This window comes from Microcaecilia unicolor, chromosome 4 (genome assembly GCF_901765095.1).
Source record: "Microcaecilia unicolor chromosome 4, aMicUni1.1, whole genome shotgun sequence".
Lineage (NCBI taxonomy): Eukaryota > Metazoa > Chordata > Amphibia > Gymnophiona > Siphonopidae > Microcaecilia > Microcaecilia unicolor.
The window spans coordinates 17,112,463-17,256,641 of NC_044034.1; the positions used below are offsets into that span (position 1 = coordinate 17,112,463).

The following is a 144,179-nucleotide window of genomic DNA, read 5'->3' on the forward strand; positions in this document are numbered from 1 at the left end:
AGGGATAAGGACAAAGAGTAGCAAGATTCCGGAATCCCTAAGAGTAGCAACAATCCAGAATCCCAAAGAGGAGCAAGATTCCGGAATTCAAAGAGTAGCAAGATTCTGTGCAGAATCCTAGAGAGTAGCAAGATTCCGCAATTCCAAACACTACTACTTATCATTTCTATAGCACTACTAGACGTACGCAACGCTGTACACTTGACCATGAAAAGAAAGGCCCTGCTCGACAGAGCTTACAATCTAATTAGGACAGACAAACAGGACAAATAAGAGATAAGGGAATAAACAAGGTGGGAATGATAAAATACGGGTACTTACACAAGTGAGTAAGGGTTAGGAGTTAAAAGCAGCATCAAAAAGGTGGGCCTTTTGCCTAGATTTGAAGACAGCAAGAGATGGAGCTTGACACACCGGCTCAGGGAGTCTATTCCTAGTCTAGTCAATGTTCTTCATGACGAAGCATGTGGGGAGGCCTGACATTCAGACCACGGGAGTTAGCCTGGCTAATTTCTGTGACCGGTGCTGAGCTTGGATATTCAATGCCGGGCCGTTTCCGGTGACTGGCATCGAGTATCTGGTTTATTTTTGCCCGTTTTGAACTTAACCTGCCAAGCTGATATTCAGAGCTGGTTAAGTTCAAACTGGCCAAAGATATTCCATCTATTGACGCAGCCATATTTGGCCGTCAAACATAGACAGCCAGATAATGAATAGCGGCATTGACCGGCTGTATCACACGACATAGATGGCTATGAGGGGCATAATCGAACGTGAATGCCCATCTCCATGGGCGTCTATGTCCGAGAACGGGTACGTGAAGGGGTGGGACAGACTGTATTTTCGGAAAAAAAATGGGCGTCCATCTTTTCTTTCGATAATACGGTTTGTGCCCGGCAAATGCATTGGATATATGCGGATTTGAGCTGGGCATTTTCGTTTTTCAGCGATAATGGAAAACGAAGGCGCCCAGCTCAAAAAACGAACAAATCCAAGGCATTGGGTCGTGGGAGGGGCCAGGATTCGTAGTGCACTGGTCCCCCTCACATGCCAGGACACCAACTGGGCACCTTATGGGGCACTTGTAACAAGTTTTAAAAAAAAAGTCAAATACCTCCCAAGTCCATAGCTCCCTTCCTTTGGGTGCTGAGCCCCTCAAATCCCCCCCCCCCCCAAAACCCACTGCCCACAACTCTACACCATTACCATAGCCTTTATGGCTGAAGGGGGGCACCTAGATGTGGGTACAGTGGGTTTTGGGGGCGGTTTGGAGGGCTCCCATTTACCACCACAAGTGTAACAGGTGAGGGGGGGGATGGGCCTGAGTCCACCTGGAGGAAGCCCACTGCACCCACTAACAACTGCTCCAGGGACCTGCATACTGCTGTGATGGAGCTGGGTACGACATTTGAGGCTGGCATACAGGCTGGAAAAAAAAGTTGTTAAAGTTGGGTTTTTTTTTGGTGGGAGGGGGTTAGTGACCACTGGGGGAGTCAGGGGAGGTCATCCCCGGTTCCCACCGGTGGTCATCTGGGCAGTTGGGGCACTTTTTTGGGGGCTTGTTCGTGAGAAAAAAGGGTCCAGAAAAAGTGACCCAACTTCTCACTAAAAACGCTTTTCTTTTTTCCATTATCGGCCAAGGGCGCCCATCTCTGCTCAGCCGATAAACACGACCCAGTCCCGCCTTCGCCACGCCCCCGTCAACTTTGTTCGTTCCCGTGACAGATTGCAGTTGAAGGCGCCCAAAACCGGCTTTCGATTATACCGATTTGGGCGCCCACCGGAGAAAGGCGCCCATCTCTCGATTTGGTTCGAAATCTGGGCGCCCATCACTTTCGAAAATAAGGCTGTATCTCATGCAGAATATTAGCGTTTAGTCAGCTAAGTATCATTTAACTAGCAAGGTGCCGTTCCTGGCCAGTTAAATGTTTTTGAATATCGCGGGGGGGGGGGGGGGGGAGTCTCGCCTGTACTTCATTTCTGTTTTCTCAGCAATGCTTTACTCCTATAAACCAGTGGCATAGCTAAGAGGGACCTTGGGGGTCTTGGCCCCCCCCCCCCCACCCCATCAAACTGGATCCAGAGCCCCTGGTTTGGCTGGCACAGATCACCAACTCTCGCCAGCTGAAGTCTTTCTCCAGCGCTGTTCTCTGCACATTGCCCTGCTTCCCCTTACGTCACGTGCATGCTCATTTTTAGTGAACCTGAGCGTGCGCAATTCGTGCACGCTCAGTTTCACTAAAACCGAGCATGCACGCGACGTGAGGGGAAGCAAGGCAGGCAATGCGCAAAGGCTTCAGCTGGCGGGAGTTGGGGACCCCCGCCAGCTAAGGTATGTGGTGTTGCGACGAGGCAGCAGGCCATACTGTGCCCCCCCACTTTGGGCTCCGGACCCCCCAAACGTTAAGGTCTGACTGTGCCCCTGCTATAAACTCCTATGTCCTACCACTGGGGGTGGCAGGGGTCGACCACATTTCTTCTTAGCACAATTTCTACTGCTAGGTGCAGAAAGGATTAGTAATTCTCCCAACAAGATAATCGAGGCTGTTATGGGTTAGTTATCACTTACAGTTGGCTGCCACCCTTGATGAAAAGTCAGGGAGACTCCTATTAGCTGTACCTGGAACCACACAATAGTGCTGTAGAGGTGATAAATACTTTAATCTTTCAGCCTTGCTGGAATTCCAGATTTCCCTTTGTCTGTCTGGTGACTAGAAGGGATGCAGAGGCACAGCTCATACACATTAATATTTAAAAGCATGATTTTTTTTTTTTGGGGGGGGGGGGGGGGAGGTTGGAGCCTAAATGCCAATGGGGTGACTAAGGTGCCCAGTACCCTTACACCAGCCCTGCTTCTTATATACTTTTATGCCTTAATGACAGCTGAATAAACCCAATAGAAGGAAGGGATCCCCAGAAGCTTAGCCGGTGGTGGGAGGCGGGGCTGGTGGTAGGGAGGCGGGGATAGTGCTGGGCAGACTTATACGGTCTGTGCCAGAGCCGGTGGTGGGAGGCAGGGCTGGTGGTAGGGAGGCGGGGATAGTGCTGGGCAGACTTATACAGTCTGTGCCAGAGCTGGTGGTGGGAGGCGGGGCTGGTGGTTGGGAGGCGGGGATAGTGCTGGGCAGACTTATACGGTCTGTGCCAGAGCCGGTGGTGGGAGGCAGGGCTGGTGGTAGGGAGGCGGGGATAGTGCTGGGCAGACTTATACAGTCTGTGCCAGAGCTGGTGGTGGGAGGCGGGGCTGGTGGTTGGGAGGCGGGGATAGTGCTGGGCAGACTTATACGGTCTGTGCCAGAGCCGGTGGTGGGAGGCAGGGCTGGTGGTTGGGAGGCGGGGATAGTGCTGGGCAGACTTATACGGTCTGTGCCAGAACCGGTGGTGGGAGGCGGGGCTGGTGGTTGGGAGGCGGGGATAGTGCTGGGCAGACTTATACGGTCTGTGCCAGAGCCGGTGGTGGGAGGCAGGGCTGGTGGTAGGGAGGCGGGGATAGTGCTGGGCAGACTTATACAGTCTGTGCCAGAGCTGGTGGTGGGAGGCGGGGCTGGTGGTTGGGAGGCGGGGATAGTGCTGGGCAGACTTATACGGTCTGTGCCAGAACCGGTGGTGGGAGGCGGGGCTGGTGGTTGGGAGGCGGGGATAGTGCTGGGCAGACTTATACGGTCTGTGCCAGAGCCGGTGGTGGGAGGCAGGGCTGGTGGTTGGGAGGCGGGGATAGTGCTGGGCAGACTTATACGGTCTGTGCCAGAGCCGGTGGTGGGAAGCGGGGGCTGGTGGTTGGGAGGCGGAGATAGTGCTGGGCAGACTTATACGGTCTGTGCCCTGAAAAAGACAGGTACAAATCAAGGTAAGGTATACACAAAAAATGGCACATGTGAGTTTATCTTGTTGGGCAGACTGGGTGGACCGTGCAGGTCTTTTTCTGCCGTCATCTACTATGTAAGTTAGATAGACATGGGATGGTCTGACCTTCAGTTCCTCATGAATCTGATTCAGTATTCCGAGGGGAGAAATGGGCAATGCATCAGTGATGAGTCACATTCCTTTGTACCAGGTCAAGGAGCATTGAGCCTGATCTAACCCACTCACAGCTCACTGACGTGGAACGAATCTGCTCAGCTTCCACTTTGCCCATCCACTATAGGCATTTTTTTAAGTGTGCACACAGATTCCGGTGTGCCATACTTTCCAGGTTAGATCAGTGCCTCTTAATATTTTTTTATGCTTTTGGGCATCTAAACACAATAATTCCTTTGGGGAAGTGTTTCCAAACGGGTTAGCTTTGTGCGTACTGTGACAGTAATGAACCTCACTCCTAAGCCAGGGCACGTGTAGCGTGATCTCAGCTCTGAAATTTACTAACACTTGCTGTAGGTACAGTGGATTCCGTTTCATTGGGACTATAGTTTGTCCTGAAAAAATGAAGTTGACATGTAACTGTTAAAAAAAAAAAAAAGTCTCAGTGCAAGTGACAGATAAAATTCAAAACAATTATTTATTGTCCAAACACAGAAGTGGAAGAACCCCCCCCCCCCCCAGTGCAGTACAGTACTGTTTAATTTCAAATTTTACATTTGTTTGTTAACACCAGGGCTTTTTTAAAGGGGGTACTTGGAGGTACTGAGTACCGGCACCTTTTCCATTCTCTGCTAAAATTGACCCATGGTCCCCAAGTTTTAATGAACAATTTCAGGTTCTACACACCAATTCTGCCTTGTCATAGATTCTGGGTCTGGTTGCAGGGGGGCTGGCTATTGTGGGGTGGGTCCTTCAGTGATCACCCCACCCCTGAAGGGTAGCCTGGCATTTGAGTATCAGCACCTTTTTTTGTTAGAAAAAACGCACTGGGTAACACAAAAGTTGAAATAAAGGAAAGTAAAACATTTAAATTTGAGTATTGGGCTTTTACAGCAGGATGCTTCAGCTGGTCCAGCAGGAAACCCTTTTAAGCTGGGGTTAAGCTCACACTAATGCTTTAGGAGGAGTGGCCTAGTGGTTAGGGTGGTGGACTTTGGTCCTGAGGAACTGAGTTCGATGATTCCCGGCACAGGCAGCTCCTTGTGACTCTGGGCAAGTCACTTAACCCTCCATTGCCCCATGTAAGCCGCATTGAGCGGGAAAGCGCAGGGTACAAATGTAACAAAAATAAAATAGATACTATTGGAGATTCTACATGGAATGTTGCTATTCCACTAGCAACATTCCATGTAGAAGGCTGCGCAGGCTTCTGTGTCTGTGAGTCACAGAAGCAAAAGCCTGCGTGGCCACATTGGTGATCTGCAAGGGCCGACTTCTACATGGAATGTTGCTAGTGGAATAGCAACATTCCATGTAGCATCTCAAACAGTGGAGGAGTGGCCTAGTGGTTAGGGTGGTGGACTTTGATCCTGAGGAACTGAGTTCGATTCCCGGCACAGGCAGCTCCTTGTGACTCTGGGCAAGTCACTTAACCCTCCATTGCCCCATGTAAGCCGCATTGAGCCTGCCATGAGTGGGAAAAAGTGCAGGGTACAAATGTAACAAAAATAAAATTCCTATAAGGAGCCTTAAGCAAAGCAGGTGATCACTTAGGGCAGCAACATCTGGGGCAGGCAAATAGCAGCTGTAGTAAAAGCAACATAGGACCTGACAGAAACTCCAAGAAACACCAGTGTGGCACAGAGGGTGGGCAATTTTAAATGGCCCATTTACCTGTGTGTGTGTGTTTTAACAGGATTGTTCTGGAAGAGGCGATATTAGGATGATAATTTCTGAAACTGTATGGGGGGGGGGACAGAATACAGCACCAATTCTGACAAAGTTAAAATTGGGTGCTGGAGATGTGGGGGTGGGTGTCTAAGGCTGAAGTTTCTCCACAGCAGCTCTGACCCTCACTTTTATTTTCAGGCTTATCATTATTCTGTCCGTCCATGAAAAGATTAGCATAGAGTAACATAAATCTTTTCCACTCCTTCACATTACCTCTGGGTAGTTGACCTTCACCTTATACAGAGTATTAAAATGATTAGGAACTTTAATCTCAAGGTATTTTATGCAATTAGATGCCCATCTACAAGAGAAATTAGAATTAATAGAGAGAAGCAGTTTCTCATTTAAAGGCACATTAAGGACGTGGCATAATTCATTTTCTACCTCGAGGCTTTACTAAAAAAAGGTTTAATTCTTTAAATACCTTGGGCAACACGTCCCGTTGTTTTTCCTACAGAACAAAACCCAGGATGGCTGAACGCGCTCCTCATCATTTATAGGGAGCCAGTGCACGGGTGTGCGAGAATGTTTCCTCCCCCCCCCCCCCCTCCCCAACCCCTGGAATCCCTCATCTGTACTTGCCCAAGTTGCCCTTAATTACTTCCTGCGCAGATCAAGCGCAGAGAGACGTAATTAGATTGTAAGCTCTGTGGAGCAGGGACCGTCTCTTCATATTCAAGTGTACAGCGCTGCGTACGTCTAGTAGCGCTATAGAAATGATAAGTAGTGGTTGTTAAGTGTCACAGCTCCCCTGGTCGGGGGAAATCTCTCCACGTGCACTCTACCTGCTTCCCAGCCTCGGGACAGACGGGGAATCTCCCTCCGTACCATTGTGACGTCATGAGGATTCCCCCTCCTTTTTACCCTTTGACGCTCTGACCTGGGCGGTGCTAGGCTCCCGTCTCCGCCCCTGGGCACCGCCCATTAGCCGTTCAGACCCTTCACTTGGACTTTCGGGACTCACCTCCCCTGAACGGCGCGGACCCGCCCACATCCACCTCTAGGCCCAACCCCCCTGCGCACCTCCCTCCCATCCCTCGGCTTCTGCAGCCCCGCCCCTCAAGCTCAGCCCCACCCACTCCGTGCCCCTGTCTCTCTGTGCCACAGCACTTTCCTAGCCCCAGAGAGCTTGGAAGTGCTGCACTGGCCATGGCTGGGGTCCCTGGTGCCGCGGAGGGGCTAAGCCGGGGAGGGGGAGCCGGGGCCGCCAGATCAGGCTGGAAGCGGCACATCATCAGGGCGCTGAAGCAGCGGGACAGGAGGCAGAAGGCGAGCTTCCAGGACGTGATCCAGGCCTGTGAGTGGTGCCCACCCTGACTGTATCCCTGTCTCCTTTCGCTTTCAGATCCCGATTGCTTAATAACCTTCTCAGCTGATACCGTTGTGGGAGGAGGGGGAGCCAGGCTTGAACTTGGACGACTAGAGAGAGCAGGACTACCAGGCCCAGCGCGTCTAACTCTGCCCATTGTCTTTGACCCAATCACTTCTTTGTTTCTGAAGATGGATCCTCGGGGTTTATCCACTTTTGCCTCCACTGCCTAACTTGGGAGGATGTTTCATGCATCCACCGTGGCTCTAGGAGAGGGGTTTTTTTTCTAATTCTGAGTCTAGCCCCCTTTGAGCATCACACCCTGGTCCCTGACTCGACCGGGCTAACTTTAAATAGTCCTCCTTGCTGTGTGCTTTTCGTGATGACACTTAAAAAAAAACCAAAACTTGATGTACGTTGCAGGAGTTTTTCAGAGGGCATCTGCATTGTTTCGCTTTTGCTAAATGCTGTTTGCAAAGTGGCTGGGGAAAGGCAAAATAGTGCGCATAGATTTTAAATTCTGATGCACATATGCTGCTGCCCCCCCCCCCCCCAACCTAAACATGAAGACAAGCTAAAAGTATGTTATAGTTCAGCCAGAGGAGAGCAGTTTTCAGCTGTTTACCTAAATGAGTTTGAAAATGAGCCTCCTCCCCACCCCTCCAGACCCCTCAATTACCTGTGCAGAGAAATTCTCACCTTTTTCTACTGCTACTGTCTCTCCCGTCTGCTTCATTAATTTACCCATGGCTGAAGTCAGGTACTTATCTCCTCCATTAACACTTTGATGAAGAGGGACAACCGCCTGCCCTTCTCTGGTCCTGCAAAACAATTCCCATCTTCAAAGGTCAATTAAGCAGAACCATCAGGAGTGGCAAAATCTCCCTGAGCATTCAAGTCTGCTGCCTTTGTCCTGCTTTGGTTTTCTTTTAAATGGCACTTTGCGTTTTTAAAGGATAGTTGTACAAAGATGATCGCGAATTGTGCATGTAAATGAGGTCACAGATTGCCATGTACTCATGTCTATGCCAGGCGCAATTCTGTAAAATTGGGGAACTAGTTACATGGGGGTGATTTCTATAGATGGCGCTGAAAAAGCGCTATTCTGGAAGCTGAACTTAAAGTTAGGCGCGGTTTATAGGCTACTGCTCACACCTGGGAATCGTGGCTAACTTTAGGTGCGGCCGTTTACATCAACTGTAACTGTCTCACCAGTTTGCACCTCAGCTGGTACAAATGTACTGTATGAATATAGTAACATAGTAGGTGACGGCAGAAAAAGACCTGTATGGTCCATCCAGTTTGCCTAACAAGATAAACTCATATGCGCTACTTTATGTGTATACCTGACCTTGATTTGTATCTGCCATTTTCAGGGCACAGACCGTAGAAGTCTGCCCAGTACTAGCCCCGCCTCCCAACCATCGGCTCTGCCACCCAATCTCCGCTAAGCTTCTGAGGACCCATTCCTTCTGAACAGGATTCCTTTATGTTTATCCCACACATTTTTTAATTCCGTTACCGTTTTCATCTCCACCAATGCTAGGAATGCCCCCCCGTTCCGCCCATGATCCTCCCATTTCTGCATAAGACATAAGCATCGCCACACTGGGACAGACCAAAGGTCCATCTAGCCCAGCACCCTGTCTCCGACAGTGGCCAATCCAGCTCACAATCACCTGACAAGATCCACGGAGCAAAGCATTTTGTACTGCTTGTCCCAGGAATAGTGAATTTTTCCCTACGTCCATTTAATAACATTCTATGGCCTTTTCCTTCAGGAAGCCGTCCAAACCTTTCTTAAACTCTGCTAAGCTAACCGCCTTAACCACATTCTCCGGAAACGAATTCCAGAGTCGAATTATGCGCTGAGTAAAGAAAAATCTTCTCTTGTTTTAAACTTACTACACTCCAACTTCATTGCATGCCCCCTTGTCCTAGTATTATTGGAAAGCGTAAACAGTCGCTCCATATCTATCTTTTCCACTCCACTCATTATTTTATAGACCTCTATCATATCTCCCCTCAGCCGCCTTTTCTCCAAGCTGAAGAGCCCCAGCCGCTTTAGCCTTTCCTCGTAGGAAAGTCGTCCCATCCCCTTAATCATCTATGTCACCCTTCTCTGCACCTTTTCTAATTCCACTGCACCTTTTTCTTTCTACTCATGCGTAAAATCCAATTAAATCTGAGTGCCAGTAATTGCTGATTAAAAAGCCAATTATTGGTGCTAATTTGCTCGTTATTCTGTTAAATTGCACGAGCCCATACAGTTTTTGACGGCTTTTATAGAATTAGGGAGATGATGTGTAACAGCAAATAGGTTGTACCAGTGGGAGGAGCATGGGCATGTCACGGTCAGTCCGCTTAACAATGCATGCACCTTATAGAATAGTATCAGATGCGCATCGCAAGGCGCATTTAGGCACGCCAGCTTATGCCTGCCATAACCTAGTGTTCCTGCGTTTTGGCACTGCAAATCGGCTTTACGCTACTATTCTGTAATAGGTTAGACGTACCTTAACGCCGTTATAGAATTGTCGCTAAGCGTGATGGCTCTTTATAGAATTACCCTCTCCCCCTTACCTCCTAATTCTAGAAAGTTGCTCAAATTTCCAAGTACTGAGGTCAGATGCATGTAGCATAAATTAAGACTAATTAGATGCTAATTGGCCTTAACAACCATTTGAACAACTGCTACATCCACTTTCAGCAAAAAATGTGCTATCGTTTTGTATGGATGAAGGATATTGTTTCTACCAGTGTAATTAATTGTGGAGATGAAAAGTGTGTTTGTCATTTACCCGCAGCCAAGTTAAAATATTATTTGTTTCCAAAATCAGCTAAGTCTAGGTGGATGTTGATTCCAAAACCAGTTACGTCTTGAATGCTCTATGGCCATAACCTACCAGGTAGCGTGGCATTCAGCAGCCAGTAATGTGCTATGCCAGTTTTGTTACATGTAGTCATAGGCGGTTGGTGGCCCAACTGTTTGGGGAGGCTAAAGGGGGCGGGGTTAGGGGTGAGGCCAGGGGTGGAGCTTAAATCCATAATTGTCTGATAACACACAGAAAAAAAAAAAATAAATAAAAATAAAAGTCACAATTAATACCTTTTATTAAATTTAGATACTAGATATGTATCATATGTCAAAGAATAAAGTGGTTGCTCAAAGCATATTCTAAGCACAATCGCTCAACTGCAAAACACTATGCACAACTTTGTGCAAAAACACACTTGTAGTGACATATTTGGATAAACAGGCAACAGAAAAAATGTTTTACTGTTGTAATCTTAGTTCAATATTGTTAATATGTTGCACCTAACACATTATGGGGGGTCATTTTCGAAACAAAAACATCCAAAAAGCGGCACAAAGCAGCAAGATGGACATTTTTTGGTCCAAAAAACAACCAAATCGCTATTTTAAAAATCCGTTTTAAAGATGTTTTTCTATGCAGTTCAAAGACAGTGCGTCCAAATCACAAGGGGGAATGTCGGGGGTGGGGGGGGGGGCAAGTTGGACGCTTTTCTGCCATATTAGAACAAAGCAAAAATGTCCAAGGCTAAAAGTTAAGACGTTTTAATCTAGACCTCTTTCAATCACGATTAAGTCACAAAAAGGGAAAAGTCCTCAAAGAAAAATACACTGAGCACAAAAACATCTAGCAAATGGCCATTTTCAAAAGAAAAAGACAGATGCTTTTCTGGTTCGAAAATCACTATGTTCGCCACTTGATTTTGGATGTTTTCAACAAACCGTCCAAAATCAGATTTAGACATCGTATCAAAAATGCCCCTTCCCATGCTTCTGTTTCAAGATTTTTATGTGATAAGGTTGGCACAGAATGAAATGCATAGATTTCACTAAAATTCAGCTTTTTTTTTCACATGTATAACACATAAGTTATGCAAGATTTTGAACAACACTTGTAATGATCAGATTTTAGCTTTTTGAATGTATATTTACTCCACCCCTTGTGGGAAATGAAAAATATTTGTGTGTATATGAAAAATTGATTTTTCTCTGATTCAACTAAAATGGACTTAAACTCCTCTTATTGACCTATAAGTGCATTCACTCTGCAGCTCCTCAGTACCTCTCCACTCTCATCTCTCCCTACATTCCTCCCCAGGAACTCCGTTCACTGAGTAAATCTCTCTTATCTGCACCCTTCTCCTCCACTGCTAACTCCAGACTCCGTTCCTTTTATCTTGCTGCACCACATGCCTGGAATAGACTTCCTGAGCTGGTACCTCAAGCTCTATCTCTGGCCGACTTCAAATCTAAGCTAAAAGCCCACCTTTTTGATGCTGCTTTTAACTCCTAACCCTTATTCACTTGTTCAGAACCCTTATTTTATCATCCTTACTTTAATATTCCCTTATCTCTTGTTTGTCCTGTTTGTTCTAATTAGATTGTAAGCTCTGTGGAGCAGGGACTGTCTCTTCATGTTCAAGTGTACAGCGCTGCGTACATCTGGTAGCGCTATAGAAATGATTAGTAGTGTTTGGGATTGCAGAATCTTGCTACTCTTTGGGATTCTGGAATATTGCTACTCTTTGTCCTTATCCCTTATTTGTCCTGTTTGCCTGTCCTAATTAGATTGTAAGCACTGTCGAGCAGGGACTGTCTCTTCATGTTCAAGTGTACAGCGCTGCGCACGTCTAGTAGCGCTATAGAAATAAGTAGTAGTGTTTGGGATTGCGGAATCTTGCTACTCTCTGGGATTCTGCACAGAATATTGCTACTCTTTGGGACTCTGGAATCTTGTTACTCTTTGTCCTTATCTCTTATTTGTCCTGTTTGTCTGTCTTAGTTAGATTGTAAGCTCTGTTGAGCAGGGATTGTCTCTTCATGTTGAAGTGTACAGCGCTGCGTACGTCTAGTAACGCTATAGAAATGATAGTAGATAGTAGTAGACTTAGCAAGTTTTAGAAATAAGCCCTTGAATTGTTGGTGCTAATTGGCACTAATTGACTTTAGTCAGCATTCTATAAGCTGCGTGCTCTAATTCCTGAGCGCACAACTCCATGGGGGCTTGAGCCTGGGAGGGGACGGGTGAGTCGGCGTGTCAAACAGTTAGGTGCATGGGTTTTACAATAGCAGCGTTTACTGCATAAACAATGCCATACTTTGTATTGTTATTTGAATAATTTTACTGCAGTAATTGCCTATTGCTCATGTTTGATTTATTCCTACTGTACACCGCCTTGAATGAATTCCTTCAGAAAGGTGGTAAATAAATAAATAAATGTGGACTTGCGCTAGGATTCTGTAATCCCACTATATATATGAGTTTCCCAATAAATAGCATAGAATTTTAGCAGGGCCGCCGAGAGACTGGGCTGGGCCCGGGGCCCCGCCTTCTGCCCTTGCCGGCCCGCCCCCCCCCCCCCCCGAGGTCGCCGACGTCACTCTCCCTTCCACCCCCCCAGGGTCGACACCGCTCCCTCCCCAAGATTGCTGAAGCCACTGCTCCCCCCTCCACCCCCCCCCCCGAGGTCACCACTGCCGCTCCCCCCTACCCCCCCCAAGGTCGCCTTCGCTCCCCCCCTCCGTCCGCCACCGGGCCGGACCCCCTGCATTGAAATCTCAGTCTCACCTCCGTGAAAGCAGCGCTGCAGGCAGCAGAACGCCTCCCTTCAGCCCTCCTTCCCTCCTTGTGTCTCGCCCCAGCGGTAGTTACGTCAGACGAGGGCGGGACACAGTGAGGGAAGGAGGGCCAAAGGGAGGCGTTCTGCTGCCTGCAGCACTTCTTTCACGGAGGTGAGACTGCGATTTCAATGCAGGGGGCACACGGTTGACGACGGAGGGCAGGTGGGACTGTGGCAGCAGGCCCCCCCCCCCCCCCTCTCGGCAGCTATGAATTTTAGAAATATCAAAGGGCAAGTAAATTCAAGCTGCGTTGCAACATTAAGCGGCCCTTTTACTAAGCCACGCAGGTGCCTATGCGCGCCCAGCACGCGCCAGTTCGGAACTACTGCCTGGCTACTGCGTGGCCCAGGCGGTAATTTAATTTTTTACGCATGTCCAGTACTTCTGTCATTACGTGTCCACAGACTTTGGGTAGACTTCTACGGTCTGTGCTCTGAAAATAACAGATACAAATTAAGGTCAGGTATACATATAAAGTAGCACATTTGAGTTTATCTTGTTGTTGGGAAGACTGGATGGACTGTACAGGTCTTTCTCTGCCGTCATCTACTAGGTTACTATTTAAAGTTGCATGTGACCTTGAATACGTTGCTTACCTTTGGACAACGAACAACACGAGACTCCTGAGGCAGGCGTTTTGACGCCGAAACACAGCAGCTGTGTCGAGTCTTTCGTATTGTTTCAATAAAGTTCACCTTTTCAAAATGACATCTCCCTTGGTCATTTGGAAGAGCCTACCTACCCTACTCCTTGGGCTCTCTCTTGCTGGTGTGCGAAGGGACTGTGTGTTCCTCCACTTTGTGTGAATATTGGCTCTGATCACCCTGGCACAGTCAGGGCAGTCTAAGGGCAGAGTCAAGGATGACCTAGAAATTGTGTGCACTGGCGATATTTGGTACTACGGCTGAAGGGAGCTATGATAGAGGTCTGTAAACTAATTAGTGGAGTGGAACGGGTAGGCGTGAATCGCTTGCTTACTCTTTCCAAAAATACTAGGACTAGGGGGCATGCAATGAAGCTACAAAGTAGTAAATTTAAAACGAGAACATTTTTCTTCACTCAGCGTGTAATTAAACACTGGAATTTGTTGTCAGAGAATGTAGTAAAAGCAGTTAGCTTAGCAGGGTTTAAAAAAGGTTTGGATGGCTTCCTAAAGGAAAAGTCCATAGACCAGTATTAAAATGGGCGGGGAAAATCCATTGCTTATTTCTAGGATAAGCAGCATAAAATGCATTGTACTATTTTGGGATCTTGCCAGGTACTTGTGACTTGTGGAAACAGGGTATTGGGCTTGATGGGCCTTCGGTCTGTCCCAGTATTTATTTATTTGTATCCCACATTTTCCCACCTATTTGCAGGCTCAATGTGGCTTATATAATACCGTAGAGGCGTTCGCCATCTCCGGCAGAGAAACGTACAAAGAGTTGTAGTGGTTGAAGAAGGTTCACGTGTTATAGACATGCTGGGATTCGTAGAGAGGAAGAGTTATGCGATGTCTGTTTCAGGCTTTGCTTTTGTTGTGTTGCAAGGTTTAGGCATCTAAGTTGGGTCAACGGGGTATGCCCTTTAGAACAGGTGAGTTTTTAGTGATTTCCGGAAGTTTAGGTGGTCGTTCGTTGCTTTCATGACTTTTGGTAGTGCGTTCCACAGTTGTGTGCTGATGTAGGAGAAGCTGGATGCATATGTTAATTTGTACTTGAGTACTTTGTATGTATAAGTATGGCAACACTTATGTACTTATGTCTGTACGTAATACAGTCCTGTCTTTGCCCAGTTAGGTGGGAGGGGAGTCCAGAGCCCGAGGTGAGGGGGCACATTTTAGCCCCCCCCCCCCCCGGCGCTGCTGCCCCCCTCTATTGCTGCCCCCCTCATTGCCGACCCGCTGCCACTTTTCACGACCTCCCGCCCTCTTGACCCCCCCTCCCACCGCAAACCCTCTCCCGCCAGCAAAAGCGAAGGTAGGCGGTGGGGGGGGAGGGTTTGCGGGGGGAGGGTCGAGAGGGTCGTCGGGAGGGGGTCCAGGACGAAATCTACGGGGGCTCAGGCCCCCTCAGGCCCCACTTAGCTACGCCACCGCCTTTCAAGGTACCAGCAAAGCGGTTTACAATGTTATTATATACAGATACTTTCTCTGTCCCTAGTGGGCTCACAATCTAAGTTAAACACTGAATATCGACTCTTGCATAATTTCTGTGTTTGTCAAACACCTGAATGCGGCCTGACATTTATTATCCGGGTCTAATTCAGTCCGTGGCTGTTAGAGGCTTTAAAACCAGTGGCTGCCGTGGGATGAATATCACCTGATTAGTGGTTGTTACACCCTGCAAAATCAACATTTGGTGTGAACAGCAAACAGAAATGGCCAGTTTGAGGACAAGGAGAGAGCGCAAGCTGAAAAATGCGCACTTGCGGAGCGGCATTTTAGAAAGGAAACCCAACTCCGAATATGGGCGTCCAAGTCAGTAGATCATAAACGGATACCCATCTTGCATGCGTTTCAAAACAGGATACAGTCTGTTCTAAAGTACATGTGAGAGTGACGTCGGTGAGCTGGAAATGCCCAGCATGTAACGTCCATTTTCCAAACGGAAACATCCAAATTGTGAATGGGGAAAACAAATTGTCGTGGACATCTGCGTGGCGTCATAGGAAGGTCCATCTTAAAAAATAACCACACCTACCTCCATGCAGAATACAGGGGTGGTCTAGTGATTAGAGCAGTGGGTTGAGCATCAGGGCACTCCAATCCAAATCCTACTTCAGCTTTTTGTGATTTTGTTTTACTTATGAATCCTCCAGGAACAGAAAAATACCTACTGCACCTGACTGTACACCACTTCAATAGCCTTCAGGCCAGTGGCGTAGTTACGTGGGGCTACAGGGGGCCTAGGCCCCCTCAAATTTCCTCTGGGCCCCTGGGTTTGCTGGCGGGGGTCCCCAACCACCACCAGCTGAAGCCTTGTCCAGCGCTGGTCTCCTGCGATGCTGCGTTGCCTGCCCCTGCTCTTTCTTCTCCCTCACGTCCTCCACGCTCCTTTTAGTGAAATTGAGCATTCTCAGTTTCACTAAAAGCAGCATACAGGATGTGAGGGGGAAGAGAGAGCAGGGCAGTGCCGGAGAAGACTTCAGCTGACGGGGGTTGGGGACCCCCGCCAGCCAAGATATTTCCTGCAGCAGTGGGTGGGGAGCGGCCGGGGGGGGGGGGGCCGCAGACCAAAATTGCCCCCCCACCCCGGGCTCTGGCCCCCTCCCACTGTGAGGTCTGGCTACGCCCCTGCTTCAGGCTTGCAGGTGTCTTATTATTCAGGCAAAGTAAGTTATTTTCTGTCTCTGGAGGGCTAATAATTTAAAAATAAAAGCTTGAGTGGGATTTGAACCTGTACCCCTTGGTATCTACGAAAACAGCAGGGTAATCAATCTGCAAACTCCAAGATGGACACCAAACGAAGCAGGTACGTATGTGGAAAACAATATTTAATTGATATGGATCAATAAAAAATTAACAAGCCCGACACAGGCCGTGTTTCGCCCCACTGGGCTGCATCAGGGGCTAATCGATATCTATAAAAACATACAGTGGTGGAAATAAGTATTTGATCCCTTGCTGATTTTGTAAGTTTGCCCACTGACAAAGACATGAGCAGCCCATAATTGAAGGGTAGGTTATTGGTAACAGTGAGAGATAGCACATCACAAATTAAAACCGGAAAATCACATTGTGGAAAGTATATGAATTTATTTGCATTCTGCAGAGGGAAATAAGTATTTGATCCCCCACCAACCAGTAAGAGATCTGGCCCCTACAGACCAGGTAGATGCTCCAAATCAACTCGTTACCTGCATGACAGACAGCTGTCGGCAATGGTCACCTGTATGAAAGACACCTGTCCACAGACTCAGTGAATCAGTCAGACTCTAACCTCTACAAAATGGCCAAGAGCAAGGAGCTGTCTAAGGATGTCAGGGACAAGATCATACACCTGCACAAGGCTGGAATGGGCTACAAAACCATCAGTAAGACGCTGGGCGAGAAGGAGACAACTGTTGGTGCCATAGTAAGAAAATGGAAGAAGTACAAAATGACTGTCAATCGACAAAGATCTGGGGCTCCACGCAAAATCTCACCTCGTGGGGTATCCTTGATCATGAGGAAGGTTAGAAATCAGCCTACAACTACAAGGGGGGAACTTGTCAATGATCTCAAGGCAGCTGGGACCACTGTCACCACGAAAACCATTGGTAACACATTACGACATAACGGATTGCAATCCTGCAGTGCCCGCAAGGTCCCCCTGCTCCGGAAGGCACATGTGACGGCCCGTCTGAAGTTTGCCAGTGAACACCTGGATGATGCCGAGAGTGATTGGGAGAAGGTGCTGTGGTCAGATGAGACAAAAATTGAGCTCTTTGGCATGAACTCAACTCGCCGTGTTTGGAGGAAGAGAAATGCTGCCTATGACCCAAAGAACACCGTCCCCACTGTCAAGCATGGAGGTGGAAATGTTATGTTTTGGGGGTGTTTCTCTGCTAAGGGCACAGGACTACTTCACCGCATCAATGGGAGAATGGATGGAGCCATGTACCGTACAATTCTGAGTGACAACCTCCTTCCCTCCGCCAGGGCCTTAAAAATGGGTCGTGGCTGGGTCTTCCAGCACGACAATGACCCAAAACATACAGCCAAGGCAACAAAGGAGTGGCTCAGGAAGAAGCACATTAGGGTCATGGAGTGGCCTAGCCAGTCACCAGACCTTAATCCCATTGAAAACTTATGGAGGGAGCTGAAGCTGCGAGTTGCCAAGCGACAGCCCAGAACTCTTAATGATTTAGAGATGATCTGCAAAGAGGAGTGGACCAAACTTCCTCCTGACATGTGTGCAAACCTCATCATCAACTACAGAAGACGTCTGACCGCTGTGCTTGCCAACAAGGGTTTTGCCACCAAGTATTAGGTCTTGTTTGCCAGAGGGATTAAATACTAATTTCCCTCTGCAGAATGCAAATAAATTCATATACTTTCCACAATGTGATTTTCCGGATTTAATTTGTGATGTGCTATCTCTCACTGTTACCAATAACCTACCCTTCAATTATGGGCTGCTCATGTCTTTGTCAGTGGGCAAACTTACAAAATCAGCAAGGGATCAAATACTTATTTCCACCACTGTATAGTCTCCACTTGAGTATCTATTTGTTGAACTCGCAATTAAAATGCACACTTTGACAGATACTTGTATGGTGGCATATGTCGGTTCACGATTTTAGGTTTGTTTTTGTGAAGTGCCATCTGTCAAAGTGTGCGTTTTAATTGCGAGTTCAACAAATAGATACTCAAGTGGAGACTATATGTTTTTATAGATATCGATTAGCCCCTGATGCAGCCCAGTGGGGCGAAACACGGCCTGTGTCGGGCTTGTTAATTTTTTATTGATCCATATCAATTAAATATTGTTTTCCACATACGTATCTGCTTCGTTTGGTGTCCCCCTTGGTGTCTACTGCACTGACCATTAGGCTCAGATCTGTATGGAGGGTTATTAAGAATATTCACAGTTCCTGAAGCTGGTCATAGAGCCTGGTATCCCCTTCCGGTTTCACTTTTCAGGGGAGAGGGAGGGGGGGCTGCAACCACTGGGGGTTTAAGGAGGTGTCTTACCTTAATCCCTTAGGTGGGCAGCTGCTCAGTCAGAGCACCTTTCTGTAACCTGGATGTGCCAAGTACCAGCTCTAAATAACAATGTCCATCTTTTTTAGGGTTACCATACGTCCGGCTTTACTCGGCTATGGCAACTGGGCAGGTCTTTTCCAGCCTGCCTGTTTATCCGGATTTGCGGAAGGGCAGGCGGGCCCTTAGGGTGTCCTATCCTCCCCTCCCCTCCTTTACTTTAGCGTGGTGCCCTGGTGGTCTAGTGACCTCTTGGGGGGCAGGAAAGAGCCCCCTCTTTCCTGCCTGGCATGTCTGCAGACAGTCTTGCTCCCGGTGCCGATTCAAAATGGCTGCCGAGAGTTCAAGCGGCGGCCTCGCGAGACTTCTGCCCTTTCTGCATCGCCTCACCCTATGCTTGGAATAAACTTCCTGAGCCCTTATGCCAAGCCCCCTCCCTACCCATCTTCAAATCTTTGCTCAAAGCCCACCTCTTCAATGTTGCTTTCGGCACCTAACCTTTATACCTTTCAGGAAATCTAGACTGCCCCTATTTGACTGACTGTACATTTGTCCTTTAGATTGTAAACTCCTTGAGCATGGACTGTCCTTCTATGTTAAATTGTACAGTGCTGCGTAACCCTAGTAGCGCTTTAGAAATGTTAAGTAGTAGTAGGATCGGACCTCCCAGTCTTTCCTACTCCTCCAGAGGTGCATTTCTTCGAGCTGCTGCCTCGGGTGCTCCCGGGGGTTTAACCCTTTCTACCCATCCAGAGGTCTCACAGTTACCGCTCTTATGAACAGCAAATACTCCTTGGTCAGTCTTAGGTTATTGGGCCCGATTAAGATACCCCCTCTTCTCGCGGGTCTTGGTGGGGGCGAAGGCAACCAAACACTTCCATAACCTTCGTAACCCACCCCTCACTATGACATCTTTTTTCACGTATTCTCTCCTAATCCTCCCCCTGGGCTGGGCTCTCCTCCACCCTCCCACTCAGGGAATCTGGAGAGTTCTAGAAATCTCCCAGGGGGGGGGGGGGGGGAATTCTCAAACCCAGTTTACCAGGGGGATTACATTAATTTAGGAGTTTTCTGACATTTTTAGTATACATTTAGGAACTCAGCCCTAGTAAATTTTCAAGGAGACCAATTTAGGAGCGTAACTCAAAGGTACATGGCAGTAAGGGGTGGTTGAGACAGCCGGATTGCCTGCATGGTAGGGAAGGGAGAGGTGGCAGCAGTCTTCAGATGGTGGGGCTTGGGATCCCATGTGTTTTCCCTTTTAGACAAGCCAAACTAGGATGTTGCTGCTCAAGGACGGGATCCTTCCTTCCGTGGGAAATGCAGAGGACAAGAGTTACTGTATCTTCCACTGCTTGGGAAACTCTTTCCTGCTTGACCTTCTCCATAGTACAACAGTAAATCCTACCTGAATGAAAAGCATTTGCCTTGCTTTCTCCCCACTGATCTGCAGGAGGGAATTTACAGACTCCTGCCCACCCACCTGCAGCTGCTCCCTATGTTCCATCACTGGCAGGGTTCACTGTGTGGTATTCACAGAAACGGAGGTTTTGCCTCATTCCCTATTTTTAAAGGAATTTATTAGTTGGGAAACAAAGGGATCACCCCAGGCTGTCAGTGCTCTCTGAAGTATTCCTCCTTCATACCAGTGACTTGTTCAGAGTCACAGGGAGAGTTGGTGGCAGAGCTGGGATTAGAACTGAGGCACAGAGATAAAGTAACAGAGCTGGGATTAGAAGTGAGACACATGGAGATAAAGGAACAGAGCTGGGATTAGAACTGAGACACATGGAGATAAAGGAACAGAGCTGGGATTAGAACTGAGACACAGGGAGATAAAGGAGCAGAGCCAGGATTAGAACTGAGACACAGGGAGATAAAGGAGCAGAGCCGGGATTAGAATTGACACACAGGGGGATAAAGGAACAGAGCTGGGATTAGAACTGAGACACAGGGAGATAAAGGAGCAGAGCCGGGATTAGAACTGAGACACATGGAGATAAAGGAGCAGGGCCGGGATTAGAACTGAGACACAGGGAGATAAAAGAACAGAGCCAGGATTAGATCTGAGACACAGGGAGATAAAGGAACAGAGCTGGGATTAGAACTGAGATACAGGGAGATAAAGGAGCAGAGCCGGGATTAGAATTGAGACACAGGGAGATAAAGGAACAGAGCCAGGATTAGATCTGAGACACAGGGAGATAAAGGAACAGAGCCAGGATTAGATCTGAGACACAGGGAGATAAAGGAACAGAGCTGGGATTAGAACTGAGATACAGGGAGATAAAGGAGCAGAGCCGGGATTAGAATTGAGACACAGGGAGATAAAAGAACAGAGCCAGGATTAGATCTGAGACACAGGGAGATAAAGGAACAGAGCTGGGATTAGAACTGAGATACAGGGAGATAAAGGAGCAGGGCCAGGATTAGAACTGAGACACAGGGAGATAAAGGAACAGAGCCGGGTTTAGAACTGAGACACAGGGAGATAAAGGAACAGAGCCAGGATTAGAACTGAGACACAGATAAAGGAACAGAGCTGGGATTAGAACTGAGACACATGGAGATAAAGGAACAGAGCTGAGATTAGAACTGAGACACAGGGAGATAAAGGAACAGAGCCGGGTTTAGAACTGAGACACAGGGAGATAAAGGAGCAGAGCCGGGATTAGAACTGAGACACAGGGAGATAAAGGAGCAGAGCCGAGATTAGAACTGAGACACAGGGAAATAAAGGAGCAGAGCCGGGATTAGAACTGAGACACATGGAGATAAAGGAGCAGGGCCGGGATTAGAACTGAGACACAGGGAGATAAAGGAGCAGAGCCGGGATTAGAACTGAGACACATGGAGATAAAGGAGCAGAGCCGGGATTAGAACTGAGACACATGGAGATAAAGGAGCAGAGCCGGGATTAGAACTGAGACACATAGAGATAAAGGAGCAGAGCTGGGATTAGAATTGACACACAGGGGGATAAAGGAACAGAGCTGGGATTAGAACTGAGACACAGGGAGATAAAGGAACAGAGCCGGGATTAGAACTGAGACACATGGAGATAAAGGAGCAGAGCTGGGATTAGAATTGACACACAGGGGGATAAAGGAACAGAGCTGGGATTAGAACTGAGACACAGGGAGATAAAGGAACAGAGCCGGGATTAGAACTGAGACACATGGAGATAAAGGAACAGAGCTGGGATTAGAACTGAGACACAGGGAGATAAAGGAGCAGAGCCGGGATTAGAACTGAGACACAGGGAGATAAAGGAGCAGAGCCGAGATTAGAACTGAGACACAGGGAAATAAAGGAGCAGAGCCGGGATTAGAACTGAGACACATGGAGATAAAGGAGCAGGGCCGGGATTAGAACTGAGACACAGGGAGATAAAGGAGCAGAGCCGGGATTAGAACTGAGACACATGGAGATAAAGGAGCAGAGCCGGGATTAGAACTGAGACACATGGAGATAAAGGAGCAGAGCCGGGATTAGAACTGAGACACATAGAGATAAAGGAGCAGAGCTGGGATTAGAACTGAGACACATAGAGATAAAGGAGCAGAGCTGGGATTAGAATTGACACAGGGGGATAAAGGAACAGAGCTGGGATTAGAACTGAGACACAGGGAGATAAAGGAACAGAGCCGGGATTAGAACTGAGACACATGGAGATAAAGGAGCAGAGCTGGGATTAGAATTGACACACAGGGGGATAAAGGAACAGAGCTGGGATTAGAACTGAGACACAGGGAGATAAAGGAACAGAGCTGGGATTAGAACTGAGACACATGGAGATAAAGGAACAGAGCTGGGATTAGAACTGAGACACTTAGAGATAAAGGAGCAGAGCTGGGATTAGAATTGACACACGGGGATAAAGGAACAGAGCTGGGATTAGAACTGAGACACAGGAAGATAAAGGAGCAGAGCCGAGATTAGAACTGAGACACATGGAGATAAAGGAGCAGGGCCGGGATTAGAACTGAGACACATGGAGATAAAGGAGCAGAGCCGAGATTAGAACTGAGACACAGGGAGATAAAGGAGCAGGGCCGGGATTAGAACTGAGACACAGGGAGATAAATGAACAGAGCTGGGATTAGAACTGAGACACATGGAGATAAAGGAACAGAGCTGGGATTAGAACTGAGACACATAGAGATAAAGGAGCAGAGCTGGGATTAGAATTGACACACAGGGGGATAAAGGAACAGAGCTGGGATTAGAACTGAGACACAGGGAGATAAAGGAGCAGAGCCGAGATTAGAACTGAGACACAGGGAAATAAAGGAGCAGAGCCGGGATTAGAACTGAGACACATGGAGATAAAGGAGCAGGGCCGGGATTAGAACTGAGACACAGGGAGATAAAGGAGCAGAGCCGGGATTAGAACTGAGACACATGGAGATAAAGGAGCAGGGCCGGGATTAGAACTGAGACAGGGAGATAAAGGAGCAGGGCCGGGATTAGAACTGAGACACAGGGAGATAAAGGAGCAGGGCCGGGATTAGAACTGAGACACAGGGAGATAAAGGAACAGAGCTGGGATTAGAACTGAGACAGAGATAAAGGAGCAGAGCTGGGATTAGAATTGACACGGGGATAAAGGAACAGAGCTGGGATTAGAACTGAGACACAGGGAGATAAAGGAACAGAGCTGGGATTAGAACTGAGACACAGGGAGATAAAGGAGCAGAGCTGGGATTAGAACTGAGACACAGGAAGATAAAGAGAGCCGAGATTAGAACTGAGACACAGGGAAATAAAGGAGCAGAGCCGGGATTAGAACTGAGACACATGGAGATAAAGGAACAGAGCTGGGATTAGAACTGAGACACATGGAGATAAAGGAACAGAGCTGGGATTAGAACTGAGACACATAGAGATAAAGGAGCAGAGCTGGGATTAGAATTGACACACAGGGGGATAAAGAAACAGAGCTGGGATTAGAACTGAGACACAGGGAGATAAAGGAGCAGAGCTGGGATTAGAACTGAGACACAGGAAGATAAAGGAACAGAGCCGAGATTAGAACTGAGACACAGGGAAATAAAGGAACAGAGCCGAGATTAGAACTGAGACACAGGGAAATAAAGGAGCAGAGCCGGGATTAGAACTGAGACACATGGAGATAAAGGAGCAGGGCTGGGATTAGAACTGAGACACATGGAGATAAAGGAGCAGGGCTGGGATTAGAACTGAGACACAGGGAGGTAAAGGAACAGAGCCGGGATTAGAACTGAGACACAGATAAAGGAACAGAGCTGGGATTAGAATTGACACACAGGGAGATAAAGGAACAGAGCTGGGATTAGAACTGAGACACAGGGAAATAAAGGAGCAGAGCCGGGATTAGAACTGAGACACAGGGAAATAAAGGAGCAGAGCCGAGATTAGAACTGAGACACAGGGAAATAAAGGAGCAGAGCCGGGATTAGAACTGAGACACATGGAGATAAAGGAGCAGGGCTGGGATTAGAACTGAGACACAGGGAGGTAAAGGAACAGAGCCGGGATTAGAACTGAGACACAGATAAAGGAACAGAGCTGGGATTAGAATTGACACACAGGGAGATAAAGGAACAGAGCTGGGATTAGAACTGAGACACAGGGAGATAAAGGAACAGAGCCAGGATTAGAACTGAGACACAGATAAAGGAACAGAGCCGGGATTAGAACTGAGACACATGGAGATAAAGGAACAGAGCTGGGTTTAGAAGTGAGACACAGGGAGATAAAGGAATAGAGCCAGGATTAGAACTGAGACGCAGATAAAGGAACAGAGCCGGGATTAGAACTGAGACACATGGAGATAAAGGAACAGAGCTGGGTTTAGAACTGAGACACAGGGAGATAAAAGAACAGAGCTGGGATTAGATCTGAGACACAGGGAGATAAAGGAACAGAGCCGGGATTTGAACTGAGACACAGGGAGATAAAGGAACAGAGCTGGGATTAGAACTGAGACACAGGGAGATAAAAGAACAGAGCTGGGATTAGATCTGAGACACAGGGAGATAAATGAATAGAGCCGGGATTAGAACTGAGACACAGGGAGATAAAGGAACAGAGCTGGGATTAGAAGTGAGACACAGGGGGATAAAGGAACAGAGCTGGGTTTAGAACTGAGACACAGGGAGATAAAGGAACAGAGCCAGGATTTGAACTGAGACACAGATGAAGGAACAGAGCCGGGATTAGAACTGAGACACATGGAGATAAAGGAACAGAGCCGGGATTAGAACTGAGACACATGGAGATAAAGGAACAGAGCTGGGATTAGAACTGAGACACAGGGAGATAAAGGAACTGAGACACAGATAAAGGAACAGAGCCAGGATTAGAACTGAGACACATGGAGATAAAGGAACAGAGCTGGGTTTAGAACTGAGACACAGGGAGATAAAGGAACAGAGCTGGGATTAGAACTGAGACACAGGGAGATAAAGTGATGTCCAGAGAACTAAGGCACAGCCAGGCAGGATTTACTACAAAATTTGCTGACAGGATTCTGTGATGTTCCACTGCAATGTGGTAACATGGATGTGAGGTTCTCTTGTGGACTTTAAGAAGGTTTCATGAATACAGTATATCAAGGAAGGCAGCGGACTGGCTTGTGCATCCATTCTGATCCTAGAAAAGTCTACATATCTGAACCTTTCACTCTATTGCTACCAGGCAGAAAGCAACTTTCACAGCCTAACATTAGCTGTCTGTGTGACAGAAGCCAAATTCCACATCTCTCTGCCTACCCAAGCTCTCATTGCTTCCACAGCCAGGGAAATGTGGGTGTGGGTGTTGGGGGGGGGGGGGGGGGGGGGAGGGGGTTACAGAGAGACAAGGTTCAGCTGCTGTACAATTCAGTCTTGCTTTCTTTCCAGAAGGAATATCCTGATGGTTGGCACAGTTGCCTCAAAACCAGGGGAATTGGGTTCAATTCCTGCTGCATCTCCTTGTGACCCTGGGCAAGTCACGTAACCCTCCATTGCCCCGGGTACAATACTTGGATTGTGAGCCCAGTGGGGACAGAGAAACGTACCTGCATATAATTGCTTTGGTTGCACCACAGAAAGGTGGTATATCAAATCCCCTTCCCTTTTCCCCTTATTCCAGTACATAACATAGTAACATAGTAGATGACGGCAGAAAAAGACCTGCACGGTCCATCCAGTCTGCCCAACAAGATAACTCATATGTGCTACTTTTTGTGTATACCCTACTTTGATTTGCACCTGTGTTCTTCAGGGCACAGACCGTATAAGTCTGCCCAGCACTATCCCCGCCTCCCAACCACCGGCTCTGGCACAGACTGTATAAGTCTGCCCAGCACTATCCCCGCCTCCCAACCACCAGCCCTGCCTCCCAACCACTGGCTCTGGCACAGACTGTATAAGTCTGCCCAGCACTATCCCTGCCTCCCAACCACCAGCCCTGCCTCCCAACCACCGGCTCTGGCACAGACCGTATAAGTCTGCCCAGCACTATCCCCGCCCCCCAACCACCAGCCCCGCCTCCCGATCTTGACTAAGTGGCAGATAGCGACCAGAAGGGCCATTGAGTGCCCAGGGTCCCCTCCTGGAAGATCACCCACAATCCCTGCTGTAGTGTCCAGAGGAATTGAGGGGATGATTCACATTTTAGTGGTTGTTTTAATGTCACCAGGTCCTAATATTGTTTGAAGGACTGAAAAACTGTTCTGTATTAAACGTGTTGTGAAACACGTTATCTCTGCCTTCCTGCCTGTCTCATCTGCCCTCCTTTTTCTTTCTCAGTTTCCATGTTCATCTTTATTTCCCCTTCTTCCCCGTCTCCTCCCCCATTTCTCAGGACCCTAGGGGAAGTACCATGACACTACTGCTATAGGTTGTGGCTGTCAATCTGAACCCAGAGCCAGCACGGGCAGAAGTGAGTGTGGTCAACTCCTGTTCATTCTGCCCTAGACCAGCAGGGCATCCTTAAGTTAGGGCCTACAGGGGGGGTTGGGGTAGTCTTCCGGAGGGGAGGTGGATGCTTATGGAGGAGGCCTCCTCAAGAGAGGGATGCTCTTGGAGGAGGGGGTAGATGCTCCTCGGGCCATGGTGGTCAGCGTTAATAATCTTAATTGCTGTTTACATTTGCATGTTAATCAGAAATATTAACAGTGATTAATCAACAGCACTAGAAAAATATATTTATCTACATTTCTATGTATATAGAAAAGGGACGGAGGCCTGCCTCTGTAAACGCCCATGGATTGGACCGTGTAAAGCATCTAAGTGTTGCCTATCTTCGTCCGACTCTCTGTTTTCATGGAATTAACTGGCTCCAATATGGCGGTCTGCCCTTAGGAAGCCAGAGATGGACATGCAAGAGTGCCTCTGGGTACAGGCCTCATCTCTTCACTAGCTTCCGATCAGGTACCGCATACAGTTCAAGCTTCTCCTACTAACCTACAAATGCACTCGATCCACAGCCCCTCCTTACCTCTCTACCCTCATCTCCCCTTACATTCCTACCCGTAACCTCCGCTGTCAAGACAAATCCCTCCTTTCAGTACCCTTCTCCACCACCACCAACTCCAGGCTCCGCCCTTTCTGCCTCGCCTCACCCCATGCTTGGAACAAACTCCCTGAGCCCATACGCCAGGCAGGCCAGTGCCAAGGGTCTGTGCCGCCCCCCCCCCCCCCCCCCCCGCAGACAAACAGTTGGCGCCCCCCCTGCAGATGAACAGTTGGCGCGCGCGCCCCCCCCCCCCCGTGATGATGATTGCGGCGCGCCCTGGGGGCCTTTAAATCTTTTACTTGCAGTCGCAGCAGTGTCTGTGAAAGCGGAGCGCTGCCGACGTCTCCCTTCCCTTCGCGCTGTTGGTTCCCTCAGTGTCCCGCCGTCTTCTAGGCGCGGGGCGAGGGTAAGCACCGCGGTGGCGCCCTCCAGAGGTGGGCGCCCTCCTGCGGTGCTTACCCCGCTTACCGCATCGGCACGGCCCTGACGCCAGGCCCCCTCCCTGCCCATCTTCAAATCATTACTCAAAGCCCACCTCTTCAATGTCGCCTTCGGCACCTAACCACCACACCTCTACTCAAGAAATCTAGACTGCATCAACTTGACATTTCGTCCTTTAGATTGTAAGCTCCTCTGAGCAGGGACCGTCCTTCTTTGTTGATCTGTACAGCGCTGCGTAACCCTAGTAGCGCTCTAGAAATGTTAAGTAGTAGTAGTAGTAGTACAGGCCTCATCTCGCAGCATGGCAGGCACCGGTCCGTTTTCTTTCAAAAGTCTGCTGTGTTGTGGAACTGCTTTGTATTTCTAAGAAAGTCCAGTACGGTAGGGAACGACCAAAGACGAGAACTGGCCCTCATGGCTAGTGTGACTCCCATAGACTTGCTCAGAGTTCATTGTGTATGTTATTTGATGTATCTTATGGCATCATAGCCAGAGCCATGGCCCGTGTCGTGGATATAGAATAAAAGCATTTATTGAGAGCCAGGTCTACCTTGTTCATTGGTCGTCGTCACTGTACTTCCTCCGTCTACAACCCTGAGGGGGAACTGAATCTTCCAGTTTTTGCTAAGAAAGTACTATGAGATGGATTTCCTTAAGAACCAGTCCTGTTGGGAGTGGGGAATTTTGCAAATTTACCTATAATCAGAAATGCCCAAACCTGTCCTGGTAACCTGATAAGCAGCCACGGTTTCAGGATGTCTTTGGTGAATATGCATGACAAATTTTATATTTTCTGAATTATCAATGTATTTAAATTTATGGCATGTGTATTCATGAGTGGAGGAGTAGCCTAGTGGTTAGTGCAGCTCCTTGTGACTCTGGGCAAGTCACTTAACCCTCCATTGCCCCTGCTACAAAATAAGTACCTGAATATATGTAAACCACTTTGAAAGTAGTTGCAAAACCCTCAGAAAGGCGGTATGTCAAGTCCCAGTTCCCTTTCCCTATTTGAGATTCTACATGGAATGTTGCTACTATTGAGGTTCTGTTGCTGCTATTTGAGATTCTACATGGAATGTTAATGTTGCTATTCCACTAGCAACATTCCATGTAGAAGCCTGCCCTTGCAGATCAGCAACGCGGCCGCGCAGGCTTCTGTTTCTGTGAGTCTGTCAGATTCTACATGGAATGTTAATGTTGCTATTCCACTAGCAACATTCCATGTAGAAGCCTGCCCTTGCAGATCAGCAACGCGGCCGCGCAGGTTTCTGTTTCTGTGAGTCTGACGTCCTGCACGCATGTGCAGGACGTCAGACTCACAGAAACAGAAGCCTGCAGGGCCGGCCGCATTGCTGATCTGCAAAGGCAGGCTTCTACGTGGAATATTGCTAGTGGAGGAGTAGCCTAGTGGTTAGTGCAGCGGACTTTGATCTTGGCGAACTGGGTTCGATTCCCACTGCAGCTCCTTGTGGTTCTGGGCAAGTCCCTTAACCCTCCATTGCCCCAGGTACAAAATAAGTACCTGTATACATGTAAACTGCTTTGAATGTAGTTGCAAAAACCAAAGAAAGGCAGTATATCAAGTCCCATTTCCTTTTCCCCCTTTCCCTTATGACATCACAATATCAGAAGTGAGCCAAGCCATTGTGACATCACTGATGAGGTTGGCTCTTATTGGTGGAATAATGAGTGGAGGAGTAGCCTAGTGGTTAGTGCAGCGGACTTTGATCCTGGGGAACTGAGTTCAATTCCCACTGCAGCTCCTTGTGACTCTGGGCAAGTCACTTAACCCTCCATTGCCCCTGGTACAAAATAAGTACCTGAATATATGTAAACCGCTTTGAATGTAGTTGCAAAAATATCAAGTCCCATTTTCATTTCCATTGTGGCTATCCTGAAAATCCAACTTGCTGTGGGGTCACCAGGACCTGTTTGGAAATCCCTTTCATAGCTGAGGTTTCCTCCCTGTCACTTGACTACATGCTCAAAATACTCTTTTTTTTGTTTTTAATCTTTGTAGATAACAGAGTCTTGGAAAATACCAGCTTCTTGCAGCACCTGACAGGAAAGATCCAGACAGAACTGACAGATCCACAGATAAGTCACACCTCAAGGTAATAAATACATATGAAACTTGTCCTCCGCTCCCTACGTTCCTTCCACTAGCCCAGTTGCTCCCAAACCTGGTCCTGGAGGCACCCCAAGCAATCAGGTTTTCAGGATATCCACACTGAATATTCATGAGGTAGATTTGTATGCAGTGGGGGCAGTGCAAGCAAATCTCTCTCATGAATATTTATTGTGGATATCCTGAAAACCTGACTGGCTGGGGTGCCTCTAGGACCAGACTTGGGAACCACTGCGCTAGCCAGATATGCAATCTGCCAAATAAAATCACCCAGCTTTCATTTCAGAGAGCAGCCTGTTGGCCATGCCTTACCTGTTGGACTTAGTTCCCAGAGCATTGTGGGATTTGTAGTCTGCTGAGAAATCGGCATTAAAGTTACCAGGATGCACCAGGAGGGGGGTTTTGGAACGCCAGGACTGTTGCCTGATATGCAATCTGCCAAATAAAATCACCCAGCTTTCATTTCAGAGAGCAGCCTGTTGGCCATGCCTTACCTGTTGGACTTAGTTCCCAGAGCATTGTGGGATTTGTAGTCTGCTGAGAAATCGGCATTAAAGTTACCAGGATGCACCAGGAGGGGGGTTTTGGAACGCCAGGACTGTTGCCTGATATGCAATCTGCCAAATAAAATCACCCAGCTTTCATTTCAGAGAGCAGCCTGTTGGCCATGCCTTACCTGTTGGACTTAGTTCCCAGAGCATTGTGGGATTTGTAGTCTGCTGAGAAATCGGCATTAAAGTTACCAGGATGCACCAGGAGGGGGGTTTTGGAACGCCAGGACTGTTGCCTGATATGCAATCTGCCAAATAAAATCACCCAGCTTTCATTTCAGAGAGCAGCCTGTTGGCCATGCCTTACCTGTTGGACTTAGTTCCCAGTGCATTGTGGGATTTGTAGTCTGCTGAGAAATCGGCATTAAAGTTACCAGGATGCACCAGGAGGGGGGTTTTGGAACGCCAGGACTGTTGCCTGATATGCAATCTGCCAAATAAAATCACCCAGCTTTCATTTCAGAGAGCAGCCTGTTGGCCATGCCTTACCTGTTGGACTTAGTTCCCAGTGCATTGTGGGATTTGTAGTCTGCTGAGAAATCGGCATTAAAGTTACCAGGATGCACCAGGAGGGGGGTTTTGGAACGCCAGGACTGTTGCCTGATATGCAATCTGCCAAATAAAATCACCCAGCTTTCATTTCAGAGAGCAGCCTGTTGGCCATGCCTTACCTGTTGGACTTAGTTCCCAGTGCATTGTGGGATTTGTAGTCTGCTGAGAAATCGGCATTAAAGTTACCAGGATGCACCAGGAGGGGGGTTTTGGAACGCCAGGACTGTTGCCTGATATGCAATCTGCCAAATAAAATCACCCAGCTTTCATTTCAGAGAGCAGCCTGTTGGCCATGCCTTACCTGTTGGACTTAGTTCCCAGTGCATTGTGGGATTTGTAGTCTGCTGAGAAATCGGCATTAAAGTTACTAGGATGCACCAGGAGGGTGGGTTTGGAAAGGCAGGGCTGGCCTATGGCCCCCACTCCAGAAAGCGAGCGGCTTGGTAACTCCCTGATACTGGTATACAGATTGCTTCTAATGCAAGCTTCATTCATGTCTGGAGTTTGATTTTCCTGCTATCAATTTCATAAAATATGCAGCCAGCAGCTGACTCTGGTTGCTCAGGAAAAAGCTGTGTCATTCAGGTTCTGCCTCATTGATTTTATGGACTTGTAATTGTAATCTCTGTTAGGAAAGTAGTGTAACGCTTCAATGGCTGTTGCTGATTACGTCCCATTATAATAAAAGCCCTGTAAATCAACACCGTTCACATATTTCTGTTGCTGCTTTACAATGTGGCAGTGTATTCGTAACTCAGCCGAGGCAGCAAGAGGAAAGCATGATTTTCACTGTGGTGAACAAATGGATAGAGAAGGGAAATTCAAAAGTGGAATTCAATGGAATAACAGTATGTGATCGTCTCCAGTTCATCAGGACGACCTGCTGGCACAGAAGAAGGGGTCTTACTACCGTCGGGTTTGTTCAAAAGCTTTGTTCCGGTTACTACGGGCCAGATTCAGTAAACACCCAGAGTTAGGCGCCGATATGATCCGTTGCTCAGCTTGTACTTTGTAAATGGCGATCTGCGCAGTGCATCCTACGGAATGCTAGCTTGGCACGTTTCTCACGTCTAACTTTACGTAGTAACATAGTAGATGACAGTAGATAAAGATCTGTATGGTCCGTCCAGTCAGCCCGAGAAGATAAACTCATTCCATAAGATGAGGTGATACAACATGCATATACCTGATCTTGATTTGTCCTTGCCGTTTTCAGGGCATAGACTGTAGAAGTCTGCCTGGCACTGTCCTTCTAAAACTTCAGAAATTGTCATCGAAGCCCCTGAAAAGCTCCACACCAGCCCATCCAAATCTGTTCAGCCATGATCAGGGCATAGACCTTAGAAGTCTGCCCAGCACTGGCTTTGCTTCACAATTACAAGTGTTACTACTACTACTACTACTACTATTTAGCATTTCTGTAGCGCTACAAGGCGTGCGCAGCGCTGCACAAACATAGAAGAAAGACAGTCCCTGCTGAAAGAGCTTACAATCTAATAGAAAAAAAATAAAGTAAGCAAATCAAATCAATTAATGTGTACAGGAAGGAGGAGAGGAGGGTAGGTGGAGGCGAATGGTTACGAGTCAAAAGCAATGTTAAAGAGGTGGGCTTTCAGTCTAGATTTAAAGGTGGCCAAGGATGGGGCAAGACGTAGGGGCTCAGGAAGTTTATTCCAGGCGTAGGGTGCAGCGAGACAGAAGGCGCGAAGTCTGGAGTTGGCAGTAGTGGAAAAGGGAACAGATAAGAAGGATTTATCCATGGAGCGGAGTGCACGGGAAGGGGTGTAGGGAAGGACGAGTGTGGAGAGATACTGGGGAGCAGCAGAGTGAGTACATTTATAGGTTAGTAGAAGAAGTTTGAACAGGATGCGAAAACGGATAGGGAGCCAGTGAAGGGTCTTGAGGAGAGGGGTAGTATGAGTAAAGCGACCCTGGCGGAAGACGAGACGGGCAGCAGAGTTTTGAACCGACTGGAGAGGGGAGAGGTGACTAAGTGGGAGGCCAGCAAGAAGCAGATTGCAGTAGTCTAAACGAGAGGTGACAAGGGTGTGGATGAGGGTTTTGGTAGAGTGCTCGGAAAGAAAGGGGCGGATTTTACGGATGTTGTAAAGAAAGAAACGACAGGTCTTGGCGATGTGCTGGATATGAGCAGAAAAGGAGAGAGAAGAGTCAAAGATGACCCCAAGGTTTCGAGCTGTGTTGCTTCCTAATCTTCGCTAAGCTTCTTCAGACCCATTCCTCCTAAACAGGATTCCTGTGTGTTTATCCCACGCATTTTTGAAATCCGTTGCGGTTTTCATCTCCACCACCTGCCGCGGGAGGCCATTCCAAGTATATACCACCCTCTCGGTGACAAGATGCTTCCTGATATTATTCCTGAGTCGGCCTTCCTTCAACCTCAGTTCATGTCCTCAAGTTCTACCACCATCCCATCTCTGGAAAAAGTTTGTCGAAAGGATTTATACCTTTCAAATATTTGAACATCTGTATGATTTCACCCCTGTCTTTCCTTTCCGGTAGGGTACACATGTTCAGGTCATCAAGGTCCAACGGGAAAACACAAAACGAGGATGGGAATCCTCACGTACAGCAAAAGCAATGGAAACAAAAAGCGAGGACGAGTTACTACTACTACTATTACTTATCCCTTCAATAGCGGTACAAGGCATATGCAGCGCTGTACACCATACATGAAAAGACAGTCCCTACTGAAAGTGCTCACAATCTAAATATGGAATGTTGCTAGTGGAATAGCAACATTCCATGTAGAATCTCAAATAGTAGCAACATCCCATGTAGAATCTCAAATAGTAGCAACATTCCAGAATCTCAAATAGTAACAACATTCCATGTTCCACTGCACTAACCACTAGGCTACTCCTCCACTAGCAACATTCCATCTAGAAACGTGCAGGACGTCAGACTCACAGAAACAGAAGCCTGCGCGTTCGCGTTGCTGATCTGCAAGGGCAGGCTTCTACATTACTACTACTACTACTTATCACTTCTATAGCGCTACAAGGCATACGCAGCGCTGTACACCATACATGAAAAGACACAGTCCCTGCTCAAAGAGCTCACAGTCTAAATAGGACAGACACACAGACAGAACAACTAAGAGGAAAGGGAATTAAAGAGGTGGGGATAAAAGGGTACAGGGCAAGCGAGTAGTGGTTAGGAGTCAATTAGCAGCGTTAAAGAGGTGGGCTTTTAGCCTGGATTTGAAAACGGCCAAAGACGGGTCTAGACGTACAGGCTCGGGAAGTCTATTCCAGGCGTGAGGTGCAGCGAGATAAAAGAAATGGAGTCTGGAATTAGCAGTAGAGGAGAAGGGGACAGATAAGAGAGACTTATCAACAGAACAGAGTACCCAAAGGGGTCGTAGGGAGAGACAAGAGTGGAGAGGTACTGGGGAGCAGTAGAGTGAATGCACTTGTAGGTCAGTAAGAGAAGTTTGAATTGAATGCGGAAACGGATAGGGAGCCAGTGAAGTGACTTGAGGAGAGGGCTAATGTGAGCATAGCGACTCTGGCGGAAAATGAGTCGCGCAGCAGAGTTTTGGACTGATTGGAGAGAGATGGCTAAGTGGGAGGCCGGTGAGAAGCAGGTTGCAATAGTCTAGGCGAGAGGTGATAAGAGTGTGGATAAGGGTTCTGGTAGAGTGCTCAGAGAGGAAGGGACGGATTTTGCTGATGTTATAGAGAAAAAAACAACAGGTTTTGGCAAAATAACGACCTGACACAGCCATGTTTCGGCATCAAAGCCTGGATCAGGGGTCAAACAAATTCTTGTGTTGTCGCTGAGGAATGAACCAAGAGAAAAATGGCTATGTGGCCTCCTTGATTAAAAGAACGAAGAACTGAACCGTAAAACGCTGTGGCGGAAATACTCGTCAGTGGCACCACTCCTCAGCGACAACACAAGAGATTTGTTTGACCCCTGATGCAGGCTTTGATGCCGAAACACGGTCGTGTCGGGTCGCTATTAATGAAGACTTGCTGATTTCCTTTTCAAATCGTCCTCGCTTTTTGTTTCCATTGCCAGGTCATCAAGGTCCTCATATGACCTTGTGTTGCAAACCGCATACCATTTTCATTGCTTTTCCTTAGCTTATGGCCTCCAAAACTGAACACAGTACTCCCAAGTGGTTATAACCCTCTCTATGCAGCCTAGCATCCATCTGACAGCGGCCACCGCCTTGTCGCATTGTTCCATCGCCTTCAGGTGCGAAAAGCTGATGTCAATGCTTGCGCCCAGCTGATGGCAGTTAGGCCACAAATCCAGGAATTCTGTAACATCGTGCCTATTTTCTGGGAACGCCCCTGACCCACCCTTCCCTTCCTATAACCACGCCCCCTTTGGATTTGCACACTATGACATTTAGATACGCATGTTTTAGAATACAGCATAGGGCAAATCCGCGCATAACTCCCAATTACTGCCAATTAAATTCTTGTTATCTCCAATTGTTGATCATTAACGCCAGATTGATTGATCAGTTTACACATGGATCTAGGATCCGCACCCAAATTTGGGTGATCTGTACAGAATCTGGGGGGTACACCTTATGTAGCAATCCTCTCATATATGCAGCGCTGGGGGCAACTCCGGAGATGTTCAGCTCTTCTAAAAATCCTTTCCTGAAACCCAAGCTGCAAAGGACTCAAATACAGATCAACTTACGCATCCAGTCTTTCCTGCATAAGGACGCAATTGTAGAACGCACTACCCAAAACTTTGAAAACGACCTACGACCACCTACACTTCTGGAAAACACTAAAAACCAGTGGCGTTCCTAGGGGGGGGCGGTGGGTGCGGTCCGCCCCGGGTGCACGCTGCTGGGGGGGGGGGGGGGGGGTGCCGCGCGCCTGTCGGCGCCGCTCGTTCCGTGCTCCCTCTGCCCCGGAACAGGTTACTTCCTGTTCCGGGGCAGAGGGAGCATGGAACGAGTGATGCTGACAGGCGTGCGGCACCCCCCCAGCAGGTAAAAATGCACTCAGGGGGGGGTGTTGTTTCGCCGGGGGGGGGGAGGTGCCGTTTCGCCGGGAGGGGGAGAAGGTGTCGTTTCGCCAGGAGGGGGAGAAGGTGTTTCGCCGGGGGGGGGGGGGGGTGCTGCACCTGGGGGGGGGGGGGGGGGGCACATCGGCGATCCGCCCAGGGTGTCAGCCGCCCTAGGAATGCCACTGCTAAAAACTCATCTGTTCAAAAAGGCAAATCCTACCAATCCAACATAAATGCTTGACCTCTGCAACACAACAAAACTGAAACGTAACAGACATAACGCAACTCTCCCGCTGCACGATTCCCTTATTTATTTATTTATTTGTTTGTTGCATTTGTATCCCACATTTTCCCACCTTTTTGCAGGCTCAATGTGGCTTAAAATGCTCCGTTGTGGCATTCGCCATTCCAGAGTGAGAAGAATACAAATTGGTGTTACATTGAGAACACGGGAAAAAAACTTAATAGAATTAAACAGCGATGCAAACAAATCTTGGAAGAAATCAGTTTAGAATATAAGGTACAGAAGCGATATGTTACGATTATAATTGTTGCTCATTGTGGTATGCCTTGTTGAAGAGGTTGGACCGCATGAATTTAATCTTATCTCAACTATCACTATGTATTTCTTTACACGGGAGTATGCAAACGCATTTCTGGTACTATGGAAGCCACGTTGAGCCTGCATATAGGTGGGAAAATGTGGGATACAAATGTAACAAACAAGTAAAGGGTCTCCTGATAGTTACAGCCAAATATTTAGCAGGAAAAACACAGCAGGGAGATCAAGCTGGGCTGCAATAAAGCTCCCGCTGTCCCCCAAAGTGATCCTGGTTTCACTGGAGCCAAAAGTCTGTTTTATGAGGAATAAATCTGTGGAAAACTAAAATCAAGTTTAGGAACAAAGTTCTGACTATTTTTATACTAGCCGTTATGCCCGTTAAAACGGGCGAGATTTCCAGCTACCCTCCTCGCCAGGTCGCTAATGCCCCCCCCCCCCCCCCCCGAGGTCGCCGGCCCGGGTCCTCTCTTCGCGATTCAACTTACAGCGCCGAAACCGCAGCAGGCAGATCAGGTGAGCTGCCGTCGGCCTTCCTTCTCTGCCTGTGTCCCGCCCTCTTGTGACGTAACGTCGGCGAGGGCGGGACAGAGGCAGGGAAGGAAGGCCGACGGCAGCTCAGCTGATCTGCCTGCTGTGTTTTCGGCGCTGTAAGTTGAATTGCGAAGAGAGGGCCCGGGCCGGGTGGAGGGGGGGCGGCAGCAGTGACTCCGGTTGGGGGGGGAGCAGTAGCGACCTCGGCGGTTCCCTCCCTCCCTCCCCTTCGCGCAGTTTCCCTCTCTGTCCCGCCCCCGTCATCACGTATTGACGCGGGGGCGGGACAGAGAGGGAAAGTCTCTACTGCGCATTTGCGGGTGAGTACAGTCACTCGCAATTTATATGTTTGATTAATTTACTCAACACTCAGGCCAGTGATTCTTGAGCCTGTCCCGGGGGAACCCCAGCCAGTCAAGTTTTCAGGATATCCACAATGAATATACATGAGATAGATTTGCATATCAAGGAGGTAGGGTATACAAATTCATCTTATGACTATTCATTGTGGATATCCTGAAAACCTGACTGGCTGGGGTGCCCACAGGACAGGTTTGGGAACCCCCCTAACTCAGAACTTTTGCCTTTGAAGTGTATCCAACAATGCAGATAGGACTCTTCCGATACTAGAAAAAAAACAGTCAAGACAGATCGGATCTCTCGCCTTACGGATTTGATCGAATACTGATGTGTTCGTTAAATCACGGCTTGGATTTGATTGCATTTCAATGCTTGTCTTTACAGTCAGACCTCCTCAAAGTTACAGTCCTGGAAACTGAGTAAAAAAAAAAAAAGCCCACTTCCTCTTGGCCTCTGACTAATCAGTGTTGATAGCAGACAAAGAAGGGTTTCGCATATCCTTGCAGGCTTGATGCTGGGTTACCCCATGCAACAGTGAGCAGGGGAAAAGGGAAGGAAAGAACAGGAACTGAGAGCGTCTCTTTCGCTAGCCAAGTGTGGCTGGTTTCATGCTGACCTCTGACAGCTGTGTTGGAGAATTTGATTCTCTGAAGGTCTTGATTCCCTTTATTGGACAGATGTAACAATCAATCAGCCCCCCCCCAGCATCCCCTCAGATGTCCCTGGTTAGGGTTACCATATCTACTACTACTACTTAACATTTCTAAAGCGCTACTAGAGTTACGCAGCGCTGTACAATTTAACATAGAGGGACGGTCCCTGCACAAAGAGCTTACAATCTAAGAGACAAATGAACGGTCAGTCCGATAGGGGTGGAGCAGTCTGGATTTACTGAACGGTAAGAGTTAGGTGCCGAATGCAGCATTGAAGAGGTGGGTTTTAAGCAAAGACTTGAAGACGGGCAGGGAGGGGGCTTGGCGTAAGGGCTCAGGAAGGTTGTTCCAAGCATAGGGTGAGGCGAGGCAGAATGAGCGGAGCCTGGAGTTGGCGGTGGTGGAGAAGGGTACTGAGAGGAGGGATTTGTCCTGTGAGCGAAGGTTACGGGCGGGAACGTAAGGGGAGATGAGGGTAGAAAGGTAGTGAGGGGCAGCAGACTGAGTGCATTTGTAGGTAAGAAGGAGAAGCTTGAATTGAATGCGGTATCTGATCGGAAGCCAGTGAAGTGACCTGAGGAGAGGGGTGATATGAGTATATCGGTTCTGGCGGAATATAAGACGTGCAGCAGAGTTCTGAACAAATTGAAGGGGGGATAGGTGGCTAAGTGGGAGGCCGGTGAGGAGTAAGTTGCTGTAGTCCAGGCGAGAGGTAATGAAAGCGTGGATGAGAGTACGGGTGGTGTGTTCAGAGAGGAAAGGGCGAATTTTGCTGATGTTAAAGAGGAAGAAGCGACAGGTCTTGGCTATCTGCTGGATATGCGCAGAGAAGGAGAGGGAGGAGTCAATCTATATAAATAATTCTCACCTCAAATATTCTGAAGCTCACTCTGTGGCAGGAAAACACTGAAGCCCTGCACTTAGGCTGTCACCACTCACCTCTCACTGTCACTCATGCACCACTCACTCTCACTGATAGACCCGCCCGCAGCCACGCCCCTTCCGCACATAATTTGCTACCTCAACGTTCTAATGAAGCTGCAACTTCCGGTTTTTGAGGTGGCAGAGATCGGAATTTTTCCTGAGGTGGCAGAGATCGGAATTTTTCCCCATGACTGTTTGCTCCACCCTCGCGTCAAACGTGATGACGTCGAGGGCAGAAAAATGACTACCAATCGCATCGCTCCGCCCTCGACGTCATCACGTTTGACGCGAGGGCGCCGTTTCGCCTGCAGGACCGTCGGGCAACAAGGAGTCAGCTGTTCGTCCGAAACCACAAACGTCGGACGAACGCAAGGCGTGAGGCAGGCAGCCTGAAGGTCAGAGGCAGCGAGGGAGCCAGCCAGCCAGTCTCCATGTGGCACTGCGGGGGCGGGCCCACGACCCTGAAGCACGGAGGGTAAGGCCAGGAAAAGGGGGAGGGGGATGGGAAGGAAAGAGCCTTGCTAGCGCCTGTTTCATTGGCCTCAGAAACGGGCCTTTCTTACTAGTAAAATATAAACTACGGAGAAGTTTTGTGATCAAGAAGCTTGTCCACCCCTAGAGACACAAAACATTTCGGTGTAGTCTTGCTTGGGTGAGTCTATACTCTGAGAACTCTCCACTATTATACAAAAAAATTTTGCATAAGATTTGTAGTGTCTGGTCAATCTTCTATCTATATTTTGAGTCCTCTTTATTGGACTCTGGTTCTTGAATACATTGCCTTAGATACAGGAAGTCATATCAGAAGGGGCAGAATTGGCAGATCCATCAGCGGCGTGAACGACACAGCGGGTCTGCTCCTGTATGGCACATTTTCCCCACCAGGAAGCAGCGGGGATTAAGGAAGCTGTGCTGCTGGACTGAGGGGAAAGGGTACTTCGAGGCCCCATAGGTGGTTAAAGAGGCCATGTGTGAAAAATATAGTTGCTGAATGCTAGTGTGAGGCCCTACCCCTTCTCCTCCATCGCTAACTCCAGACTCCGTTCCTTTTATCTCGCCGCACCTTATGCCTGGAATAGGCTTCCTGAGCCATTACGTCAAGCTCCATCCCTGGCCGCCTTCAAATCCGGGCTAAAGGCCTACCTGTTTGATGCTGCTTTTAATTCCTAAATTGTTACCTGCTCGTAACTTTATCTTGTCTTCCTCTCTTCAATAGTCCCTTTCCCTATGTGTCCTTCTGTCTGTCCTACCCTTATCCTTATTGGTCCTGTCTGTCTGTCCTGATTTAGATTGTAAGCTCTTTTGAGCAGGGACTGTCTTTTCTTCATGTTCAATTGTGAAGCGCTGCGTACGACTGGTAGTGCTATAGAAATGATTTATAGTAGTATTAGTAGTATAAGGTTTCTTATACTTCACTGGCTTCCTATCCGTTTCCACATACAGTTCAAACTCCTCTTATAGACCTACTAGTAAAAAAGGCCCGTTTCTGACACAAATGAAACGGGCTCTAGCAAGGTTTTCCTGGGAGTGTGTATGTTCTCCTCCACTGCTAACTCCAGACTCCGTTCCTTTTATCTTGCTGCACCATATGCCTGGAATAGACTTCCTGAGCCGGTATGTCAAGCTCCATCTCTGGCCGTCTTCAAATCTAAGCTAAAAGCCCACCTTTTTGATGCTGCTTTTAACTCCTAACCCTTATTTTATCATCCTCACTTTAATATTCCCTTATCTCTTGCTTGTCCTGTTTGTCTGTCCAAATTAGATTGTAAGCTCTTTCAAGCAGGGACTGTCTCTTCATGTTCAAGTGTACAGCGCTATAGAAATGATAAGTAGTAGTCTTTGGGATTCCGGAATGTTGCTACTCTTTAGGATTCCACACAGAATCTTTCTATTCTTTGGGATTCCGGAATCTTGCTACTCTTTGGAATTCCGGAATCTTGCTACTCTTTGTCCTTATCTGGCCTGTTTGTCTGTCCTAATTAGATTGTAAGCTCTGTGGAGCAGGAACTGTCTCTTCATGTTCAAGTGTACAGCGCTGCATATGTCTAGTAGCACTATAGAAATGATATGTAGTAGTGTTTGGGATTCTGGGAATCTTGCTACTCTCTGGGATTCTGCACAGAATCTTGCTACTCTTTGGATTCCGGAATCTTGCTACGCTTGGATTCCGGAATCTTGCTACTCTTTGTCCTTATCCCTTATTTGTCATGTTTGTCTGTCCTAATTAGATTGTAAGCTCTGTCGAGCAGGGACTGTCCCTTCATGTTCAAGTGTACAGGGCTGCCTGTGTCTAGGAGCGCTTTAGAAATGATAAGTAGTAGTTTCCAGAGCGCATAGATGCTGTCCATGCTTTCGCAACCTGGTACAATCAATGGTACTCAGCCACTTAGATTACTGCAACGGAATTTACGCGGGATGCAAGGAACAGACTTTGCATAACTCTTCCTCTCTGCGATCCCCCAATGTGTCTATAACACATGAACCTATTCGACCACAATAACTCTTTGTATTTGTTTCTCTGCCGGAGATGGCGAGCGCCTCTCCGGTACTATGTAAGCCACATTGAGCCTGCAAATAGGTGGGAAAATGTGGGATACAATTGTAACAATTAAATAAGAGAAGCTTCAGACCGCTCAGAACACGGCAGCTAGGCTTATATTTGGAAAAACGCGATATGAAAGCGCAAAACCCCTCCACAAAAAACTACACTGGCTCCCAATTAAAGAACGCATTGCCTTCAAAATCTGCACCATGGTTCACAAAATAATCTACGGAGAATCTCCTGGTTATATGACAGACCTAATCGACTTACCAACTAGAAACACCTCAAAATCAACACGAACATATCTAAATCTGCATTACCCCAGCTGCAAAGGCCTCAAATACAAATCAACTTACGCATCCAGCTTTTCCTACATAAGCACGCAACTCTGGAACGCATTGCCAAAAGCCTTGAAAACGACGCACGACCACCTAAACTTCCGGAAATCACTAAAAACTAACCTGTTCAAAAAGGCATACCCTGCCGATCCAACCTAAATGCCAGATCTCTGCGACACAGCAAAATTAAAGTACGTAATGGACATAACTCATTTCCTCCGCTGCACACTTCCCTAAACGTGACTTTACCACAGTAACTCTATCCTCCCACAATATCACTTTCTAATGTTCTCACCGGAGCCGCCAAATGCTTTCCGGTACTATGTAAGCCACATTGAGCCTACAAATATGCGAGAAAATGTGAGATACAAATGCAACAAATAAGTAAAATATATTGGACTCTTACGGCCATTCTGCTGAAGAACGGACCTATAGGATCTGACAAGATCACGTTCCAAAATGTATGTAAGCTTTATTGCAAATAGATTTCTTAACCTCAATTAGAACACAGCTTTCTCTGCAGTGCTGAGGAAGAGAAAACTCGGGTAGTATATATCCGACCACCTATTCACAGGCCTTTTGGGTTTAACTTGATGTTGTAATATTCATTTTCATCCAGCAAAAGAAAGCATGATACCATCTATATACTTATATTTTAACTGGATAAAACATATTTTCATATACTGTAAGTCTTTGTACACTGGCATAGCAAGGGGGGGGGGGTCCACCCCGGGTGTGAGCTCAAGGGGGGTGCTTCTTGCCAGCTCCCCCCTCCCCCCCCGGGTGCACCACGATGACACCCCCCCAGACCCAGTGCCTACCCTGAACTCCGTCTAAGCTCCCGCACCCTACCTTTAAAAATGCTCAGAAACTGAGGCGTGGCACAGCGCCTCGCGCCTGCAAGTGAAAGAAGTATGGATGGATCGTCTCATCGTCGATTGGGCCTTCCCTCGCTCTGTTTGGCCCGCCCTTGCGGAAATAGGAAGTTGCGTCAGCGGAGGGCGGGACAGACAGAATGAGGGAAGGCCCGATTGACGATGAGACGATCCATCCATACTTTTACTTGCAGGCGCGAGGCGCTGCGCCTCGCCTCAGTTTTTGAGCATTTTTAAAGGTAGGGTGCGGGAGCTTAGACGAAGTTCAGGGTAGGCACTGGGTTGGGGGGGGGCGCAATGGCGAACCGCACCGGGTGGCAGCCCCCCTTGCTACGCCACTGTCTGTGTATGTACTGGAGGGAAAGTAGTGCAAAGTGAGATTTATTAGCTTTGATGAGACCTATAAAACGTAGAAGCAAGGCAGTGGCTCCCTCTACTGGATGTGTGTGGGAGCTACACCATTGGCTACACACATACAGTGAATATCCTTCTTACAGTTTTCAGCCTTTTCTTTAGGACATTAAGTATTAGCACTGTCCACTCAATATTCAGCCGGCACAGGTCAGTGGTTTTTAAATGCTGACTGCTCTGGACAGAACTAGGCCTCAGCATTCGATGCAGGGCCATGTCTGGGCATCAGCATCGAATACTGGGGTCTGACTGGCCTGAAGATAGCTGCTGGGACTTATGCGGGATCCAGCCAGGACTGCATTAGCAGAGACAACTCATCTACCCTCCTGGCCAGTGGCGTAGCAAGGGGGGGGGGGGGGGGCGGTCCGCCCCGGGAGTCGGTAGGGGGGGTGCTCCGCTCCGTCCATCCACCCCCCCCTTGGCATGGAACCCCCCCCCCGATGCAGTCCCCACCTGCCAACCAGGTTCCAGCTCTGTCCACCCCAGCGAGGCGCCTCGCATCTGCAGCGCTGTTGTAAAAAGAAGAAAATCGCCTCCTCGTTGGCCCTTCCCTCACTGTGTCCCGCCCTCTGACATAACTTCCTATTTCCTCGAGGGCGGGACACAGTGAGGGAAGGGCCGACGAGGAGGCGATTTTCTTCTTTTTACAACAGCGCTGCAGATGCGAGGCGCCTCGCTGGGGTGGACGGAGCTGGAACCTGGTTGGCAGGTGGGGACTGCATCGGGGGGGGGAGGCGGCACCGGAACTTGGAAGGCTGGGGGGGGGGTGCCGTGTTGCCCTGCACCCAGGGGGGGGGGTGCGCAGTGGCGATCCGCCCTGGGTGTCAGGCAACCAAGGAATGCCACTGCTCCTGGCCCCCCTAATCACCCTCAGACCCCCCCTCCCCGCCCCTACCCTAGCTCCACCAGGCCTCCCCTTCCCCTGCCTTTGTGGTCTAGCGGTCCATGGGGTAGGAGTGAACCCCACTGACCGCTAGGTGGGTGCTGTGCTACATAACTGAGCAACCAAAGTTAGGGTGGCTATTTATACAGTCCTACTTGGTCACTTAGCTATGTGGGCACTGACTCCAAATATTGCTGGATTACCCAATGCTTAGCTTCTGGCTCCTCCGTGACTCCACCTCCATAACACCCCTCTCCTGCCCACTTTTAAAACGACTGGTTAGTGTCAATATTCAGAGGCCTGGCCTGCTAAGTGCGATTTAAGCAGGAATGAGTGTCTCTTCTGTTTAAATCACTTTGCATATCGACCCCAATTTTTTTTTTTTTGTCTGTATCCCTTGCCCAGGTATGGACAACTTGAGACATGTACTGGTGTGGCAATGGAAAATAGAGCCTGACCAAAGACGAGTCAACGCTGGAGATATGAATCCAACAGTCTTTATTATACTTAAAAGAAGGACCCGACATTGGCCGTGTTTCTACGCAGGCAAGCGTCTACTTCAGGGATCATAGAGTAAGATTCAAAATATTAGGAAGGGCAGCAGCCCTGCTTTTCTCTGGAGTTTTAGACCTTACCAAAATTGTTTGTGTAGTCAAAGCAAGCAGACAGACTTCTTGCAACGACTATAGTAACAAAAATCACAAAAAGTGTCTGTTTGCTTTGACTACACAGGCAATGTTGGTAAGGCCTAAAACTCCAGAGAAAAGCAGGGCTGCTGTCCTTCTTAATATTTTGGATCTTACTGAATGACCCCTGAAGTAGACGCGTGCGTCGAAACACGGCCCGTGTCGGGTCCTTTTAAGTATAATAAAGACTGTTGGATTCCTATCTCCAGCGTTGACTGGTCTTTGGTCAGCCTCTACTTTCATCTTGTGTGCTTTTTCATCGTAGAGGACTTTTCCTGTCTTGTATTTGTGACAATGGAAAATAACAGGAAATACCAAAGGTACTATACAAAAAACTCTTAAGTAATGCTGTCTATGAAAATACGGAGGAAAGACCTCATAAAAAACCGTTATTTACAATAAGGCCCAGACTTAGCCATTGTTAACGGTTAGGCTTATAATCATAGATCAGAAAAACCTCCAAAAACCGCCAAAAGTGTTCAATAGCTTGAAAAATCTTTTTAACTTTATTTCACTTCTACATAAGCTATCAAACAACTATTATCAAAAATTGAGAAAAATAGTACTTAGCTTTCAAGTTTGGTTCACATTGCTTGACTGAATTTGCTTGTTTAGTCAGACTTATAACGCCAAATTGGCACCGATCTGGAGACACGACTATCTTACTCCTGTTGGTAAGCTGATGATGGCATCAGTACAATTTCCTGAAGAAGCCCCCCCCCCCCGCGAAATGGGTCCCCATTGGGACCTCAGGTGACCCACAGATGGTCGTGTCGCCGGATCAGTGCTAAGTTGGCGTTATAAGTCTGGTTAAGCAAGTTAAGCAAATTCAGTCAAGCAATAACGCTGGAGCAATGTGAGCCAACATTCATAGTAACATAGTAAATGATGGCAGATAAAGACCTGAATGGTCCTTCCAGTCTGCCCAACAAGATAAACTCATTTTACATGGTATGCGATACTTTATATGTATACATGAGTTTGATTTGTCCTTGCAAGATTCTGGAATCCCAATGAGTAGCAACATTCCATGTAGAACCCCAAAGAGTAACATAGTAAATTATGGCAGATCAAGACCTGTACGATCCATCCAGTCTGCCCAACAAGATAAACTCATTTTACATGGTATGCGATACTTTATATGTATACATGAGTTTGATTTGTCCTTGCAAGATTCCGGAATCCCAATGAGTAGCAACATTCCATGTAGAACCCCAAAGAGTAACATAGTAAATTATGGCAGATCAAGACCTGTACGATCCATCCAGTCTGCCCAACAAGATAAACTCATTTTACATGGTATGCGATACTTTATATGTATACATGAGTTTGATTTGTCCTTGCCATTCTCAGGGAACAGACCGTAGAACATAGGCGGTCGGTGGCCAAACTGTTTGGGGAGGCTAAAGGGGGTGGGGTTAGGGGTGGGGCCAGGGGTGGAGCTTAAATCCATAATTGTCTGATAACACACAGAAAAAAAATAAATAAAAGTCACAATTAATACCTTTTATTAAATTTAGATATTAGCTATGTATCATATGTCAAAGAATAAAGTGGTTGCTCAAAGCATATACTAACCACAATCGCTCAACTGCAAAACACTATGCACAACTTTGTGCAAAAACACACTCTGAACCTTACTGTACCATAAATATTACACTGGGCAGAACCTAATACACCAATATACCACCCATACGGAAAATGCAGACCGTCAACAATATGAAACAAGGGATCCTATCATCACAATTCTCATGTAGAGCCACAAAACATCCTAATTCATGTTTAATGTGGGATAAAATGCCATAAATAAGTAAATAAATATAAACTTTTAATGTTGAGCACCTGATTCTCAAAGTGGACATATTCCAAACACTATAATGAAAATAAAATGATCTTTTCTACCTTTGTTGTCTGGTGACTTTGTTTTTCTGATCATGCTGGCCCAGTATCCAATTCTGCTGCTATCTGTCCTCTTAACTCCGTTTCCAGGGCTTCCTTTCCATTTATTTCTTCACTTTCCGCCTTTCTTCTTCATTTCTTGCCCTACATCCGTAAGTAAAAGCTGGGTCCTGCGCAGACTTGACTGTCCAGTGGATCCAACTTCTGCCTATTTTCTTCCTCCATTTGCAGTTTTTCTCTCTTCCTTTTCCCTCACCTCATCTCCTTCCTCACTCTTCCCTCTCCTCCATCCATATCCAGCAACCCTCCTCTTCCCTCCATCCACCCATGTCCAGCAACCTTCCTTATGTACAGTGCAAAATATACAGATAGCAGATTTTAATTCCCAAATCTGACAAATTTCAATCAATAAATGGAAAATAAAATTATTTTTCTACCTTTATGCCTGGTAATGCTATTTTTCTAAGCATAGTAGTCTCATTCTCTCTCTGTATCCCTTAGATCACTGTCCAGGGCCTCCTGTTCATTTGCCATGTTATATTTTCTCAATTTCTTCCACTCAGACATTGATTTTTTTTTTTTCATGCTCATCTTCCCCCAATACATTTTTTGCCTCTCAAACTTTATCCCTCTTTCTCATCCTCCAGTCTTCCAGCTCCCTCTTTTTACTGCTTCTATCTAGCTCTGCATCTCTTTCCCCACCCATTTCTAACATCTCCCCTCTCTCCTCTTTCCTTTCCATTGATGCCAAGCATCTCTCATTTCTTCCCTTCCTTCTTGCCCAGCATCTTTTCCTGGTTTTCTCTTCCCCCTTCCTTCTTGCCCAGCATATTTTCCTGGTTTTCTCTTCCACCTTCCTTCCTAACCAGCAATGCCAGCATCTCCCTGATTTCTCTTTCCACCTTTCCTCCTCTCCAGCACCACCCCCTGATCTTTCCTCCCACCTTCACTCCTCCGTGCCCAGCATGAAGCCCCCATTTCCTTTCTCACATTTCTCCATGCCCAGCATGTCCCACAATTTCCATTTCCTTCTTCCTTTTTCCCAATCTTTCCTCCCACCTTCCTCTGTATCCAGAATCTCACTCTGATCTCCCATTTCCACTTTCCTCCTTGCCCACATGCCCAGTTAATCTCCCTTTCCACCTTTCTCCATGGCAGCACAGCATGTCCCTCGATCTCGCTTCTACTGTCCTCCAGCTCGCAGCGACTCTTCTCTCCCCTGCCATCCGTGGCTTTCGCTCCCCTCCCCCCCCCCCATCCGCCCCTTGTTATTAAAGGCTGAGGCGTTCTCCTCCGATGCGGCGATGCACATAGCCAGCCTGATTCTGCCTGCGTCGGAGCCTCTCTCTCTGACGCGTCCTGCCTCTGCGTACGACAGGAAGTTGAATTCGAGGAGGCGGGACGCGTCTGATAAAGAGAAGCTCCGACGCAGGCAGCAGAATCAGGCTGGCTATGTGTATCGCCGGCATCACAGGACGAACGCCTCAGGCCGACCGGAGACGGAGTGACCACGCCAGGCGAATGGATGGGTGAGTGAGAGCGGGAGGGGGTGTGTGGAGGTGCAAGACTCGCGCGGGAGGGGGGAGGAGGCAGACACCGCCGGTCACTGCAGCATTTTGGCGCTTAGGCGCCATCTCTTTTAAAGAGCAGCCAAGGGAAGTCCACGATTGGGCTGGGGAGGCTTAGCCTCCCCAAGCCTCTTATACGGGGCGCCTATGCCGTAGAAGACTGCCCAGTACTGTTCTTGTACTAAGTTCTGAAGATTCTGGAATCCTAAAGAGTTACAGGATTCCGGAATCCCAATGAGTAGCAACATTCCATGTAGAACCCCAAAGAGTAACATAGTAAATGATGGCAGATAAAGACCTGTATGGCCCATCCAGACTGCCCAACAAGATAAACTCATTTTCCATGGTATGTGATACTTTATATGTATACACGAGTTTGATTTGTCCTTGCCATTCTCAGGGAACAGACTGTAGAAGTCTGCCCAGCACTGTTCTTGTACTAAGTTCTGAAGCTAACATTGAAGCCCCTTAAAGTTTACACTCCAGCCCATCCCTATCCAGTCACGATCAGGCCGTAGACCGTAGAAGTCTGCCCAGCCCCTGTTTTGTTTCCAGTTACCGGCGTTGCCACCCAATCTCTGCTAAGATTCCACTGAACCACTGGCGTACCAAGGGGGTGGGGGTGCCCCGCCCCAGGTGCATGCCGCTGGGGGGTGCCGCGGCGCGCGCCTATGGGCTCCGACTTCGCTAACTTCGCTTGTTCGCTGCAGCTCCCTCTGCCCCGGAACACCCCCGGGGGGGGTTCATTTCACCGGGGGGGGGAAGGTGTCATTTCGCAGGGGGGGGGGGGGGCGCATCGGCGATCCGCCCCGGGTGCCATCCAGACTAGGAATGCCACTGCACTGAACCATTCCTTCTAAACAGGATTCCATTCAAAGCTAAGTACTATTTTTCTCAATTTTTGATAATAGTTGTTTGATAGCTTATGTAGAAGTGAAATAAAGTTAAAAAGATTTTTCAAGCTATTGAACACCTTTGGCGGTTTTTGGAGGTTTTTCTGTCCTATGATTATAAGCCTAACCGTTAACAATGGCTAAGTCTGTGCCTTATTGTAAATAACAGTTTTTTATGAGGTCTTTTTCTCCATATTTTTATAGACAGCATTATCTTTGGTATTTCCTGTTATTTTCCATTGTCACACCAGTATATGTCTCAAGTATTCCTTATTTGTATTGGTGTAGTGATTGTGTGTTTTGTTGATTACAATCCCATGTATGAACAAGCCAAGTGCTCCATTCTCCCTGGCATCACTTCTACTAGAATCATTGAAGAGTTTTATTTATTTATTTTTAGAAAGCTCCTGGAAAAATCCATTCCTTAATTAATTGGGGGGGGATGTGCTTTTGTTCCAGATCACCCAGAACATCCTTGCTGGTACCCAATTCCCTGGAAAGTCTTCACGCTATGAAAGAGCAGTACCAGGAACAGGTCGCAGTGCTTCAGAGCACCGGTGGTGAGGTAGGAGGGAATCGGTAACTCCACTGCAAACGTCTGGTAGTGTTATAGAAATAAGTATTGCCACGCTGGGACAGACCAGAGGTCCATCAAGCCCAGCATCCTGTTTCCAACAGTGGCTAATCCAGGTTACAAATACCTGGCAAGATCCCAGAAAAGTTCAATACATTTTATGCTGCTTATCCCAGAAATAAGCAGTAGATTTTCCCCAAGTCAATTTATTATTATTATTAATAATAATAATAATAATATTTATTACATTTGTATCCCACATTATCCCACCTATTTGCAGGCTCAATGTGGCTTACATAGTTTTGTTAACATTGTCATTTCAGGATATCAGATACAGTTAGTAATGTGTGGCGATTAAGGAAGGGAATAAAGAAGGAGGAAGGGAGTGATTAGGGTAGTTATAGAAGGTCTATGGACTTTTCCTTTAGGAAGCCGTCCAGACCCTTTTAAAACCCCGCTAAGCTAACCGCCTTTACCACATTCTCTGGAAATGAATTCATAAGTACAGAGGTAAAGAGGGCACCACTGTGGATTTTCAGCTGTCTGAAAGCATTCGTTAGGCTGAATAAAAAAAACAAGAAAACAAGATGTCCGCAGACATTCTAAAGTTATGTGGCTAACTGGCATTTTTAGATGTTCTGCTTATGAGTGTCCAACATTTGTTACACAGTGCCTTTTAAGCCCTGATTTGGCACAGATAAAGCAGATCATTAGACACATAATGAACCGCTATTCCAACTGGGTTCCTGCTCTGTATCTTAGGCTTGGTTTTCAAGCTGATCTGGAGGCCTCGAAGGCCGGATTTGGGAGTCGGTATTTAAGAGGTTTTTACCATCGATAGAAATTGTCTTTCTGTAGAACTAAATCCTATCGCTTGGAGAAACCTCAGCCTAAAATCTCAGCTGGGAGAAAGTCGTTGTTCTTCAGCAGGCCCTGACTTTTTCCTGATCGCTCTCTTTGTATATCCAACGGGTGACGCTCCTTTCCTAATCTTAAGGGACTCACGTTCTCTCGTGAGTCAACTTTCTTCTTTTAATTTCTTCTTTTCTGTTCTTCCTCTTACTTACACGAGTTTATTTCTTTACGCCTTCTTCTTCCACAGTTCGATCTTTCTCCTTTTTCTCTCCTACAGTGTCATTCTTGCCATCTTCTCTCCTACTATTACTACTACTACTATTAAACATTTCTATAGCGCTACTAGACTTACGCAGCGCTGTACAAATGAACATGAAAAAGACAGTCCTTGCTCAACAGAGCTTACAATCTAAATTGGACAGACGAACAGACAGCTAGGGGTGGGGAAATTGCAGTGGTAGGGGTGATAAGTGAGGGTGTTGAGTAAGAGAGTCATGGTTAGGAGTCGAAAGCAGTAGCAAAGAGGTGGGCTTTAAGCCTAGACTTGAAGACAGCCAGAGACTGAGCCATCTTCTCTCCTCTTCAGTAGCGCCTGCAGAAATATTAGGTTTGCCAAAGAAATGATGGCTACTGTATAATTAACAGCGCTCTCTGTTGACCTGCAGTTGGCTTACAAAATCATTGAACTGAACAAAAGTCTTGTGGACAAGGATGGGAAGCTGGAGGAGCAGGAGGCGAGGTAAGGTGCTTCAGTTCCGGGAGAGCTTGTGAATTAGTTTCTGCTTAATTGTTTGCCTTTCACAAATCGGAGCTCAACATGAGTTACCTGTGGGCGCTGTTGGTATTTTCCTTTCCCTGAAGGGTTTCGAATTTAAGTTGTACCTGAAGCAATGGAGGGTGAGGTTACTTGTCCAGAGTCACAACAACAAGGAGCCCTGCTGGGAGAAGAGAGATTTGAACTCTGGCTTCTCTGGTTGCTACTTTAGCCGTTAGGATGCTCTCGGCCCTTTGAATCATTCCAACGAGCTGAACTAGCCTACTTTGAGCAGCTAAGAATGTACAGTTCACTCCAGGACAGGTAAGAAACCTTCCACCTGAGAAGTCTTCAGCCACACTTGATAATTTACTTGCAACTTTTATATCCCACATTTTCCCACACGCTAGCAGACTCAGTGTGGCTTACGATAACCGCATTGGCGAACGCCAAGTACGGTAGGGGTTAAACAGATACAATTAAAAATAGGGTCGGGTAAGGTAGGGGTAAGCGGGTATAATAATTGATAAAGAAAGATGAACTAAAATTGTCCTTTGAATCACTGTGGAGTTGAGACCTTCAAACAGAATCAGCAGCGTAGGCCTTGCAAAACAAATAGGTCTTTAAAGATCGCCTGAATGCTTGATGGTCATGTATCGTTCTCACTCTCTTTGGTAAAGCATTCCACATCTGCGTACCTAAGTATGAGAAACTGGACGCGTAGGCGGTTTTATATTTAAGACCAGTGCAACCAGGATAGTGAAGGTTCATATAAGTACGGGATGAACTGATTCTATTCCTGTCCGGAAGATCAGTTAGATCAGTCGTATAACCTGGGGCGTCACCGTAGATTATCTTGTGGACCAGAGTACAAAGTTTGAAGGTAATGCAGTCCATGATAGGGAGCCAGTGCAGTTTCAGTCGAAGTGGTGTAGTGCTATCATATCTTGTTTTATTGAAAATCAATAACGGGAGATACAGTTGCACCTGGTGAAATCAGTGGTGCCGATGAGAAGATTTCGGGTGTTCCTGGACAGGTCTGACAATTTTTAACCTTCAGTGGACAGGTAAGAATCTTTTTGACACATGCGGACAGATAAGAACCCCTGTCGTGGTTATTTTGGAAACTCTGGGGTCCTTTTATTAAGGTGCGCTGGTGTAGACGCGTGTATTGGGTGCGCGCAGGTCCATTTTTCAGCTCACCTGGCTGAAAATGGACGTGCGGCAAAATGAAAATTGGCTCGCGTTCATTTGGAGGGGCATAATCGAACGGGGCCGGCCATCTATAAGGGCGGCCATCTCTAATGACGGCCCCGTTAAGCGGCATACCCGATTGTATTATCGAAACAAGATGGCCGGCCATCTTTCGTTTCGATAATACGGTCGGGGCCGGCCAAATCTCAACATTTGGCCTGACCTTAGAGATCGTCGGCGTTAGAGATGGCCGCCATTGTTTTTTGCCGATAATGGAAACTAATGCCGGCCATCTCAAACCCGGCCAAATCCAAGCCATTTGGTCGTGGGAGGAGCCAGCATTTGTAGTGCACTGGTCCCCCTCACATGCCAGGACACCAACCAGGCACCCTAGGGGTCACTGCATTGGACTTCACAAATTGATCCCAGGTGCATAGCTCCCTTACCTTGGGTGCTGAGCCCCCCAAAACCCACTACCCACAACTGTACAACACTACCATAGCCCTTAAAGGGTAACGGGGGGCACCTACATGTGGGTACAGTGGGTTTCAGGTGGGTTTTGGAGGGCTCTCATTTACCACCACAAGTGTAACAGGTAGGGGGGGGAAGGGCCTGGGTCTGCCTGCCTGAAGTGCACTGCAGTACTCACTAAAAACTGCTCCAGGGACCTGCATAGTGCTGTGATGGAGCTGGGTATGACATTTGAGGCTGGCATAGAGGCTGGCACAAAAATGTTTATTAATTTTTTTGTGTGTGTGGGAGGGGGTTGGTGACTACTGGGGGAGTAAGGGGAGGTGATCCCTGATTCCCTCCGGTGGTCATCTGGTCAGTTCGGGCACATTTTCGAGGCTTGGTCGTGAACAAAAAGGGACCAAGTAAAGTCGCCCAAATGCTCGTCAGGGCCGGCCTTCTTTTTTCCATTATCGGCCGAGGCCGGCCATCTCTTAACCACGCCCCCGTCCCGCCTTCGGTACACTGCCGACACGCCCCCTTGAACTTTGGCCGGCCGTGCGACGGAAAGCAGTTGAAGCCGGCCAAAATCGGCTTTCGATTATACCGATTTGACCGGCATTAGAAGGCCGGCCATCTCCCGATTTGTGCTGGAAGATGACCACCCTTCTCGTTTGAAAATAAGCAGATTGGGGTCTGAGACCTTACCGCCACCCATTGACTTAGCGGTAAGGTCTCTCGCGTTAACCGTGTGGTAATCGTCAGCATCCGTATAATGCCAACTACCGCCCAGTTAGTGCCATGCACTGGAAATTTTCCGGCGTGCGTAGTGGGCATGCCTTAAAAATGAAACTACTGCCCAGGCCGTGCGCTAGTTCTGAATTGGCATGCGTTGGGCGAGCGTAGATGCCTATGCAGCTTAGTAAAAGGGTCCCTCTGTTTATGCTTTGGACCTCTGAAAAGTAACCAATCTGAGATAATATCAGCATCTGAACTAGCAAGGCAAAGGTTGTTTGATCAAAATATGATCGAATAAGATGCAATTGTCTCAATTTGAAAAAATGTTGTTGTTTTTTTTTTTTGCCAAAGATGATTTACTTGAGGTTCCTGGGACAATGATGCAGTGGCGTACCAAGGGGGGGCGGTGGGGGCGGTCTGCCCCGGGTGCACGCCGCTGGGGGGTGCCGCGGCGCGCGCCTGCCCTGAGTTCGCTGACTTCGCGCGTTCGCTGCAGCTCCCTCTGCCCTGGAACAGGTTACTTCCTGTTCCGGGTCAGAGGGAGCTGCAGCGAACGTGCGAAGTCAGGGAACTCTGAGCAGGCGTGCACTGCGGCACCCCCCCCCCCCCAGCGGCATGCACCCGGGGGGGGGGGGGGGGGGGGGGTGCTGTACCCGGGGGTGGGTCCGCGCTGCATTGGGGGAGGGGGGGGGTGCTGCACCCGTGGGGCGGGGCGCCGCCCCGGGTGTCCGCCCCCCTAGGAACGCCACTGCAATGATGAATCCAAGATAATTCCTTGAACTCTCAATTTATCTCCTACTGCTAGAAATTTACCAGGGGATAGTGAAATAATTTTAAGTAGTGTACACATGGATTCTTAACCCAAAGAATTTTGGTCTTATTAGCATTCAACTTCAGCATATTATTCAAAGCGCAAAGCTGGATCCTATCCATACAAAAGATAATCTATTGAAAATAAAGCAAAACACCTACAGAAGGTGATATCTCCACAGGAGAACAAAGACAAGTGAACGAACAGTGGATCCAAAAAAGGCCTCTCACAATGAGTGTCTTCCTGAACGAGGTCTTTATGCAAATCTGCTCAAATGACCCGACACGTGACGTGTTTCGGCCGCAAGGGCCTGCGTCAGGGGTCTAATAATATCTGATGCTAAGAAAACCTTGTTGGTCAGATGAAATACAGCCGTTTAACTGCTGACAGAGATAACTTTGATCCATGAGCTTGGTGAATAATCTTCATTGTATCGTACTGATATTTTAAAAATGGTGGCGGAAGCCCTGTTCTCAAAGTATATCGTGCGGCCCCTCCCGAGGCTGTATTTCATCTGACCAGGATGTCACACTCACAGAAACAGAAGCCTGGGCGGCCGTGTTGCTGATCTGCAAGGACAGGTGGAGGAGTAGTCTAGTGGTTAGTACAGCAGACTGATCCTGGGGAACTGAGTTCAATTCCCACTGCAGCTCCTTGTGACTCTGGGCAAGTCACTTAACCCTCCATTGCCCCTGGTACAAAATAAGTACCTGTATGTACTATGTAAACTGCTTTGAATGTAGTTGCAAAAACCACAGAAAGGCGGTATATCAAGTCCCAGTTCCCTTTCCCTATTTGAGATACTACATGGAATGTTGCTACTATTGAGATTCTGTTGCTACTATTTGAGATTCTACATGGAATGTTACTACTATGGGAGATTCTGTTGCTACTGTTTGAGATTCTACATGGAATGTTGCTACTATGGGAGATTCTGTTGCTACTGTTTGAGATTCTACATGGAATGTTGCTATTCCACTAGCAACATTCCATGTAGAAGCCTGCCCCTGCAGGTCAGCAATGCGGCCGCGCAGGCTCCTGTTTCTGTGAGTCTGACGTGCAGGATGTCAGACTCACAGAAACAGAAGCCTGCGCAGCCGTATTGCTGATCTGCAAAGGAGGCTTCTACATGGAATGTTGCTAGTGGAGGAGTAGCCTAGTGGTTAGTGCAGACAGTGGACTTTGATCCTGGGGAACTGGGTTTGATTCCCACTGCAGCCCCTTAACCCTCCATTGCCCCAGGTATAAATAAGTACCTGTATATACCATGTAAACCGCTTTGAATGTAGTTGATTGGTTATGAAAAGTGATGTATCAACACATTCCATTCCCAGTTTTTATATCCCGCAAATTTCCAACAGTAATCATAGCGGGTCACAATAAGAATTCAATTGCAGCTTAAAATTTCATAGTTCAAAGTGTTTATCAAATATGAAGGTTTTCAAGACTCATCTAAACTGAAAATAATCTTCTATACATCGGAGTTGAATTGGAATTGAGTTCCACAACTTAACTGAAAAGCAACTAAAAGAGACATCATAAAAACATTTATAACAAATCTCCGCCTCCCACTACCAGCAGAGGGTAGTGGGAGGCGGGGATAGTGCTGGGCAGGCTTATACGGTCTGTGCCAGAACCGGTGGTGGGAGGCGGGGCTGGTGGTTGGGAGGCGGGGATAGTGCTGGGCAGACTTATACGGTCTGTGCCAGAGCCGGTGGTGGGAGGCGGGGCTGGTGGTTGGGAGGCGGGGAATAGTGCTGGGCAGACTTATACGGTCCGTGCCAGAACCGATGGTGGGAGGCGGGGCGGGTGGTTGGGGGGTGGGGACAGTGCTGGGCAGACTCATACGGTCTGTGCCAGAGCCGGTGGTGGGAGGCGGGGCTGGTGGTTGGGGGGTGGGGACAGTGCTGGGCAGACTTATACGGTCTGTGCCAGAGCCGGTGGTGGGAGGCGGGGCTGGTGGTTGGGAGGCGGGGATAGTGCTGAGCAGACTTATACGGTCTGTGCCAGAACCAGTGGTGGGAGGCGGGGATAGTGCTGAGCAGACTTATACGGTCTGTGCCAGAGCCGGTGGTGGGAGGCGAGGATAGTGCTGAGCAGACTTATACGGTCTGTGCCAGAACCGGTGGTGGGAGGCGGGGATAGTGCTGAGCAGACTTATACGGTCTGTGCCAGAGCCGGTGGTGGGAGGCGGGGCTGGTGGTTGGGAGGCGGAGATAGTGCTGGGCAGACTTACACGGTCAGTACCAGAGCCGGTGGTGGGAGGCGGGGCTGGTGGTTGGGAGGCGGAGATAGTGCTGGGCAGACTTACACGGTCTGTGCCCTGAAAAGGACAGGTACAAATCAAGGTAAGGTATACACAAAAAGTAGCACATATGAGTTTATCTTGTTGGGCAGACTGGATGGACCGTGCAGGTCTTTTTATGCCGTCATCTACTATGTTACTATGTTACTATTAGCCGCTGGAAGACTTGAATTCAATGAGTAGTTAAATCGAGAGGACCGATAAGATGTTGGATAAGACACTAACCCCTCCCCCCCCCCCCCCCCCCCCCCCCCCCTGTTTACTAACCCCCAGTCACGATGTGTTGGAGAAAAGCACCAAGGACTGCTGAATTCTTATGTCTGTCTCAGGGTGTCCGAGCTGGATCAGGAGGTCCGACATCTTGAAGCATCACGGAAATGTTTGCAGGTCCTAGTGGACCTTCAGGAGACTGACAATGCAGAACTGAAGGAGGGGTACGACACAATGCTGAAATGCAAACATCAGAGAGAGGAGGAGCTACGCATCGCAGTGCACAAAGGAGAAGAGGCTCTGCAAGGAATTGTGAAGAAGAAGGAGCAGGAGGCTGTTCATCGCAATAACAAGAACGAGAGGTGAGCATGTGCATGAGAGAGAGAGAGGAATGAGAGGGGAGCATGTTCACGAGAGAAGGAGGAGTGAGAGGAGAGTGTGTTCATGAGAGAGAGGGGAGCATGTGCATGAGAAAGAAAAGGAGAGCGAGGGGAGCGTGTGCACGAGAGAGAGGAAGGAGTGAGAGGGGAGCATGTGCACGAGAGAGAGGAATGAGAGAGGAGCATGTTCACGAGAGAGGGAGGAGTGAGAGGAGAGTGTGTTCATGAGAGAGAGGAGTGAGAGAGAGAGAGGGGAGCATGTGCATGAGAAAGAAAAGGAGAGCGAGGGGAGCGTGTGCACGAGAGAGAGAGGAAGGAATGAGAGGGGAGCATGTGCACGAGAGAGGGAGGTGTGAGAGGAAAGTGTGCTCATGAGAGAGAGGGGAGCATGTGCATGAGAAAGAAAAGGAGAGCGAGGGGAGTGTGTGCACGAGAGAGGGAGGAGTGAGAGGAGAGTGTGTTCATGAGAGAGAGAGGAGTGAGAGAGAGAGAGAGGGGAGCATGTGCGTGAGAGAAAAGGAGAGCGAGGGGAGTGTGTGCACGAGAGAGAGAGAGAGAGGAAGGAGTGAGGGGAGCATGTGCACGAGAGAGAGAGGAGTGAGAAGGGAGCATGTGCACGAGAGAGAGAGGAGTTTGAGGGGAGAACGTGTGCAAGGGAAGCATGTTCACAAGAGAGAGAGGAGTGCAAGGGAAGCGTGTACAAGAGAGAGAGAGAGATGGGGGAGCATGTGCACGAGGGAGAGAGAGGAGTGCGAGGGGAGCATGTGCATGAGAGAGAGAGAGAGAGGAGTGTGAGGGGAGCATGTGTACGAGAGAGAGGGGAGCATGTGCATGAGAAAGAAAAGGAGAGCGAGGGGAGTGTGTGCACGAGAGAGAGGAATGAGAGAGGAGCATGTTCACGAGAGAGGGAGGAGTGAGAGGAGAGTGTGTTCATGAGAGAGAGGGGAGCATGTGCATGAGAAAGAAAAGGAGAGCGAGGGGAGCGTGTGCACGAGAGAGAGGAATGAGAGAGGAGCATGTTCACGAGAGAGGGAGGAGTGAGAGGAGAGTGTGTTCATGAGAGAGAGGAGTGAGAGAGAGAGAGGGGAGCATGTGCATGAGAAAGAAAAGGAGAGCGAGGGGAGCGTGTGCACGAGAGAGAGAGGAAGGAATGAGAGGGGAGCATGTGCACGAGAGAGGGAGGTGTGAGAGGAGAGTGTGTTCATGAGAGAGAGAGGAGTGAGAGAGAGAGAGAGGGGAGCATGTGCGTGAGAGAAAAGGAGAGCGAGGGGAGTGTGTGCACGAGAGAGAGAGAGAGAGGAAGGAGTGAGGGGAGCATGTGCACGAGAGAGAGAGGAGTGAGAGGGGAGCATGTGCACGAGAGAGAGAGGAGTTTGAGGGGAGAACGTGTGCAAGGGAAGCATGTTCACAAGAGAGAGAGGAGTGCAAGGGAAGCATGTGTACAAGAGAGAGAGAGAGATGGGGGAGCATGTGCACGAGGGAGAGAGAGGAGTGCGAGGGGAGCATGTGCATGAGAAAGAAAAGGAGAGCGAGGGGAGTGTGTGCACGAGAGAGAGGAAGGAGTGAGAGGGGAGCATGTGCACGAGAGAGAGAGAGAGAGAGGAGTGAGAGGGGAGCATGTGCACGAGAGAGAGAGGAGTTCGAGGGGAGAACGTGTGCAAGGGAAGCAGGTTCACGAGAGAGAGGAGTGCAAGGGAAGCATGTGCACAAGAGAGAGAGAGGGGAGCATGTGCACGAGGGAGAGAGAGAGGAGTGCGAGGGGAGCGTGTGCACGAGAGAGGGAAGTGCGAGGGGAGCGTGTGCACGAGAGAGGGGAGTGCGAGGGGAGCGTGTGCACGAGAGAGATTGTAAGCTCTTTGTAAGCTCTTTGAGCAGGGACTGTCTTTCTTCTATGTTTGTGCAGCGCTGCGTATGCCTTGTAGCACTATAGAAATGCTAAATAGTAGTAGTAGTAGTAGAGAGAAAGAGGAATGAGAGGGGAGCATATACACGAGAGAGGGAGGAGTGAGAGGAGAGTGTTCATGAGAGAGAGAGGAGTGAGAGAGAGAGAGGGGAGCATGTGCATGAGAAAGAAAAGGAGAGCAAGGGGAGCGTATGCACGAGAGAGAGAGGTGTTCGAGGGGAGAATGTGCACAAGAGAGAGAGGAGTGCAAGGGAAGTATGTACACAAGAGAGAGAGAGGCGTGCGAGGGGAGCGTGTGCACGAGAGAGAGAGGAGTGCGAGGGAAGCGTATGCACGAGAGAGATGAGTGAGAGGGGAGTGCGTGCACGAGAGAGGAGTGCGAGGGGAGCGTGTGCACGAGAAAGAGGGAGGGGTGAGAGGGGAGTATGTGCACCAAAGAGAGAGGAGTGAGAGGGGACAGAGAAAGGAGTAAGGGGATCGTGTGAATCCTATTGAGAGGAAGAAAGTGCGAGTGTGTAAGATACTGTGAACCCTTAGCGAGTTTCAAAGCAAAGCTACCTGTATTTTAAACTTTCACTTTGAAACCGACAGTGCCTCCAAATGACCACAGTAGTACACTTGCCTAGAGAACCGGGTGAAAGCAGAGGGGGAGATGGAGAAGCTAAAATCGAATGCTGAGACTGTGACGTCCTGCAATTGGAGAGAGTAGTGTTGGGGGAAAGGGGATGAGGTACCTGTGTACAGCAGTCAGGTTGGGGTCTTCGCACTTACAGAAAGACTAAGGCCTAAGGCAAATGGAGGCCAAGGTGTACCTGGAGAGGCAAATCCCATCTGAGTGGAGGAGTGGCCTAGTGGTTAGGGTGGTGGACTTTGGTCCTGGGGAACTAAGGAACTGAGTTCGATTCCCACTTCAGGCACAGGCAGCTCCTTGTGATTCTGGGCAAGTCACTTAACCCGCCATTGCCCCATGTAAGCCGCACTGAGCCTGCCATGAGTGGGAAAGCGTGGGGTACAAATGTAACAAAACACATGGTACCAGGACACAGTACTTTTGTTGATCTGGCCCTCGAAATATCTTTCGAACAAGACCAGCCTGAAACCCTACTGTGCACTTTTTAGGGATGTACAAATACAAATCTTTTGGTTCCTTTTATGGACTTTTGTTTTGATTTAAGCCATTTGCTTAACTTTGTTTCACAAATTTCAGTTAATAAACATTTTCTAATTCACATTGGGACTTCTTACTGTGCATTAGTTCTAATGCAAGGTAAATGAATTGCGCACATAGTAAATGGTTTAAGGCACACTAGCAAGGCAATGTGCAGTAATGAATGGACATCCAGGGTTCGTTCCCTGCCCGGCCCCACCCCTTTTCTCATTCAAAAAATAGCGCATTCGTTTTTTCACAATCGATATACATTTTTCAGCAAATTCTATATATGATGACTAAAGTTACGCGAGCTGTTCTGGCCGCACGGCCGAATTGTGCACGTAACTTAATCATTTAACAAGCTAATCAGCACTGATAATTGGACTCTTAAGCAATTAACTGCACTAATTGGTAATAATTAGAATTTACGCGCACTGTTTTCTAAGGGTATTCTATGAAGTGCGCGTAAATTCTACCACATGGATCTCAAAAGGGGGCGTGGCCACAATAGGAGCATGAACGGGTCATGGGCGTTCCTTAAATTTACGTGCAGTGTTATAGAATACACCTGCTCCGTGTCTACCTTAGGCGTTAGACGTATTCTATAAAACGCTTCTAACGTTACGCGTAGTTTATAGAATATGCCTAGGTGTATTTTTTTCGGCACTGATTGTTTTAGGCGCGATGTATAGAATCTAGCCCTTTACCCACACTGAGGAGGTCATTTTCAAAATGGCATAAACCCATGTTTACCTGTGGGGTTTTCTAGCAGCGGAAGATGACTCTGCTTCATTTCTTGTCCCCCCTCCCCCCCCTTCGTAGAGATTGCCTGTGAATTTTCCTTTTTGCTGTATATCGACTCGCTCTCTTGCTGTTCCTGTGAGAACGTCAGTCTGTGAACAGGAGCGTTCGGGTTACTGATCAATATGTGCACAGTTACCCACAGGCAGGTGTGTCAGGCAATGCACGTGGCCTGATTTCTATAGCATTCATTATTAGCCTCGTATTTAGGGAGCAGTTTTGAAAATTTAGGCAGAGTTTATTTTTGAGGAAGGGCAGGCAGTTCTCACAGCCCCGATACCCTCCAGTTTTTCCCAGGCTACTTCTTAGTTACCTAGGTAAAATCTTTTCAAGTGTGGTTCCAGGTGTCGGTGGTCTGCAGGTAAGTTAAGGTGGTCGGTCTTTAGGCAGACGCCATGACTTCGCAGAGTGGTGTGCAGGAGCCTTGGGTTCAGTTGTCTGTTGGGGGGCTGAATGGGGTCCAGGTACCTCTAGGCCAGGGGTAGGCAACTCCGGTCCTCGAGAGCCGCAGGCAGGTCAGGTTTTCAGGAGGCAGTGTATGCAAATCAAGTTCATGCATATTCGTTGTGGATATCCTGAAAACCTGACCTGCCTGCGGCTCTCGAGGACCGGAGTTGCCTACCTCTGCTCTAGGCAATAGTCTGCTGTGAACCTGTAGGAGGAAGAACGACTCTGATAGGCGCTAAGGGCCCGATGTTCAGCTGGCGGTCGTGCAGCGCTTTTGCTGTCCGCCGCCGGCATTAAGCCTGGATATTCAACGCCGAGCCATTTTTAGCGACCAGCGTTGAATATCCGGGTTTTTTAAAACTGCTAAAAAGTTAACCCGTTAAGCCGAAATTCAGCGCTAATTGGTTAATGTTTTAGCGGTTAAAGATAGGCCTGCTATTTATGCGGCCTGTTTTAACCACTGAACATAGCCGGTTAAGCGCCGAATGTCCATGCTTAACAGGCTGTGTCGAGCAATACACCTGGTTAGCTGTGTACCTGGTTAGCTGTGGATGTTTAGCAGGAGATAACCGGTTACCTCCCGCTGAATATCCACGGTTAGGTGCCGTATGCTATTTAACCGGTCAGTGGCCGTGCCTGGCCCGTGAAATAGCTTTGAATATCGAGGGGTAAAGGTGTTGGCTCGGGTTAATCAGCGCAGAAACCTAGATATTTCATTGACAGTTCGTGAGGTCAGAACTGGATAGGGAGGGGTGGAGAATGAGGAGAAAAGGAGAGATAGTACTGAAAGAAAACCTAAGACGTAGATCAACACTCAAGAAAAGTCAAGTGTAGCTTCCTGCTCTGAAGTGTGTGCGTTCACATCCTGCCGCAGACCAACATCGATAATCTTGAGAAGGGGGAAATGGTGGGGGAGACCCTCGCTGACCTCCTCTCACTGCTGTCTCTCTTCTCTTGTTTTCTAGGGAGAAAAAAATCAGGATCTCAAAAGTCATCAAGAAGGCGACTGAAAAGACGGTCAGCATTGACATGTGAGTCAGAAGACTACGTTAATGTGATGGATAGTGTGCTTGGGGGTGGGGATAGGAGGGGGGCTCGACTGTGAATGTGTCAAGGTTAGGGTGACCTGATGCTTCAAGGCAAGAACTGGGTGGAGGAAACCTGGTTCTGGTTCTCAAGCCTTGCTTACGCTTTTTGGGCTGAGGGTAGGGAGTCCCAGCCGTTCCTGTATGGTGACACCTAATGGCTTAGACTGGGGGTGGGGTTGGGGGAAGGGCATGCACATGAGGTTCTCCTGGCCAAGGACTGTTCCTGTGGTAATTGGACTAGATGGAAGTGGAATTAATAGCCAGAGAGGGAAAAGAAATCTTGACTGAAGGCTCATGGTACCAGTCCAGTAGGATCAGGTTCTGATTTTACTGGAAGTCCAACGGAGCAGGATGAAGGTGCCAGTCCAGAGTGTGTATGAACGGACAATTCTTTTTGGGTCGTTTTGGAACGCTCAGGAATCCACGTTAACTCTTGAGCTTTCCCACCAAGCCACACATTTTGCCATTGAAGTCCACTGGTGCGTGGTTGACCCCGGGCCCACCACGGTTAATGCCAGACTATCTTGTAGCACAGCTGCATCACATCGGTTCTCCCAAGGGTTCCGAAGAGCAGAATGGCCAGATGCAAAGAGTCATAGCGTTACATGCTCTGGTTTTTTTCCCCGCTAAAAGCCGATCCTTTTTCAATCTCAAGTTCTCTGCGACTGATTTTTCAGCAGCGGATTTTTCATGGCTGTAGTGAGATCCATTTTCAACCCAGGGTTGTTTTTGTTCAGCTTCCAGCAATTGCTGGAGATTCTCTGTGGTCTGTGATACCTTGTATTGAACACGCACAAAAGGTGATTTAATAACAGGGCACATAGGACAACTTGAAAAAAGGTTCACCTATTTAACAGTACTATTGACGAAACAGAACAATTGACGAAACAACTGTTTTCCGCAAATCTCTGAAGACTTATCTCTTCAACAAGGCCTACAATGAGAACCGATAGCCACACTAGTCCACCTCACCAGCCCACTCAGTTAAGATAACCCACCTCCTATAATTACCCTACTCACCCCCTTCCTTCTTCTCTCTTCCCTCACTTAATTTCTACACAACACTAAATGTATCTGCTATGTCCTGTAATGACAATGTTTACAAAACTATGTAAGCCACATTGAGCCTGCAAATAGGTGGGATAATGTGGGATACAAATGTGGAGTCATGTTGAATGATGATGGCAGGGAGTCCTATCTCGTGGCCATTTTGGGGTGTCTGTGAAATTGAGCAGTTGTCGAGAGTCTGGTTTCTAGTAAGTAGGCAAGAAAGTCACAATAAAAATCTAACATTATTGGCATTATGTAAGCCACATTGAGCCTGCAAATAGGTGGGAAAATGTGGGATACAAATGTGGAGTCATGTTGAATGATGATGGCAGGGAGTCCTATCTCGTGGCCATTTTGGGGTGTCTGTGAAATTGAGCAGTTGTCGAGAGTCTGGTTTCTAGTAAGTAGGCAAGAAAGTCACAATAAAAGTCTAACATTATTGGCATTATGTAAGCCACATTGAGCCTGCAAATAGGTGGGGAAATGTGGGATACAAATGTGGAGTCATGTTGAATGATGATGGCAGGGAGTCCTATCTCGTGGCCATTTTGGGGTGTCTGTGAAATTGAGCAGTTGTCGAGAGTCTGGTTTCTAGTAAGTAGGCAAGAAAGTCACAATAAAAATCTAACATTATTGGCATTATGTAAGCCACATTGAGCCTGCAAATAGGTGGGAAAATGTGGGATACAAATGTGGAGTCATGTTGAATGATGATGGCAGGGAGTCCTATCTCGTGGCCATTTTGGGGTGTCTGTGAAATTGAGCAGTTGTCGAGAGTCTGGTTTCTAGTAAGTAGGCAAGAAAGTCACAATAAAAATCTAACATTATTGGCATTATGTAAGCCACATTGAGCCTGCAAATAGGTGGGAAAATGTGGGATACAAATGTGGAGTCATGTTGAATGATGATGGCAGGGAGTTCTATCTCGTGGCCATTTTGGGGTGTCTGTGAAATTGAGCAGTTGTCGAGAGTCTGGTTTCTAGTAAGTAGGCAAGAAAGTCACAATAAAAATCTAACATTATTGGCATTATGTAAGCCACATTGAGCCTGCAAATAGGTGGGAAAATGTGGGATACAAATGTGGAGTCATGTTGAATGATGATGGCAGGGAGTCCTATCTCGTGGCCATTTTGGGGTGTCTGTGAAATTGAGCAGTTGTCGAGAGTCTGGTTTCTAGTAAGTAGGCAAGAAAGTCACAATAAAAATCTAACATTATTGGCATTATGTAAGCCACATTGAGCCTGCAAATAGGTGGGAAAATGTGGGATACAAATGTGGAGTCATGTTGAATGATGATGGCAGGGAGTCCTATCTCGTGGCCATTTTGGGGTGTCTGTGAAATTGAGCAGTTGTCGAGAGTCTGGTTTCTAGTAAGTAGGCAAGAAAGTCACAATAAAAATCTAACATTATTGGCATTATGTAAGCCACATTGAACCTGCAAATAGGTGGGAAAATGTGGGATACAAATGTGGAGTCATGTTGAATGATGATGGCAGGGAGTTCTATCTCGTGGCCATTTTGGGGTGTCTGTGAAATTGAGCAGTTGTCGAGAGTCTGGTTTCTAGTAAGTAGGCAAGAAAGTCACAATAAAAATCTAACATTATTGGCATTATGTAAGCCACATTGAGCCTGCAAATAGGTGGGAAAATGTGGGATACAAATGTGGAGTCATGTTGAATGATGATGGCAGGGAGTTCTATCTCGTGGCCATTTTGGGGTGTCTGTGAAATTGAGCAGTTGTCGAGAGTCTGGTTTCTAGTAAGTAGGCAAGAAAGTCACAATAAAAATCTAACATTATTGGCATTATGTAAGCCACATTGAGCCTGCAAATAGGTGGGAAAATGTGGGATACAAATGTGGAGTCATGTTGAATGATGATGGCAGGGAGTTCTATCTCGTGGCCATTTTGGGGTGTCTGTGAAATTGAGCAGTTGTCGAGAGTCTGGTTTCTAGTAAGTAGGCAAGAAAGTCACAATAAAAATCTAACATTATTGGCATTATGTAAGCCACATTGAGCCTGCAAATAGGTGGGAAAATGTGGGATACAAATGTGGAGTCATGTTGAATGATGATGGCAGGGAGTTCTATCTCGTGGCCATTTTGGGGTGTCTGTGAAATTGAGCAGTTGTCGAGAGTCTGGTTTCTAGTAAGTAGGCAAGAAAGTCACAATAAAAATCTAACATTATTGGCATTATGTAAGCCACATTGAGCCTGCAAATAGGTGGGAAAATGTGGGATACAAATGTGGAGTCATGTTGAATGATGATGGCAGGGAGTTCTATCTCGTGGCCATTTTGGGGTGTCTGTGAAATTGAGCAGTTGTCGAGAGTCTGGTTTCTAGTAAGTAGGCAAGAAAGTCACAATAAAAATCTAACATTATTGGCATTATGTAAGCCACATTGAGCCTGCAAATAGGTGGGAAAATGTGGGATACAAATGTGGAGTCATGTTGAATGATGAGGGCAGGGAGTTCTATCTCGTGGCCATTTTGGGGTGTCTGTGAAATTGAGCAGTTGTCGAGAGTCTGGTTTCTAGTAAGTAGGCAAGAAAGTCACAATAAAAATCTAACATTATTGGCATTATGTAAGCCACATTGAGCCTGCAAATAGGTGGGAAAATGTGGGATACAAATGTGGAGTCATGTTGAATGATGATGGCAGGGAGTCCTATCTCGTGGCCATTTTGGGGTGTCTGTGAAATTGAGCAGTTGTCGAGAGTCTGGTTTCTAGTAAGTAGGCAAGAAAGTCACAATAAAAATCTAACATTATTGGCATTATGTAAGCCACATTGAACCTGCAAATAGGTGGGAAAATGTGGGATACAAATGTGGAGTCATGTTGAATGATGATGGCAGGGAGTTCTATCTCGTGGCCATTTTGGGGTGTCTGTGAAATTGAGCAGTTGTCGAGAGTCTGGTTTCTAGTAAGTAGGCAAGAAAGTCACAATAAAAATCTAACATTATTGGCATTATGTAAGCCACATTGAGCCTGCAAATAGGTGGGAAAATGTGGGATACAAATGTGGAGTCATGTTGAATGATGATGGCAGGGAGTTCTATCTCGTGGCCATTTTGGGGTGTCTGTGAAATTGAGCAGTTGTCGAGAGTCTGGTTTCTAGTAAGTAGGCAAGAAAGTCACAATAAAAATCTAACATTATTGGCATTATGTAAGCCACATTGAGCCTGCAAATAGGTGGGAAAATGTGGGATACAAATGTGGAGTCATGTTGAATGATGATGGCAGGGAGTTCTATCTCGTGGCCATTTTGGGGTGTCTGTGAAATTGAGCAGTTGTCGAGAGTCTGGTTTCTAGTAAGTAGGCAAGAAAGTCACAATAAAAATCTAACATTATTGGCATTATGTAAGCCACATTGAACCTGCAAATAGGTGGGAAAATGTGGGATACAAATGTGGAGTCATGTTGAATGATGATGGCAGGGAGTTCTATCTCGTGGCCATTTTGGGGTGTCTGTGAAATTGAGCAGTTGTCGAGAGTCTGGTTTCTAGTAAGTAGGCAAGAAAGTCACAATAAAAATCTAACATTATTGGCATTATGTAAGCCACATTGAGCCTGCAAATAGGTGGGAAAATGTGGGATACAAATGTGGAGTCATGTTGAATGATGATGGCAGGGAGTTCTATCTCGTGGCCATTTTGGGGTGTCTGTGAAATTGAGCAGTTGTCGAGAGTCTGGTTTCTAGTAAGTAGGCAAGAAAGTCACAATAAAAATCTAACATTATTGGCATTATGTAAGCCACATTGAGCCTGCAAATAGGTGGGAAAATGTGGGATACAAATGTGGAGTCATGTTGAATGATGATGGCAGGGAGTTCTATCTCGTGGCCATTTTGGGGTGTCTGTGAAATTGAGCAGTTGTCGAGAGTCTGGTTTCTAGTAAGTAGGCAAGAAAGTCACAATAAAAATCTAACATTATTGGCATTATGTAAGCCACATTGAGCCTGCAAATAGGTGGGAAAATGTGGGATACAAATGTGGAGTCATGTTGAATGATGATGGCAGGGAGTCCTATCTCGTGGCCATTTTGGGGTGTCTGTGAAATTGAGCAGTTGTCGAGAGTCTGGTTTCTAGTAAGTAGGCAAGAAAGTCACAATAAAAGTCTAACATTATTGGCATTATGTAAGCCACATTGAGCCTGCAAATAGGTGGGAAAATGTGGGATTCAAATGTAACAAATAAATAAATAAATTAGTCCAGTCGCAGCAGAAGTGAGGGAGTGAATTGGAATATGGTTAGTGAATTATTTTTTCTTTGATGCCCTGTACCTCTGGAGAAATATAAAGTGCATATAGATGTCAGAGAAGGGCTACCCTGTATTTGTTCACACTGGAGCCTGCAAAGGCCTCTCCGGTACTATGTAAGCCACGTTCAGCCTATAAATAGGTGGGAAAATGTGGGATACAAATGTAACAAATAAATAAAAATAAATAATATAGACAGGCAATAAATGCATTCGTATGCCTTTGGTGGTCATTTTAGAAGCTCTGTTCCTGTTTTGGAAGTCTGAACACTGGCATTTGGATGTCCATATTGTACGGACGTCCAACTCCCAATTAGAAGTAGAAAAGGTTCAAAGAAGAGCGACAAAAATGATAAAAGATGAACCTCCTCTCATATGAGGAAAGGCTAAAGAGGTTGAGGCTCTTCAGCTTGGACAAGAGACGGCTGAGGGGAGATAAGATTGAGGTCTACGATATCCTGAGTGGTGTAGAACGAGTAGAAGAGAATCGATTTTTTTTACTCTTTCCAAAAGTACAAAGAACATAAAGAATAGCCATGCTGGGTCAGACCAATGGTCCATCGAGCCCAGTATCCTGTTTCCAACAATGGCCAAGCCAGGTCACAAGTACCTGGCAGAAACTCAAAATTGTGGCAACATTTCATGCTACAAATCTCAGGGCAAGCAGTTGCTTCCTTATGTCTGTCTCAATAGCAGACTATGGACTTTTCCTCCAGGAACTTGTCCAAACATTTTTAAAGCCCTGATATGCTGTTATGACCTGGTAGTAGTGAGCCCTTGTGCCCCGACAGAGCACGGCAGAGATGGAGTTCTACCGCACTCAGTCAGGCAGCCAGCCAACCCCTAGCTTCACCTGGAAAGCGACCACCGTTCACCGGGAGTTGAGCTCCCAGTTGCAGGCGGCCATCAGGACTTCTGGAACCGGCGGGGTTGCACAGCCGCTGACCAGGATGGCAGGAAACAGACACAGTCCAGAACCAGTACTCCGACAGGCAAAGAATAGTCAAAATCAGTCCAGGGTCAAGGCAGGCAGCAAACAAGCGTAATCCGAGAAAACTAGCCAAGGTCCGGTGCACAGGTAAACAGGAACAGAAGAATAGTCAGTGAACAGCAATCCCACAGCAACTCCTCAGAACAATTGAGGCCAAAGCAAAGAAGGCCTGGAGGCAGTGCTTTAAATAGTGAAGCAATCTGAGCAAACCAAACTCAGGTGAATCCAACATGGCTGCCCCCATAGGAGATCATCCCAAGACCAAATATGGAGTTCCTTCCTGTTCTCATTTACACAAGATGGCTACCCCTTCCTGAGCTAGCCAAGATGGCTGCTGCCCTTGCTCCAAGCTGGATGACAGCTGCCAGACTTGAGAAACTGAAACAGACCCTCCTAAGACTGAACCTTGTCCCTTTTAGATGGAGCTGAGGAATGACTTAGCCGGGAGGAGCGTCGAACAGGTGAGGGACGTAACATACGCTAATCGCTGTTACCACATCCTCCGGCAAAGAGTTCCAGAGCTTAACTATTTGTTGAGGGAAAAACTATTTCCTCCTATTTGTTCCAATGAAGATCACCCTTTTGAACTATCGTCTCCCTCGATTCATTGGAAGAGCCAATCTACCCTACTCCTTGGTTTCTCTCTTGCTGGCGCACGTAGGGATTGATCGTTCCTCCACTTGGTATAAGCAAGACTCTGTCATGTTGGCTTCCTATTTGGTTGGCATGATGGAGACTTGAGAACCAGCATTAAGCATGGGTGCATGGGGCCCTCACAGAGTGGCATTCACAACTTTGGCCACCTTGTTGGGTAGACTGGATGGATCTTGTGGGTCTTTATCTTTTGTCATTTACTGTTTTACTGTGTACATGCTCTTTGTGGCAGAGAAATATCTACTGTTCTAGAGTGCAACTCACCTTGAGTTTGGATTTGGAAAAGTATAGTGTGGTATATATATCCCCCTGCGCACAAGGGCAGTGGTTTCTGTGGTGGGCCATGAGTAGGGTAGGTTGCTGATGTTGTCTCTATCCCAAAGCAATGGAGGGTTGAGTGGCTTGTCCCTTGAACCCGAGTCTTCTGTTTCCCAGCCTTCTGCTTTAACCATTAGGCTATTCCTCTGCCCCTATTTGGGAAAGTGAGTATTTACATTTAAAATCCATGGTATAGTTGAAGGTCAGGTGTGCTCTGTAGTCTTGCAGCAAAAGGGATAAACTAGGAAAACTAGATGTGCCATGCCCTTTGTCCACCACCATGATCTGCTTCTATGTGTCATTCTTCTCCCTGTAGCTCGTGTTCTGCTATTTTGTAATAACCTGGAGGTTTGAAATAGAGAGTTGCACGGGGACGGAAATCCAACCCGTCCCCATCCGTCCCCGTGGGGAATATTACCTGTTCCCACAAGAATTTAACCTGTCCTCACCCAGTCCCGCAAGAATTTAATGGTACATAAAAAAAAATTCCTGTCAGCTCTCGGGGTTTGAGCCGCAGCACTGCAGGCAAGGAAAGAACGGAAGTTGGAAGTTGGAACACTCTGGTGCGCACATGTAAGACTTCTCTGATTCACTGGCACTGTGTGCTAAGAGATCACACCACATGCACGCACCAGTAGGTCAGGTGACATCTGATGCTCGTGCCTATGTCAGAGCTGAGGTCTGCGCATCAGCCCAGGAGCAGAGAGGATTAATAGTAACATAGTAAATGACAGCAGATAAAAACCGGATCGGGCCATCCAGTCTGCCCAATAGTCACAATCATTATCAGTTCATGATTAAATCAACAATGAATGTGATATTATATACTTGATTGTGGTCTTTTTTTGGCATTTCTGGGACATAGACCTTAGAAGTCCGCCTGGCCCTATCCTTATGTTCCAACTGTTGGAGTTGCCCTCGAAGCCCACTCCAGCCTACTTATTTTCTCATTTGCGGGACACAGACCGTAAAAGTCTGTCCAGAACTGTCCTCATGTTCCAGCCACTAAAGTTGCTGTCTAAACCCTTTCCAGCCCATCCAAAACCAGATTGTCATATATGAGACACAGACCGTACAGGTCACCCGGTATCGGCCCTAGTTCATCATGGCCAGAGTCGCCATCTAAGTGCCACTCGACACATCCACACACAAGCAGCCATTTAAGTTTAGAATTTTTATAACTTCCATTTTCTAAATAGAGATCCTCTGTGTTCATCCTATGCCTTTTTGAATTTTGTCACCATTTGTATCTCTACCACCTCCTTAATGGAGACTTTCCGCATCTGTGCTGTTAAAGCAAGGGGGGGAGGAGGAGGAGACAGCACTCAAAGAACTTGGTACTCGGTAGGTGAGAGGCTGGCGCAAGTGCAGCAAACACTTCCACGAGAATCCCACAGGGACTGCTTCCGTCCCCACGGGAACCCCATAGGAACTGCTTCCGTCCCCAAGGGATCCCCGCAGAACTGCTCCGTCCCCGTGGGAATCCCGCGAACCCCGTTCCCGTGCAGGTCTCTAGTTTGAAATAACAAGCCCCATAGAGCAAGCTGTCCGCTTTGATTTGCTTAATGAGATTCCGCTCTTTAGGAGAACATGTGTTCTATCTGTCACTTCTCTTCATGGTACAAGGACTCCGGAGATCCTGTCAGCCTCGTTACTCTTGATTGGAATCGGCACAGCAGATGGAAGCTCTGCTCATTAGCTCTGTTGATTGGCACCTATCCAGTGATTGGTCCCAGAGTGGCACTAGACATCGACCCTGATTGGCTGAGGCCATTTCTATGAGCCCGAACATTCCTCAACAAGGGTTGAGAAGCTGGAGTACAGGAGGCTTGTGGAAGCTCTGAGACGAGCATTAGTAAAGTAAGAGGTTTGATAAATAGCTCGACTCATGAGGCAGCGACGAAGGAAAAGATGTTAGAATAAAGTTCAGCTGTCTTTCAGTCCTTGACCTCGTAGTTAAAGCAGTCAGCTGGGAATCCCAGTAGTACCAGTCATGGAAAAGTGTTCGCATCCTATAGACCCCAAGCCATTCTGAAACCACCAGGTCGTTGCACAGAAAACACCAATCAAGGGGAAGGGATGAATGAGTAAGCAGGGCCAAGGTGAGTTTGGTCTCTCTGCATGTATTGAAGCAGGAGTAATTTAGTTTATGCCACCACAATCACCCGTCTCCCCCATGTTGCCAAGTTACTGCGGCTATAAGACGGAGCCTTGTGATTCAATCCATTTTGTAATGTGGAAAATAACCTGAGTCACTTGGTACATTTTCTGGGTTAGAAATGGGTCCCAAGGGCATCTTTTAAAGTCATGTAAGGGGAAAGGGAAATGGGACTTGATATACCACCTTTCTGAGGTTTTTGCAACTACGTTCAAAGCGGTTTACATATATTCAGGTACTTATTTTGTACCAGGGGCAATGGAGGGTTAAGTGACTTGCCCAGAGTCACAAGGAGCTGCAGTGGGAATCAAACTCAGTTCCCCAGGATCAAAGTCCACTGCACTAACCACTAGGCTACTCCTCCTCCTTCTTTCGGTGAGCAAAACCCACTTGTGTAAATTCCGTATCTGAAAATTTAGCCTCCCTAAATATGGCTCTAGTAGGTGCAGGTTGTACATCATGTGCATGAGGCGTTCCCGGGAGCACGTTTGGGTAGAGGGAGGAAAGTTAATACACGCAGGTTGTATTTTCAATTGTACGTGAAGTTTTTTTTTAAAAAGACACCCATGGGAAAGGGATGTAACAGTACCCATGATACTTTTTCATGGGAGAAAACCTTTTCTTTTAAACATAGTGCAAACAGTACCTATCAAATTTAGGGGTAAGAGAAAAAAATCTCAAAGCTTCCTACAATTTGCTAAACTTCCTGTAATGTAAAATTTTGGCAAAGCCCCCGTTTTAGAGCAGCAATCAGAGGTGGCAGAAGGTAGCATTTAACACACAGACTCTGTTATTTGATCCTGTGGTTTATTTATTTTCCTTATTTATCCCCTTCAGGGAGCGTGAAGATGTGGCAACCCTAGACCTCAAGACTCTCAGCCTGGATATCCCTGAACCACAGGACAGCGGAAAAACACTAAACAGAGCCTTTCGGTAAGCAAAACCCACATTTCCCTGGACTCTTACTCAAGTATATTCTGAATAAGCAGTATAAAATGTTTTGTACATTTTTGGGATCTTGCTGGGTATTTGTGACCTGGATTGGCCACTGTTGGAAACAGGATGCTGGGCTTGATGGACCTTTGGTCTGTCCCAGTGTGGCAATACTTATGTACTTATGTACACTTTGAAATTCTGCATGGAATCTTGTTATTCTTTAGAATTCTAGAATCTTGCTTTTTTTTAGGGTTCTACATGGAATGTTGCTACACTTTGAAATTCTGCATGGAATCTTGTTGTTCTTTAGAATTCTAGAATCTTGCTACTCTTTGGGGTTCTACATGGAATGTTGCTACACTTTGAAATTCTGTATGGAACCTTGTTATTCTTTAGAATTTAGAATCTTGCTACTCTTTGGGGTTCTACATAGAATGTTGCTACTATCTGGGTTTCTGCCAGGTACTTGTGACCTATATTGGCCACTGTTGCAAACAGGATGATGGGTTTGATGGACCTTTGGTCTGTCCCAGTATGGCAACACTTATGTACTTATGATCCCTGTGCCCTCAATACTTCATCATCTGAATCAGGGAGGCGGAGTGACCATTTGGGCAACAGGGCAGTGCCCAAGGGCCCAGTGTAGTTGGGGGGCCCAGTACCTCCTTCTCATATGTCTGACATCTCTCTCTCCTCCGTCCCCAGTTCTGGGACTCCCCCTCTCTCACCCCCCCCACCCCATTTACCTCAAAAGTTCCTTTTTCTGTACAGTGACTGAACCCTTTCTTATGTAACTTCCTGCTTCCGCCAGGGTGGGTCATAGCAGAGAGGTTCCGGTCAGCGGCAGGCATCCAGGGCCCTGTACAGAGAAAGGGACTTTGAAGGGAAATGTGAGGAGAGAGCCAGATTCAGGGACAGAGAGGAGAGAGGGGAAGGTGTTGGCCTCGGGAGGGGGGAGAGAAGTTGGACCTGGGGAAGGGAAAGGCAGAGATGACGGAGCTGTAGAGGGGAGCAGAGATGATGCATTAAGGGGAGGAAGGAAGAATGAGAAGGAGAGATGTTGCATCTGGGGGAGGGACAAAGATGGTAGATCTTGGGAAGGGGGAGAGATGTGGGACCCAGGGGAGGAGAAAGATGTTGGATCTGGGGAGGGAGGGAGAAACGATGGATCCGGGGAATGGAGGGAGAAATGGGGGACCCAGGGGTGGAGGGGGAGAAAGATGTTGGATTTGGAGAGGGGAGAGAGGTGTTGGATCTGGAAGGATGGAGGGAAAGATGTGGGACCCAGGGGTGGAGGGGAAGAAGAATGTTGGATCTGGGAAGGGGGGAGAGATGTTGGATCCAGAGAGATAAAGGGAGAGATTTAGGACTCTATGGTGGAGGGGGAGAGATGCTGGATCCGGGAGGAAGGAGGGAGAGAGGTGGAACCCGGGGGGGGGGGGGGGGGGGGGGGGGGGGAGGGGAGAAAGATATTGGATCTGGGAAGAGAGGGAGAGATTTTGTATCCAGGGGATGGAGGGAGAGATGTGGGGCCCAGGGGCGGAGGGAGAGGGATCTGGGACACAGGGGCGGTGGGGCCTGGGGCCCTCTTACTGTCCCCCTGGGGCCCTCTTTACTATCCGGGGGCCCAGATCCCTATTAGTCCGCCTCTGATCTGAATCCTCCATTTGTGCGCTTGTGGACTTATAGGGGGTAATGCTATAATTGGGCACCTAGTATAGGTACCTGGATGCACTGCACTGAGAATTAATTCTATAACAGGATCTGAGCGCCAAGATTCCCTTATAGAATATTAATATAAATCAGCATGGACGCATCTGCATTTTACTGCCAGATTCTATAAAGTTGGGCACCCAAATTTTCAACACGTCTGCCAATGTGGGTACATAATTTATAGAATAATGCTAGTTGTGCGCCTGACTTAATTGTTAGATTAGGCGCTATTTGGTGTTAATTAGCGCTAATTGGCACTAATTTACCGTTTTGCGCATAACCCCACACTTAGGCTCTATTCTGTAAATATAACCCCTCCCCCCACCCTGATATTCAGCGCTATTTAACCGGCCAGAACGGCTGCTGACCAGTTAAATAGCGCTTAACCGGCTGACCCCTGCTGAATATCCCTGGTTAGAGGATAGCAGCCATATTTGGCTAATGCCAGTTAATCTTGAAACCAGCCAAAAATAAACCGGCTATTCAGTGCTGGTGCAAATGCACGCTAAACAGGTATTTTATTATTCCTCCGCAATGATCAGCGGGCAGTGCGCCAAACCCATGTAAGGTGGTGAAGCCCCGCCCAGTGCGTTCCAGGATGCACTGGGCAGGGATGTACGCTGCCATTTTTAAATGCAGTCCTCCTCTGCCACTCAGATATTGAGGGGGGGGGGCGGGGAAGGGGGCCGCTACAATAATGTCATTCGCTGGGTCGTTATGAACGCTTAACCATGCTCCCACACTGTACATAAGAAAAGGGGGGAAGAATAAATCTTCGTCTCTGGGTTGTTGGGTGAGGTGGCAGCCCCTGGTATGGGGCCATGTGGTGATCGGCAGGTTTGGGGTCTATGTGAGGCCACAGTGCACCTTATTATCTTATAAGTCGCATAAAGTGTCACATCACTCCATAAACAGACAGCGCTGTCAAGTAGTAAATTTAATATGAATCAGAGAAAAGTTTTCTTCACTCAATGTGTAATTAAACTCTGGAATTTGTTGCCAGAGAATGCGGTAAAGGCGGTTAGCTTAGCGAGGTTTAAAAAAAGGTCTGGACAGCTTCCTAAAGGAAAAGTCCATAGACCATTATTAAATGGACTTGGGGAACATCCACTATTTCTGGGATAAGCAGTATAAAATGTTTTGTACTATTGTGGGATCTTGCCAGGTATTTGCGACCTGGATTGTTCACTGTTAGAAACAGGATGCTGCGCTTGATGGACCTTCGGTCTGTCCCAGTGTGGCAGTACTTATGTACCACAGGTGTCACGCAGCAGAAGCACAAAAACTGCCCAGGGGATGATGCAGGGAAATGTGGTCTAGATTTTTCTGCACGCACGAGGCTAAAATCAGGACTTGATGCTCCTGCTGTAATGGCCAAGGTGTAGTGGTGACTTCATTTCTGCCAGGGCCGTGAGCTTTTTTTTTTTTTTTTTTTTTTAAATCTGTCTATCTTCACTTCTGTGTTTCTAAATTTCAGGTCTGCATCAGCCACCATGTTGAGGTCCTCAAAGTTTGTGGAAACCTTTAAAGACCTTTTTGAGTAAGTTTAGAATAGATTCTCACTGGGGAGAAGGGGAGGGAGAGAACTGTGGTTCTTTTCATGAAGAAGAGAATCTAATGTAAGCACATGGGCGAAGTTTGACCGTTTCATTTGGGGAGGGCGGGGCATATTAGCATATTCATTTGCATACATGTATATCTCATATATATTCATTATGGTTATTCCCAAAAAAGCCAGCTCCTTCACAAAAGCTCACAATGTCCTTTCCCAATCCTATTTTTACTTTTCAACAATTTTTATTGATGGCTCAACTCACAATACATAACCAAAAACCACAATGTACAAAATAGTAGATACTCTAGTATTCGTAAGTACACAAAAAGCAAAAACAAACGGAGAATGTGTGCCATCAAGTATTTTTCAGTTTTCGCCCTTCCCCCCGTTTGTGTAAAGTGAAAAAAGTGAGTATCAGAGGTCCTTTGTGTCATAGTTGTGTACATGTCCCAATCCTATTTTTACCCAAAGACTTTGCACAACAGCCTCTGCCTTTTCTGCGTCCCTTGCTGTCCCTGGATGGTGAAAGGATCGGACTCTCGGAGTTCAACCTACTCAGGGCCAGATGCACTAAAACAATCGTTAAAGCCCTTCCCTTACCAATTCTTTAGCGAATTGGTAAGAAACGGGCATGCATCAAGGAAATCGCATACAAATGAGCTGGTCGCTGCTAGCTCATTTGCATGGGATTTCCTTCCAAGCCAGTCGGCCAGCTGAGCACGCGCATGCCAAGGACGTCCTTTATGGACGTCTTTCACTGAAAAAAAAAAAAATTGTCCACATAATCGATCCAGATCCAGGAATCCAGCAGAGCCAACAAACGAGAGGGGAGGGAGGGAGGGAGGGGGAGGTACAGGCTCGTTACAAGCAGGGTGGAAGAAGGAAGAAGCCGGGTCTGTGCTGTCACCAGCGCGCGTTTAGGAACGGAAGGGCTCGTGGCTGGGAACTCTTCTTTTGGAACTCTTCAGCGCTCTCGCTCACTTTTCTCCCGTCACCCCAAATCAAAAAAACTATTTGGACGTCCGCTTCGATTATGCCCCTCCTCCAGGTCTCTCTCAGCCAATCACAGCGCAATCACCCAGGCAGCTCCTTTCAGTCGCTCCGGTGCCTCTGCCAGCAGCGATTGAGGTAGGTTAGCAAGCACTGTCGGACCGCAGGGAGCTGAAGGGAGGAAAGTCGGCAGCAGCCCAGGACATTAGATGGAGGTCATTCTTGCCGTTGGGGAGGCAGGACGGGGCGGCTATGACAGCGGACAGCGGAGCCGCGTCGTAGGCTATGCACTGGCGCTGCGTGCTGGTCCTCTCTCTGACGCACACACTTCACGCTAGAGGGGGTGGGACTAAGATCGGCGGGCGGCGGCAGAGAGAGGAGGAGCCTTTCAGCCTTGCAAAGTGCATGAGTGCAAGGCTCCACGGATGAACTGGTGCACACTGCTTTTCCGTGGGCAGGAATTTATCCCGATGATGCAGGTAAGAGTAGCTCTCGTTTGGGGGGGAGGGGCAATGCCCCCCCTCGCTCCCTCCCAAACTACACCCATGTGTAAGCATATATTATTAAGTGATGGGGTGGGGGAGGGGAGAAAAGTTGTTGGCATGTTCCACTTGAAGCGTGGGAGAGATGTCAACTCACGTATGAAGGCTGGCCTGAATGTTTGTCGCACAACGCCTACATCAGCTTCTGACATGTTCTCTTTCCTGGTGTATTGTATGCTTTGAATAAAAAAATAAATACATTTTCACAAAGTTATGCATGTAAATAGCACGTTACTCTTACGATCGTATGCGCCATTATGATGGGAGATCTCCTACTTTCACAGCCATGAATGTCTTGCCACTGCCTGTTGGCTTGTGAAATGTTTCCTCTTGTTAACAGCAGTCTCTGTGGGGTGTGTGTGTATGGGGGGGGAGGGGGTCACCTGGCTTATGTTCTCCTAATGACCACACTACCTGTCCCTCTAAGTTTTAGGAAAAGGCGCGTGAATTCTATGTGCAGTCAGAGCGAGAACCTCTACCCCAGGGCGCCTGTCTGCGTAGCTGCCACCATTCCTTCCAAGGCCATCTTTGTGCTGGTAAGATCAGACGACATGGAGTGAGTAAACCTGCGGATATCCTTCCTCTCTGACCATCTGTCCTTTCCTATTTAGTTCGTTCATTCACACGTTACTTGTCTCTTTCCCCTCTCCCCTCTTTCTTCTCGATTCTCCTTTTCAAGTTCTTTCTCATCTTCTTTTCTTCTCTTTTGCAAACCTCCTCCTGTATCTCTGGTCTTTTCCAGACCCTCCCTTTCTTTCTCTTTCCCCTCCTTTTGTTTTGCTTCCTCTATATCTTCTAGGCTCTCCCTTCCCCCTCTGGAGTGGAGGAGTAGCCTAATGGTTAGTGCAGCAGCCCTTGATTCCTGGGAACTGGGTTTGATTCCCACTGCAGCTCCTTGTGACTCTGGGCAAGTCACTTAACCCTCCATTTCCCCAGCTACAAATAAGTACCTGTATGTACTATGTAAACTGCTTTGAATGTAGTTGCAAAAACCTCAGAAAGGCGGTATATCAAGTCCCATTTCCCTTTCCCTATTGGAGATTCTACATGGAATGTTGCTACTGTTGGAGATTCTAGATGGAATGTTGCTACTATTGAGATTCTGTTGCTACTATTTGAGATTCTACATGGAATGTTGCTACTGTTGGAGATTCTAGATGGAATGTTGCTACTATTGAGATTCTGTTGCTACTATTTGAGATTCTACATGGAATGTTGCTATTCCACTAGCAACATTCCATGTAGAAGCCTGCCCTTGCAGATCAGCAACACAGCCACGCAGGCTTCTGTTTCTGTGAGTCTGCAGGACGTCAGACTCACAGAAACAGAAGCCTGCGCGGCCGCATTGCTGATCTGCACGGGCAGGCTTCTACATGGAATGTTGCTATTGGTGGAGTAGACTAGTGGTCAGTGCAGCGGACTTTGATCCTGGGGAACTGGGTTTGATTCCCACTGCAGCTCCTTGTGACTCTGGGCAAGTCACTTAACCCTCCATTTCCCCAGCTACAAATAAGTACCTATATGTACTATGTAAACTGCTTTGAATGTAGTAGCAAAAACCTCAGAAAGGCGGTATATCAAGTCCCATTTCCCTTTCCCTATTGGAGATTCTACATGGAATGCTGCTACTGTTGGAGATTCTAGATGGAACGTTGCTACTATTGAGATTCTGTTGCTACTATTTGAGATTCTACATGGAATGTTAATGTTGCTATTCCACTAGCAACATTTCATGTAGAAGCCTGCCCTTGCAGATCAGCAACGCAGCCACGCAGGCTTCTGTTTCTGTGAGTCTGACGTCCTACACGTACGCGGCCATCTGCAAGGGCAGGCTTCTACATGGAATGTTGCTATTGGAGGAGTAGCCTAGTGGTTAGTGCAGCGGACTTTGATCCTGGGGAACTGAGTTCAATTGCCACTGCAGTTCCTTGTGACTCTGGGCAAGTCACTTAACCCTCCATTGCCCCTGGTACAAAATAAGTACCTGAATATATGTAAACCGCTTTGAATGTAGTTGCAAAATACCACAGAAAGGCTGTATATCAAGTCCCATTTCCCTTCCCTATTGGAGAATCTACATGGAATGTTGCTACTGTTGGAGATTCTAGATGGAATGTTGCTACTATTGAGATTCTGTTGCTACTATTTGAGATTCTACATGGAATGTTGCTACTATTGGAGATTCTAGATGGAATGTTGCTACTATTGAGATTCTGTTGCTACTATTTGAGATTCTACATGGAATGTTGCTATTCCACTAGCAACATTCCATGTAGAAGCCTGCCCGTGCAGATCAGCAACACAGCCACGCAGGCTTCTGTTTCTGTGAGTCTGACGTCCTGCACGTATGTGCAGGACGTCAGACTCACAGAAACAGAAGCCTGCGCGGCCGCATTGCTGATCTGCACGGGCAGGCTTCTACATGGAATGTTGCTATTGGTGGAGTAGACTAGTGGTCAGTGCAGCGGACTTTGATCCTGGGGAACTGGGTTTGATTCCCACTGCAGCTCCTTGTGACTCTGGGCAAGTCACTTAACCCTCCATTTCCCCAGCTACAAATAAGTACCTATATGTACTATGTAAACTGCTTTGAATGTAGTTGCAAAAACCTCAGAAAGGCGGTATATCAAGTCCCATTTCCCTTTACCTATTGGAGATTCTACATGGAATGCTGCTACTGTTGGAGATTCTAGATGGAACGTTGCTACTATTGAGATTCTGTTGCTACTATTTGAGATTCTACATGGAATGTTGCTATTATTGGAGATTCTAGATGGAATGTTGCTACTATTTGAGATTCTACATGGAATGTTGCTACTATTGAGATTCTGTTGCTACTATTTGAGATTCTACATGGAATGTTGCTATTCCACTAGCAACATTTCATGTAGAAGCCTGCCCTTGCAGATCAGCAACGCAGCCACGCAGGCTTCTGTTTCTGTGAGTCTGACGTCCTACACGTACGCGGCCATCTGCAAGGGCAGGCTTCTACATGGAATGTTGCTATTGGAGGAGTAGCCTAGTGGTTAGTGCAGCAGACTTTGATCCTGGGGAACTGAGTTCAATTCCTACTGCAGTTCCTTGTGACTCTGGGCAAGTCACTTAACCCTCCATCGTCCCTGGTACAAAATAAGTACCTGAATATATGTAAACCGCTTTGAATGTAGTTGCAAAATACCACAGAAAGGCGGTATATCAAGTCCCATTTCCCTTCCCTATAGGCATATGTTAACTTTGCATAAATAAATAAGGTGATGTCGCCCTCGGTTCAGGCTTCTCCTACAATATTCTTTGGTAAGTCAGTGTGTGTTTTCTGCTTTCAGGAGGCTCATGACTCGGAGGTGAACGGAGTGAAATTCAGTCCCAGTTCCAAGCTTGTGGCCACAGGAGGGGCGGATCGAGTTATTAAACTCTGGAATGTCATTGGAGGTATAATCAGATGCTGCAAGAGTTTTGTTTTTTGTTTTTTTCTCTTCCTTCCTTCTAACTCAGCACTGAATTTTGTTCTGTACCGTTTATATGTACAGTAAGCTTGGATGCTGCAGGTGGCATCTGCCTGTTGGTGACGGCTCTCATCATGCTGTTGCATCTCTGGCTGCAAGGGGGCACTGTTGGCAGTCACACTCATGCTGTGCAAAACCACAGAGTTGGATTCAAGGGGGTAAGGGGAAAGGGAGGGGGCAGAAATTGACGCATAGGAGGACAGAAAGGGGAAGAGTGCTGGGGGAGGGAAGGATGAGAATTTTCTGGTTAGAAGGGATCGGATCAAGTCAGGCCAGGCAAGGTCAGGGGTGAGGAGGGAGATAATAGTCATGGGACCCTGTGTCTCTGAATCTCCCTGATGTAATTTGACACTAATACCTCCTCCCCCATTCTCTGGGTGTGGATTTTAGATTTCATTATTCCACGTCCAAATCCGAGCTCACATAAAGCTACAGTTAAGTACAAACCGGTCCCCTCTACATTGAAGGTGACAGTAATTGAGAGCATTTCACGCTGTGTACTGTGAGAAAATACCAAAATGGAACACTGCGGCCACTGTGAAAAATAGGAAAGAGATGAATCGCTTGTTTACTCTTTCCAAAAATACTAGGACTAGGGGGCACGCAATGAAGCTACAAAGTAGTACATTTAAAACGAAGCGGAGAAAATTATTCAAACCCTGGAATTCGTTGCCAGAGAATGTAGTAAAAGCAGTTAGCTTAGCGGGGTTTAAAAAAGAAAAGTCCATAACCCATTAGAATAATGGGGGTGCACGTGTTTGGGTGAAGAGGTGAGCGGCAGCGATTAATGGAACGTCAGTTTTCAAGCTCCAACTACTTTATTGTTTGTGGAATATCTGCTTTTACAACGGCTTCAAACCGATTTGTTGATTGAGTTCTTCCCCCTTCTCCCTCCTTCATCTCCAGAGGGCCAGAAAGAAGGATTTTAGATGAATTCGGTGCATTGGGGTGTCTGATGGAGCTGGGAGGAATACCAGTGACTTCCTCACTTCTGTCCTTTACTGTGCTGGGTCTCCCTGGGAAGTAAATTAATCGCCATGTGCTTTCTGTTTTTGTTGGGTTTTGAGACAGGAAGACTGCAGAGAATCCAGGACTTGGAAGGCTGCAACAGCAGCATCACCAGCGTGGAGTTCAGCCCCTCTGTAAGTGACCAGTTGAATTATTGTAATGTTTTATATCTGGGTATTTCAGTGAAATTGAGGAATCGTTTGTAATTAAAGCAGATTACAACTGCTGGTATGATTTTTGCGAAGAGTAAGTTTGACCATCAGGCTTATTTTCGAAAGAGAAGGGCGTTCATCTTCCGACACAAATTGGGAGATGGATTTCTCTCTCTCAGGGTTGCCCAAATCGGCGTAATCGAAAGTCTATTTTGGGCGTCCTCAACTGCTTCCCGTCGCGGGGACGACCAAAGTTCACGGGGGCATGTCGGCACTGTAGCGAAGGCGGGACTGGGGCGTGCTTAAGAGATGGGCGTCCTCGGCTGATAATGGAAAAAAGAAGGGCGTCCCTGACGAGCACTTGGCCAACTTTACTTTGCCCATTTTTTCTTGCGATCAAGCCTCAAAAAGGTGCCCGAACTGACCAGATTACCACCGGAGGGAATCGGGATCACCTCCCCTTACTCCCCCAGTGGTCACCAACCCCCTCCCACCCTAAAAAAAAAAAAAAAATCTGCACCCACTAACAACTGCTCCAGGGACCTGCATACTGCTGTGATGGAGCTGGGTATGACATTTGAGGCTGGCATACAGGCTGGAAAAAAAATGTTTTTTGGGTGGGAGGGGGTTAGTGACCACTGGGGGACTCAGGGGTGGTCATCCCCGATTCCCTCCGGTGGTCATCTGGTCATTTAGGGCACTTTTTTGGGACTTGTTCGTGAAAAAAAAGGATCCAAAAAAAGTGACCCAAATTTGCGCTAAAAATGCCTTCCTTTTTTCGATTATCGGCCGAGGACGCACATCTCTCCTCGGCCGTTAAACACGCCCCAGTCCCGCCTTCACCACGCCTCCGACACTCCCCCGTCAACTTTGGCCGTTTCCGCGACAGATTGCAGTTAAAGACGCCCAAAATCGGCTTTCGATTATACCGATTTGGGCGCCCACGGGAGAAAGACGCCCATCTTCTGATTTGGGTCGAAATATAGGTGTCTTTCTCTTTCGAAAATAAGGTGGATAGTGTGTGTATATATGCCATACTTTGTATTATTTGAATATTTTTACTGTCCTAATTGCCTATTGCTCATGTTTGATCTATTCTTACTGTACACCGCGCATAGAGTGAATTCCTTCAAAAAGGCGGTAAATAAATCCTAATAAATAAATACATAAATTCAAAGGCATTAAATTTAGAAGAGTTTCGGAGACCTCTTTTATATATCAGGCTCCTCAGCTATGAAATCATTTACCATCGCGTCTTAAGAACCAACTTTCCTATGATCTGTTTTGGAAGGATTTGAACATTTTTTTATTTAAGGAATTTGTGCATTCTGATTTTTCAGTGGATTTAACTGAGGAATGACCTAGTGGTTAGGGTGGTGGACTTTGGTCCTGGGGAACTGAGGAACTGAGTTCAATTCCCACTTCAGGCACAGGCAGCTCCTTGTGACTCTGGGCAAGTCACTTAACCCTCCATTGCCCCATGTAAGCCGCATTGAGCCTGCCATGAGTGGGAAAGCGCGGGGTACAAATGTAACAAAAATAAAATAGATACTATTGGAGATTCTACATGGAATGTTGCTATTCCATGTAGAAGGCTGCGCAGGCTTCTGTTTCTGTGAGTCTGACGTCCTGCACGTACGTCCTGCAGGACGTCAGACTCACAGAAGCAGAAGCCTGCGCGGCCACATTGGTGATCTGCAAGGGCCGACTTGTACATGGAATGTTGCTAGTGGAATAGCAACATTCCATGTAGAATCTGAAATAGTAGCAACAGTGGAGGAGTGGCCTAGTGGTTAGGGTGGTGGACTTTGGTCCTGGGGAACCGTGGAACTGAGTTCGATTCCCACTTCAGGTACAGGCAGCTCCTTGTGACTCTGGGCAAGTCACTTAACTTGCCATTGCCCCAGGTACAAATAAGTAGCTAAGCCGCATTGAGCCTGCCATGAGTGGGAAAGCGCGGAGTACAAATAAAAAAAACAATGCCCTCCCCCCACCTACCTGACCTCCTCACACCCAAATTTCCCCACCCATCCATTGCCTGGCACTCTTCAACTCCACTGGCCTAACCCTTGAGAAAGTTGATCCCATCAGACCCTGCCCTCCCATCACCCAACTAATCCCCCCCCCTCCCCCGTGGCCCAATACATCCTTCAAACAGATACACCGATCATTTCCATTCATAATCACTCACCCTTTCCCCATTACTTAACCCTCCATTGCCCCAGGTACAAATAAGTACCTGTAAGCCGCATTGAGCCTGCCATGAGTGGGAAAGCGCAGGGTACAAATGTAACAAAAAAAAAATTAAGGTACTTCTCAAATTAGTCACCTGCCCACTCATTTATGCAGTTCTATCCAAGTTTATCTTCCATTTCAGGTCAGATTAGGTAGTCGGCAAACTGCCCTTCACGGCCTCAGCTGTCAACAAAGGCACCCCCATCTGCTTACTCTTTTCCAGCATAGGCGCTCCATATGGGGAAGTTTCCTCAATCTTACCATATCCCTCATTTCCAGCTCTTCTAACTCTGCCTCAGCCAGGGCCCCAGCAGCTTTCTCCTGTGATTGAGGACAGTTCGTCTCGACTGACACTAAAAAGCTCAAGCAAAGGAGTGGAGCCAAATTTAACAAACTCTTTTGCTCCTCAGCTTGGCAGTTTACATCCTTAAGTTCTTGCCTGTTACTCAGTCACTGTGGAAAGGTCCCAAAACACCTCTATCCTATACATGTTCCACATTACGATGTCCATATTTCTTGCCTTGTCCAGTATGACCTCGTTGTCCTTACAACTGTGGAATGTGCTTGGGCAGGTTTGTGCACTGCCCTCCCCCCCCCCCCCCCCCCCCCGGCTCTGTGAGCCCTCTTGATTTTTGAACTGGGGTTCTTCCCCTTCATACATCTCAGGAGACATAAAAGTGCTTAGGATTTTATTGATCACTTGGATGATCTCCCTAGTAATTCTGGAGCTTTAGACACTTGTAGGAAAAAGTGGTTGTATCTCCTTCTCTGGTTCTCTAGATCTTCTATCTTGCATTTTTTTTTTTTATTGACGCATTGCATCTCCTCCAGTGTCACGTTTTCTCAGCTGGAAACTGGGTTTGTGAGCCCTTGGGCCACTGCCGAGGAGCAGCAGTGGCAGGCAAAACCACCCCACACCAGAAGCAAGGCAGAACAGTCAAACCGGCAAACCCAGGCAAGGTCTCTAGGCAGTCAGCCAGCAAGCAGAAGACAGGTCCAGGCAACGGTTCAAAAGGCAGGCGGCAAGCAAAGTCCAGGTCCAGGCAAAGGTTCAATAGGCAGGTGGCAAACAAAGCAGTCCAGGTCCAGGCAAAGGTTCAAAAGACAGGAAACCAGCAAAAGCAGAATCAGGTCCAGACAAAGTCTCTCAGGCAGAAGTGCACCAGCACCCACATACCAGGGCCTAAGACGCAATGCAAAGGCAACTGACTGCAGTCTCTAGGTGATTAATAAAGCCCATCCACACCTGAGGTGCAGCTGCAGCAACTCTGAGTAACAATGGAGGCTGTTCCCACAGGAGATCTCTAAGGACCAAATAAGGGCTTCCTTCCTGTCCTCGTTACTCCAAGATGGCTTCCTATGATGTGATCTATCCAAGATGGCTACGACTCTTGAGCCATCCAAGATGGCTGCCGCCATTGATCCAACCCAGATGACGGCGGCCAGAGATAGGAAACTGAAACAGATCTTCCCAAACACAGAACTACTCCAGAAAGGATAGGCAGAAGCCAGCTCAGAAGCTGACCTCCAGAAATCAGGTAGAGGCTGTGAGGGGTCACGACCACAGACGTGACATCCAGACCTTTTTCCAGCCCAGAGACAACCTCAGCCTCCTCTACTGCAATTCTGTCTCCTCTAGCTTGTAGCCCAAGACCACCAGACTGACTCTCGGGTCACTGCCCAATGCTGCAATTTCTTCTTTAACTTCAGTTAGCTCTGTTTTTATATCGTGAACTTCCAAAGAGTTCACATTCAGCACTGATCCTGCAACATCTGGGTCCTCATTTGCTCGTTTCTCCAGCTCTGACCACATGGCAGCAGCTGCTGTGCTTGGCACCTCTCACTGGCCCTGCATCAAAGCTGCTGCATATGTGACTCTTGAAGATTGACCATGTGCTACTTCACTGCTATCATGGAGCATCAACTGGCAATCTCCACAGTTAAAAACATCAGTTGGCACTGAGATAGGGGACATCTAGCAGAGGATGCTTTTACTTGAAATCGAGGGGTCTGTGGAGTGAAGACAGGAGCATGCTACAATGGGCTCTCTCTCTAGGCTTAGCCAGCCCTGCAGTTTTGGGTGAACTGGTGGGGACAATGCATGCCTCTCTCGCCCCCCTTCATGTGTCCATGCTAGGCATACCTTTGCTTGCAGGGATGCCGAGCCCCACCAGCCAGTAAATGCTTCAACCACTCCCCACTGTTTGTTTCTGGCTCCGAGCAGCATGCTGGGACTTCTCTCACATGCACGAGAAGTCCCAGCCTGCTGCTCAGAGCAGGGGAACAAGGAGCAGGTGTTACGGATTGGTAGTGTGCTCCTGGACAAAGGCCGGGGCCTATGTCTAACTGAACCCTCACCAGCAAAAGAAAACTAAAAGGCAGCAAAGCCCAAGACGCATAATAGAACCAGAAAGCAAGACACAGAAGGATGAGGAAAACACTTATTTGGGTCGCAGGGCCAAACTGGACCCCAATGCGTAACAGAGCCCACTCACTCGGGCCGCAAGGCCGAACTGGAACCCAAGCAGCAAGCAAGAAAAGGAAGTAGGGCATACAGGTAGTGGACTGAAACTCGAGAGAACAGTAGATCAGGCAGGCTTGCGGCCCAAAAGCAAAGGCAGTGATCTTGCAACAAACAAAACAGACCGGAGAAGACAAGGCCACAAACCAGAACACCCCAGCCAGGCTCAGGCCCACACAAACCTGCAGGCAGCACAAAGCCGCACAGGAATCACACACAAAACACAAGGGCAAAGGCAAGCCCAGTCAGGCACAAGCAACAACATTCTGTGTAGAAATCACTCACAAGCCCTCACAGAGACAAGCAGCAACACACTGTGTTGGAATCACTCATAAGCAGAAGGCTAAAGGCAAGCCCACATGGACACTAGCAGCAAGATGTCTTGAAACCCATCGCAGACTGGCAAACCGTAAGCTAGGGCGGCATTGACGTCAGAGCGTCTGTTTGAAACATTGGCGGGGTTAAAGTAGGTCCGGCGTCTGACATCATCCAAAACAGACGCCGGCCCTCCAAACCCCGAAATTGGCTCCACGCGTGCCAGCAGTGTACATTGGCGGATGCAGCTGCAGACTCCTCACTCATCAGTTCTCCCACAGGCCAGCCTGGACCTTGGTCGTCGCCAAGACACGGTAGGACCGTGACATCAGCGAGCAGCAGCAGCCTATTTACTGGTCTGGCGGGGCCCAGCATCCTCACCAGCAAATTAAAAGAGAATTCAGGAGGGGGCCTGAGCCCACATTTTGGGAGCCAGTTGTTAAAGTAGCCATGGGAGGACCTACTTAACAGATGGCTGTCGAGAGCCCGCTCCAACACAACATTGAGTGAATGGTTTAGGATGTCATTCTGTTCAGTGATGTTACTTCCTCCCTTCCCGTAGCCTTTTACTGTGAACACCAACCAACAGTGAGTGGGGAAGACATTTTGCTTTCTAGTGAAGTGGCTGGTGGCATAAAATCATAGCTCACTTCTTTGTGTCCCCATTGAGCAACTAATTTGCAATTCTGGATCGAAGCTGCATGAGTAGATCTCAAACAAAGGAAGAGAAAAAAATAGTTTTACAGTCCCACCAGCTGAGCACTAGATGGCAGCAGAAACCAGCCTAAAAGGGAGCATGTATGAGTCAAGGTTCTACGAGATGTAAAATAGTAGATGATGGCAGATAAAGACCTGTACGGTCCATCCAGTCTGCCCAACAAGATAAACTCATTTTACATGGCATGTGATACTTTATATGTCTACCCAAGTTTGATTTGTCCTTGCCTTTCTCAGGGCACAGACCGTAGAAGTCTGCCCAGCACTATTCTTGTACTAAGTTCTGAAGATTCTGGAATCCTAAAGAGTTACAAGATTCCGGAATCCCAATGAGTAGCAACATTCCATGTAGAACCCCAAAGAGTAACATAGTAAATGATGGCAGATCAAGACCTGTACGGTCCATCCAGTCTGCCCAACAAGATAAACTCATTTTACATGGTATGTGATACTTTATATGTATACCCGAGTTTGATGTGTCCTTGCCTTTCTCAGGGCACAGACCGTAGAAGTCTGCCCAGCACTGTTCTTGTACTAAAAGTTCTGAAGCTAACGTCGAAGCCCCTAAAAATTTACACTCCAGCTCATTCATATCTATTCAGTTACGATCAGTTCGTGGACCGTAGAAGTCTGCCCAGCACCGTTTTTTCTTCCCAGTTATCGGTGTTGCCACCCAATCTCCGCTAAGATTCTGTGGATCCATTCTTTCTAACCAGGATTCCTTTGTGTTTATCCCACGCATGTTTGAATTCTGTTACTCTCCGTCACCTCTTGCGGGAGGGCATTCCATGTATCCACCACCCTTTCCGTGAAAAAATACTTCCTGACATTACTCCTGAGTCTGTCCCCCTTCAACCTCAATTCATATCCTCTAGTTCTACCGCCTTCCTGTCTCTGGAAAAGGTTTGTTTGCCGATTAATACCTTTCAAATATTTGAACCTCTGTATATATAAGTACATAAGTAATGCCATACTGGGAAAAGACCAAAGGTCCATCGAGCCCAGCATCCTGTTCACGACAGCGGCCAATCCAGGTCAAGGGCACCTGGCAAGCTACCCAAACGTACAAACATTTTATACATGTTATTCCCGAAATTGTGGATTTTTCCCAAGTCCATTTAGTAGTGGTTTATGGACTTGTTCTTTAGGAAACCACCCAACCCCTTTTTAAACTCTGCTAAGCTAACCGCCTTCACCACGTTCTCCGGCAACGAATTCCAGAGTTTAATTATGCGTTGGGTGAAGAAAAAGTTTCTCCGATTTGTTTTAAATTTACTACACTGTAGTTTCATCGCATGCCCCCTAGTCCTAGTATTTTTGGAAAGCGTGAACGGACGCTTCACATCCATCTGTTCCACTCCACTCATTACTTTATATACCTCTATCATGTCTCCCCTCAGCCGTCTTTTCTCCAAGCTGAAAAGCCCTAGCCTCCTTAGTCTTTCTTCATAGGGAAGTCGTCCCATATGTAACAGGTTGTGATGCGATAATGTACTCTTAAAGATCTTAAGTAGGTTTGTCTGAAATAACATTTATTTGTATATTTTATAGCATTTTGCCTAAAAATTGTAATGCCCAAGGTGAGTTACATCAAAATACAAAACAACGATATACAGCTAACACAGTTGGGTTCAAATGTATAGGCACCACTGTTCAAATTGTATGTTTTCTTGAACCCCCAATCAACAAAAGTTGGCAGAGCGTCTGCATTGTACAAAGTTAATCATGGAATCTTCCTGCAATTTTTAATGTATACTTATGTAAGATATTGAAAATAAAAAAGCGAATATGGCAGGTGCAAAATTTTGGACCTTCCAGTTGATTCATTGCTACTTTTTAAAGTTGATAATAAGGCCTCAAAAGCTGATCATCTCGTTAGGCCTTCAGTTGATCAGGTCAAGGAAATTCCATGATTGAACAAATGCTCTGACCCTTCTAAACTCTCATAAAGTTATTGTTATTCTGTCTACTTAAATAACTTAACTAAAACACGAGAGGCTGTAATGCAGTGGCCACTTTGGATTCTAATGAGCTGCAAAGGTGGAATTGCCGCAAATCTCCATGACAAGATGTGTGCGTCCCGGCTGCGCTCATTTCTTTGGAGTTAACCTTGCCCCTGGGTTTGAGAGAAGCTCTGAAGGCACCCTTTTTGTCTGGCTCTCACTGAGCTGTTGCATTTTTTTATCTCTTCACAGGGGAGTCAGATTTTAGCAGCTTCCGCTGATAAGGCAGCCCACCTGTGGAAACTGGACGGCAGCAAATCCAAAGTAAGTAACCAAAGACCGACATATGAGTGAGTGTGAGGAGTAAGGTGGGGTCAGGCATCCTTGTAATGATCTGGGCATATTTCACATTCATATCATATGCCATGAGTGCGAGTACTGTATATCTCAACGGGGGAGGGGAAGACGTCTTAAAGTTGAATGTTAGTAATGTTGTTGGATTAATCATGAATTGATGATCAAGGCGACTGACTGTTGGGTAGACTGGATGGACTGTGCAGGTCTTTTTCTGCCGTCATTTACTATGTTATATTTCAAAACACAATACTGAAAGGTATTAATCCGTAAACTTGGTAAGAAGGCAGAACTTCAGAATGACCGCTGATCAGTAGAGAGTTTAGACTAGGGATGTGCCAGTCAGTCTGGGTTTAAGACCGAGTCCCTAGTGAATCAGGATTGTACCCCGCAAAGTTCTGGATTATAACCCCTATGGATCTGTTCCTGCACACAACTATTTATTATTATTAGCATTTGTGTAGCGCTACCAGACGCACACAGCGCTGAACACCTGATACAGAGAGACAGTCCCTGCTCAATAGAGCTTACAATCTAAAATAATACAGACAGACAAGACAATTAATGGTGAGGGAAGTACTGGGTGAGAAGGAACAAGGGGAGGGCAATTGAGTAGTGGTTAGGAGCCAAAAGCAGTAGTGAAAAGGTGGGTTTTCAGCATAGATTTGTACCCCGTGCTTTCCCACTCATGGCAGGCTGAATGCAGCTTACATATTGTATACAGGTACTTATTTGTACCTGGGGCAATGGAGGGTTAAGTGACTTGCCCAGAGTCACAAGGAGCTGCCTGTGCCTGAAGTGGGAATCAAACTCAGTTCCTCAGGACCAAAGTCCACCACCCTAACCACTAGGCCACTCCTCCACTGTTGCTACTATTTGAGATTCTACATGGAATGTTGCTATTCAAGTCGGCCCTTGCAGATCACCAATGTGGCCGCGCAGGCTTCTGCTTGTCTGACGTCCTGCAGGACGTCAGACTCACAGAAACAGAAGCCTGCGCAGCCTTCTACATGGAATGTTGCTAGTGGAATAGCAACATTCCATGTAGAATCTCCAATAGTATCTATTTTATTTTTGTTACATTTGTACCCTGCGCTTTCCCACTCATGGCAGGCTCAATGCGGCTTACTTGGGGCAATGGAGGCTTAAGTGACTTGCCCAGAGTCACAAGGAGCTGCCTGTGCCTGAAGTGGGAATCGAACTCAGTTCCTCAGGACCAAAGTCCACCACCCTAACCACTAGGCCACTCCTCCAGGCGCAGGAAGCTTATTCCAGGCATAAGGTGCTGCGAGGGAAAAGGAGCGAAGTCTGGAGTTAGCAGTGGAGGAGAAGGGGGACGACAAGAGAGATTTGTCCAGTGAGCGGAGTTCACGGGGAGGAATGCAGGGAGAGATGAGAGTGGAGAGGTAATGGGGCTGCAGAATGGATGCACACAATAAGGTTATTTGTCTAAAGAGAATGTAGGGCTAGAGGCATGACTGATAACCATTTAAATTGCTGTGGAAATATTTATTTCCAAGCAGTAGAACTGAATCAATATCCCTTTTGTTAAAGATTGTAAACCAGATACAAGGAGAGTCGGGGTAGTTGAGCTGACGTCCACTGGGTTATGGCATCTTTTGCCTTTTAAGAGTAGAGCTAAGGGATCAACACACACAATGAAAGCAATTGCCTTTTAATTGGATTAAAATCGCAATTCCTTTTAAGAGCAAAGGTTTTGGATGAAGATCAGTAGAGAGTGAAAGCCATTTGCAAAAAGTCCTCAGTTTATATGTTGGCCTTTGGCAAAAGGCAGCCACAATTGTGTGGGGTTTATACCCAGACCTGTAAGGACCTACCTACATATTCCCTAGAGGAGACGAGGGACAGATGGCAGAGGATATAGGCCTTTAATATACCTGAAATCAGAGGCGGACTGACCATTCGGGTAACCGGTCACTGCCCGAGGGCCCAAAGGCTCTGCCTGGATGCCCACCGCATACTACAGCCCTGCCCGGTCCTACGCGGCCATTTCAGGGAGGGGGGGGAGCCCTTACCGCCACCCATTGAGGTGGCGGTAAGGGCTTCCGTGCTAACCCGACAGTAACAGGGCAGTGTGCGGTAACGTGGCGGTACTTCCGTTATAGCAATCAGTAAGCCGCCACTTAGTAAAAGGAGCCCTATGTTTTACTTTGGTGTCCTGAGTCTGTCTTTCAAGAGCCTGATCCAGTTGCCACTCCTTGGTTTTTTTATTTTTTTATTCTGTTTACCCTGTGGATCTCTGTGTTCGTTCCACTGTTTGTGGTTGTTTTGTATGGGCCAATATTTCACGTTGTACCCACATAACTAAACTGGGTAAAGAGAGGACTGCACTGAAGTGGCCCTGCTTGCCCTGTTAGTTATGTCGGTGCTGCATCAGTTCTGGGACCACCCCTACCCTGTACCCGTACCATTCCCCAGCGCTGCTTGGACAGTCTGCAGCCGTCAGAGAAGATAATCAGCAGCACCTGCCTGATTAGATGCCACTGAAAATGCCCTCACAACCCACTACCAACAAACAGTGGATCCAAAAATGTCCTCGCACAAGTGATGTTTTCCTAAGCAAGGTCTTGATTTTGAAATAAATTGAAACAACCCGACACGAATCGTGTTTCGGCCGTAAAGGCCTGCATCAGGGGTCTATGAATAAACATAAATATAATAATAAAAACACATTCATACATATATAGAAATCACAGTACAAACTCTATAAAAAAAACTAAAAATAAAATGCCATATCCTATATAATAATTCTCACCTCCAACATTCTGAGGCTGCCTGGAACCGTGGTTTCCGGCCAGAGCTGCTCAGGAAAGTGGAGTAGATAAAAGTGACATCATTTCTGAAGTGCCACTGATTGGCTGCTATGACATGCTGCAGGACGTTCAATAGACAGGAGTGGAAGTGAACAAAGCAAGTCTATGGTAAGCAAGGAAGCCCATTGGTTAATCTCTGATTCCACTCCCCAAAGCAGCTGTCATTCCTATACACTCAAAAAAAAAAAAAAAGGAAACCTAGGAGCTGCTTCTCATTGCCGTTTTTACAGCTGTTTCCACTGCACAAAAGGAGGGGGGAGACACACAGACCCTGCAGGGGGGAGGGGGGACCCTGCAACTGGGAGGGGGGACCCTGCAACTGGGAAAATGGGAGGAGGGGGGACACCCCTGCAAATGGGAGACATACCGGGGGGACGAAGACAACCCTGGAATTGGGAGAGAGGGGGGAATACCGGGGGGGGGGGGGGGGGGGGAATGACCCTGGAACTGGGAGAGAGGGGGGACCCTGGCACATACTCTCATTCTCACACACACACTCGCACCCAGTCTCACTCTCTCTCTCTGTCACACACGCACATTCACACTCTCTCAAACATACACACTCCGAGGAAAACCTTGCTAGCGCCCGTTTCCTTTAAAACAGAAACTGGCCTTTTTTACTAGTGTTTATATAAAGGAACATATCTATTGATTTCCAAATACAGAAATAATCTTCTAGAACAAATGACAAACAGTTAACTTCTGCTAACTGAGAAATCTATGACAAGGAAATGATGAAAAACATATTACAAACCATATCATAAAATAAGCTTAACAAATTTTGTTTTGCACAAAAGCGTATAACGATAATAAACGTAAAGATCACCTTCTGTAGGTGTTGGCTTCTCACCATTGGAGCCGACTCTGTGGGTGCTTGAGCACCCCCAATATTGAGAAAATTCCTTGTATGTGTCCAGGGAGGGGTTATTTTCACTGGGCTTAGCACCCCCAATAATTTTGAAAAGTTGGCTCCTATGCTTCTCACAACCCACTAAGCATCATTTAACCAGGCCGGAGCCTGTCCTGCCCAGTTAAACCCTGATCTTCCTCCGAACACAGCTCAAGCAGCAAAGATTTCCATAAAATGGGAACAGCACGGGAGTGAGTTTCCACCCTCAGCAAGGTTTTTACAGACGCTACAGACTCGTGAAATTCAGAGAACGGTTAGGATTATAACAGCGCAAAGCGACTCGCAAATAACCAGGTGTAAGACTGGTCAGCGCTTTAAATACGATTGTAAGGAATTTTGAATTGTATTCTTCATTTCAATTGATATTTGGAAACAGCAAATATCAATTTATGCAGCAGATAACACACTTTAAGTATTTTGGTTGCCTTCCAGGACACTCTCACAGGGCACAATGACAAAGTGACAGCGGCGAAATTCAAGTCGGTGGTCCACCAAGCAGTGACTGGCAGCATGGACCGCACGGTGAAGGAATGGGACCTCCATAAGGGAGCTTGTAAGCGATTATTTCTGTCGGCTGCAGAGTCAAGAGTGGAGAATTTTAGTGACCTGAACAGCAGTAGCGGTGTACCAAGGGCGGGGTGGTAGGAGCAGGCAGCAAGGGGCAGTGTCATAGCCACGGGTGGTCTGGGGAGCTTTGCCCCCCCCCCCCCCCCCCCCAAACAAAGAACTCTAGAAGAAAGTCCGCTATTGTGTAATTTTTTGAGAAGAAAAGAATCCCTCAGAAACCTCTCAGACTCAAGGTCTTAGGTTAACAACGAGTATATGATATCGTTGATAAGTCTCCATCACAGGGATTCTAAAAACTTTTTAAATATTTTATATCAATTCAATAAGTGCCGAATGCTATGTTTTATGGTTAGGATTTTAATATCTCAAATCTGAATTGCACATTTTGCTGAACAAGCGCCAATGAAAATAAAGCAACACTTAGCTTAAGCCCGATGGCGCCGCCGTTTCACCTTCTCGTGGCTTCTTCAGGGACTTGCGTTGCAGATATTGGTTCAATTTTTTTCAGATTTATTTTATTTTTGTTACATTTGTACCCCGCACTTTCCCACTCATGGCAGGCTCAATGCGGCTTACATGGGGCAATGGAGGGTTAAGTGACTTGCCCAGAGTCACAAGGAGCTGCCTGTGCTTGAAGTGGGAATCGAACTCAGTTCCTCAGGACCAAAGTCCACCACCCTAACCACTAGGCCACTTCTCCACTGTTGCTACTATTTGAGATTCTACATGGAATGTTGCTATTCCACTAGCAACATTCCATGTAGAAGTCGGCCCTTGCAGATCACCAATGTGGCCGCGCAGGACGTCAGACTCACAGAAACAGAAGCCTGCGCAGCCTTCTACATGGAATGTTGCTAGTGGAATAGCAACATTCCATATAGAATCTCCAATAGTAGCAACATTCCATGTAGAATCTCCAATAGTAGCAACATTCCATGTAGAATCTCCAATAGTAGCAACATTCCATGTAGTAGTCGGCCCTTGCAGATCACCAATGTGGCCGCGCAGGCCTCTGCGAGTCTGACGTCCTGCACGTGACGTCAGACTCGCAGAAACAGAAGCCTGCGCAGCCTTCTACATGGAATGTTGCTAGTGGAATAGCAACATTCCATGTAGAATCTCCAATAGTAGCAACATTCCATGTAGAATCTCCAATAGTATCTATTTTATTTTTGTTACATTTGTACCCTGCGCTTTCCCACTCATGGCAGGCTCAATTCGGCTTACATGGGGCAATGGAGGGTTAAGTGACTTGCCCAGAGTCACAAGGAGCTGCCTGTGCTGGGAATCGAACTCAGTTCCTCAGTTCCCCAGGACCAAAGTCCACCACCCTAACCACTAGGCCACATTCTACAAAACAATTGATATAAAATATTTAAAAAGAATAAGTTTTTAGAATCCCTGTGATGGAGACTTATCAACGATATCATATACTCATTGTTAACCTAAGACCTTGAGTCTGAGAGGTTTCTGAGGGATTCTTTTCTTCTCAAAAAAATTACACAATAGCGGATTTTCTTCTAGAGTTCTTTGTTTTGTTTTGTATAGATTTACCATATTTTAGACACTAGATTTGCTGCACTATTGTATTTTTAGTATTGGAGCTTTGCCCCCCCCCCCCTCCCCAAGTTTGGGCTCATGTCAGCCTCCGTTGCAATGGCTGGTGAGGATTCCCAGGCCCCGTCAGCAGAAGAGCTCCTCCGCCTGGAATGCCGTCAGCTGCAGGGAAGTCAGTGGCTCACTTTCACCTGCCGATGTTGGCATTCCTCGTGTATGTTCAGTTCGGTATCAGGTGAGTTCAGTTCCCGCCCACCAAATCTTCCCACCTGGGACAATTCCCACCAAGGACTTCCCCGCCCTCCCCCACGTCATTTCCCACCCTCCCTAGCCTTTTTTTTTTAACTGACTGTAGCTTCTTTTTTGTATCGGGACCCATAAATCCTGGTAATTTGTTGTGACATCCAGCTGGGTTGCATGATGGCAGCAACGACAGTCTTCTGGGTTGCTCTCCTACTACTACTTATCATTTCTATAGTGCTACTAGACGTACGCAGCGCTGTACACTTGAACATGAAGAGACAATCCCTGCTCCAGAGAGCTTACAATCTAAGTAGGACAGACAGTACAAATAATGGATAAGGACAAAGAGTAGCAAGATTCCAGAATCCCAAAGAGTAGCAAGATTCCGGAATCCCAAAGAGTAGCAAGATTCCGGAATCCCAAAGAGTAGCAAGATTCCGGAATCCCAAAGAGTAGCAAGATTCCATGTGGAATCCCAAAGAGCAGCAAGATTCCAGAATCCCAAAGAGTAGCAAGATTCCAGAATTCCAAAGAGTAGCAAGATTCCGCAATCCCAAACACTACTACTTATTTCTATAGCGCTACTAGACGTACACAGCGCTGTACACTTGAACATGAAGAGACAATCCCTGCTCCACAGAGCTTACAATCTAAGTAGGACAGACAGTACAAATAATGGATAAGGACAAAGAGTAGCAAGATTCCAGAATCCCAAAGAGTAGCAAGATTCCAGAATCCTAGAGTAGCAAGATTCTGGAATCCCAAAGAGTAGCAAGATTCCTGAATCCAAAGAGTAGCAAGATTCCGGAATCCCAAAGAGTAGCAAGATTCCATGTGGAATCCCAAAGAGCAGCAAGATTCCAGAATCCCAAAGAAGATTCCAGAATTCCAAAGAGTAGCAAGATTCCGCAATCCCAAACACTACTACTTATTTCTATAGCGCTACTAGACGTACACAGCGCTGTACACTTGAACATGAAGAGACAGCCCCTGCTCGACAGAGCTTATAATCTAATTAGGACAGACAAACAGTACAAACAAAAGATAAGGGAATATTAAAGTGAGGATGATAAAATACAAGTGAATAAGGGTTAGGAGTTAAAAGCAGAATCAAAAGGTGGGCTTTTAGCTTAGATTTGAAGACGGCCAGAGATGGAGCTTGACGTACAGGCTCAGGAAGTCTATTCCAGGCATATGGTGCAGCAGGATAAAAGGAACGGAGTCTGGAGTTAGCAGTGGAGGAGAAGGGTGCAGATAAGAGAGATTTACCCAGTGAATGGAGTTCCCGGGGAGGAATGTAGGGAGAGATGAGAGTGGAGAGGTACTGAGGAGCTGGAGAGTGAATTCACTTATAGGTCAATAAGAGGAGTTTGAACTGTATGCGGAAACGGATAGGAAGCCAGTGAAGTGACTTGAGGAGAGGGCTAATATGAGCATAACGACACTGGCAGAATATTAATCGTGCAGCAGAATTTTGAACAGATTGAAGAGGAGAGAGATGGCTAAGTGGGAGACCTGTGAGAAGCAAGTTGCAGTAGTCTAAGCGAGAGGTGATAAGAGTGTAGATAAGGGTTCTGGTAGTTTGCTCAGAAAGGAAAGGGCGAATTTTGGTGATATTATAGAGAAAGGAACACCAGGTTTTAGCAGTCTGCTGAATACGTGCAGAGAATGAGAGGGAGGAGTCGAAGATGTAGCAGCAACCACCTGTATTGCTTTTCTAAAGCATTTGCCTGTCTAGTTGTCCCGCAATGTCTACCTGTGTTGCTCCTGCTACCATCGCCCCTGTTGTGTAGTTAACAACAGTCACTGTTTGCTTACCATAGTTGCAACAACCGCCAGGACTACTCAGTTTAAACGGCCACTTGTTTTCCGTGCCGTGGGTTGCGCAGTACTAGCATTTCATAGATACTGTCAGGTACTTGTAACCTGGATTGGCCACTGAAGCAGGATACTGGCCGAGATGGACCATAAGTCTGACCCAGTATGGCTATTCTTATGTTCTTAAATGCCAGGGCTACTCCAGTGAGACAGATACCCGACTGCAATGCAACACAAACAATGAATTGGCAGAGCCTAGCAGAACCACCATGGGGGTGGGGTGGGGGGGACCTCAGGGTTACAGATCGGGTTAGATCATCCATCCGAGCCTGGAAGATGTTTTGGTTGTAGTAGCATTGCACCAGGAGAAGACATGGTGGTCACAAAGACTTGCAAAGAAATAGCTTCATTGGTTTCATCTGTTACAAATGACATCAAGCAGAAGAACTTGACCACCTCATTTTGTGTCGTCATCATCAGGTCTAAGATCTATCAAAGTGCCTTCCTTCTGCACCGACGTGGTCTGCTCAGACTACTATATTATCAGTGGCCACCACGACAAAAAGATCCGCTTCTGGGACAGCAGGTAAGGTTCATTTGGTAGTGAGGACATCGCTATAATTTGCCAAGAGCCCAAGAACATTTGGGGGGACCTTGTGTTAGATTCTGGGCACCGGACAAAACAGCGAAGATGACTAAAAGGTAAAAAAGTAAAGAAAAAAGGAAAAAAGAAAATTGTAGAAAAAAATAAATAAAAAATAATAAAACTAGACAAGACTAATAATATAAATACTTAAAAAATGTATTTATTATAAAAATACAAAACAGGGGGTGATCGAGGCTCAACACAGCTGTGTTTCGGCCGGTCGGGCCTGCATCAGGAGTCTCTTTACTATGTAGTTTCTTGCTGTATTTCTACATTGGATGGTTTATGTGTTTGTAAGTGAAAAACTGTAACGAAGCGTCTGTGAAAACGACTCTCCGATTTTCTCTTCAAAAAACTTTGTAGCGCTAAGATCAAACTCAAAACAGTATAGACTAGAGAAGCACTAATCGGCGTCTCGCATCTGAGGGATTTTTCTTTTCTTTACTTTTTTACCTTTTAGTTATCTTCGCTGTTTTGTCCATTGCTTGTTTTTTTTTTTTTGCGAAGACTGGTTTCTTCTGTGTTTTTTCGCATACCAGATTCTGGGCACCAGCATTTTACTAAGGTGCGCTGAAAAGTGGCCTGCGGTAGTGGAGGCACGTGTCTTGGACTCGCGTAGAATCATTTTTCAGCGCACCTGTAAAAAATGCCTTTTTTAAAAATTTTGACCGAAAATGGATGTGCGGCCAAATGAAAATTGGCGCGCGTCCATTTGGGGTCTGAGACCTTACTACCACCCATTGACTTAGCGATAAGGTCTCGTGCGTTAACTGGGCGGTAAAGGTCTACGTGCGTAGAATGCCTTTTACCGCCCAGTAGTGCTGCGTGCCGGAAAAAAAAAAGTATTTTCTGCTGCCCGTAGGGAACGGCCATCAAAAATGAAATTACCACCCGGGCCACGTGGTAGCTGAGCAGTAATCCCAAGTTGGCGTGCGTATGCACCTCCGCGGCTTACTAAATGGGCCCCCACAGAGCCTTCCCTGCAAAGATGCTGGAGCTTTTGATATGTTCAGAGTCTGTATCTTCTCGGGGAGGGTGCGGAGGGGGCGGGGCGCCAGGGGCAGCCTTGCCCCAGGCCCGGCCCAGTCTCTCGGCGGCCGTGCAGAACAGGCACGGGGGCATAGTGGGCTGCCAGATTCAGGGATGATGAGTGGGCTCTGTGTTTGGCTTGCAGGGTGACGAGGTGTACCGAGGAGATCCCGGTGCAGGGAAAGGTCACATCACTCAACATCAATCCAGAGCAGACGCAGTTGCTGAGCTGCTCGCGGGACGACACCCTGAAAGTCATCGACCTGCGTATGAACAACGTCCGACAAGTGTTCAGGTCTGTCTGTCTGTCTGATTAAATCATAGGTAACGGCTTCGGCCTCCTCTATTCGAAGCTCTCTCAGTTTTATTGGAATCTCAGTTACTGATTTGAATTCAGTATTTCAGAGTCATCTCAGGGATAGGTAACTTCTAAATCGTATCACTTGAGGCTTGGAAACATTGGGGATCAAATTGAAAGCGATTTAAGTGGGCGGGAGAGGGTCCTGCCCACTGACATTGCTTGTGGCCACCTAACTGCTGAGATTCAGCGGCACCGAACTGGGCGGTGCCATTGAGCAGCCATTTTTGTTGTGGGCCGGAGAGGGGCATCCCAAAGGCGGAGTCAGGGAGGAGCAGCATAGCTAAGTGACCAAATAGGACCACGAAAATAGCAGTCTTAAGTCTGGTCATTTAGCTATGCAAGTGCCGGCACTGAATAACCTATCTATCCTCCTCCCTCCTTCCCTCCCCCCCCCCCCCAGAAGAACATGATCTCTCCTCACACAGGATCCTAACTTACTCACCCACACCCCTCAGAACATCAAGACTCCCCCTTCCCTCCTCTTCTCCCATCCCCCCAGAACATCGAGACCCCTCCGCAGGCAGCCATACCAAGCAGGAGTGAGTGGGCGTTGCTTCTGCCCGTTTCCTCACGATCCTGGAAGGGGGGCCTTGATGTTTCAGGAAGTGGGAGGGAGGGGGATCCTATGGGCCGGTAGACTTTCTGAGGAGGATCCTTTGGGGGATTTCATGTTTTTCTGGGAGGTAAGGAGGAAAGGGGGATTGGAAGTGGAGGTTTAGGATGTTCCAGGGAGATCAGAATCGAGGGGCGGGGGGGGAGGATACCGGGAGCACCTAGAAATACTTATGAATATTGGCTGGGAACTACATAAGCTGTGGCGACTGGCACATAACGATTTAGCCCTGGATATTCAATGCTGGAGCCTGGGCATGGACTGACACTGAATTTAATTCTGCCTGACTGTCGTGGGTTGAGTTTCGACAAGTTAAATTTGAAGAGGGGTAAAGCCAGGGATAAGCACAAAGGATTCGTAGCTGGGGGGAGTGAGAGGGTAAAGCCTGGGCTATGTTTCAGAGGCTCAGTAGCCGTGGGCGGGGGGGGGGGGGGGGTGGGTGAGAGGGTGAAGCATGTGATAAGCACAAATGATCTTTACCTTTAGGGAGTGAGGAGTAGAGCCAGTTGCATTTATGCTTTATATGTATCTGTGTGATGCCTCTGTGGGACTCTGAATGAGATCGTCTGTTCAGTGTTCAGTACTAGATTCATACTGTACTTGAGTCAACACCTGCATGGGGCTCTGATAAAATCTTCTCTTCAGCTGTCTGTGCTGTATTCATGCTTTATATCAGTATGTCACCTGCATGGGGCTCTGATAAAATCATCTCTTCAGTTGTCTGTGCTGTATTCATACTTTATATCAGTGTGCCACCTGCATGGGGCTCTGATAATGATCCTGTCTTCAGCTGTCCGTGCTGTACGCATGCTTTGTATCAATGTAATGTCTGCATGGGACTCTGATAAGGGTCAGCACAGCAGCACCTCTAATTCAGTTGAAATGTAGACAGGGATTGATAAATCAGGAATTTTCATAAGCTATAAACACCAATATTTCCTCAAGTACGAAGAAGAAATTTAAGAAGACCCTAAAGACCTTTCTTTCTTTATTTATTTTTTTTGAGAAATGCTTTTCCCATCTTTGATGTGCTGAATCTGGCACCTCACACCCTCCGAATACTTTCACTGCCCCGTCCATAGCATAACTAGTCCCAGCACCCTTCTTCCTTCTGGACCTCTTCTGTGCTTCCCTGTTTATCTTCTGCTCCTTTTCGTTATAACCTTCAGTATTGTAAACCACTGTGATCTGCATTTCTGAGCAGCTACAGTGGTACAGCAGGCAATAAAATTATTTAATTTCTTATATATTGCCTGTAAGCCAAAAAGCTATCAGAGCAGTATACAAAGTGGGAAGAGCCAACTGAATTATTTTAATAAATCAAGACTCTGCAGCTACTTCCCATTAGAGTGACTCAGCGTCTCCTTTCCTCAGTGACATTCAAACCGAGGCCATGTTCGCTTTTATTTGTTTCCTTTAATTGTGTTTCTGATGTAGCGGTCAGAGAGTTCAGCTTCTGAAATGATGACTGTACAGTCTTTGCCGGTTTCCCTGGAAAAGCAGCTGGAAAAAGGTTCAGCTTTGAGGGACGACAGGGCAGAAAAAACGCAGACAGGAATGTGCCGGACCGTCGGTGTCTAGGGTCTGCCTGGGTTTTGCAGCTCTCGCATCCCTCGCTAGTTATACACAGTCCTGCAGAGTTGTGGCATTCGGCGGCAGGGCTGTACCGAGGCTGTGCAGCCACAAAGTGCGCAAGGGAAACGGGCATCGATATTCCTCCCCATCCATGGTTTCTATTCATGGCTGTCGTGCTTTTGGCGGGGGACGGGTATCCAGCAGGCATGTTGCACAGGGCGCGATTTCCCAAACTCTGGCATCAAGACTCTCAACCAGACCTGGATTGTGAATCAACTCGCTTCCTAGATCATAAGTACATAAGTATTGCCACACTGGGACAGACCAAAGGTCCATCGAGCCCAGCATCCTGTTTCCAACAGTGGCCAATCCAGGTCAGAAGTACCTGGCAAGATCCCGAAAAAGTTCAATACATTTTATGCTGCTTATCCCAGAAGTAAGCAATGGATTTTCCCCAAGTCAATTTAATAATGGTCTATGGACTTTTCCTTTAGGAAGCCATCCAGACCTTTTTTAAACCCCGCTAAGCTAACTGCCTTTACTACAATCTCTGGGAACGAATTCCAGAGTTTAATTACACGTGTTCAATACATTTTATGCTGCTTATCCCAGAAGTAAGCAATGGATTTTCCCCAAGTCAATTTAATAATGGTCTATGGACTTTTCCTTTAGGAAGCCATCCAGACCTTTTTTAAACCCCACTAAGCTAACTGCCTTTACCACAATCTCTGGCTACAAATTCCAGAGTTTAATTACACGTTGAGTGAAGAAACGTTTTCTCCAATTCGTATTAAATTTACTACTCTGTAGCTTCATCGCATGCCCCCTAGTCCTAGTATTTTTGGAAAGAGTAAACAAACGATTCACGTCTACCCATTCCACTCCACTCATTATTTTATAGACCTCTATCATATCTCCCCTCAGCCGTCTTTTCTCCAAGCTGAAGAGCCCTAGTCGCTTCTGCCTTTCTTCGTAGGGAAGTAGTCTCATTTCCTTTATCATTTTCGTCGCCCTTCTCTGTACCTTTTCTAATTCCACTATATCTTTTTTGAGATGCGGTGACCAGAATTGAACACAACATTCGAGGTGCGGTCGCACCATGGAGCGATACAAAGGCATTATAACGTCCTCATTTTTGTTTTCCATTCCTTTCCTAATAATTCCTAACATTCTATTTGCTTTCCTAGCTGCCGCCGCACACTGAGCAGAGGGTTTCAGTGTATCAAAGGTAGCCCACGAGTATTCACTATTGGCGTTCTCAAAACCAAAACTGTTTGCAGGTCCCACAGACCAGTCCAGGAATATACTGCAATTATTCTGTGACCCTATATTCTGTCTATCCTGTGACATTGTTCATTGACTGTATATTGTAATTGTGTTGTGCCCGTGTATCCTGCAACGTGTAACTTTATCCTGTGGCTGGTTTATCCACTGTGGTCCTGCATCCCGTGTGTATCCTGTAGCTTTTCAGCCAGTCTTATGGATTCTTCCTTTTCTTACACAGGGCCGACGGCTTCAAATGTGGAGGGGACTTGACACGAGCCATATTCAGGTAAGTTTGTAGGTGTTAACATTTGAAACAGCCCTGCAGCTGTCTGACCCAGGACTATCAGAGGTAAACCTGTGGCCAAAATTCCTCCTTCTAGTTCCCCTCCCCCCCCCCCTTTTTTTTTTTTTTATTTGTACCCCGCACTTTTTCCCACTCATGGCAGGCTCAATGCGGCAGGCAATGGAGGGTTAAGTGACTTGCCCAGAGTCACAAGGAGCTGCCTCGGCCAGGAATCGAACTCAGTTCCTCAGGACCAAAGTCCACCACCCCTAACCACTAGGCCACTCCTCCACTGTTGCTACTATTTGAGATTCTACATGGAATGTTGCTATTCCACTAGCAACATTCCATGTACAAGTCGGCCCTTGCAGATCACCAATGTGGCCGCGCAGGCTTCTGCTTCTTTGAGTCTGACGTCCTGCACATACAGGACATCAGACTCACAGAAACAGAAGCCGGTGCAGCCTTCTACATGGAATGTTGCTAGTGGAATAGCAACATTCCATGTAGAATCTCCAATAGTAGCAACATTCCATGTAGAATCTCCAATAGTATCTATTTTATTTTTGTTACATTTGTACCCTGTGCTTTCCCACTCATGGCAGGCTCAATGCGGCTTACATGGGGCAATGGAGGGTTAAGTGACTTGCCCAGAGTCACAAGGAGCTGCCTGTGCCTGAAGTGGGAATCCAACTCAGTTCCCCAGGACCAAAGTCCACCACCCTAACCACTAGGCCACTCCTCCACTTTCACCTCCTCTGCCCCCTTCTCTCTCCCTTTTGCGTCCTCTCTCCCCATCCTACATGTTTTAGTCTCTTCCTTGACCCTGTTGCCTGCTTTTGCTTTCCCTCCACCTCTCATTCTTACTTCCACAGTATTTATCGGATTGGGAACAGAGCCGGGACCAGAATCCGTTGGGGGGGGGGGGGGGGCTACAAGCAGCTTCACTCTTTCTCCGCACTTTCCATTCTCTCAATAAGCCAGTCCACTCCCAATGCTGCTGTTCGGCTATGTCATGCAAGGTTCCGCTTTAGGAGTTACGGACCGAGAAAGGGATCTGGGCGTCATCGTGGATAGGACGTTGAAATCTTCCGCTCAATGTGCTGCGGCGGCTAAGAAGTCGAACAGAATGTTGAGTATTATTAGAAAAGGGATGGAAAACAAGCATGAGGATGTTATAATGCCGTTATATCGCTCCACGATGCGACCGCACCTGGAGTATTGTGTTCAGTTCTGGTCGCCTCATCTCAAAAAAGATATAAAGGAATTGGAGAAGGTGCAGAGAAGGGCGGCGAAAATGATAAAAGGGATGGGTTCGACTACCTTACGAGGAGAGGTTAAGACAGCTAGGACTCTTTAGCCTGGAGAAAAGGCGGCTGAGGGGTGATATGATAGAGGTGGGGTAGAGTGGACAGATGTGAAGCGTTTGTTTACGCTTTCTAACAATAATAGAACCAGGGGACACAAGATGAAATTAGAATGTAGTAGGTTTAAAACGAATCGGAGAATGTTTTTCTTTACTCAGCGCGTAGTTAGACTCTGGAACTCATTGCCGGAGAAGGTAGGGACGGCAGCTGGCCTTGCTGAGTTTAAAGGGGGTCTGGACAGATTCCTGAAGGAAAAGTCCATTGATCGTTATTAAATTCTGGGTTTTTGCCAGGTTCTTGGGGCCTGGATTGGCCGCTGTCGGAGACAGAGTGCTGGGCTTGATGGACCTTTGGTCTTTTCCCAGCGTGGCAGTGCTTATGTACTTATGTTCTGAACCCGCTGTTTTTTTTTTCTTAAATCAAGTCTCCTCAGACAAAAACACAAGGTGGCAGAGACAAATACAGAATAATGGTAAAAAAAGGTAGACTAATAGAAAACATATGAAATAATTTATTGGTGTGAATCAAAAAACAAACCCGACGTGGCCACTTAAATGCTGTTTGCAGCAAGACAAGCTTTGAAATGCGGCACAGAGAGCCAAGTACTGTTTTTAAATAAAAGTATTTAAGAAGGGGGGAATTCCATCACCCCTTGTTTTTTTTAGTTTTGACCCCTGACAGAGCCTGAGGGCGAAACGGGGCCACGACGGATTTGTTTTTTGATTCACACCAATAAATTATTTCATATGTTTTCTATTAGTCTACCTTTTTTTTTTTACTATTATTCTATTATAGTAAGGAGTCTGTTGCCTTTTTTGCTTGTTTTAGAGGACAAATACAGGGCAACTAAATTATCAAACATATAAATGGCAAGTGACCGACTCACCTGCAAATTCGCAGTAGAGACTTCCCTCTCTGTCCCGCCCCCGCGTCAATACGTGATGACGGGGGCGGGACAGAGAGGGAAACTGTGCTCCCCCCCCCCCCCCCCCCCCACCCGGCCCGGGCCCTCTGTTCGCAATTAATTCAACTTACATCACCGCAGCACGCAGATCAGCTGAGCTCCGGTCGGCCTTCCTTCCCTGCCTGTGTCCCGCCCTCGCCGACGGTACGTCACACGAGGGCGGGACACAGGCAGAGAAGGAAGGCCAGGCCGACGGGAGCTCAGCTGATCTGCGTGCTGCGGCGATGTAAGTTGAATTAATAGCGAACAGAGGGCCCGGGCCGGGTGGAGGGGTGGCGGCGACTCCGGGGGGGGGGCCTTGGAAAACCCCCATTCAAATAGTAGCCCGTTTTAGGGGGCTCAACGGCTAGTTTACAGTATACAGTGATACCCTTAACTCCAAAGTCCAAAGAAAGTCCAACTTTTCTTCCTTTCAATGGTCAGTTAAGGGGTCCTTTTACTAAGGTGCGCTGAAAAATGGCTTGCAGTTGTGTAGGCGTGGGTTTTGAGCACGTGACGATCCAATTTTCAGCGTTCCTGTAAAAAAAAAAGGCCTTTTAAAAAAAGTTTGACGACAATGGACGTTCTTCAAAATCAAAATTGCCGCGTGTCCATTTCGGGTCTGCCACCTTAAGAGCCAGCCGTTGACCTGGCGGTAGAGACTTACGCGGTAACCGGGCGGTAATGGCCTACCAGTGTCAAATGCCACTTGGGCACGCGTCCAAAAATAAAATGTATTTATTGGACGCGCGCCAAAAATGAAATTACTGCAAGAGTCACGCGGTAGCCGGGTGGTAACTCCATTTTGGCGCATATTGGGTGCTTGTAGACGCTTACGAGGCTTAGTAAAAGAGCCCCTTACAGTTCTGATGTTAGCTGCAATAAGACTCAGGGGGTCAGGAGATTCAGATACAGGTGTATTTGGCGCATCAAGAACCCTGTAGGTTTAGGTAAAACTTCCTTGAGCAGGAAAAAGCTTCAGAACACTGTTTATCACCACCATCCTATATAATAATTTGCACCTCCAACGTTCCATCGCTGTCCGGCTGCCTGGGTTTGTAACATCTCATGACGTCAGCCAGCCTCCAGCATTCCATTCCCCCTCGCTGCCTTGCCGCCCTCCTGTCAAAACGTAATGACGTCAGAGGGCGGAACAGTGAGAGGGAAGGGAACGCTGGAGGCGAGCTGATATCAGGATGTTACCAATGGGAAGGGAAGCCAGCCAGAAAACGATGAGGTACAAAGGAAGAGAGAATCGTGGCACATCGAGGGGAGGGCAGGGCAGAGCAGAATCGATGGGATTGGATGGGAGGAGAGGACAGGAGAGAAGAGAATCGCGGGGCACGGATGGGAGGGCAGGGAAGAGGAGAATCGCTGGACATGGAGGGGAGGGCACGGAAGAGGAGAATCACGGGGCACGGATGGGAGGGCAGGGAAGAGGAGAATCGCTGGATGTGGAGGGGAGGGGAGAATCCCTGGACATGGTGGGGAGGGCAGGGGAGAGACAAAAAAATCGCTTACAAGAAAGCCTTCCTAGTGCCCGTTTCATTGTTGAAGAAACTGGCTGGGTTCCACCTATAAATATGGTGCAGAAAATATATGGAATCTGTCAAACAAGTGTGGGAGGATTGTGCTGAGCGCATGCTCAGGCACAATTCTCCCGCACTTCTACCCCATGATCAGAGATAATTGCGCTGCTTAAATTTGCATGCATTATCTCTGATCATAGGTCTAATAGCGCCCTGCGCTGTTCCAGCGCTATTTTTAGAGCACTATTTGGAACAGCGCGGGGCTTTTGATTATCTGCCTGTAGGTGTGGTCTCAAAAAAGGAGTTTGGCAGTCACTAATGATTGGATAAAAATGATATTTTCCATAGCTGTTATGACATGGTAGCTATCAGGGCCTGACAAGCCCCTTCTGCAAATACAGTAGGTCAATTGCTAAGGCTGGTACCACATGCCTTCCAGGAATTAAGCAGTGCCATCCCAAGTTCAATTTCATTTGGTAAAAGCAAGAGTTTTCCTGAGTCTCAGGTGAAAAAATGTTGGCTAAAATAGTTTTAAACTGACCGTTCTCATTTTCCTTACCCTTCCATAGCCCTGATGGGAATTACGCCATTGCAGGGTCTGCTGATGGTGCTCTCTTCATCTGGAATGTGACCACTGGACATCTGGAGAAGAGTCTACAGGGGATGCACAGGTAGGGTGCCCTCGCACTTTGGCGATCTTCGCGCTTCTGAATCATACTGGGTATTATGTCATTAACTGCCCCTTAAGATATAGCAGCAGTGGCTTGTGAATTAGAAGGGTGTGAGGGGGGTGTATATGAAGTGACCGCTCCCCCTTAATAGCACTCCTTCAGAGAGCCACATTAAATCCCGCAATACAGAGTGGAGAGGGCATGGTTCAATGAAGGTAGATTTGGGAAGGCATGGTCCAACCAAGATAAAACTCTTAAGCACAGCTAAGCTGGAGAGAGGCCCAAGAAAGACAGGAACAACCTGCCAGCAGATGCTTCACCAGGCATGTCTAAGCAGTAGAAGTTTGATTCAGGTATTTATTTAGATTTTGCTCACACCTTTTTCAGTAGTAGCTCAAGGTGAGTTACAGTCAGGTACTCTGGATATTTCTCCATCCCAGGAGGACTTACAATCTAAGTTTGTATCTGAGGCAATGGAGGGTTAAGTGGCTTGGCCAAGATCACAAGGAGCAGCAGTGGGATTTGAAGCGGCCACCTCTGGATTGCAAGACCTGGTGTTCTAACCACTAGGCCACTCCTCCACTTGGTACTCGTTAGGGTTCTACATGGAATGTTGCTACTGTTTGAGATTCTGCATGGAATCTTGTCACTCTTTAGGATTCCAGAATCTTGATATTCTTTTGGGTTCTACATGGAATGTTGCTATTCTTTGAGATTCTGAATGGAATCATTATTTATTTATTTGGATTTTGCTCACACCTTTTTCAGTAGTAGGTCAAGGTGAGTTACATTCAGGTACTCTGGATATTTCTCTGTCCCAGGAGGGCTCACAATCTAAGTTTGTACCTGAGGCAATGGAGGGTTAAGTGACTTGGCCAAGATCACAAGGAGCAGCAGTGGGATTTGAAGCGGCCACCTCTGGATTGCAAGACCGGTGCTCTAACCACTTGGCCACTCCGTGCATCTGTACCAGTTCCTGCCCTTCATCTAAGCAAACATCTTTGTATGGTTAAATTAAACTAGGGGCTTCAGATTTAAAGGGATTGAACCAGGCAGGAGAGGATCCTGCCTGGTTAAACCCCACTGAGCTGGCCGGCCACTGATTTTTAGCACCACCTATGATTGGTCCAGGGTAGAGGAGAGGTGGATGCTTACCACAGCCTATAAAACCACGCTGCAGACAAAGAAACTCTGAAAAAAACTAGGCATGCTTGGAAAGAGTGTTTCTGATCCGTCCAAATGGCCTGTTTTTTCCGAAGGGGTTTGCTCTCCCCCCTTCATAGAAACTAATTCTCTATATCTAAGAATCTTTATTTCATTCATTCTTTCTCTTCTTTCTCTCTGTTCTGTGACCTTTGTGTGAGGAACAAACTGTCTTCCTCTTTTTTTCTCTTCTTGTAGGAGGAGCCTAGTGGTTAGTGCAGCGGACTTTGATCCTGAGGAACTGGGTTCGATTCCCACTGCAGCTCCTTGTGACTCTGGGCAAGTCACTTAACCCTCCGTTGCCCCTGGTACAAAATAACTACCTGAATATACGTAAACCGCTTTGAATGTAGTTGCAAAAACCTCAGAAAGGCAGTATATCAAGTCCCATTTCCCTGTCCCTATTTGAGATTCTACATGGAATGTTGCTACTATTAGAAATTCTAGATGGAATGTTGCTACTATTGAGATTCTACATGGAATGTTGCTACTATTAGAAATTCTAGATGGAATCTTGCTACTATTGAGATTCTGATGCTACTATTTGAGATTCTGATGCTACTATTTGAGATTCTACATGGAATGTTGCTATTCCACTAGCAACATTCCATGTAGAAGCCTGCCCTTGCAGATCAGCCGCGCAGGCTTCTGTTTCTGAGAGTTTGACGTCCTGCACATATGTGCAGGACGTCAGACTCACAGAAACAGAAGCCTGCGCGGCTGATCTGCAAGGGCAGGCTTCTACATGGGTGCTGCCAGTGGAGGAGTAGCCTAGTGGTTAGCACAGTGGACTTTGATCCACTGCAGCTCCTTGTGACTCTGGGCAAGTCACTTAACTCTCCATTGCCCCTGGTACAAAATAAGTACCTGAATATATGTAAACCGCTTTGAATGTAGTTGCAAAAAACTCAGAAAGGCGGTATATCAAGTCCCAGTTCCCTTTATATAATTAGTCCAATTACTTATAATTACCAGAGGTACTGATGTTAGATTTTGAAAGTTTGTTATAACTTATCACTGATGTCTGATGCTGTGCTGGTGGGTGAGTAACTAAAAGACTTTTTTAATTCTCTGATTCGACTCGTACCGGTTGTTAATTGGCTTTTTCTCTCTCTTCCTCCACCCACCCTTTCTAGTGCTTCTGTGAATGCAGTGGCCTGGTCCCTGTCCGGGGAGTATGTCGTAAGCGTAGACAGAAGAAAGATGGCCGTTCTCTGGAGCGCATTTTGAACCTGAAGCCCGGGGTCCTGTCGGAAGCCGGATTTCATTCTCGGACGGCTGCACTCGAAGCGACTGTTCGGTTCAAGCAGAAACCCTGCGAGGGAGCTTCGTTTTGACAGGAGCTCCCGCTGGCGCTGCCCTGGAATGCTGAGAGATGCACGTACACCTGACGCGACAGCCCGAGACTTCACGTGAATGAGATCCAAGATACTAACCCTCTGTTCCTGTTTTATCTGGGGGAGTTGTAGCACTTTCAGCCTTCTCCTCTTCGTGGTATTCAATGCATTGCTAGAACGCTCGTGAAAAGCATTTCCTGTCGAGCTTGGCAGCCGTCTCGCTTATAAAAGGACCGAGTGTTGTTTAGCCAATCGAGCGGCAGGGTGACTGCAAATTCAGTTCCGTATACCTGTGCATAGAAGATGTTTCTTACACACGGTGAAAAACTAATGGCAGACTGTAAATCTAAACAAAGAACAATATAATACAACCATTACTACTATTTAGCATTTATATAGCGCTACAAAGCGTACGCAGCGCTGCACAAACATTGCTTTAATTCTAACACTTCTAAGCAGGGGCCTAGCCAGACTTCGGCGTGAGTGGGGGTCCAGAGCCTGAGGCGAGGGGGCACATTTTAGCCCCCTCCCCTGGCGCCGCCGCCCCCCCTGCGATCGCCGCCAACAACAACTTTGACCCCCCCCCCCCGCCGACGACCCTCTCGACCCCCCCCCCCTCTCGCCACCAACCCTCCCCCGCCGTCCCCTACCTTTGACGGCAGAGGACTCCGACTCCCGTCAGCCGAGGTCCTCCTCTTCCGGCGCAAGGCGTCGTTCTGTTTCTGTGAGTCTGACGTGCAGGACGTCTGACTCACAGAAACAGAACGAAGCCTTGCGCCGGAAGAAGAGGACCTCGGCTGGCGGGGGTTGGGGTCCCCCGCCAGCAAAGGTAGCGGGGGAGGGTTGGCGACGGGAGGGCGGGGGTCGAGAGGGTCGTCGGCAGGGGGGTCCAGGGCCAAATCTACGGGGTCCCAGGCCCCCCTGGCCCCACGTAGCTACGCCTCTGCTTCTAATTCTCCCTCCAATTGAACGCAGCAATAAAAACATCCTGCAATTAGAGGAAAAACTAAAAAAGGCCTCCTAATATCATGTCAAGGATGATAGCTGTAAGCTATCTGGGTCATTGAGGTAGGTGGATTGTACCAAATGTTTCTGAAGCAAAGGAGGTTTGCTGTCCTCCTGCTGTGAACATGGTTCCTTCCAAGGTGCAGCTTCACCCACGGAATCTTTGTTGGATGGTTGGATTGAGAAGGTGATAATGATGAACTCTTGCCACCCCACTCCATGTGAGGTAGAACCAAATCTGCATCCTAATTCCTAGCCAGTTATCTCAGCTGCTGTCAGGGGGGTGTTACTGATCTAAGAGTAATACAGAAAGCTGAAGGTAGCGTCTACGTGCATAGATGTGGGTTATTGTCGTCTTCAGAGCTTATGTTAATGTACGGCTAGAAATGGAAATGCATGAATGAGCCAGATGGCTTTTGTTCTGATTCCAGCGCGAAAGATTTTTTTTTTTTTTTTTTTTAATTTGCCTCAGATTCACATCGGTCTGTGTCCCAATTATAGCGAAGCAGACCTGGATGGGCTGGAGTGGGCTTCAATGGCAACTCCAGTAGTTAGGGAATAAGGACCAGTGCTCCAGGCAGACTTGTACAATCTGTGCCCCGACGATGGCAAGGAATGATGAAGATCAAGTATTCATATGTTATATTGCATCATACCATACGCTATGAGTTTATCTTGTTGGGCAGACTAGATGGTCCGTACCAGGGGCGTAGCCAGATTTCGGCGGGAGGCGGAGGCCAGAGCCCGAGGTGACGGGGCACATTTTAGCCTCCCCCCCCCCCCCGCCATTACCGCCCCCCGCCACCGCCAACTTTGACGACCCCTGCCGACGACCCCCCTCCCACCGCCAACCCTCCCCTGCCGTCGCCGTGGGCTACCTTTGCTGGTGGGGGACCCCAATCCGTGCCAGCCGAGGAGGTCCTCTTCTTCCTCCAAAGGCTTCATTCTGTTTCTGACATCCTGCACGTTAAGGCTTCGTTCTGTTTCTGTGAGTCTGACGTCCTGCACACCCAACGTGCAGGACGTCAGAAACAGAACGAAGCCTTCGGAAGAAGAGGACCTCCTCAGCTGGCGGGGATTGGGGTCCCCCGCCAGCAAAGGTAGCCCTTGGCGACGGCGGGGAAGGGTTGGCGACGGGAGGGGGTGTCAAGAGGGTCGTCGGCAGGGGGGTCCAGGGCCAAATCTACGGGGGCCCAGGCCCCCTGGCCCCACGTAGCTACGCCACTGGTCCGTACAGGTCTTTATCCTTTATCCATCATCTACTATGTTGCTATGTTGGTTAGATGCAGAGCAAAAGCCCCCCCCCCCCCCCCCCCCCCCCCCCCTTCTGGTGATTCTCAGAGGAACTGTCTGGGCTTTTCTTTGACATGTTGTGAAACATGAGAGTGAGGATTGATGCACGTAGGTTGGCTCATTTTTATGGGTAAAGCAATTCTTTGCCCTTATAATGGGCTGTGATATAATTGCCCACCCTTTGTGTGCATAACGTTATGCACAGACAGCTTGCATGCTGCAGGGCGAGAGCACCGGGTGATAGAGAGGAGGTGGATGAAAGGACAGAGGGCCAGATGCACTAACCCCACGTAAAGAGCCCTTTCCTTACCGATTCCTTAGCGATTCGGTAAGGAAAGGGCATGCATGAAGGAAATCGCATGCAAATGAGCTGCTCGCTGTTAGCTCATTTGCACCCGATTTCCTTCCTTCCCGTCGGCCAGCTGAACATGCGCAGAGCAGCCAATCGTTATGCTGGCTGGTCTGCGCATGCCAAAGACGTCCTTCAGCAAAAAAAAAAAAGGACGTCCCTGACGAGCACCTGGACGTTTTCCTTCAGCTTTTGTGATGGGCGTCCTTCTCGGATGTGTTTTTCTTACGTGCCTGAAATGACCACAGCCATGGAGGTTCTCTCAACATTCTCCGTCCCCTCCAAGGTTGTTTTCAGCTTGTGCCCCCCCCCCCCCCAAAGGATCGGGACATGTGAGGACGTCCAAATCAAAACTATTTGGACGTCCCTCCCTCCAGGTCTCTGAGCCAATCACAGCGCGTTTAGCTGTCACCGGTATCAGCTAAACGCGCTGTGATTGACTGAGAGAGACCTGGAGGGCGGGACGTCCAAATAGTTTTGATTTGGATGTCCTCGTATGTCCCGATCCTGGGGGGGGGAGGGGGGGGCGCAAGCTGAAACAACCTTGGAGGGGACGGAGAATGTTGAGAGAACCTCCATGGCAGGTCTTATGCTTATGCCTGGAGACTGTGTGGGGGAACCGCTAACATAACTAAGTTCTCTGATTGGGAACAGGGCCAGGACCAGACGCCACAGGCAAGTAATCCACACACGCTACACTCTCCACCCAGTCCATGAGTCAGACCACTCCAGTTCTCACGTTATGAAACAAATTATTTACTTAAGAGTCTTAGCTGGAAAATAACTGGGACAGTCACATAGCAGAGAGAGTTACGTTGGCAGAGACAGTATATACACAGAGCTTGGTGTCCTCTGTCTGCCTTCTGGTCAAGTATTTTTTTGTAATCATTCCCTGGGGAATGATAAATCTCCCCAGATGTCCATCTGAAACGTGAGAAGAACAGAACCTACAGCATTAGTAGCATTAGATTCACTGAACGTTACAGCGCACGGGTAATGCATTGGTAGCAATCAGGGGCGTAGCCAGACATCGGCGGGAGGGGGGTCCAGAGCCCGAGGTGAGGGGGTACATTTTAGCCCCCCCCCCCGGCGGCGCTGACGACCCCCCCCCCCTGCCATTTTTGACCTCCCTGTCACCACCACCACCTTTGACCCCCCCAGCACCAACCCTTTCGACCCCCTCTTCCTGCCACCGCCAACCCTCCCCCGCCGTCGGGTACTTTTGCTGGCGGGGGTCCCTAACCCCCACCGGCCGAAGTCCTCTTCTCCGGCGTGGCCGCGTTGCTGATCTGCAAGGGCAGGCTTCTGTTTCTGTGAGTCTGATGTCCAGCAAAGGTACCCAACGGTGGCGGGGGAGGGTTGGTGGTGGGAGGGGGGTCGAAAGGGTTGGCAGGGGGGCAGGGCCAAATCTATGGGAGCCCATGCCCCCCGGGGCCCCACATAGCTACGCCCCTGGTAGCAATACAAAAGGGCATATCGCCAGATAAATTATCACACGTACTGCGGCATATTCAGCTCATTAGCAGGAAGTTACCAGTGGAATCCGAAGTGAAGGGTTTACGTGACTTTGTCAGCAATCACTAAATTGAATTAAGTTCATAGTATAATATGTACAGTACAGATGATGTTAAATGAGTGATCGGTCAGTACGAACTCAGTGGTAAACATTGAACCACAGGGTAACTCTGCCAACCATTAATGACTTAGTTGCATGCTCTGACAGCATCTGCCTGTGTCCACGTGGTACTGGTGCCCCAGCATGGAGTAAGGGGCTAAGGGCATGCATAAAATGTCGGTATTCTAGTCATATTTATTTATAACATATCCCACAATTTCCCACCCACGGGCAGGCTCAATGTGGCTTACAACAGTCTGTAAAAACATACATCAAGTCAGCAAACAAACAATCAGTTTCTTAGAAGTGTAAGAGCGAAAGGGTAAAAGCAAAGAAGGAAAAAAGAGAAAGAGTAGTGGTGATCAATATGACGCCTTGACAGAGACAGTTCAGAAGTAAGAAATGCCAGGCGGGATTTGAGCGTAGGCTCTTCCAAATAAAAAGGTCTTGATGCGTTTTTTGAAGGTCGGGTGATCAGGAGTCAGTTTCACCAATTTAGGTAGACCATTCCACAAATGAGCGCTAATATAGGAGAAGGTGGATGCGTAGGTGGTCTTCTACTTGAGGCCACTAGATACTGGGTAATGGAGATTTCACATATGTTAACATACATACCTTCAAATGGCAATATTCCACTATGCGTTATATTGTGTAAGTATGTGACGATCTTTGACTGTGCAGGTGGGTGTTCACATACTTGGATTTGCATCCATACTGCCCTAATCTAGGCACAAGCGTTTATACCACTCTATGGCTGGTATAAGTGGTTGCAGTATTCTGGAGTGGAGGAGTAGCCTAGTGGTTAGTGTAGTGGACTTTGATACCGGGGAAACTGGGGTTCGATTCCTGCTGCGGTTCCTTGTGACTCTGGGTAAGTCACTTAACCTACAAATAGGTACCTGTATGTACTATACAAACTGCTTTGAATGTAGTTGCAAAAACCACAGAAAGGCAATATATCAAGTCCCATTCCCTTTCCCTATTCTATAATAGAACTAGTAAAAAAAGGCCCGTTTCTGGAAGAAATGCAACGGGCGCTAGCCCACCTCTTCAATGTCGCCTTCGGCACGTAACCATTACACCTTTATTCAAGAAATCTAGACTGCCCCAACTTGACATGTCATCCTTTAGATTGTAAGCTCCTTTGAGCAGGGACTGTCCTTCTTTGTTAGCCTGTACAGCGCTGCGTAACCCCAGTAGCGCTTTAGAAATGTTAAGTAGTAGTAGTAGTAGCTAGCAGGGATTTCCTCGGAGTGTGTATGTTTGAGAGCGTGTGTGTGAGTGACTGTGAGAGAGAGAGTGAGACTGGGTGCGAGTGTGTCTGTGAGAGAGAGTGTGTGTGATTCTCCTCTCTCCCCTGCCCCCCTCCAGCCACCCAGCGATTCTCCTCTCTTTCCTGCCCCCTCCTCCAGCCACCCAGCGATTCTCGCTCCCCAGATTACCTCCGTCGAAGCGGCCACCTTATTGAAAGTCCTGCCCATCTCTAGCCTTCCCTTCGAGTTCTTTCCCTCAGAGTCCCGCCCTCGCGGAAAGAGGAAATGACGTCAGAAGGCAGGACTCTGAGGGAACGAACTCGAAGGGAAGGCTGGAGACGGGCAGGGCTTTCAATGATGCGGCCGCTTCGACGGAGGTAATCGGGAGCGAGGAGAATCGCTGGGTGGCTGGAGGGGGGGGGCAGGGGAGAGAGGAGAATCGCTGGGTGGCTCGGGAGAGACCTGTGAAGTGACGCATGCGCGGCACGTCGGTCACAGCTCATTTATAAAGTAGGATACACTTAGCCTGTTACCTTTAAACCAGCCAAATATATCCCACCTTTTCACGTGACTAAATATGGTTGCAAAACCAGCTTTGAAAATAGGCGGATAACCAGTTATGTCGGGTGATATAACAGACTATCTGCTAGCCACTAACCGGGACTATTCAGTGTCTTATAGAATTGCCCTCCACAGGTCCTCTGGGCAAATGTACAGCACTGACAAGAAAGGCAAGCTGGTCCTGTTAAAAAAAACTCAACCTAGGTTCCATTCAAAACCTGATCTGGTTCCTCTATTATAATTCTGAGCCGTTGCGAGTGGATTGTTCAGCAGCATTGGCCCTCTACAGATTAAGGGTCTTTAACAGCCGATGGTTGATCCCGGTGGTGTTAGTGAATGAAGGGTGTGAATCAAGTACTGCTGAAAGGTGGATCGGTCTCTGTGGATGGATGACTCTCTATGAGATGCTACAGATTACAGGTACTTGTTGAATGCCGCTGATTATACACCCCCTGGGGATATGAGATTTTGTAATGAAGTCAGACTGCGCCGGGAACTGTGATTCCAGTAGAGGTTTGCAGGGATGTAACGCTCATTAGTATGCATTCACTTAAGGTGCCTTAAAAAAGCTTGCAAAAAAAAATCAATTTAATGTTCATCCACTTACCAATGAATCTGCGAATGTATGGTCAATTTCTGTCCGTTAACATTTTTAATATGAGTGTGGGACAGAAACTGGGAAATTGATAAAAATCGGGGGAAACTTACAAATTTTCCTGAAATGAAGATTTTTGTCTGTGCACATCAGTGGTGGGGCTACAGGGGCCTGGACGCCCCCCCCCCCCCCCAAATTGGCTCTTGGGCCCCGGTTTGGCTGGTGGGGGTTCCCAACATCCACCAGCTAAAGCATTTGTCCTGCGCTGGTCTCGGTACAGCGCATAGCGACTGAAAAAAGAACAGGGCACCAGGCAATGTGAGACCAGCGCGGGACAAACGTTTTAGCTGGCGGGGGTTGGGGAACCCTGCCAGCCAAGGTACCTTTGCAGGAGTGGTGGGGGGGGGAGGAATGGGTGACGGGAGGGTGGGCCAAAATGTGCCCCCCCCCCACCTTGGGCTCTGGCCCCCCCTCCCGTCAAGGTCTGGCTACGCCCCTGGTGCACATCCATAGAGGCCTGTCTTTAAAAAAAAGTGTATTTACAAGGCAAACATGACAATAATGGCTGGATTCTCTAAATGGAGCGCAAATTTCCACATGCTAAGTCGTGCATTATGCCGAGATGCACATATAGCTCCCATTAGCACTGCTAATTGGCTGCTAACAATCATTGGCATTAATTGGCAATGCTTTTAAGCGCTATCCTGTAAAGATCCACTCACAAATCTTATAGAGTGGAGTTCGAAGGGGGCGTGGCCACGGGCGGGGCATTCACTAAAGATGCACACCGTATTCCTGAATGCCGGGGATCTATGCCTAACTTACGTGCATCTAAAGTTGAGCACGGACCCCGGTGCTATGCACTATTTCACTGATCTTAGAACTCCGTTCACCGCCAAATTTTGAGTGCCATATACCGAAGCCAGTCCTAAATGCCGTCTAACAGTTCCGCCAAGACACTGCGTTGAAGTGGCAAAATACTAACCCCACACAGATGTTTGTTTCTAGGTACTTTAACCTCGCAAGCCCAGCCCCCAGTTTCATCTGGCAGCTGATGGAAGATTTTGCAGCAAATATGTAGTACTTTTGTTACATTTGCATGAATTTGCATATTACATTGTACAATGTTTTTAACTTTATATAAAAAATAAAGTCAATTTTCTGCTATTTCTTGTATGCTCATTGTATTTATTTTGTCCTTTTTTGGGGAACACAGAAGGAAAGTGGAGAAAGTATTTCAGGCAGGAGGTTTCAGACCGACAGTGGATGGAAGGAAGGGGACGAATGTTCAGAAGGAGAAGAGGATGGGGGTGGGGTTCAGGGAGCACTGGAAAGAGAGGGAAAGGGAATGGAGAGAAGAAAGAGACATCTTGGATTGAGGAAAGGGATCTGTGAGAAGGAGGTACGATCGATCCGTTGACACTCAACTGCCTCTCCAATCCTCTTACTCCCCACTCTCTTGCAACCCTTTTAATTCCTTCACTCAACACCCCACCACTTCTGAAACCCCTCCCTCACTATCCCACTCTCTAGCATTCCTGGACCCATTTCTCTCCCCATCTTCCTGCACTCAGACCCCCTTACAGTCTCTGTACCCTCTCTATCCACTTGCCCCCTTCTCCAGTCCCTTCTCCACTTTTCTCCAATCCCCCTACCCCTTCAGTTCCTTTCTAATTCCTTATGTCTCTCCCCCATCCCTGCACTGATCCCCTAACACCCTGGATGCTCTCAACCACTCTTGCTTCCCCATCGCATCATCCTTCCATCCCAGCTTGGAGATCAAACTCAGCCTGCAAATCATGAACTCTTGGGCGGATACATTTCAACTAAAACTCAACGCAGAAAAAACACATTGTCTCATCCCAATACAACACGAATAAACACCCCAGATTACACCCTTCCTGTTTCAGACAGCCTGAAAATTCTCAGAGTTACAATCGACTGAAACCTCACGCTAGAAAGCCAAGCGAAAATTACAACAAAGAAAATGTTCCACTCAATGTGGAAACTCAAACGAGTAAAACCTTTCTTCCCGAGGGAAATATTCCGCAGCCTGGTACAATCAATGGTACTAAGTCACCTAGACTACTGCAATGCAATCTATGCCAGATGCAAAGAACAAATCATTAAGAAACTCCAAACTGTCCAAAACACCGCAGCCAGACTCATATTTGGAAAAACGAGATTTGAAAGCGCTAAACCCTTACGAGAAAAACTGCATTGGCTCCCAATCAACGAATTGCATTCAAAATCTGCACCCTGGTTCATAAAATTATTCACGTTGAGGCCCCGGTATACATGGCAGACCTCATAGACTTACCAACCAGAAACACAAAAAGGTCAACACGCACATACCTAAATCTCCACTACCCAAGCGGCAAAGGACTAAAATATAAATCAACCTATGCATCCAGCTTTCTCTTACATACATGCAACTATGGAATGCACTACCAAACGTCACGAAAACAATGCAAGACCTAACAAACTTCCGGAAAGCATCAAAAACCAACTTGTTCAAAAAGGCATACCATAACAATCCAACTTAAACACCTGAACCTTGCAACACAACGAAACGTATACCAGACCTGGACAAAACTTAATTCTTCCTCCTTGATTACCTAATTTACTCTGTCACTCATGAACTCTATCGCAATACCACTCTGTATTTCTCATACCGGAACTGGCGATCGCCATCACGGTACTATGTAAGCCACATTGAGCCTGCAAATAGGTGGGGAAAATGTGGGATACAAATGCAACAAATAAATACAAATGCAACAAATAAATTCTGCATGGAATCTTGTCACTCTTTAGGATTCTAGAATCTTGCTATTCTTTGGGGTTCTACATGGAATGTTGCAACTCTTTGAGATTGTGCATGGAATGTTGCTACTCTTTGAGATTCTGCATGGAATCTTGCCACCCTTTAGGATTCTAGAATCTTGCTATTCTTTGGGGTTCTACATGGAATGTTGCTACTCTTTGAGATTCTTAAACACCTGAACCCTGCAACACAACGAAACCTATACCAGAACTGGACAAAACTTAACTCTTCCTCCTTGATTACCTAATTTAGTCTGTCACTCATGAACTCTATCGCAATACCACTCTGTTTTTCTCATACCGGAATTGGCGATCGCCATTACTGTACTATGTAAGCCACATTGAGCCTGCAAATAGGTGGGATACAAATACAACAAATAAATAAATAATGACAGTACTGAGCAGTGGCATAGCTAGGTGGGGCCATGGGGGCCCCCGGTTGACTGGCAGGGGTCCCCAACTCCTGCCAGCTGAAGACTTCATCTAGCGCTGGTCTGCGGCAGCTCCGCCGCAGTGCCTGCCCTGCTCTCCTCCTTTTAGTGAAATTGAGCATGCCCAGTTTCACTAAAAGGAGCGTGCTGGACATGAGGGGAAGAGACAGCGGGGCAGGCAATGCGGCGGAGCTGCCGCAGACCAGCGCTAGATGAACTAAGTCTTCAGCCGGCGGGAGTTGGGGACCACCCCCCCTCCACCACCAGCCAAGGTATTTGAGGTGAGCAGCGGAGGGGGCGGTGAGGTGGTGGCAGCGGGGCAGTGACCCAAATATGCCCCCCCCACCTTGGGCTGCAGCCCCCTCCCACCTTGAGGTCTGGCTACGCCCCTGGTACTGAGTTTTAGACAGAGAGGACATAACGGAGTATTAGTACCAGATGTCCAAAGTCTCCTTCAGTGACACTAGTGGAGGTGTTTAAATTCCATCAGGAGGTTCCGAAGGTACCAGCAGAACCTCTTCCACCCGTTGCATGGGTCTGTTCTCTGCCTTCTGGCTGCAGAGGGAGGTGCTGTGAGCAGTGCATCTGAGAGAGCAGAGCTTGCACTGATAGCTCAGACTTAATTAAAGGGATCAGTATTCAGCTGGTGACACTCAGCGTGGTGCTGACCGCTGCAGGCGTTAATGTTTGGAAATTGAATGCTGAGCCATGTTCAGACTTCGGCACTGAATTTCTAGGTTTGCAGAGCCAGCTAAAACATAGCCGGTTAAGTTCAATAATTCAGCATTTAACCAGGTACAGGACACTGCATAAAGACAGGACTGACTTTTATGCAGTCCTGTTTCTATGGTTACCCTGGCTGGTACATAAGTATTGCCACACTGGGAGAGACCAAAGGTCTATCAAGCCCAGCATCCTGTTTCCAACAGTGGCCAATCCAGGTCACAAATACCCGGCAAGATCCCGAAAAAATTCAATATATTTTATGCTGCTTATCCCAGAAATAAGCAGTGGATTTTCCCCAAGTCAACTTAATAATGGTCTATGGACTTTTCCCTTAAGAAGCCGTCCAGACCTTTTTAAAACCCCGCTAAGCTAACCGCCTTTACCACATTCTCTGGCAATGAATTCCAGAGTTTAATTACACGTCGCGTGAAGAAAGATTTTCTCCGATTCTTATTAAATTTACTAGTTTTTAAGTGCTGAATATCGACAGTCGGCCAAGTTCTGACTCCATCGTTGGAACGCCCCAAAATAGCTGGTTTTGTGTGAGATGGGCAAACGTTTATGGTCTGTGCTCTGATCGTGACTGGACAGATTCAGAAGGTGGAGAACAAGGCCAGTGCTGGGCAGACTTCTACAGCCTGTACCCTGATCATGGCTGAATAGAATTGGATGGGCTGAAGTGGAGCTTTGCAGGGGCTTCGATGTTTACTTCAGTAATTTTAGAACAAGGACAGTGCTGGGCAGACTTCTACGGTCTATATCCTGAAAATGGCAAGGACAAATCATATATATATATATATATATATATATGAAGTATCACATCATACCATATGTAATGAGTTTATCTTGTTAGGCAGACACTGGATGGACCTTACAGGTCTTTATCTGCCGTCATCTACTATGTTATGTGCTAAACAGATATTTTTAGCAGAACTAACTGGTTAAAGTGTCACTGAAAATGACTAGTTATCTCCGAATAGGTGATGTAACATGCCTGGAGCTGTTTCTGGCCGATTACATTGCTTTGAATATTGACCTGTAAGTGTGTGTGTGGAGGGGGGTGGGGTTTTTTTTTGTTACATTTGTACCCCGCGCTTTCCCACTCATGGCAGGCTCAATGCGGCTTACATGGGGCAATGGAGGGTTAAGTGACTTGCCCAGAGTCACAAGGAGCTGCCTGTGCCTGAAGTGGGAATCAAACTCAGTTCCTCCCCAGGACCAAAGTCCACAACCTAACCACTAGGCCACTCCTCCACTGTTGCTACTATTTGAGATTCTACATGGAATGTTGCTATTCCACTAGCAACATTCCATGTAGAAGTCGGCCCTTGCAGATCACCAATGTGGCCGCGCAGGCTTCTGCTTCTGTGAGTCTGACGTCCTGCACGTCAGACTCACAGAAACAGAAGCCTGTGCAGCCTTCTACATGGAATGTTGCTAGTGGAATAGCAACATTCCATGTAGAATCTCCAATAGTAGCAACATTCCATGTAGAATCTCCAATAGTATCTATTTTATTTTTGTTACATTTGTATCCTGCGCTTTCCCACTCATGGCAGGCTCAATGCGGCTTACATGGGGCAATGGAGGGTTAAGTGACTTGCCCAGAGTCACAAGGAGCTGCCTGTGCCTGAAGTGGGAATTTAACTCAGTTCCTCAGTTCCCCAGGACCAAAGTCCACCACCCTAATCACTAGGCCACTCCTCCACTGGTAGAATTCATGCCTAGAAGTTGTCTTTGTTCTTACATTCAGGTACAGTAGCTATTTTTCTGTCCCTGGAGGGTTCCTTTTACCAAGCAGCGCTAAGCCCAACACGGGCTTACCGCTCGCTATAATGGAAGTACCGCAGCAGCCTGGTGGTACTTCCCACCTCTTCCACTCCATTATTTCCGGTGCCATTATTTGTAGCGCTGGATTGTACCTGGCGATAATTGGGCAGTGCTTACCGCTGGGTTAGCGTTGAAGCCCTACTTCAATGGGTGGCGGTAAGGGCTTCCCCCCCCCCCACACCCGAAATGGCCACGTGGCTTTACTTGCTGCCTACTACTACTACTTATCACTTCTAAAGCGCTACAAGGCATACGCAGTACTGTACACCATACACAAAAAAGACAGTCGCTGCTCAAAGAGCTCACAATCTAAATACAGGCACACAGACAGAATAACTAAGAGGTAAGGGAATTAAAGTGGTGGGAACAAAAGGTACAGGGCAAGTGAGTAGTGGTTGGGAGTCAAAAGCAAGTGTCAGGAGTCAAAAGCAGTGTCAAAGAGGTGGGCTTTTAGCCTGGATTTGAAGACAGCTAAGGACGGGGCTAGACGTACAGGCTGGGGAAATCTATTCCAGGCGTGAGGTGCAGAGAGATAAAAGGAACGGAGTCTGGAATTAGCAGTAGAGGAGAAGGGGACGGACAAGAGAGATTTATCCACAGAACGGAGTACCCGAGGGGGGGCGTAGAGAGAGACAAGGGTGGGGAGGCACTGGGGAGCGGTAGAGTGAATGTACTTATAGGTCAGTAAGAGAAGTTTGAATTGAATGCGGAAACGGATAGGGAGCCAGTGAAGTGACTTGAGGAGAGGGCTGATGTGAGCATAGCGACTCTGGCGGAAAATGAGTCGCGCAGCAGAGTTTTGGACTGATTGAAGAGGAGAGAGATGGCTAAGTGGGAGGCCGGTGAGAAGCAGGTTGCAATAATCTAGATGAGAGGTGATAAGAGTGTGGATAAGGGTTCTGACAGTGTGCTCAGAGATGAAGGGACGGAATTTGCTGATGTTATAGAGAAAGAAATGACAGGTTTTGGCAATCTGCTGAATGTGAGCAGAGAAGGAGAGAGAGGAGTCAAAGATGACCCCAAGGTTACAAGCTGATGAGACAGGGAGAGTGAGAGTGCCATCCACAGAAATAGAGAAAGGGGGAAGAGGAGAGGTGGGTTTAGGGGGAAAGATGAGAAGCTCGGTTTTGGCCATGTTAAGTTTCAGATGACGTTGAGACATCCAGGCAGCGATATCAGATAGGCAGGCTGATAATTTGGTCTGGATGCTGGTTGAGATTTCAGGGGTAGAGAGGTAGATTTGGGAGTCATCAGCATAGAGATGGTATTGAAAGCCATGGGATGATATCAGAGAGCCAAGGGAAGAAGTGTAGATGGAGAACAGGAGAGGACCGAGAACAGAACCTTGAGGTACACCGATTGGTAGTGGGATAGAAGTGGAAGAGGATCCACCAGAGTGTCCACTAAAGGTGAGAGGTAGGAGGAGAACCAGACCTTCCCTTTTACCAGCTGCGGTAAAACATGCGCCAATGACAGCGCTGGCCCCCTTTTGCCGCAGCTTTGTCAAAGGGGCCCCGAGTTTGCACCTGAGGCAAGGGGCGGTTAATTGACTTACCCAAGATCACAGGGAGCTGGCTAGAGTGGGATTTGAACTGGAATCCCCAGGTTCTCAGCCCACTGCTCTGCTTTGCCAGCTGTTGTTGAAAAAAAAAACCCCGAAAAACATCTACCACCCTGGCTGAATATCAAGCGCCATTTGTAACCTGTGAACTGAGTTCTTTAGAACAGCAGACTGATCCTAGCAAACTAACAATCCACAGCGGGGTTACCTGGGAGAAAGAGTAACCCTAACCTTGTTTTCCATTTTTTTTTATGTCAGACGTATGAAAATTATTCGAGAGGAAAAGAAATTCCAAAGGAAATAATTTTCATGTTTCTGACATCAAAAAATGGAAAATAGGATCAGCTAACTCCATATTGGGCTCAAATGATGCATGCGATTGTGGTACTTTGATACCCCCCCCCCCCCCCCCCCCCCCCCCCGTATAATTTGATGGTATTTCAAGATCTTAAGAAGAAATTATTTCTTTATTGCTTGGTATGATAAATGCTCAAAAGGTTAATAGTCAGTTCAATTGATTTAGTGGTTGACATGTTCGCTCTCAGGAAGACCACTTAATGAGATAATGCACCTGGTGTGTGTTTGGTCCCCCAGCACTTACTGAACAAAAGAAGAAAGAGATACAGAAGAGGGGAAATAGTTGTTATGCACAGATTTAACTGGATCGTGCCGAATATTAGTGCTCTTCAGTTAAAGTTTTATCGCAGACCCTGCGTGTATCATTCCTTATTGAACCGGTTAACTTTTGGTCAGAGAACAAATTCTGCAGTCGGAAGTTACCTGGAGTTCAGAGTGAGATATTCAAAATTTAGGATTTCTCTAAATAAGTCCTTAAGTTGCCTGGATAAATCTTTTGAACATCAACTCCCCCTCAACTGATGTTGAGACCTGTTGGTCCATTCAGTCTGCCCATTTGTACCTGTCTGCTGTGATGCTACACACACTGCTCAGTGTTTGTCTCCCTTTCAACCTGTCCCATATGGGCTTGAATTACATTAGACACCTCCCCCTCCTCCTTCAGGTCTTTTAGAGAGATGAAGGATTATAAACACTGCCCTACTGGCATAGACCAAAGGTCCATTATGCCCAGTATTCTGTTTCCAGCTGTGGCCAATCCAGGTCATAAGTGCCTGGCAAGATCCCAAAAGAGTAAAACAGACTTTATGTTACTTATACTCCAGAGAACTGAAAAACAGCCAAACACAATCCAAAGGGTTGTGTAAAATGAATGTAAAGAAATGAGAAAAGTGGGAAATACCCTCAGAAACCAAGGCTCCCGCCAAGGCCTAGTCAACAAGGCACTATTATCTATAAAAGACTTTGTGCCCGTGAACAAGTTTCTTTCATGGGGTAAATATTCCCTACTTCACTCGTTCAATATACAAAAATGCCCATAATAGAGCACAGAGTTTAAGAATAACCGAGTAACAGAAACTGTTCAAGCTACAGCATGGCATGCATCAACTTAGCTTAATAAATGCTGGCTTGACAACCCCACATTTCAACTGTTGATTTTCAACGGGGCCCGATTCGTTTCACCCATAACAGGGCTTCATCAGGAACCACTCAGTTGGATCATACTGTCAGGGGCAGGGCTGTGCCTAGGGTCTCTGGTGCCCCCCTGCAGAGTATCAGTTGGCGCTGGCGCACGTGCCCCCCCACCAGACTCCCTCCGATGTCTGCGCAGCATCCGTGAAAGCGCTGCCTTTCTGACGTCTCTCCACCAGCCCAGCCTTCCCTTCGCTCGTTCGTTCCCTCTGTGTCCTGCCCTCAAGGAAATGATGTCAGAAGAAGGCGGGACACAGAGGGAACAAACGAGCGAAAGGAAGGCTGGGCTGGTGGGTGTCCTGCCCTGTGTCCTGTCCTCAAGGAAATGATGTCAGAAGAAGGCGGGACACAGAGGGAACAAACAAGCGAAAGGAAGGCTGGGCTGGTGGGTGTCCTGCCCTGTGTCCTGCCCTCAAGGAAATGATGTCAGAAGAAGGCGGGACACAGAGGGAACAAACGAGCGAAAGGAAGGCTGGGCTGGTGGGTGTCCTGCCCTGTGTCCTGTCCTCAAGGAAATGATGTCAGAAGAAGGCGGGACACAGAGGGAACAAACGAGCGAAAGGAAGGCTGGGCTGGTGGGTGTCCTGCCCTGTGTCCTGCCCTCAAGGAAATGATGTCAGAAGAAGGCAGGACACAGAGGGAACAAACGAGCGAAGGGAAGGCTGGGCTGGTGGGTGTCCTGCCCTCAAGGAAATGATGTCAGAAGAAGGCGGGACACAGATTGAATGAACGAGCGAAGGGAAGGCTGGGCTGGTGGAGAGACGTCAGACAGGCAGCGCTTTCACTGACGCTGTGCAGACATCGGAGGGAGTCTGGTGGGGGTGCACGTGCGCCAGCGCCAACTGATACTCCGCAGGGGGGCGCCAGAGACCCTAGGCACAGCCCTGCCCCTGACAGTATGATCCAACTGAGTGGTTCCTGATGAAGCCCTGTTATGGGTGAAACGAATCGGGCCCCGTTGAAAATCAACAGTTGAAATGTGGGGTTGTCAAGCCAGCATTTATTAAGCTAAGTTGATGCATGCCATGCTGTAGCTTGAACAGTTTCTGTTACTCGGTTATTCTTAAACTCTGTGCTCTATTATGGGCATTTTTGTATATTGAACGAGTGAAGTAGGGAATATTTACCCCATGAAAGAAACTTGTTCACGGGCACAAAGTCTTTTTTTTTTTTTTTTTTTTTTATTTATAAATTTTACAATTACATTCCAAAGCTGAACTTTGTCAAGAAATAATAAGTAATTTACATAATAAGGAAACATAATTAGAGAAAATATTCTCATCAAATTAGTGTCATTGTTTGTAGTCCTCAACAAGAGGGGAGACATTAAGTAAATCTTATAAGAGGATAAGAATACTACAAGTAATATATATGTTTAAATCAAGAATGCGTTGGGGTTGTCACTACTAATAATAATTAAAGTCCTTCCATTGGTTCCTGTGGTGGTTTAGGTAACCTTGCATTTAAAAAAGATCGCAATTGCAAAACATCAAAGAAATGAAATGTCTTGTTTTCATAGAACACTACGCATTTACAGGGAAATCGAAGCTGAAACTTAGCTCCCAATTGTATAGTCTCTTGCCTCATCGTCAAAAACTTTTTTCGGCGCTCTTGTGTAGTCCTTGACACATCTGGGAAAATTTGAATTCTTTCTCCCAAGAAAACAGCAGAAGAAATTTGTTTTAAATATTGCCTCAAAATTGCCTCTTTGTCTGTGAGGAAAACGAAGGATACCAATAATGTAGACCTAAATTCTACCTCTTCCTGTGACTGCTCTAACAGAGCAGACACATCCAAGTTTTCCACAGCAGTATTCTCCACTGCTTTATCTTTTCCTTTAATATCTCGAACAGGCAATAGATAAAGTTTTTGTATGGGAGGAAAATTTGTCTCAGGATATTTAAAGACTTCTTTCAAGAACTTATTGAACAGATCTCTCAGTGGAATAAATTTAACAAAGGGAAAATTCAAAAACCTCAAATTTAAATTTCTAGATCCATTCTCTAAGTTTTCAATCTTCCTGTGCATCAGGTCTGCATTTTGAAGTAATTTATATTCTTGTTCTTTCAATTGTGAGATAGAAAGTTCACATTGTTTCAGATTATTTGCTTGGGATACCAATTCTGATTGAAGGGTCTCTGTCTTTAAAGTATTAGTTTGAAGACTGGAAACTAGGGAAAAACATATTTTATGCAAGGATTCCATCGCCCCCCACAAAGATTCCAACGTCACCTTTGTTGGTTTCTCCAGAGGCTGTAGTTGCAGTACAGGTTCCAACCGTTGGTCCGCCATTTCCTGAACGGGCCGGGTTTCTTCTTGGATGTTAATCGGACTACTGCTGCTTCTGGGAGTAGATGTTTGATTCGGTTCTTGGCGGGAAAATCCCGGTTGTAGCAGCGCAACGCTAAGGGAGTGCTCCTTCCCCGATTCCCCAGCTTCGTACTGTGGGGCGGGACTTCCTTTCGCGTCGATACCTACTACTCGAGGCAAACACGGACTCCTTGGGCTGAGTGATAATTCACTCCCCTGATCGAGGCTCCTCTCCGCCTCAATCTGCAGGACGCCCGATGTAGTAACTGGAGCTGTGTAGTCGGTTATCGGAGGTTGCCGTCTAGGAGGGTCCTTAGAGGGTAAGGAGCTACCACCTCTCGTTTTTCCCTTTCTTTTGGGCATAGCAATAGAAAGCAGACTAAACTGAATTGAAAGAGTCCTCCGAGCTCAGACCACACGTCTTACCCCGACGCCATCTTGAATGCGTCTCCGGGCACAAAGTCTTTTATAGATAATAGTGCCTTGTTGACTAGGCCTTGGCGGGAGCCTTGGTTTCTGAGGGTATTTCCCACTTTTCTCATTTCTTTACATCAGTGGCGTACAAAGGGGGGGGGGGCGGTGGGAGCGGTCCACCCCAGGTGCACGCCACTGGGGAGGGGGTGCCACATGCGCCTGTCCTTGGGTAGTGCAGATTTAGATAAGATCGGGTTGATTCGGATGTATTTTCTAATTGGTAAGTCGATCAAGTCTGTCATGTAACTCGGGGCTTCCCCGTAGATGATAGTCTGGGGCTCATTTTCAAAGCACTTAGACTTACAAAGTTCCATAGGTTACTATCTAACTTTGTAAGTCTAAGTGCTTTGAAAATACGCCTGTGAACCAGGGTGCAGATTTTGAAGGCGATGCGTTCTTTGATTGGGAGCCAGTGTAGTTTTTCGTGGAGGGGTTTTTTCGCTTTCAAATCGCGTTTTACCAAATATAAGCCTAGCTGCCGTGTTTTGAGTGGTCTGAAGTTTCTTTAAGGTTTGTTCTTTACATCCCGCATAAATTCCATTGCAGTAGTCTAAGTGGCTTAGTACCATTGATTGTATCAGGTTGCGAAATGTTTCTCTCAGGAAGAATTGTTAAAGCCAATCAAATAATTTAATTTCATGCATAAATGCCCGTATGCTATTAATTGCCACTAATTTGCACCAGTTGGCACTGTGTACATGCACATAGCTGTTATTCTGTAAAGTCTGCGCACTAAATGCGGCGCACACAATGGCAAGGCAGAAGTGGCAGTGGGAGGGGCCAGGGACCTGTCTGGAATTAGCATGCAGACTTTATAGAATACTCACATTTGCATACCTAACTGGCATTAGTCAGGCACTTCCATCTAGAGCAGGCATAAGTGAGAGCACCTATAGTTAAGTGAGCTCATACATTCTTAGACTAGTTTTTTATAAGGGCAATTTATCCTTATAGAGTCGCATTTAGCGCATTCTGTCTCGGCATCTAATTTGAGGCGCCCTTCTGAGAATTTTCCCCAGAGCGGCATAATTCATCCACTCTGTATATAAGTTCTACGTGTACATTAGGCCAGTGAAAAAGGCAGCAAACCAAAGGTACGCTAAAGTCTTTTAATAGATGTATTCACAAGATGACAACTCCTCAACGACTCGACCTGGGCCATGTTTCAGCTCAAAAGGCCTTCCTCAGGAGTCTCTATAAAAACAGCATAATATCTAAATAACAAACTAAGTAATGGAATTCAAACATGCGTGGGCTAAACACAAAGGAATCCTGTTTAGAAGGAAAGGAGCCACGGAATCTTAGCGGAGATTGGGTGGCGACGCTGCTAATTGGAAAGCAAAACTGGTGCTGGCAAAGTTCTATGGTCTATGCCCTGATTGTGACTGAATAGATATTTATTTATTTATTTATTTATTTATTTATTTATTTGTTACATTTATATCCCACATTTTCCCACCTGTTTGTAGGCTGAATGTGGCTTACATAGTACCGGAGAGGCGTTAACGACTCCGGTGTAAACAAATACAAAGTGATGTTGTGGTAAGATAAAGTTCATGTGGCCCAGCCACACTAAGGAATCGTACAATGGAAGAATTGTGTTATGTCCATTACGTTCTTTAGTTCTGTTGTGTTGCAGAGATCGGGCATTTATGTTGGATCTGTAGGGTATGCCTTTTTAAACAGGTTAGTTATTAGTGTTTTCCGGAAGTTTAGGTGGTCTTAGGTAGTTTTCAAGGCTTTTGGTAATGCGTTCCACAGTTGTGTGCTTATATAGGAAAAACTGGACGCGTAAGTTGATTTGTATTTGAGTTCTTTGCAGCTTGGGTAGTGCAGATTTAGGTACGTTCATGTTGATTCGGATGTGTTTCTAGTTGGTAGGTCGATCAAGTCTGTCATGTGTTGTACGCAGCGCTATAGAAATGATTTGTAGTAGTAGTAGTATCCCGGAGCTTCACCGTAGATAATTTTGTGAACCAGAGTGCAGATTTTGAAAGCAATGTGTTCTTTGATTGGGAGCCAGTGTAGTTTTTCGCGAAGGGGTTTTGCACTTTCAAATCGCGTTTTTCCGAAGATGAGCCTAGCTGCCGTATTTTGAGTGGTCTGAAGTTTCTTTAAGGTTTGTTCTTTGCATCCTGCATAGATTCCATTGCAGTAGTCTACATGGCTTAGTACCATTGATTGTATCAGGTTGCAAAATGTTCCCCTCGGGAAGCATTGTTTCACGCATTTGAGTTTCCACATTGAGTGGAACATTTTGTTGTAGATGTCACTTGGCTCTCTAGTGTTAAGTTGCGGTCCATCGTAACTCTGAGGATTTTCAGGCTGTCTGAAATAGGGAGGGTGAAGTCTGGGGTGTTGATAATTGTGGGGTTATCCGCGCTGTGTAGGGATGAGAGGATGAGAGTGTGTTTTTTCTTTGTTTAGTTTTAGTTGAAATACATTTGCCCAAGAGTCCATGATGTTCAAGCTGATCTTGATTTCGTTGGTGATTTCTGTCAGTTTAGATTTGTAAGGGATGAATATTGTGACATCGTCTGCATAGGTGAAAGGGTTAAGGCCTTAGTTGGATAAGGCCTTGGCTAGTAGGGTCATCAATAGGTTGAAGAGGATCAGTGATAGCGATGATCCTTGTGATACTCCGCAGTCTGCTTTCCACGGTGATGATATGTTAGAGTTTGATTTTACTTGATATGTCCTTATGGTTAGGAAACCCTTGATCCAGCTAAGTATGTTTCCACCGATCCCGAACTTATCTAGTAGTCTTATTAATATATTATGGTTTACCATGTCGAATGCACTAGAATTTGTTTATATAATCTGTAAGTTGATTGGCTACCATGCTTTCCATCAATTTGACTGACAAAGTTAGTGATTTCATTTGTTTTTTTCTTGGTGTCTTTTGGTATCTGAGTGAGTAGAATATTGCCATTTTCCTTTGGGAAGAAACCTTGATGAAGCTTGTAGTTTAGGTGGGATGTGAGGTCTGCTATGAAGCGGTCAGGAGTGGATTTCATTAGGTAGTTGGGACAGGTATCTAGTTTACAGTGAGGGTTGGAGAACCTGCTGATTGCCTGAGCAACTGCATCGACGGTCAGGAGGGCAAATTTTAACCAGGTTCGGTCAGCCGGGTATTCTCCGGTGGTTGGGTCCAACTCATTAAGGAAGATTTTGATGTCAGTGTTGTCCTGAGGTAGCATGTTGTGTAGGTTTGCAATTTTTTCATTGAAATACTTAGCAAGTTTGTCTGCAGATGGGATGTCTGTATTCGATGTAGTGACCAAGTTGGTGTCTAGGAGTTTGTTCAAGTGTACAGTGCTGCGTACGTCTAGTAGCGCTTTAGAAATGATAAGTAGTAGTAGTAGTTGTTCATGAGTTGGTATAATTTCTTCATGTCTTTGTAATCTGTCCCTATTTTAGTTTTATAGTATGATCTTTTGGTCTGTCTTATTGCATATTTGTATTTTCTTTGCAATTGTTTCCATGTGTTGAGTGTGTGTTCGTCTTTTGTTTTTCTCCATGCTCGTTTGAGTTTCCTTGATTGTGTTTTTAGCTTTTTCAGTTCATCATTGAACCATGGTATCGAGTTATGCTTATGTGAAGTTCTTGTTCGTAAGGGTGCTATTTCATCTAGTATGCATTTGCATCTTTTATCCCATCCCACGAGGTAATATATGGAGTCTGTTTGTGCTGTCCATTCATTGTTGTATATCTGTTGCCAGAATGTTTTCGTGTCTACTTGACCTCTTGTGCTGTAGGATGTGTGTTCTTGTATTTAGTGTAGTCCCTTCTTCCGCCAGTGTAGGGATAAGTTTAATTTGTAGTGATCAGACCAGGGTGTGTTTGTCCATTTAATATCTATTATTATTAGGTTCTGGTCTGTTGAAAGTTTGTGTGAGATACGATCAAGTGTGTGCCCTTTGACGTGGGTTGCTTGCATTTGAGGCCATTTGAGATCCCATAGGTGGAGGAATTCCTTACATTCTCATGCGTTGATTGAGTTTGGATCTTCTAAGTGAAGGTTGATGTCTCCTAATACTAGTACATTGGAGTTGATTACACATGTGTTTGGAATGAAGTCCATGAAGTTACTCTGGCCTTCGTTCCAATTACCTGGAGGTCTGTAAAACAAGACACAATTCAAGTGATTGCATAGGGTTTTGTTGTGGATTCTGATTGAGGCAATTTCAAGTTGAGGTGTCATGGACTCTGCAGTGGTTTCGGTGGTAAAGTGGGATCGATAGATTAGTGGTATGCTTCCGCCTCTCTTTTCCTTTCTGGTCCAGTGTGTGATTTTGTATCCTGGAGGGCATAGGTCTAGGATTATGGGGTCCTTTTGGTCGTGGATCCAGGTTTCATTGATGAAGAGTAGGTCAAGGTCTTCTGCCATGATCCAGTCTGTTAGTATTGCTGTTTTGTTTACTGCGGATTTGGCGTTGATGTAGCCCACTTGGATTGTTTGGAATGGGTCTTCAGCATCTGGTGTTGTGTGAACTTTTATTAGTTGTCGTTTCTTTGATGAGGTGATTTTGTTTGGACCCTTCTTTGCATTCTGTGGTGGTTATCCGCATGTTGGTGTTCTTCCTTTGTTTACATTGTTGTCAGTTTGATGAGGTATGGTGTATCTGATCAATCTTTGATGATTGTATAGTATGCGTATAGTGTTACTTTCTGCAAGAGGGGTGGTTAGTGTTAAGGAGTATATTATCAGGAGTAGTTTGAAGTTTTTTGGTAATTTTGGTTTCTTTTCGCTGTGGGCTACTAATAAGAACGAGTTCTGATGACTGGACGCATGATTAGACTTTTTTTCTTTGGTATAGGGTCTGGTGTTCTGATCTTGTGTGTTATTTCAAGCTTAGTCTTTGGTTAATATCGTTGGGTTATATATGTGTGTGTGCCTGAGGTTAGTGCGTGACTTTGTTTTTGTTTGTGTATGACTGTTTGAGATCTTGTCTGCCTGCACTATTTCTCAGTATGTTTTCCTTGGGTTAGGCGATGTGTGGCTGTTCTGGGCCACTTTTGTAGTCTGCCTCTTCAGTTGATGAATTTGATCTGCGGTTCAAAATTCCCTTAGATCCTGCCGTTGATTTTCTTGCCTGCTTTTCTGATGGGTCACTTTTATGGATGGGCTGGAGTGTAAATTTTAAGGGGTTTCGACGTTAGCTTCAGAACTTAGTACAAGAACAGTGCTGGGCAGACTTCTACAGTCTATGCCCAGAGAATGGCAAGGACAAATCAAACTTGGGTATATGTATAAAGTATCACATACCATGTAAAATGAGTTCATTTTGCTGGGAAGACTGGATGGACTGTTCAGGTCTTTATCTGCTGTCATTTACTATGTTACTATGCTTCTCAATAAAGTTGGCCAAATGATCATCAGGGGGATGTAGATTAGCCAAAGTGAACAATTTCTTGTTGATCGAGACTTGTCCAAAAGAAATATCTCTCATTAGCGTCTCTTTTCAGGTCTAACTGTAAGGGACTTAAATACAAGTCATTATATGCATCCAGCTTCTCTTACATCTGCGCGCAACGTTGGAATGCACTTCCGAATCCCTTAAAAACAACACACGATCTGACAGTCTTCCGGAGCTCACTGAAAACGAAATTATTTAACGAGACTTACAAGAATCCTTCATAAAAGCTTCACTATCACATCTGTATTAAAACTAATCAACATTGAACTTCTAATTTGGTTACTTTAATCACACTGTTATTGTTTAACGATATACTCTACCTTACATTCTGCATTTCTAATATGTATTAATTATTTCTTTATTTCTAGTTTTCTTGATATCTAATGTACCTTAATTGTAACAATACTTTGTTCTTATCATACCGCTTATGACAATTGTCATTGCGGCATAATGTAAGCAGTGGCGTTCCTAGGGGGGCTGACACCCGGGGCGGATCGCCGATGCGCCCTGCCCCCCGGGTGCAGCGCCCCCCCCGGAACAGAGCGACGCCCCCCCCCGGCAAAAGAACCCCCCAGGGTGCACGCCGCTGGGGGGGGGGGGGGTGCCGCGCGCCTGCCGGCTCTTCGCTTTCATGCTCCCTCTGCCCCGGAACAGGAAGTAACCTGTTCCAGGGCAAAGGGAGCATGAGAACGAAGAGCCGACAGGCGCGCGGCACCCCCCCAGCGGCGTGCACCCGGGGCGGACCGCCCCCCCGCCCCCCCCCTTGGTACTCCACTGAATGTAAGCCACATTGAGCCTGCAAAGAGGTGGGAAAATGTGGGATACAAATGCAATAAATAAATAAATAAAACTGAAGCTCTGAGAATTGCTTTCCTTCTTCTTCTTAGTGTAAAAGGCAAAGATTAGAGCAGGGAAACCTTTACTTCTAAGTAACCATTTATCCTTCCTTCAAAAATGCTTTCCTTGGATAAATGAGATCCCTGCTCCTAAGCTCCCGGCTTCTTTGAAAAGCAATTGCCTTGTCTTGGGGGAGTCCAGGCCTTTCACATTCGAGCTTGTTGTAAAAGGAAACACCATTATACAGAGGCAGTAAAACACAGATATTAGACAACCCTGTTATCCATGTATGTGTGCTACAGCCAGAGAAGGCTAAAGACATACAGGTACCTCTTAAGGGTTCTGCACTACATCCGATGCCCTAAGTCTCCAGAGGAAATAAAAATGTTTTAAGAGCCACAGTAGATAACAGAAAGTGCACCCCCCACCCCTGCTCCTTACCGTCTCTTTCCATGAGAACACATCTATCTTCATGGCTAGACAGTGTTTCTAAAGGGAAAGGGGAAAGGGAAATGGGACTTGATATACTGCCTTTCTGAGGTTTTTTACAACTACATTCAGAGCGTTTTACATATATTGAGGTACTTATTTTGTACCAGGGGCAAAGGAGGGTTAAGTGACTAGCCCAGAGTGACAAGGAGCTGCAGTGAGAATCGAACTCAGTTCCCCAGGATCAAAGTCCACTGCACTAACTACTAGGCTACTCCTCCACTATGTACATTCCATGTAGAAGCCTGCCCTTGCAGATCAGCAATGCAGCCGCGCAGGCTTCTGTTTCTGTGAGTCTGACGTCCTGCACATACGTGCAGGACGTCAGACTCACAGAAACAAGCTTGCGCGGCTGCGTTGCTGATCTGCAAGGGCAGGCTTCTACATGGAATGTTGCTAGGGAAACAGCAACATTCCATGTAGAATCTCAAACAGTAGCAACAGAATCTCTATAGTAGCAACATTCCATGTAGAATCTCAAGAGTAGCAACACTCCATGTAGAATTTACAAATAGTTTCAACATTCCATGTAGAATCTCAACTAGGGAAAGGGAAATGGGACTTGATATACCGCCTTTCTGAGGTTTTTGCAACTACAGTCAAAGCAGTTTACATATATTCAGGTAGTTATTTTGTACCAGGCGCAATGGAGGGTTAAGTGACTTGCCCAGAGTCACAAGGAGCTGCAGTGGGAATTGAACCCAGTTCCCCAGGATCAGAGTTCGCTGCACTAACCACTAGGCTACTCTTTCACTCCACATTGAGAAAACATAAGCAATCTTTCAGGTTTATAGAGCGCATAGCAGTGGAAAAGACTGGAGAATCTACTGGTGTCATACAGACCCCATAGGTTCACAGAGAGGAGGATAGTCAAATTCAGAGGTTTTACTAACAGACCAGTTGGTACACTAAGATTTAAGGGTTTCTTCTGAGATGCTAAGTTATATGTCCTTCGCCAATTTTTGCCATCTTACAATACGGTCATTGAGTTGTTGTTCATAGGGCTAGTACACTCGGCCAATCTGCTTTCAAGCTCTGGAACTTGATGCTGGAGGAAGTAGTAACAGCAGTTAGCATATCTGGGGTTAAAAAAGGTTGGGACAAGTTCCTGGAGGAAAAGTCAAAAGTCTGTTATTGAACTGGACATGGGGAAAGCCACTTCTTGCCCCGGAATTGGTAGCATGGAATTTTGCTACTCTTTGGGATTCTGCATGGAATCTTGTTACTCTTTAGGATTCCAGAATCTTGCTATTCTTTGGGGTTCTACATGGAATGTTGCTACTCTGAGATTCTGCATGGTATCTTGTCACTCTTTAGGATTCCAGAATCTTGCTATTCTTTGGGGTTTTATATGGAATGTTGCTATTCTTTAGGAATCTGCATGGAATCTTTTTATTCTTCGGGTTCCTGAATCTTGCCATTTTTGGGGGTTCTACATGGAATGTTGCTACTCTGAGATTCTGCATGGAATCTTGTCACTCTTTAGGATTCCAGAATCTTCCTATTCTTTGGGGTTCTACATGGAAAGTTGCTACTATTTGAGTTTCTGCCAGGTACTTGTGACCTGGATTAGCCAGTGTTGGAAGCAGGATACTGGGCTAGATGGACCATTGGTCTGACCCAGTATAGCTATTCATAGGTTCTTACATTCAGTTCTCTTTGACATACCACCTATCAAATGGCAGCTAAGCAGTTTACAATAAATACATTTCGCTCAATATTCAAAGCAAGAAGAGGCTCTGGGCTGTTTAAGTTGTTTGTTCGGAGCTAACCATAAATATTCAGAGGTACTTAAGCAGACTGTGGTACTGTATATCTATTTTTAGCACCTAAGCCAAAAACCAGCTAATTTGTGGGTGGTCTTAGGGTGAAATCAGCACCTATGCAGTTCCAGGGTCGCCGAGAGACTAGGCTGGGCCCGGGGCAAGGCCGCCCCGCCTGGCCCCCCCCCCCGCCGCTGCCGCCCCCCTTGTCCCCGGTCTCACCTGCCTGCCTCCACGGCTCTAGGCCCCCTGCATTCAAAGCAACTGTCGCAGATCACCTTTCTTGAGTCACAGATCACCTCTCTTCTGGCCTTCCCTCCCTGTGTCCCGCCCTCGTCTGATGTAACTTCCGGTTTCCGCAAGGGCAGGACACAGGGAGGGAAGGCCCGAAGGGAGGCGATCTGTGACTGCCGCTTCGAATGCAGGGGGCCCGAAGCCGAGGAGGCAGGCAGGTGAGACCGGGAACTGCAGCGCCGGTGGCCTGACCCCGGCGCCAGGCCCCCCTTGGAGGCCTGGGAAATTTTGTCCCCCCTGCCCCCCCCCCCCCTCAGCGGCCCTGTGCAGTTCAGTATCAATATTCAGCCCTTAACCTCATAAGATAACAGCATAAATTGGGCCGCATAAAAAGCTGTCCTATCTTATGCAGTTCATTGTATGCAGTTAAGGGCTGAACATTACACTTAGCGCATAAGGTATGACAGGTATTCAGTGCCCAGCATTGAAAACCCAACAATAAAGCGCATGAGCATAAGCACTGAATATGCAGGTCATTGGCGGCACCCAGAAGTTATGTGGATACTGTTGGAATGTAATTGTATTTTGCATGCATTGCCTGTCACCTATTATTTCTCTGTGATTACTCTGTGACCTCTGATGTGAATTACTTAGAGAGGTCACACAGCTATGTAACTTCCTGTGGGGGTTAGACACAGCAGATGCAGCAGATGCAGCACATGGAGCACATGGAGCTCATGATCTCTCCTAACCTGAGAGGATCTATGGTGGTGTGAGCATCCATTACCATCTAAGCACATGGAAGGAGCTGATAATACAAATGTATAGTAATATGTATATATAAGCCTGTCTGATTATAATCAAACTACAAACTGTGAGTAAACAGATGTTTTGTTACTTCAACTTTAAAGTGACTCAGCAGTGAATTATTCTGGGGTGAATGAGAGAGAGATGAAGAAAGAAATTAACATTTCTAAAGCTGAAGCTGTGTGTACTAAAATCTGCTAATTATTTACTACAAATAATCCAACAAAAGGGTTATGGGCCCAGGGGCCAGGAATTGAAAAAGAAGAGAAATATTACCAGGCAGAAAAAAAGGCCACATTTTTCTCTTAAGTTTTAAAGGAAAGAATCAGTCTGTCTCTCTCCCCCCCCACACAGCAGACAGAAGGCTAAGAAAATGGCTGAGGGAAGAAATTCACCATTTTTCTATTCTCTCAAGGTGCCTAGATTAACTGAGTTTAATTATCAGCAGTGGGAACTAAGATTCATATGTCTCCTTCGAGCAAAAGGATTAAATATATGCTTAGACCAAGACAGAACAGATGAAAATATGGCTGAATGGGACAATGCAAACTATTATGTGAAGTGCATGCTTTTGGAAGCTCTCTCAGAGAAACAAGCCATATTAGTGGAGGGAAAAGATACACCAAAGGACATTTTATATAAACTGAGAACTATGTATGCAACTACATATGCAAAGCAGCAACCAATTTGGTTGGCAGAGTTGAATGAAACCAAATTAAGGGATAAAAGTAAATGTAATGATCACATTATGCATCTTATGTCTTCATTTCAAAAGCTAGAACTTTCTGGAATTCCCATGTGTGATGCATTGAAAAGAGCATTTCTTTTTACCTCACTATCAAAGAAGTTTGATGTTTTTAGGTCTGTAAATGAGGCCATTGAAGGGCAATCTTTTGAACAGACAACATCAAAACTAAGGCAGGAATGCATAATAAATGATTCTGAGGAGATGTGTTCTCAAAGCAAGTCAGAGAGAAATGAAACAAATTTCTTGGCAAAGAACAGAGGAAGGCGGAGCTATGGGAAAACTCCACCCAAGGGCAAGCTGATTTGCTACTCATGTGGAAAGGAGGGACATGTATCTAAATGGTGTAAGGAAACACAAAACACTCCCTCTAGCTCACCTAAGCCAATGGAACTAAAGAATTTTCAAACCAGGAAATGTATGAAGGACAAAGATAAACACAAGGGCTTTCTAATGGCAGAAAAATCTTTGACTATGGTAAATAATAATTCAAATGAAAGTACTTGGATTTTGGATTCAGGGAGCACATGCCATTTAACCAATTGTAAAGATTTCTTTCAGGAAATGTGTCCAGAGGAAGGTATTCTTAAAACTGCAAACGCAGGGACTGCTAAGATCCAAGCAAAAGGTATTGGATTCTTAAAATGCAAAGTGTCTAATGAAGTTAAAGAAATTCCTGTAAGTGATGTCTTGTATATTCCCCAAGCAGTTTGCAATATGCTTAGTGTATCTACATTAGATAAGAAGGGATTTGTGATTCATTTTGAAAACAGTAAGTGCACAATCTCTAAAAATGATGAAGTGTATGCTGAAGCTTTTATGCATAATGATGTTTATAAGCTGAACATTTCAGGTGAAGCCTCACATATGGCGCAAGTAAGGAAGAATGATGGTAAATGTAGTCTGGAAATCTGGCACCGCCGCCTGGGACATCGTGATTCTAAGGTGATCCAGGATCTTTACAGTAAGCAACTGGCCACCGGCATTCAGATAAGTGCAGATGCTGGTAAAATGGAGAAATGCATAGACTGTGTTACTCAAAAAGGTGTGAGACCCTCATTTCCTGCATACACAGGAAATAGGAGTAATAAAGTGCTGGACTTAATACACAGTGACTTATGTGGACCGTTTAATATCCCATCATTGGGAAATAACAGATTTGTGCTAATATTCTTGGATGATTTCTCTAGATATTGTGTGGCCTATTTGCTGAAAGAGAAAAGTCAAGTCACAGACATGCTGAAGAAATACGTAGCCATGGTGAGCAACAAATTTGAAAGAAAACCAAAGGTTCTTCAGACCGACAATGGTGGTGAGTTCACTTCACAAAGCATGCGCACATTTCTAGAACAAGAAGGCATTCAGCATATCACAACAGTAGCTTATACACCAGAGCAAAATTCTGTTGCAGAGAGAAAATTTAGGTCACTTGTGGAAATGACCAGATATATGCTGTCAGATAGCAATCTCCCTAAAAGACTATGGGGGGAAGCCATTCTCACAGCAGTGTACCTACAAAACAGAATGCCAACTAAAGGCGCTGAGCGCACACCACATGAGACATGGCATGGTAGGAAGCCAAACCTGTCACACATAAGAACATTTGGAAGTACAGCATATGCTCATATACCAAAGCAAAGAAGGCATAAGCTGGATTCCACAACAGAAAGGGGCATTTTAGTTGGCTATGCTCCAGGACACAAAGGATATAGAATTTTGAATCTGAAAACTGGCATTGTTGGCATAAGACATGTTACATATTTTGATGAAAACAAAAGGGTTGATAAAGGCTGGATTATCCCAGATGAGCCTTATCATCCAGAATATGAAACTAGAACCATAATAGACATGCCAGTGTATATAAATGCCATACCAAGGCAGATGTCTGAAAGCAACTCATCTGTACCTAACGAGGAACAGGCAGAGGAAGCAGACACAGAAAGGATCATTGAAGAAGACAGTACAGTTGGAGAAGGGGAATCAATTGGAGAAGGACTCTCAGATTTAGAGGATGCGGAAAGGTCAGACCAACCTGTTGTCAGACGCTCATCCAGGGAAAACAAAGGTGTTCCACCCCCAAGACTGTCTTACCTAACAAAGTCAGCAGAAGCTCAAGAGCCCTTAACATGGGATGAGATTGAGAAAATGCCAGCAGAAGAAGCTGCTGAATGGCATAAAGCTGCACAAGAAGAAATTGATGCATTGGATAAAAATAATACTTGGATTCTTACAAAATTACCTCCTGGCAAGAAAGCTATAGGATGCAAATGGGTATTCAAGTTAAAAAGGAATGCACAAGGAAAAGTGGAAAGGTATAAAGCCAGATTAGTGGCAAAGGGATATCTTCAAAAATATGGAGAAGATTTTGATGAAGTGTTTGCACCTGTAGTGAAACACACGACAATCAGAACACTTCTGAGCATTGCAGTCTCAAAAGGCATGCAAGTCAACCACATTGCTGTGGAGGACTTGCAGCGTTCTGCATATCCTCACAGCTGCATCCGGGGTGACTCCCAAATCCACCCCGACCTTCCCAGGGCCTTCGCCACAGTTAACCAGGGCTTTCGCTCCACCTACCCAGAGCTACCAGGTACTTCTTAGCCAGGATCAGGTGACCCTCAGGGGGAGGAATGCTGGCTTTGGCCTAACCCCTGGTAAGCCTTTTCTTGGTTGAGAGGTGCCCAGCTCTCCCACCGGTTGCCTTCTCAGGTGCCGTGGAGGACTTGCAGCTCATCTGCATATCCTCGGAGCCTTCGCCAGAGTGACTCCCAGGTCCGTTCCGATCCACTCGGGGCCTCTGCTCAAGGTGCCGCGCGCCGAACGGCGCGCGAAAGCTTTCCTTCTAATAAGTTCTGGGAGAAGAGGATATTTCTCTGGTAAGTGAACAAATTTTGCTTGTGCTTTCGGAACTTGAAGATTGGGGTTTAAAGGAGGAACTGTAAGTTAGTGATAGGCTGATATCCTTAATACTTTAGCAAGTTTTAAATTACGGAAAAACTCAAAAAACACTAAGATGGAGTCAGCAGTCCAGCAGCGAGAGGGGTGCTATCCAGTCTTTTGCATTGAGTGTCACATGTATGATTATCTCCCAATTGGTGAGGTGTCATATGTGTGTGCCCGATGCAAAGAGCTCCTAGCTCTCAGAGAACGTGTCCGTTCCCTTGAGGCTAGAGTAGCAGACTTGATGGAGCTGAGGGAGACAGAGAGGTACATAGAGGAGACCTACAGGGATGTTGTAGAGAAGTCCCACCTCCAGTCAGGTAGCCCCTGTGCTACCTTGGAGGAGGGAGGTCTCCTAGAAGGAGAGCATCACCCTGGTGAAGTAGGAAGTACTCCTGTAGCCAGGACCTGCCCACCAGGGGATGTATTATCCTTTCGCACCGAGGATATATCTCCAAATGTTGCCCGGGAGGGAAAGGTTAGGACAGCTGTTGTACTTGGTGATTCGATCATTAGGCATATAGATAGCTGGGTGGCTGGTGGACGTGAGGATCGCCTGGTGACTTGCCTGCCTGGTGCGAAGGTGGTGGACCTCACGTGTCACCTAGATAGGATTCTAGATAGTGCTGGGGAGGAGTCCGCTGTCTTGGTACATGTGGGTACCAATGACATAGGAAAATGTGGGAGAGAGGTTCTGGAAGCAAAATTTAGGCTCTTAGGTAGAAAGCTGAAATCCAGATCCTCCAGGGTAGCATTTTCTGAAATGCTACCTGTGCCACGCGCAGGGCCCAAGAGACAGGCAGAGCTCCAGAGTCTCAATGCGTGGATGAGACGATGGTGCAGGGAGGAGGGCTTTAGATTTGTTAGGAACTGGGCAACATTCTGGGGAAGGGGGAGCCTATTCCGAAAGGATGGGCTCCATCTTAACCAGAGTGGGACCAGGCTGCTGGCATCGGCGTTTAAGAAGGAGATAGAGCAGCTTTTAAACTAGAAATGGGGGGAAGGCCGACAGTCGCTCAAAAGAGCATGGTTCGGGATAAGGTATCTTTCAAAGATATCACCATAACAGGGAAGATAGAGTATCCTGATAGTGAGGTTGCAAAAGAGATTGTAGTAGATCGGGTATCTTTAAATAACAATAAAAATCAGACAAAAGATTGCCAATTAATACTGTCAAGTACTAAGCATGATGTACTTAGGAACAACAAACATAGTTTGAAATGTCTATATGCGAATGCCAGGAGCCTAAGAAATAAGATGGGGGAGTTAGAATATATTGCACTAAATGAAAAATTAGATATAATAGGCATCTCTGAGACCTGGTGGAAGGAGGATAACCAGTGGGACACTGTCATACCGGGGTACAAATTATATCGTAGTGATAGGGTGAATCGGATTGGTGGAGGGGTAGCATTGTATATTAACGAGAGCCTTGAATCAAATAGATTGAAAATTCTGCAGGAAGCAAAACACTCCTTGGAATCACTGTGGATTGAAATTCCATGTGCAAAGGGGAAAAGGATAGTGATAGGAGTGTACTACCGTCCGCCTGGCCAGGACGAACAGACGGATGCGGAAATGTTAAAG

At 47.0% G+C, this 144,179-nt stretch overlaps 1 protein-coding gene across 1 annotated transcript; it reads left to right on the plus strand.

The window, feature by feature from the left end:
* Positions 1–6,861: 6,861 nt before the first annotated feature.
* Positions 6,862–111,466, plus strand: ATG16L2 (autophagy related 16 like 2). The gene is made up of 18 exons (XM_030199316.1): positions 6,862–7,045; positions 29,324–29,417; positions 49,120–49,225; positions 50,755–50,828; positions 56,671–56,913; positions 62,198–62,263; positions 72,585–72,680; positions 75,874–75,936; positions 77,911–78,019; positions 80,807–80,912; positions 82,058–82,128; positions 90,130–90,201; positions 94,408–94,528; positions 98,641–98,746; positions 99,981–100,130; positions 103,889–103,936; positions 108,342–108,443; positions 110,783–111,466. Exons 1-18 carry the CDS (start codon positions 6,898–6,900, stop codon positions 110,874–110,876), a joined length of 1,869 nt encoding a protein of 622 aa, XP_030055176.1. The 5' UTR covers positions 6,862–6,897; the 3' UTR covers positions 110,877–111,466.
* Positions 111,467–144,179: the final 32,713 nt, after the last annotated feature.

Coding starts and splice junctions, on each gene's coding strand:
- ATG16L2 (XM_030199316.1), top strand. CDS start 6,898: ATGGCTGGGGTCCCTGGTGCCGCGGAGGGGCTAAGCCGGGGAGGGGGA. Junction 90,202..94,407: donor TGGACGGCAGCAAATCCAAA/GTAAGTAACCAA, acceptor GTTGCCTTCCAG/GACACTCTCACAGGGCACAA. Junction 100,131..103,888: donor AACGTCCGACAAGTGTTCAG/GTCTGTCTGTCT, acceptor TTTCTTACACAG/GGCCGACGGCTTCAAATGTG.